At 61.2% G+C, this 107092-nt stretch overlaps 9 protein-coding genes across 21 annotated transcripts; 5 read left to right on the top strand and 4 right to left on the bottom strand.

The window, feature by feature from the left end:
• Positions 1–2298: 2298 nt before the first annotated feature.
• NPBWR2 (neuropeptides B and W receptor 2) lies at positions 2299–3293 on the top strand. Its single transcript, XM_030841489.1, is given in 3 exon segments — positions 2299–2567; positions 2569–2991; positions 2993–3293. Coding segments are annotated over 3 exon segments (993 nt in total).
• A 3586-nt stretch (positions 3294–6879) lies between these two features.
• Positions 6880–25451, bottom strand: OPRL1 (opioid related nociceptin receptor 1). Of its 8 annotated transcripts, XM_060284956.2 has the most exons (6): positions 25353–25451; positions 24324–24964; positions 14865–15152; positions 14135–14398; positions 9060–9415; positions 6894–8953 (listed from the first exon to the last, which is right to left on the bottom strand). In XM_060284956.2, the coding sequence occupies exons 2-6, from the start codon at positions 24608–24610 to the stop codon at positions 8430–8432; spliced, it is 1719 nt and encodes a 572-aa protein (XP_060140939.1). In that variant the 5' UTR covers positions 24611–24964; positions 25353–25451; the 3' UTR covers positions 6894–8429. The 8 variants fall into 8 exon arrangements, with proteins under 8 accessions (XP_030697319.1, XP_060140943.1, XP_060140942.1 ...); XM_060284960.1 differs by lacking the exons at positions 14865–15152; positions 24324–24964; positions 25353–25451 and adding exons at positions 13449–13468; positions 14050–14063 and having other exon boundaries at positions 6884–8953; positions 14135–14392; XM_060284955.2 differs by lacking the exon at positions 25353–25451 and having other exon boundaries at positions 24324–25186.
• Positions 21247–22059, top strand: LKAAEAR1 (LKAAEAR motif containing 1). Its single transcript, XM_060284394.1, has 4 exons — positions 21247–21300; positions 21345–21638; positions 21770–21892; positions 22000–22059. Exons 1-4 carry the CDS (start codon positions 21247–21249, stop codon positions 22057–22059), a joined length of 531 nt encoding a protein of 176 aa, XP_060140377.1.
• A 151-nt stretch (positions 25452–25602) lies between the features above and the next one.
• RGS19 (regulator of G protein signaling 19) lies at positions 25603–31699 on the top strand. Of its 5 annotated transcripts, none has more exons than XM_070043636.1 (7): positions 25603–25682; positions 26070–26264; positions 28851–28948; positions 29151–29272; positions 30384–30458; positions 30574–30808; positions 30881–31699. In XM_070043636.1, the coding sequence occupies exons 3-7, from the start codon at positions 28919–28921 to the stop codon at positions 31070–31072; spliced, it is 654 nt and encodes a 217-aa protein (XP_069899737.1). In that variant the 5' UTR covers positions 25603–25682; positions 26070–26264; positions 28851–28918; the 3' UTR covers positions 31073–31699. The 5 variants fall into 5 exon arrangements, with proteins under 5 accessions (XP_069899737.1, XP_060140823.1, XP_060140821.1 ...); XM_070043637.1 differs by having other exon boundaries at positions 25638–25682; positions 26186–26264; XM_060284838.2 differs by lacking the exon at positions 26070–26264 and having other exon boundaries at positions 25633–25682.
• An 838-nt stretch (positions 31700–32537) lies between these two features.
• TCEA2 (transcription elongation factor A2) lies at positions 32538–40239 on the bottom strand. Of its 2 annotated transcripts, none has more exons than XM_060284835.1 (10): positions 40060–40239; positions 37183–37245; positions 36757–36862; positions 35785–35875; positions 34626–34756; positions 34334–34390; positions 33821–33975; positions 33606–33752; positions 32981–33052; positions 32538–32760 (listed from the first exon to the last, which is right to left on the bottom strand). In XM_060284835.1, exons 1-10 carry the CDS (start codon positions 40129–40131, stop codon positions 32752–32754), a joined length of 903 nt encoding a protein of 300 aa, XP_060140818.1. In that variant the 5' UTR covers positions 40132–40239; the 3' UTR covers positions 32538–32751. The 2 variants fall into 2 exon arrangements, with proteins under 2 accessions (XP_060140818.1, XP_060140819.1); XM_060284836.1 differs by lacking the exon at positions 40060–40239 and adding an exon at positions 37631–38359.
• A 9833-nt stretch (positions 40240–50072) lies between these two features.
• SOX18 (SRY-box transcription factor 18) lies at positions 50073–51916 on the top strand. The gene is made up of 2 exons (XM_030841462.2): positions 50073–50517; positions 50663–51916. The coding sequence occupies exons 1-2, from the start codon at positions 50160–50162 to the stop codon at positions 51463–51465; spliced, it is 1161 nt and encodes a 386-aa protein (XP_030697322.1). The 5' UTR covers positions 50073–50159; the 3' UTR covers positions 51466–51916.
• A 9304-nt stretch (positions 51917–61220) lies between these two features.
• Positions 61221–65510, bottom strand: C15H20orf204 (chromosome 15 C20orf204 homolog). Its single transcript, XM_030841567.2, has 4 exons — positions 62090–65510; positions 61724–61978; positions 61489–61641; positions 61221–61367 (listed from the first exon to the last, which is right to left on the bottom strand). Exons 1-4 carry the CDS (start codon positions 62345–62347, stop codon positions 61221–61223), a joined length of 813 nt encoding a protein of 270 aa, XP_030697427.1. The 5' UTR covers positions 62348–65510.
• A 137-nt stretch (positions 65511–65647) lies between these two features.
• On the bottom strand, positions 65648–99175 carry PRPF6 (pre-mRNA processing factor 6). Its single transcript, XM_030841521.2, has 21 exons — positions 98980–99175; positions 97267–97435; positions 95947–96065; positions 93531–93609; positions 92877–93053; positions 92499–92654; positions 89329–89423; positions 88727–88883; positions 87784–87946; positions 83463–83581; positions 82411–82629; positions 77612–77734; positions 74819–74940; positions 73254–73392; positions 71589–71708; positions 71164–71340; positions 70660–70793; positions 69945–70036; positions 68327–68441; positions 66321–66447; positions 65648–65881 (listed from the first exon to the last, which is right to left on the bottom strand). Exons 1-21 carry the CDS (start codon positions 99048–99050, stop codon positions 65729–65731), a joined length of 2826 nt encoding a protein of 941 aa, XP_030697381.1. The 5' UTR covers positions 99051–99175; the 3' UTR covers positions 65648–65728.
• Positions 99176–100522: 1347 nt separating this feature from the next.
• On the top strand, positions 100523–105179 carry SAMD10 (sterile alpha motif domain containing 10). The gene is made up of 5 exons (XM_030841569.2): positions 100523–100886; positions 102695–102876; positions 102957–103128; positions 103473–103613; positions 103840–105179. The coding sequence occupies exons 1-5, from the start codon at positions 100523–100525 to the stop codon at positions 103860–103862; spliced, it is 882 nt and encodes a 293-aa protein (XP_030697429.2). The 3' UTR covers positions 103863–105179.
• Positions 105180–107092: the final 1913 nt, after the last annotated feature.

The raw sequence follows: 107092 nt of genomic DNA, 5'->3' as shown, positions 1-107092 counted from the left end.
TGGAAACAGCCGATTCACTTCTGAAAATGGAACTCATCTCCCCAGGACGACAAGCGCACAATGCCCAACCCACGTGCAGACAAAGCCCCCTGCTGCTCCGGGGGCCAGAGAGCAGAGGCTGAGGCGCCCCCGCCGCTGAGCCGGCGTGAGGGTCCCCACACCTGCAGGCCCAGTGCCCCCTCCTCAGCACCCCCAACCCCTGCTGCCCCGGGGCCCCCATCCTCTCAGCTTCCACCCCCAGCCCCCTCAGACGGGCCGGGCCGGGTGGGGAGCCAGCAGCCCCCAGGACAGACTCAGGAGAGCGGAGATCAGGCCGAGAGGGGCTCGGAGCCCCAGACCCTGCCAGACACTGGTGGGGTGAGCAGGGACCCCAGCCTCACGGCTTGCCTCAGAGGAAGCCAGGGCCGTGCTGGGAAACCGCCGGGAAGTTTCCTGTAATTCTGACACCGCCTGCTCCTCCCGGGGCTTGAGGGGAGCCCTGCCTAGAGCAGCCGGGCCCGGAGCAAGTTTGGGGTGGCACGTGGTGCCCTGCTGAGCTGGGGCAACGAGCAGGAGGGGCATGAGGGCGAGGAGCCCCGATGACAGGCCCACGCTCGGGGGGCGCCGGTCGGTCACGCGCTGGCTGGCGGGCAGATGGAGCCCTGGGCCCCCCCAAGGCACTCAGGAAATAGGGACCCCCGGCACCCATCCCACGGGAGACCCACAACCAGGCCCAGAGAGGTGAGCCCTGCCCCACCCCAGGACAGCAGCTGAGCGACAGGAGGCCTGGGCCACTCCCTACCGGCCCAGCACCAGGGCAGTGGTCAGCCATTCACCCCCCAGGCCAGCCTGCACGCTGGCTCACACGTAGGCCACATGGTCAAGGGGAACGGGCGGCCCATACGCCAGGCCTGAGCCTCTCTCTGTCCTGTCTCTGGTGTCCAGGAGCTGTGACCTGACCCAGCACCCCTCCCCATGCACGAACACCCCCAAATCATGAAAGTCAGACCCAGATGCAGGGGCCTCCCCTCACACTCACTGACCACCCATCCCCTGGCCTCGGTGGGTCTCAGGCTGGGGCACCAATGACCAGTCCAGAACTTGCCCCACCCAGACCAGAGGGCGGCTCCCTCCCTCCCAGGCCCAGCTGGTCACCTTCTCTCTGCTTCTCAGAGAGAATCACCTCATACAAAGCTGTGAAGCCCATGTAGCCCACGTGGGACCGTGAGATCCCGAGGAAAGTTCTAGCCCTGGTGCCCCCCGTCCCCACCTCACACCAGAAACAAAAGCCGGCATGTAGAGACCACTTGGAAGCACGGGGTTCTTGGGGGACCGGGGGAGTAGGGGTCCCACCTGGGGGCAGCCCACTGGACGAAGGCTCGGCCCTGGTGGACAGCTGGAGCCCCTGGCCAAGGCTTGCCGCCCTCGGTCTCCCAGAGCCAGCAGCGCTCACAGCCCAGGGCTCCGCGTCAGCCAGGGGACACCGCCCCCCCGGCCCCGCCACCTCCTGGCACGTAGCAGCGCTGCCACGAGGCTGGAGACTCTTCGGGAAGCCAGCTCCCTCTGAGGCTGCCAGCGAGCAGGTTCTAAAAGTCCCCCAGGTGGTTAAGGACGGACTGGGACGCTGGCAGGAGGCCCATCGGCGGGGGCCACACCTCCCCCCTCCACCCCTGAGGCCGCCTGAGCTGGCCACCACCACATGTCACCCAGGCCACCAACTTCTGGCCATGTGTCTCCAGACAGGTCAGCGACGAAAAGTGCCGGTGGCCACACGCAGAGGGTCTGCAGCGTGACTGGGAGGGCACTGCTCCAGGCCTCCCGATTCCAAGGGGGCCAGGAGTACGATGGGAGGTGCATTTTCAAAGGGACTGTCTTGACTCACGTAGCTTGTGCTTTGGGGTGTGGCCGGGACAGGGGCTGGCGTCGGGGCGGGGGGGGGGGGGGGCAGGTCCAAGCCCTCCCTTCCCAGAAGGGTGGCTGGCAGCTGCTCTCTGCAAGAGGAGGGGGCCTTGGGGGAGGAACCCAACCAGCCGGAAGTGCTACCCAGGAGGAGGTGCCCATGCGCTCTGCCAGGCTCTCTCCTGCCACTGGAAAGGGGTGGATGGAGAGAGACGCCATGAATCCTTGACCCCGGCAAAGTGGCCACAACTTCTGCCAGAGAACTTGAGGCAGCTCCCATTCTAAGCTGACAGCCAGGTCCCAGAGTTTCTGGTCGTTTCTTTCTCAGAATCCAGCCCAAGGAGGCCCCTGCCCAGATTCCCAGCTCGGAAGCACCTCCCACCTGCCCAGGGCACAAACCATTATCGGTCCTGCCTCACGATGGAGGCCACGGGGCCGGAGAGCCCGGACAGCCGAGGCTTCCCCTTGCCAGGCACAACGGGCGCCGGCCTCTCTTGGGACAACGGCACCAGACACAGCGTCACACTCCCTGAGCCGCTGCCGGCTCTTCACGTGTTCCTGCCAGTGGTGTACGCTGCTATCTGCGCCGTGCGGCTAATGGGCAACGCGGCCGCCATCTGTGTGATCCTGAGAGCGCCCAGGATGAAGACGGTGACCCACGCGTTCACCCTGAACCTGGCCATCGCGACGACTCTTCACACCGGTGCTGCCCACCAACATCGCCAAGCACGTGCTGCAGCGCTGGCCCTTTGGGGAGCTGCTCTGCAAGCTGGTGCTGGCCACCGACCGCTGCAACATCTTCTCCAGCGTCTACTTCCCGGCCGCCATGAGCATGGACCGCTACCTGGTGGTGCCGGCCATGGTGCGGCCCCGCCGCACGCCCCGGCACACTGTCCGCGGGGCTGAGATCCCCAGCCTGTGCACCTGGCTGGGTGTCACTGTCACAATGCTGCCCTTCTTCACCTTCGCCGGGGTCTACAGCAATGAGCTACAGGTCACGAGCTGCGGGCTGAGCTGCCCACGGCCTGAGCGGGCCTGGTTCCAGGCAATCAGCATCTACACGCCGGTGCTGGGCTTGGCGGTGCCCACGGGCACCCTCTATGTTCTCTACGTGGAGGCTGCAGGCCCTGCGGCTCTACTCCGGAGCCAAGGCTCTGGACAAGGCCAAGCGGAAGGTGAGTCTCCAGGTCCTGGCTGTGCTGGCCGTGGGCCTGCTCTGCTGGACGCCCTTCCACCTGGCCTCAGTCGTGGCCCTGACCACAGACCTGCCCCAGACGCCACTGGTCATCATCATCTCCTATGTCGTCACCAGCCTCGGCTACACCAGCTCCTGCCTCAACCCCGTCCTCTAGGCCTTCCCGGACCACAGCTTCTGGAGGAGCCTCTGCACCACGTTCCAGTGCCCGGGGGCATAAGCACCCCTCCCTCGCGGCCCACGCAACCGTAGAAAGCTCTGCTCCTTTAGAGCAGCACCCCACTTGTTCACATCCCATCACTATTTTCTCCAGACAGAAAGAGAAAGACCCACGAAGGCTGGCCACCAAGCCCGCAGAGGTGGCCATGGACCCACCCGTCTCTGCCTCCTAGACAGCCCTTGGGTGGCCAGCTGCAGGGATTCAGGTCCCGCCGACCCAGGCAGATGGTCCTGGCACAACAGACATCCTGGGGGGCACCTGGGGCAACAACGCCAGGTGTCGCTGTAAAAGCCAAAGGCGCACATCAAAGGAGGCCATGAAGCGCGCTCTCACAGCCCAAAACTCAGGTGACATTCCACCGGGAGGCCTGTGCCCGTGTCCCCTCCTGGCTCCCTCAGCAGGGCTCAGGCTCCCTTGAGCACCCCATGCCCCTTGTGCCCTTCATGCCGATGCCTGTGGTCCCCTCCCATGTCCTGCTATAGGACCCAGGGCCCTTCTGCCAGGACCTCTGGAGGGGGCACCTGTCACTTAGACAGGCTGGCACCTGGACCCCTTCCCCCCTGAGGTATGGCCTGGGACCTAGACTCTGCCAGCAGGGGCTCCACCTGGGGGCGGGGTGGGGACACTAAGGGGCTGGCTGCTCAGAGACCATTTCTGCCACGAGTCCTTGAAGACGGCTTTGGTGGGCCTCGGCCAGGCTCCGCACTCTTGGCCCCACGGCTCCCAGCTGCTTCCAGGCCTGGAGCTCCAGCCCTGCCGTTCCGTAAGTCACCTGCCCGGCACCCGATAACCCTGCGAGGCTTATGGGGCCCCAGGTTGGTTTTAGTCCTTGTGACACGGCTCTAGTCAGTCTGTCCCGCTGGCAAGCAGGACACACCTTTCGCCACCCGGTGAGGTGGCCCCCAGGCTGCATGGCCGCCTCCCCCCCCACCCGGTCACGTGGAAGAGCTCAGACCCACGGCCCTCTCCCCTTCCCTCTCTCAGCCTGAAACAACTCAGAGGCTACCTCCGTCCTGTTATCTTTCTGACCACATGGTATTAGTAAGCTATTACTGTATAAAACCCTCCCCCAAAATTAGCAGCTCAGAACATTTACTAGTTCACAACCCTTGTGGGTCAGGAACCTTCCAGCAGCTCTCGGCTGGCTGCAGCTCAGGGTCTCTCATGACATTGCAGGCAGGACTTCAGCCGAGGTCCCAATCACCTGAAGACCACACCGGGGCTGGAGGAGCCGCTTCCTCTTGTGGCCACTGGCCGGAGGCCTCGGTTCCTGGCCCTGCGGGCTGTCCACAGGCTGCTCGGGCATCCTCCAGGGGTGGCAGCGAGCCCACAGGGCAGCAGCCGAGAGAGCCAGGTGGAAACCTCCACACCTTTAAGGCCTACCTGGGACGCCATTCTGCTTTCTGTTCCTTAGTAGCGAGTCCCCAAGTCCCACCCACACGCAGGGGCTGTGGCCACTTCTCAAACCGCCACTAGCACCCAGCCTCCCCCACGAAGAACTAGCTGTTCCCGATCCGCTCTCTCACTGTGTTGCAGTCACACCTCTCCAAGCAGCAGCCGTGATTACCTCGTCAGCGTTCATCCTGCGCCCTGCGAGCTCCTCGAGAGAAGAAGTTGCGGCTCCCACACCCCAGCTAAGACCCCAGCTGGGCCGAAGCGAGGCGTGAGTGCGCGTGGCGTGAGCGCGCGTGGCGTGAGTGCGCAGCAGCAGGGGCGGGGCTGTGTCAGCCGGAAGCCCACGGGAACGCCGGGCCGAGCAAGGGTCTCCCACCCCGTCCCCTGCAGAACATCTCCCTAGCACGGGAGGTGCCAACCAAGCCTCCTCAACGGACCGCACACTTTTTATCCCCTGGGGTGGCCCCCGCCCCACACACAGCCCAGCAACGGGAGCCACCGTCTCGCACTGGGGTCCATGGTGGGGGCCGAGCAGGGGCAGGCCCAGCCAGGCGGTCCACACCCGATGGGAGGGAGGGTCTTCACGCAGGGCCCGCGACACACCAAGGGTGGGGGAGACATGGGCCAGCCAAGGTTGGGGGGAGAGGAGAGCCCTCACCGGGATCCTGCCCGAGTGAGTTGTGGACCCCGGGGAAAACGCCCGCCCCCTCCACCGTGCCTCCGGAGATGGACTGGGGAACGGGGAGGGAGTGTCCCCATGCCCTGGGCTTCTGGGCCCAGAGAGAACTGGCCGTCTCCTTCCACTCCCCAAATCCCCTCGCCGCGGCCCGGACCCCGGCCCCGCACCACCCGGCGCGGCCCCTGGGCGCAGCCTCCCGCGGGCCACAGCGCCCCTGGTGGGCAAAGTCCAGAGCGCCAGGCGAGCCCGCAGCTTCCCCGCTGATCCGCTGACCGATCCGCTGACCCTCCCCCGCCCGGCCTTCCCCCACTACCCCGTGAGGAAGGTTTGGCGTCCCTTCTGCGCAGGCGGGGAAACCAAGGCTCAGCGAAGCCGGGAGACTTGACCGAGCCCAGCTGGTGGGGGTTGGGGCACGGAAAGGGGCAGGGGGCGAGGTGGCGATGCAGGCTGGGGGCCGGGTCGGAGCGGTGGGGCGTGGAGGTGGGGGCGGGGCGGGGCTGGAGGCAGGGGGCGGCGTCGGAGGTGGGAGCCGAGGAGAGGTCTGGGTGCAGGTGGAGAGGACGAGCCGTGGTCCGCTTCCGAGGTCCCGCGGGCGGCTGGCCTGCCCCTCAGCCCTGCCTGGACGGGGACGAGCGCAGACGCTCGCTGTGGGTTCGGCCTGGTTGGCAGCCCGGAGCCCACCCTGAGCCGCCTCCTCCGCCAGGACCCCGCTGCCTCCCCCCGTGCTAACTGCCACTGACCATCTTGCACAGGGCGTTCCCAAATGGCCAGAAGCCCAGGAGGACATCTGTGCCCTGGAAGGGCAGTGTCGGCAGCACCAAAGTGTCCGCCGGGCCCGCCGGGGCCAAGCTACAGATGTAAATGTCGGCTGTCTTCATCCTGGTGTGTCTGCAGAGGACGGGGAGGAAGAGGCTTCATTTGGCCACCTTGGCAGACCTGGCAGCGAAGGGCAAGGGGCCATCACAGGGGGCACCCTAAACTTTCCCTTGAGGCTAAATTTTTGTGTTAACAGCAATTTGCTTGTCATTAAAACTTATATAAACCCGGACATTGGCCCCTCTGCCTGTGCCCACGCACTGCGACCGAGCTGGCCCTGGATGCCCCTGCGAAGCCCCTCTCTCTGACAGGGTTGTCTGCCCGACAGTCAGCCTGGGTAGAACCGGGCCCACGCAGGAGCCAGGAGGATACCAGAATCTCAGGGCTGCCAAAGGAAGCGGTTCTGTGCATCTGTCATCAAACTCCCTTGGATCCGCCCAAGGAACGAGAAAGGAGCTAGAGCGGGGGGAGGTGGGAGTGAGGAGAACCCGTAGCCCACTGTGGGGAAGAACCCACCACTGGATCCGCCACTGGAACCTCTGGCTACAGGGGTGGGGAGTGCAGTGCTTGATTGTTTGGGGAGAAACTTTGTGCTGAAGCAAAGAAGACAGGCCCCCGGCACGTCATGAACTAGTCGACCCCTTCCCAAAGTGGGACAGTCTGCCAAGCACAGAGCCAGGTGGAGAGCACAGAGCAGGTTGGAGGACGGATCTACCTACACCCCACGTGCTAATCCCAGAGAATTTACCCCAACGGCCCCCCAAAGAGTCAGAAACACCTGTTGCAAGCAGAGCGCCCTGACCAGCGTGCAGGGGGTTATTCTGACCCTCCGTCACGGCCCCTGGAGACAGTTCAGGGCTGGTTACGTGCAGGGGAAATCACACTGTCCACATGCATAGATACATGGAGACACGTGTTACACCACCACAAATGCACATGTCTTTCAGCCTTGGCACAAAAATGCTGCAGCCATAGTGGCTCCGGTCCTCAGAGCCTCCCGCTGCTGGCAGCATGGACAGAGCCCCGTCCTCCCCAAGGACGACCCCACAAGGCCGGGGTCCCCAAAGCAGGAGAGGCCAGTCCAGAGTCAGCACCTCCTCCTCTTTCCAGGTGCCTCAGCTCACCTGGCCAGGTCTGCACCTCAGCTAGCAGGTAGAGGCAGCTCTACCACTGCAGAGGTTTCAGCAGCTTGTCTGCAGAGAGAACGCTGGCCAAGTCACCGAGCTGCAGCCTCCATCTGCAAACTGGGAGGGTACTTCTCTGGGTGGTCACAGCGGGCAGGGTCCCCACGGCTCAGATGGTCCTTGCAGCCTCCCTCAAGCAGGTCTGCCAGCCCCAGCTCTCCTTCCAACTCTGCATACGAAGCCGCCTCTGACTGGGAAGCTCAGGCTTCCCCCACAGATAACTGGGGGCTTGAAATGAAGTAGGGCGTCAGTCACTGGGGTGCAGGGCCGAACCTGTCCCAACTGGCATCCTTCCAAGGCCACCAGGACCCAAGCAGGACACACGGTCCTGACAGCTGCACAGCCGCTGACCTCTGATGGAGTCTGAAAGGAGGGCTTCGAGGGACAGCCCGAGGGGGGCCCAGGCAACCCAGACAGAGCACCACAGAGCCCTCCCCACCCCACAGCTGAGGCCAGGCACATGGGGCTGCTTCACAAATGACAGGGTGGCCTGCGGCGGTCCTCCTGACCGCCTCGCAAACCTGAACGGCCACGTCTGCGGCGCAACAGTTCACGTGTCCTGGAGGGAACAGGCTTGCTGAGAAGCCTCCTAAGGAGTTCCACTCTCAGGGCGAGTCCCACTGCCCAGGGATGCCCACTGGACCCTCCAGGCGGCGCCAGGCCCATCCAGCTGCCCAGAGGAGACACTGCAAGGGTCCATGCAGACAGCCACAGCACGAGGGCACGTGGGACTGTACAGCCGCTGTCACGCTTCCGGCTGTGTGCCCACCCGGAGACGGATGCAGCAGGGGAGAGGCCAGGACGGTCCATGAAGCTTGGCAGTGCCGGGCATGCTCACCAGTGAGTCCTGCACCCCCTCCCCGCCCTCCACTAGGAGGGCAGCCCTAATGCTCTGACCCATCCCGTGATGTCACCAGACCCTCCAAGGCCACAGGGTGGCCCGTGGAGGCTGGTGATGCGCAGCTGCACGTCTGCCTAGAGAGCGGTGACCTGCGTGAGCTCCGTGTTGGGTGTGGATGGGCTCTGCGGGCTGACAGGCACCATGGGCAGGTCCACGCCTAGTCATGCCGGCCGTGGCACCATCTCAGAGGTCTTGCGAGCATGAGCCACATCCTTGGCGATGCTGCGCACGCGGTCTGACACCTGCATCTCCCGGCGCAGGGTGGGCGCGCAGCAGAACTTGCGGAAGCAGGCCTTGAAGTTCTCGTCCAGGAAGGCGTAGAGGATGGGGTTGAGGCAGCTGTTGACGTAGCCGAGGGCCGTGCAGAAACGCAGGATGGCCACCACAGTCTCACTGCCCGGCTGCACGCCCAGCCCCTGGACCAGCACGAAGACCTGCACGGGCGTCCAGCAGCCCACGAACACAGCCACCACCACCAGCACCAGACGCGTGATGCGCCGCAGGTTCCGGTCCTTCTCGCGGGAGCCTGAGAGCAGGCGGACGCCTCGCAGCCGCCGGATCATCAGGCTGTAGCAGACGGAGATGATGAGCACAGGCATGATGAAGGAGAAGAGGAAGATGCAGATGGCAAACACGGGGCCCCAGTAGTCCTGCGGGGTGGGGATCTCCACCAGGCACTCAATCTCTGCAGGGAGAGAAGCAGGGTCAGGGAAGCTGGGCAGGTGGGCAGGGAGAGAGCCACCCAGAGCCAGGGGAGCGTGGCACTGGGGAGGAGGGTGCCCTGCACTGACCTTCATCCTCAACCTGTGCCGAGCCCATGATGGCAACGGGAACGCCGACAACAGAGGCCAGGGCCCAGATGGCCACATTGACAGCCTGGGCCTTGCTGGATGTCCGGACGTCAAGGGCACGGATGGGGTGGCAGATGGCTATGTAGCGGTCCACGCTCATGGCAGTCAGCGTGAAGGTGCTGGTGAACATGTTGTAATAGTCAATGGCGATGACCGTCTTGCACAGGGCGTTCCCAAATGGCCAGAAGCCCAGGAGGACATCTGTGCCCTGGAAGGGCAGGGTCAGCAGCACCAGAGTGTCCGCCAGGGCCAAGTTAAAGATGTAAATGTTGGTAGCTGTCTTCATCTTGGTGTGTCTGCAGAGAGGACAGGGAGGAAGAGGCTTCATCTGGCCACCTTGGCAGACCTGGCAGCGAAGGGCAAGGGGCCCTTCCTCTTGGCCATCAGAGGGGGCACCCACTCTGCCCCCTGCTAAAATGTAGGTTCATGGGCCCAGCCCAATGCCATGGAGCCTGAAGGCAAGTATTTTAACAAATTCTTCAAGTACTTACAGCACACAAAAAATGGTTCGCAACCTAAAGACTTGCCTGCCTTGGAAAAGATGGGTGTGGGGTGGGGGGAGCAGAGTGTCTGCCTGACCCTGCATGAGAGCAGAAGCAGGACTCATAAGACAAAGAACCTGTCCTCCTCCCTTTCAAGTCTCCCCCAAGACCCTTCTTGGACCAAAATGTTGGCCCTTCCACCACCAGAGCTTTCCAGGGGCCCCAGAATCTGGAAGAGCACGCCAAACCAGGCCTCTGTTGCCTAGCAACCGAACAGGAAATGGTGACAGGGAGCGGACAGATGCTAATGGGGTCTCATTGTATGCAAGACCCTGGCACGGGTCTGGAGGAATTGTGGGTGCTTAACAACTACCTGCTAAACGAATTCATAGTTGTTATCATGGTGATGGTGGTAGTGTTGGTGATGGTGGTAATTATGGTGGTGGTGGTGGTGGTGGTGGAGATGGTGCTAGCAACAGTGGTGGTGATGGTGGTGACAGCGATGGTGCTGGTGATGGTGGTGGTGCTGTTGATGGTGATGATGGTGGTGATGGTGGTGGTGATGGTGCTGGTGGTGGTGGTGGTGGTGGAGGAGATGGTGCTAGCAACAGTGGTGGTGATGGTGATGATGGTGATGGTGATGATGATGATGATGGTGATGATGGTGATGGTGATGGTGGTGATGATGGTGATGATGGTGATGGTGATGATGGTGATGATGGTGATGGTGATGATGATGGTGATGGTGATGATGATGGTGATGGTGATGGTGATGGTGATGGTGATGATGATGGTGATGGTGATGGTGATGGTGATGGTGATGGTGATGATGGTGATGGTGGTGGTGATGGTGATGATGATGGTGATGGTGATGGTGATGGTGGTGATGGTGATGATGGTGATGATGATGGTGATGGTGATGGTGATGGTGGTGATGGTGATGGTGGTGATGATGGTGATGGTGATGGTGGTGATGGTGGTGGTGATGGTGGTGGTAGTGATGGTGGTGGTGGTGATGGTGATGGTGGTGATGGTGGTGGTGGTGGTGATGGTGGCGATGGTGATGGTGGCGGTGGTGATGGTGATGGTGGTGATGGTGGTGGTGATGGTGCTGTTGATGGTGATGATGGTGGTGGTGGTGGTGGTGATGGTGCTGGTGGTGATGGTGGTGGTGGTGATGGTGATGGTGGTGGTGGTGATGGTGGTGGTGGTGATGGTGATGGTGGTGGTGGTGATGGTGGTGGTGGTGGTGATGGTGGTGGTGCTGTTGATGGTGATGATGGTGGTGATGGTGGTGGTGATGGTGCTGTTGATGGTGATGGTGGTGGTGGTGACGGTGGCAACACCAGAGACAACAATGTTCCATGTCAATTAAGCTGCCATGAAGGAATCTGGGGTTTCTTTCTGCCTCTTAGAGAGAGATTAAGAATAAGCTCAAAGAGGCCTTAATCATGACCAAACAACAAGGACAGTGATGACGGCAGATGCCTGTGCCAAGTTCTTCACTTGGATTTTAACTCATTTAAGATTCCGAAGCGCTATTTTGATGCCCAGTCTGCACAGGACGACATTCAGTCTCAGAGGATCTAAACGGTCTTCTCAAGGCCACAGAGCTGGTAAAGGAAAAGTGGGTCAAGAGAACTAGAAGAGCAGCCACAGGCAGGAGGAAAGATTTGCCAAAGACCCATCTGACAAAGGACTGCTGTCCAGAATGCGCGAAGAACTCCTAATGCTCAACAATAAGAACACAGACAGCCTGGTTAAAAATGGACCAAAGACCTTAACAGACCCTCAGCAAAGAAGACATACAGACAGCAAAGAAGCACATGAAAAGATGCTCCACCTATGTCATCAGAGAAATGCAAATTAAAACAACAGTGAGGACTTCCCTGGTGGCGCAGTGGATAAGAATCCGCCTGTCAATGCAGGGGACACGGGTTCGAGCCCTGGTCCGGGAAGATCCCACAGGCCGCGGAGCAGCTAAGCCCATGCGCCACAACTAATGAGCCTGCGCCCTAGAGCCTGTGCTCTGCAACAAGAGAAGCCACCGCAATGAGAAGCCCGTGCACCGCAACGAAGAGTAGCCCCCGCTCGCCGCAACCAGAGAAAAGCCCGCGCAGAGCAACGAAGACCCAACGCAGCCAAAGAAAAAAAATTTTTTTTAATAAAATAAAACAACAATGAGATACCACTACATACCTATTAGAATGACACCACTAAATGCTGGTGAGGGCGTCAGAAGGTACAGCCATTTGAAAGACAGCTTGGCATTTTCTTACAAAACAGACTCTTACCATAAGACCCAGCAATCACCCACCCTTCGATATTTAACCAAAGGAGCTGAAAATATATCCACATAAAAACCTGCACACGGATGTTTATAGCAGCTTTATTCATAGTTGCTGAAACTTGGAAGCAACCAAGATGTCCTCCAGTAGGTGGATGAATAAACAAACTGTGGCTCACCCAGAAAATGGAATATTATCCAGCAGTTAAAAGGAACGAGCTCTCAAGCCATGAAAAGACATGGAGGACCCTTACATGCGTATTGCTAAGTGAAAGAAGCCCATCTGAAAAGGCTACAGACCGTATGATTCCACATTCTGGAAAAGCAAAACTATGAACACAGTAAAAAGATCAGTGTTTGCCAGGGGCTGGGAGGTGGGAAAGGATGAACAGGCAGAGCACGGAGGATTTCTAGGGCAGTGAAACTACTCGGTGTGATACTGTAATGGTGGATACATGCCATTATATATTTGTCCAAACCCACAGAAAGTACAACACCAAGAGGGAACCCTAAGGTAAACTATGGGTTTGGGGTGATTACGATGTATCAAGGTAGGTTCATCAGTTGTGAAACTGCACTACGCTGGTGGGGATGTTGGTAAGGGGGGAGGTTATGCCCGGGGCGGGGCGGGCAGGGCAGGGACTATGTGAGAAACCGCTGTACCTTCTCCTCGATTTTGCCGTGAACCTAAAACCACTTTAAAAACATTGCCTGTAAAAGAAGAGCAGGGACTGGGACGGGGTGTTTCTGACCCCCGAGGCAGTCCACCCCGTGCCACGGCTCAGAACGCATCGTTCTGCCTCTGAGCCCGGCGTGCTCACAGCAGTTCCCGGCCATCACTCTCCGTGGGGACTGCTCGTGGGCAAGACGGCCTCGCCTCTCTGCTCTCTAATCAAGACGTGCCTCTGAGGGTTTTGATGCCCCCGCGCAGAGCAGAGACCCCACAAGAAACACTCACAACCGGAAGGAGGAACAAGCCCACCCCCACCCACATTTCTCACCCGTGGCACACCCTCCAGCCACCAAGGGGCACGTGAGCCTAGTACCCCGGGGTCAGCACTGGGGGAAGGGCAGCTGCTCCTCGCAGCCCCTTGTCTGAGCACACACATGACACACACCAGCACATACAAATGTACAAGGGCATGCTTACACACATGCACACACGGACACAGCCACAAGGGCGTGCGCACATGCACACATGCATGTGCACACGTGTGCGCGCACACACAAAGCACACGTGTGTGTCCGCATGCACACGTGTGTGTTCACACTCGCGCATTCGTGCCCGCACTCAGATACATGTGCACACACGTACATGCTTGCACGTATTGTGTCCATGCACACAGATGTGTGTACACACGTATATGCACACACCCAGACATGCACACACTCACACACGTGTGCACATTCACGCGGGTGCACACTCATGTGTGTACACACGTTTACACGCTCGCGTGCATGCGTACACACACGTGCATGTGTCCCCACGCCGTCCCGATGCCATCCCCACACGCTGTTCTCACCCTGTCCCACATTCCCCGCATGCTCTTCCCATTATACCTCCCCATGCCATCCCCACGCTGTCCCCCATGCTGTCCCCACGCTCTCTCCCACGCTCTTCCCACTTTGTTTCCCCATGCTGTCCCCTCATGCTGTCTCGGCCATCCTTCCACAATGTCCCCACACCATCCCCCATTATGTCCCCCCAGCAGCGTGGCTGCCACCCTTGACCGCACAAGCGTTCCCATTCTGAGCACCAGCAAATGCTGGAATCGGCCCAAACACCAGCGGTGAGCACGGAGCCCCGGAGCCGAGGAAGGGGCCTCGTGAAGCTGCCCCAGCACCGGGCCTGGACGACGCCGACAAGAGCTGCCTTCCGGGATCACTGTGGGGCCCGTGAGGTCCTCACGCGGCAGCTGGGCTGGGAGCCTGGCGCACGGCTCAGATGGCGCGTCATCTCTCAGGAGTCAGGGTGGCGCTCCATCTGGGACAGAGCTGTGCCTCCTCCCACACCCGGGCTGGACCCTGCCTCTCCCTCTCCCCCAGCCAAGTGCCTCTGCCCTCAGGAGCTGAGCCACCAGGGCCTCAGGACCGACCCTGCCCAGTGACAGGGGGCCAGGAATTGAACAGGCGGTGGGAGATCCCCGCGTGCCAAGCCTGCCAGAGCAGCCCCTGCTCCATGCCCTCGGCAAGCTGCTCGGGACCCACCGGTGGGAGACGGGGGGCGGGGGGGATGCCCAGCCTACCTGAGGATGACATACATGACGAGACAGTTCCCCAGCAGCCCCCCGACGCACACAGCCAGGTAGAGCCCCACGATGGTGACCTTGAGCCCGAGGGGCAGGAAGGCGCCGTGGCTGGCATTGAGCATCAGGTGCGGGGGCAGCAGGCTGTGGTTGGGGCTCAGGAGAGACAGGTTGCCCTGCAGGTGGCCGCCGTAGAGGACTTCCCAGAACGGGGCAGGGAAGAGGGACTCCATGCCCCGCCCTGCACGCAAAGCCCCACGGTACCTGGGGAGGCACAGGGACATGTGAGCGCAGCACCCAGCACCCACCCAGCCCCAGGCCGCAGACACAGAGGCACGTGCGTGTGCACACACACACACCGGGCACACGGAGACACGCAAACGTGTATGCCAGGGACGGGGCACACGTGCACACACACAGGGACACAGTCTCAGCTGGCCTGCGGGCTCCCACATGGGATGGCGGATGCGCTTACACAGCGGGATGTGTCCACCATGGGGGCTCACAGACACACAGCACGCGCGCACACACACACACACACACACACACACACACACACAGATGCCCAAAGCTGCCCTCGGGCACACGCAGACACAAAAGGGACCAAGACACACCCAGAAACACCTGGAACACTGGGCACAGGGCCTCCTCCTGCCCCTCCCCAGCCCTGCCTGAGAGCTGCGGCCACCACAGGTCACCTCCACGCCAGCCCCCAGCGGCTCAGCCTTACCTCGGTGACCTCCGTGGGAGCTGGGACCCCGGAGGCCCTAACCCTCGGCCTGCGGCAGAGCAGGGCTGGGAGCGCCGGCCCGACTCAGCTCCGGGTCTGGACGGCGCCGCGGCTGCCGCACGGTGGCAGCTGCTCCTTTTCCTTCTCAGACGCCAGACCAGACGCAGCAGCCTGGTGCACGGAGCTGGGGGAGGGGAGCAGGCTGCGGCTCCAGGGGGGCGGGGCCGTGCAGGATGGAGGAGGGGGCCCCAGGCTGGACGGGGACAGAGGCAAGGACCAGGGTGCACCCTTAGAGATGAAAAACAGAGAGGCTTGGACCCACAGAGCCCAGACGGAGACAGGCTCGAACACATGGACACAGGGATAGAGGTGCACATGAGAACTCAGACACGTGGACGGAGACACACACACACACACACACACACACACACACACACAAGGACGCACAGGGACTCAGGGACAGACACATGGAGACACAGGGACAAACACACAAGAACAGACACAAAGGACATGCAGAAACACACAAAGACATGGAACGGAGACTCGGAGAGACACACACAAGACAGAGACAGACGTGAAGCCGCATCTCACTCAGAAGCAGGGCCTTGGACGGACTCAGACCTGCCCCAGCCGGAGTTCCATGCCCAGAACAGCGCCCCTCAGCTGGGATCCCAGGGCAGCTGAGCCACAGGGACCGCCGGTTGGGTGGCTGGGGCCCTGCGCAGCCAGCCCTGAGCAGATCAGAGCCTCATAAGCAAGCAGGGTGTCTGGACGGTCCAGCGCGCCCCACGTGCCTCCTGGGTGCCAAGCCTGTCCACCCCCACCACCCCTGACTGTGGCCCTCGGCAGCACCTCCGTGCCAACAAGGGCACCTCAGCAGCGTGAGGCCACCTGTCAAAGGGGCAGAGACAGCGTTCAGAGCCAGGTCTGTCTGCCACCTGAAGACCCAGCAAGGGCGCCTCTGCTTCAGCGGATGGGTCCCTGAACAACATCTGAACATCACTGCCTCACAGCCTGGGCCCCCAGCACCCACACGGCACAACATGGAGCTGCCTCCTGCCCATCCCTGGGGGCACATGCCTCGTGGGTGACCCTGAGCTGAACTGCCGGCCCCACCCAGTCAAGGGGTCGTTCTTCCTGCCCGGGCTCTGCCCACACAGCCCAGCCCCTGCTTGGAGCATCTGTCTCCAAGGATGGGGACCTGGTTGCTAGGCGACTGGCAGCAGCGTCGCTAGGATACCTGGCGAATCAGGAGAGGACAGAGCAGGCAAATACCCTAGGGCTCAGCATCCCAGGCTGTCCCACAGGACTTATCTCTGCATCTTCACTGCAGTCGACCCAGGGACACGTGTGGAGACATGGGGCACATCCGCAGAGGCACTCAGGACACAAAGACTCACAAAAACACACACAAAGATGCCCAAGTAGGCACACAGGTAAACAAACAGACGTGGGTACGTGCTCAGAGGATGCACAGACACTCGAAGGGACCCACAGACGCATGGGCCACACCCACGCAAACCCACACTAGGGTGCACGTGAGGCACAAGGTAGACGCGGGAGAAGAGGCAGAGCAAAGCCTCAGACGCCCGGGGGACACACGTGCACCACATTCTCCAGGCAAAGCTCGAAGCCCCATCCCATTGACCTTGGGAGCCCCAGCAGGGCAGGAACCCCAGGGGCTCGCCCTCCTGCAGCCTCCCCGACCTGGGCTCCCCGAGGTCTGAGCAGCCAACCTCAGCCCCTCCCACCCCCACTGCCTGGGCCCACCTGCCCGCCAGTTTCCTAATGGCCTTGAGCCTGGGGAAAGGGCGGGGCTAGGACGCTGCCTTGACGCTGGGTGTGAGTTCCAGTCTGGACAGACCTCCCGTGAGGACACATCGTGGGGGGGCCAGGCCAGGGTACTGATGACACTCCCTGGGGATGGTAGCCCCTAGCCCTGGACCCTGCAGCATTCCCACAAAGGGGGCCTGGCCCAGGAAATGGCCCAGCCTCTCTTGAGCCCTGTACGGCCAGGATAAGACACAGAACATATGTGTTACACATGGGGCAGCAGGTAACACGTGTGAGCATCTGTATCGAAGCAAGACAACCTCAAGCACACACGTCATATGCAGGCAAAACAAAACATGCAAGGGCACCAGCGACAGCCCAAGACACGCAGCTTACGTGAAGGACAGCACAGAGCACGGGTCCGCCACATATCAAGTGACAGCCTGACCAGGGCTACACTTGGAGGTCACAGGCCTTCCGGGCAGGACCCAGGTCCCAGAGTGCCGGTGACACCCACAAACTGGGGTGAACGCACCTCACCCTTGCACCCAGTGACTCAGGGCCCGTCAACGCCAGATGCCACACTGTCTGCTGCCCCTCGGTCCGCATATGCTTTGCCACCCCCCACACCCCCCGGAGTAGGGCACGGGAATCAAAGCACAGTCGCCAGCAGCCTCACCCAGAACAGCCATCCCCAGGGAATTCAGTCACCAGGCCAGTTGTGCTGTTGAAAAGTAAAAGCAATGGGGCTTCCCTGATGGCGCAGTGGTTAAGAATCCACCTGCCAGTGCAGGGGACACGGGTTCAAGCCCTGGTCCGGGAAGACCCCCACATGCCGCAGAGCAACTAAGCCCGTGAGCTGCAACTACTGAGCCTGTGCTCTAGAGCCCGCGAGCCACAACTGCTGAGCCCGTGTGCCTAGAGCCTGTGCTCCGCAACAAGAGAAGCCACCGCAATGAGAAGCCCGCGCACCGCAACAAAGAGGAGCCCCCGCTCGCCGCAACTAGAGAAAAGCCTGCGTGCAAAAAAAAGTAAAAGGATTTTCATAATTCTGGGCTTCTTCATAAAATATTACTTTTTCCTTGTGATTTTAACTTCCTAACATTTACACACTGTGACAGAATTGTAGATTTGCAGTATAATGTTAAATTTTGCAGTCATTTAATAATCCTTATTGATATTATTTTGAAGTTTTCAGGTCTTGGCGTCGATCAGCACGCTCTTAGATCTCAGCATTTCCATCAGCCCTTGAAAAACACATGAATCCTGGACAGAGAAACAGGCGGGAGACGTGGCCCAGGGCCTCACAGTGGCTGGGCCCCAGACACAGGGAGCACCTCTCCTCCCAGGGGAGCTGTTGGGGGGGTAGAGAAGCAGGAAGAAGCTCCGCTCAGGAATGTGAACTATGCCAACACCAGGCCCTCTGGGAGTTAAGGAGGAGCAGGTGTCAAAGGTTTTCAATCCTACAAAAACAGAGGGAAAGTTACAAGTCCCTTCCTGCAGGAGAGTGCGCCCATTCTCCCCCTCCCCCCATAACTCCCACTCTTGCAAGTCACTTCCCCCCTGCATCTCCCTGGCCAGGATCCTGGGAAGCTAAGAGGAGGGCCCAGACTCCTGTCTCAGAGAACTCACTCCTGTGGGAGCGCAGAGTGAGGGCCAGAGGTGGTGCTGGCCTGGGCTGCGTGTATCCAGGAGGACTGCTTGAAGGAGGCAGGTCAGCCTGCCTAAGCCCTCACTGCTTCTTCTGGAGCCCAGAGACCTTTGCCTTCAAAAGCTCCTCGGTGATGCTGAATCCCAAGGCCCAGGCCTCACCCTACAGGCACAAGCCCTGCGGCAGCCGGGGGCGGGAAGGGGAAGCATCCAGGGAACAGCTCCTGCAAAGGCTTGGGGGCTGGAAGGATGGGCAGTTCCATGCAGCTTTGGGAAGCGGGGGATGGCATGCCAGCTCCCGAGATACGGGGCCACAAAAGCGAGGGGACGTATGTATGCATATGGCTGATTCACTTTGTTGTGCAACAGAAACTAACACAGCATTGTGAAGCAATTATACTCCCATAAAGATGTATTAAAAAAAAAAAAACCTTACCCTCTCACTGGGAGGCCAGAGCAAACTCCCAAAAACAATGGCAACAGTCAACAGCCTCCTTCGGAAAGGCCAGAACCTCAGCTGAGACGCCACCCCCAAAGCCAGGACAGTCTCTCCCCTCAGGGACTCAGGTCGTGAACTCCCAAAACGGCACCATCCATGGGCCTCAGTGCCCACCTTGGCACATCCATGAATGAAGGGAAGAGGCATGTCTACACTGTGGGAACCACCAGTACATTAACAAATTCTGGACTTAATGCACTAATTCTGGCCTAACATCAACTGTGGAATGAGTACATGGATTATTGAACCCAGAATAATCTGATGAGTGCATGAACAAATTAAAGAATTAATCAATTAAGCGAATCAGTTCTAAAATATTATGAAATTAACAAATGCACAAATAAATTACAGAAATCTAGGACCCAGGACCCAGAAATCAAAACCCGAGTCTGGGGACTTCCCTGGTGATTCGGTGGTAAAGAATCTGCCTTCCAACGCAGGGGACGCGGTTTGCTCCCTGGTCGGGGAACTTAGATCCCACATGCCGCGGGGCAACTAAGCCCGCGCACCACAACTACTGAGCTCACGTGCCTCAAGGAGAGAGAGAAAACGCGCACACCACCACTAGAGAGAAGCCCGCGTGCCGCAACGAAGAGCCCACGCGCCGCAACTAAGACCTAACACAGCCCCAAAAAAAAAGAAAGAAAGGACTTCCCTGGTGGCGGAGTGGTTAAGAATCCACCTGCCAATGCAGGGGACACGGGTTCGAGCCCTGGTCCAGGAAGATCCCACATGCCGCGGAGCAACTAAGCCCGTGCACCACAACTACTGAGCCTGCGCTCTAGAGCCCTCGAGCCCCAACTACTGAGCCCCCGTGCCACAACTACTGAAGCCTGCACACCTAGAGACCCTGCTCCGCAACAAGAGAAGCCACCGCGATGAGAAGCCCGCGCACCGCAACGAAGAGTAGCCCCCAGCTCTCCACACCTAGAGAAAGCCTGTGCGCAGCAACAAAGACCCAATGCAGCCAAAAATAAATAAATGAATAAATTTATTTGAAAAAAAGAAAGAAAATAAATAAATATTTAAAAAAAGAAAACAAAACCAATGGTCTAAAAAAAACCACCACCCCTGTTCTTACACCACCCCTGGAACCCCCAGACTTGCCCTGGAAGAGGTGAAGAGTCCTGAGTTCTGCTGTGGGAGGCCTCGTGGGCCATGAAGAGGGGGAAGGGGCTCAACCACGAAGGTCTCCTCAGATCTGCGCCCCCTGACCCCAAAACTAGCCAGCAAAGACCTCTCCAGCCAGGAAGCTGGGCCCACAGCCCGCAGAAGAGTGCGTTTGGGGCTCTTCAGAAAAGAAGGAGCGCGCACCCGGGCTGTTAAAGCTGAGGGTCATCTCCCTCGTGGTCCTTGACAGCCGGGAGGTCCCGGGGCGGGGCATCTGGCCGGGGACCTCGGTGCACTCGGACCGAAGTTCTGACCATGCACCTCCCCGAGGGCTCGCCCCGCCCCCGTTGGCTTGGGGGAGGGGCGGGCCTCCTGGTTGCCGAGCAACCGCGCCAACAAGTCCCAGAGAGTCTGGGCTGAGTTGGAGGCCCAGACCCGAGAAGGCAGAAAGTATGGGGTGTGGAAACGGGAGGCAAGGGCCGGGCGCTCGACCGCCGCCGCTAGGGACGGGGCGGGGGAGGGTGCGGACGCCAGCCTCTGTCCCAGTGTGGGCCAGGACCCGGCCCAGGACCTGGGGTCCGGGGTCTGAGGTGCTGTGGGCTGGGCCGGGCAAGGAAAGGAGCCCTGCAGGGCTGCACCGGGACTTCCGGGGTGTTTCCCTCTCCCACCTCGGGGGCCCTTCCCTCTCTACCACCTTTTCCCTGGGCTCCTCTCTCCCTCACTCCATCTAGACCCAGCGTGGGACAGGCTGGGGGGATGGCGTCTCCCCTGCAGCAAGCCAGCTGTCCATTCGACTCTGAGACTCCGCCGCACACAAGTGAGACCTCCCACAGACACACAAACGGACCCACACAACATCAAACACACACACATCTCCCAGAAAAGCACGAGTCCTCTGCCCAAGATATAATGAAGGCCCACCCCCGCCACCTCCAGCCCCTAACACTAAGACAGAGGGGTCTGAGGCCTACGCAGACATGGGGGACGGCCACAGCGAGGGTCCTGGCATGGGAGGAAGTGTCCTCCTAGCCTCACCCACAGCAGCCTCAATCTGTCTCCACCCCTGGGTGGTGCCTGAGGTCAACTCAGGGGTCTCTGCATCTTCCCAGTGCGGGAGAAACAGCCCGTGGGCAGGAAGGGAGTGGATCCGAAAGTTCTAGCGGAATGCAGGAGTGAGTAAGGAGGCTGAGCTGACCGGGACGTGTGCGAGGTTGTGGCAAAGGCGCAGAGACCAGCTGCACAGGGTCCAGAGGGGCCGGAGCTGGGAACCCAAGGCGGGGCCGGGTCAGACCGAAGGAGCGGGCGCCAACGGGACATCGGGACATCGTCTTCCCTCGGCAGGGCCCGAGGATGCAGCCAGAGCCGGCGAAGGGACCGCGTGCAGGGTCCCGCGGGAGCGAGTGGGTAAGGGCGCGCAGGGCGCAGGGGCCCGCGTGAGGTGTGCCAAGGCGGAGTCCCCGACGCCGAGCTGGGCCCTCACGCCGGAGGGCCTGGAGGCCATGCGGCCCGCGCAGCGCCACAGCCACCTGCTCTTCGGCGACCTGCTGGAGGACGTGGGCGCGGCCGCTTCCGTCTTCCCGAGTCAGTCAGCAGAGCTGGGGTACCGCATGCCTGACCCGCGCGCGTGGACGCTGCAGCTCGAGACGCCCGCGCAAAGCCAGGACCAGGTCCTCGGCGTCCTCAAGGCCGCCGAGGCCCGCGGCCGAGTCCGCGCTCTCCGACTGCGCTACGCCCGCCTGCGGGTGAGGCAGGGGCGGGGCCGGGGCGAGGAAGGGACGGGGGGACCACCCGGCCGGGGGTTCTGAGGGCGAGGCGGGGCCGCCCGTCGCCAAGGCTCCGCAACATCCCCGCGCCCTGACCCCGGCACCCGCAGGCGGAGGAGATCTCGCTCCTAATCCTGCGGCAGAAGTCCGCGCGCGCCGCCCTCAGGCTGGAGCTGTTCCTGCCGCCGCAGCTGAAGCCCACGCGGATCCCAGACCCCCTAGACCGTCGAGAGGTGACTGCGAGCCCGGGAAGGGCCGGGGAGGGGCGGGGAGGGGCGGGGAGGGGCGGGGGCCCGCCCTCCGCCCCGCACACCCGGCCCCAGCACCTCCTCCCCCGCAGCGGAGGCGCGTGGAAACCATTCTGGAGGAGAAAGTCGATGGCAGCATCTTCCCGCGTTGATGGCGACCCCACAGTGCACGACTGTGCCCCACCCTCCTACATAAAGTTCTCACTTTCAAAGCGCCCCCTGGTGTCTAGGCTTCCTTTCTCTAGGTCCCCTGGGAGGGAAGGGGGAAGGATGGATGCATCCGATGTCACAGGCATTGGGGTACTCAGAGTGCAGCTCCTCCAACAAAGTGGAAAGCTACAAGCTGGCTGACATCAGACTCACAGGGGGCAGGGACACCCCGAATCCCCCAAATCCCACGCTGCCCCCATCAGGCAATCTGGTGCCCTGTGAGTCCGTGGGAGCCCCCAGCCTGGGTGTGATGGGAGGAAGAGCCTGGCCCAGCAACAGTCACACCCCCAGAGGTAAGGGCGGCCTCGGGGAGAAAGCGGTACCCAAGCAGGACCCCAGACTGCAGGTCATTCCATCAGAGGGTCAGCGAGGAAGGTGACATTCTGGACAGGAGAGTGACTGCAGAAGCCAAAGCTGGCCTTTGGACAGTCAGCCATGCCTGGGAGACCCTCAGAGGACCAGGAGACTGGGGAGGGGGAGACCCTTCAGGCAGAAATCACCCTCGGGTCTTCCTTTCTATCTTGATAGTCCTCCTCTGCCCCTTTGATCCCCTTACTGGACCCCACCACCACCACACACACGTACACACACACAGAGGACAGGAAGGACACCGCCCCTTTCCATTCTGACAAACCCACATCCTGCAAACCCTCTGGATTCTGAAGAACCTCCCATGTTCTGGACAGATCTCCCCCTCGAGAACTTACTCTCCTGCCCAACACAGGCTCTTCGCAGAGACTGAGATTTCTCTTAGCCAGCTCTCCCTTTTCCTCCCTCCCAGCAGTCCAGCAGGCTACAGAGCGGGGGGCCTCAGACAAGGCCCTCCCCTGCCAGGAGCCTCTGGCAGAGTTGCCAGCCTGCAGCAGAGAACTGGTCCTGGAGGGGTGGGCCCTCTACTGGCAGAGGTCAGAGCTGGGGTCCAGCAAGGAATCCTGCTCTGTGGCAGCCAGTGCCCTCCCTGACGCAGCTCAGAATGGGGACCTGAGCCCTCTGTGACCTCAGCAAGCCCTTCCCCTCACAGGACCCTTCGCCTGTTCTGGGTCGTTGCACCCTTGGCGTTGATCCAAGCCCAGAACTGTGTGTGGAGCTGGAGACTGGAAGCTCCATGAGGGAGGGGGAGCTCTCTATGGGGGGGGGGATGCGGGGGGCAGTTCAGGCAGGTAGGGGAAACAAGGAACAGGGGAAGAGAAGGTGGCTCGGGCGAGGGGAAGGAGGGCATCAGGCAGGCACTTGAGGACAGAGGATGAGAGAGGCACCCACCGCCCCGAGGAGGCCAGCAAGAGGGCGGCCTCACAGACAGCTCTGCACCAGGCGTGGGGCTGGCACATGGGCACCCTTTGATCCCCACACCAGGGAGGGGTCCTCGGTCTGCAGAGAAGGCCCAGGAAAGTGGCCGAGGACAATTCTGCAGGGCCTGAAGGAGGCTTCTGCCATGGGAAAGCAAAGTATGTAGGCCGCAGCCCAATGTACTGGGGGCTGGGAGCTCATGCTCTAGACAGAGGGTCCTGGGTTCAAATCCCATCCCCAACATTACCTGCTGCACAGCCTTGAATGAGCCCCTGCCCGGCCCACCTGGTTCCTCCTGTGGAATATGGGATAGACTCCCCAGAGGAAGGGCAGAAGACCCAGGAGGGCCGAGGCAAGGGGCACGGAGAGGCCTAAGTGGCCGGGGGACATGCCGGGGTGGTGAGAGGAAGGACAGTGTATGGGGGGCTGGGAGGGGGAGGGGAGGGCCAGAGAAGCGTAGAGTGTGGCCTGAGTGGAAGAGAAGTGCGCTGACCCACACCCGCATCCAGCTGCCCCACACGTCTCAGGAGGCGGGTGAAGATGCCACGTCAAGTACCATGGCGTAGGCAGGGCTGTGTGACCTTGACTAAGCTCTGGCCCGTCTCTGAAGGACCCACTGCCCGGGACTGTTATCTAAGCTAAATACGAAGCAGCCACCTCCCATCTGGGCAGGCTTCCAGCCTCTGCCCTGTCCCAGCCAGGCTGTCAACATGGCAGCCAAGCCCCCTGGGCACAGGGCATCAAGACGTCCCCCGGACTGCAGGGCCCCTCTCTCCTCCCTGACCTTGGCCCGCACCCTCTTCAGCTCAGCTCCTGCCCTGCTGCCCTGCCAGCGGCTCCAGCTCCGTCCCGTGCTGAGCAAGCGGTAGCACTGAAACGCCCCCCTCGTCGCTCTGTGGTTCTCCTTAGCTCTCCTCACCTCTCACCCAGTCTGCAAGTCCACTTCTTGTCTGCTCCGGGGCTTGTCTGTCCTGCTCGCTGCCAGGTCCCACTGACTGGCACACAGGGGACACGCAGACATTTGCTGGATGAATGAGGAGCGCACGTAAAATCTCCACTGCCCTTTATGCCCCCAAGAGCGCGGAAGACAGCGAGCACCTGCAACCCGAGCAACTGGAAGGCACTTTGTGAGCGGGCCCTGGGCGCCGCGGACAGGAGCTGCATACGGTCGGGGGCCAGGGCCACGCAGGCACTGGCCCAAAGCATGCTGGGATAAGGGATTTAACTCACAGGCCAGGGGGACTCAGACACTGCAGACCACTTCCAGAGCAGGGTCAGGGCCCCCCAGACACTGGCCCAAAGCATGCTGGGATAAGGGATTTAACTCACAGCTATACCAGGTCATAAGATTGTGAGCGGGCCCTGGGCGCCGGGGACAGGAGCTGCCTACGGTCGGGGGCCAGGGCCACGCAGACACTGGCCCAAAGCATGCTGGGATGAGGGATTTAACTCACAGCTATACCAGGTCATAAGATACGAGGAGAGTTGTCCGAAGAGAAGGGACGGGCATTCGTGGCAAAGGGGAGGTGTGGCTTTAAACTGTAGAACATCTGGGGGCAACTGGAGGGGTTGAAAGGGACTCAGCCAGGCCCCGCAGACAGGGACATTTGGCGACCCCGCATATAAGAACCAGTACCCCCGGCATCACTGGCACCGAAGCCCAGGAACCCCCTTCCTTGGGAAGTCCCCTACAGCACGGTGACAGCGCGCCCTTAACCCTATTTCACAGGTGAGGACACCCAGTGCCAGAGAGGCTAGGGCCAGGCCGGGACTGACCACGGGGGACAGTCCTTTCCAGGGGGCCTCTCCCTCGAGCGGGGCAAGTAACCTATGGGGACGCCCCCCCCCACAACCTCCACCCCACCCCACCCCACCCCGTAACGGCAACGCTGGACCGGCCCTGCCGAGCAGAGCTGGGGCACGGCCACACCCCCAGCTGCCGCAGTACCAACTCAGCCGCCCCGGGGGGCCAGAGGCCCCATCATCTGCACAGGCCATCCTAAGCGACGGTGGGGACGGAGGCGCCGCGCTCCTGCGCGCGGGGCGATGGGGAGTGGGCGCGTGGGGCGAGGAGCCGGCCGAACGCGGGGCGGGGCGCGCCGGGCGGGGCGGGCCGGGCCGGCGTCTGCCCGCGCGAGGAAGTCCCGGCCCCGCGCTTTGGGGAAGTGAGGCCGAGGCGCCTGCGCACTGAAGCCTGCGCCCGCTCCCCGACGATTCGGCCGGACCTCGGAGCGCGCGGGCCGGCGGCTGCGGCGCGAGTGGCTCGGGAGCGCGGCCGGTGAGTGCGCGCGCGCGGCGCCGAGGACCGCGGCCCTGCCCCTCTGGCCAGGGCCCGGGGGCCGTGCGGGGCGGGAGCCTCGGAAACCGGCGCCGGAATCCGCGCCCCAAGGACTCCGCCGCGGGGTCCACGTGGACCCTGGGCCGCGGCGGGACTGGAGCCCGTCCCCGCGCGTGGGGGAGGGGCCGTTGCAGCCGGGTTCCCCTTTTCTGCAGCTCGAAGCCTGGGGAAGTGATTGCTCAAAGCGGGGGGGGGGGGGGGCCGGAAGAACCCAGGTTTCCGCGTCTCCCGTCCCCCCCCTCAGCCTGTGGGGAGGGGCCGAGGCGGGACACCCGGTTTGCCCCCGCCCCCACCCTGTTGCATCTGGCAGCCACTCATCCCTGCCAGTCGCAGGGAAGGCGCTGCGCCCCCGGCCCGAGCCGATCGGGGGCTCCAGGCGCCAGCCTCGCTCCAGAACGCGCAGGAGGACCTCCTGCCGTCTGACTTGAGTCCTGCTGCTGCAGTACACGCCCCTTCGGCAGCCAGGGTGGGGCCCAGAGCGAACCTGGCCCCTCCCGCCCCTGCCTCGCCTTTGGGTCGCTGGTGAGTGGGGCGCACGGCGAGTTCCTTGAGATTGGGGTGGGGGCGTCAGAGGCTGGAGGAAGGGGCAGACTTCTCCAGGCCCAACCCCACCATGAGAGAGAGGGAGGGAGAGAAGTGGGTTGCCCCACCATTGTAGAGGTGGGCAGTGGCGAGGGTCGAAGTGGGTTGCCCCACCATTGTAGAGGTGGGCAGTGGCGAGGGTCACCAGGGCTAGGAAAGACCTGGCCTGCCTTGGAGGAGCCAGGCTGGGACTTACCTACGGGGGAGGGGGGCGGCGCGGCAGACAGGAAAGGTGCTGAGGAGGGTGAGAAGAAGGGAATGGAGCCCCTCTGTCAACCCCCCTCCCAAAGGTTATGGCATTTTTTTCCTGGGATTGTCACATTTTCTTATTCTTTTTTTGGACTGGGCGGGCTCGGGGACGTTCTTTTTCCTTCTGTGGAGCAGAGCAGCAGCCGCTCCCAAGGGAGCCTCTGTCCCCAGAGGCCAGACTTGCTGCCTGTCCAGCTTCTCCTATCCCAGACTTAGGGACCAAAGCCTGGAGGGGCTGGGGTAGGGGAGGGAGCCCCCTCCCACGTGCCCGAATGAGGGGCGGGAACCCTGGTTCAGACCCTGTACCCCCACCAAGAAAGAGAGCAGGTGCCCCAGGGGCACAGGTGGCCCCAGCCAGCCTGAGGAGGTGCACGGAGCCAGGCCCAGGGATGGGTGACCAGGTGCAGGGCCTACAACCAGGACAGAAGGGACGGCCTCTCCCCCTGCCTCTCCCGCCCCAGCACCTAGGCCCTGCATCCTCAGGCAGGTCCCCTCGTCCAAGTCAGAGCTGAGTTGGAGAAGGCAGCCTAGAGGGGTACAGTCTTCAGGGTGCTGGGGGGGCGGGGGTGCAGAGGAGGAAGAGCCGCTCTGCCTGGGGAAGTCACAGCCCGTCTGGGGTACAGCTACCAGACCTCAGAGGTTGCCACACCCCTTCCTTTCCCTAGAAACTTGACCCCTGAGGGTAGGCATGCTGTCGGGCTGCTTCTTCCCCATCTGTTTGCTGGAAGCCAGTGGGATCCAGTTGGAGGGTCCCCCCCCCAGCGATCTCAGGGGAAGCCAGGCAGGTGGCCAAGTGGCCAAGGCCCCGTGGGACCCTACACCTGGCCCCCAGATTTGGGTCAAGGCCGAGGCCTCCGCATGCCCAGGCTCTGGAGACAGGGGTGCCCCAGGTGTGCATATCCCGGGCTGTCACCTCTGAGCGCAGCACGCGGTCAGTGGCTGGGAGGCAGGAGCTGCCTAGCCTGGTGACTGCCCCGGGGCCTATCCCAGAGCGTCCACTTTCCTCTTCTGCCATTGCACACCCCACGAGGCCAACATGGACCAAACAGACATTAAAAGGCCAAGAGCTGAGGGATGGGGGGCAGCAGGGCGGATGATCATTTAATGAGAAAATAAACTGAAACCAAGTCCTGAGCACCTCGCGACGGGGTTTCAGGAAGGTCCGCGTGGCAGACGTGCCAGGGGACGCCCCCGGCCCCGGGGGTGGGGCGGGGCGCCTCGCCTGGGCCGAGGTGGGCGCAGGCCGAGGTAGAGACTGGGAGGCAGGTGGGGAGGCGTTCAAAACTGCCTCCTGGACCCTGATTGGCCGCCCCCGCGGCTCGGGTCCGCGGGTTTCCCGCGGGGGCCGCTCACCCGGATAGGGCTCCGGCGCCCCCCGCGCGTCCGCACCGTGGAAGGTGCGCCCCGACGCCGAGCGGAAGGGACCCCGCGGCTCCGACCTGCCCGGGAGCAGGACGCACCCCATCCCCCGCCGCCGCCGGGCGCGCCCGCCCTGCCCTGCGGCAGGCCTGGGGCCGCAGCGGTTTCCGCAGCCTGTGGGGCAGCGGGGGGGCGGTGGGAGGGGAAGGGAGGCCGGGAGACCCTGGGCGCGGGAAGGTGACAGCCGAGTGTTTCGGGCGCCGGGCCAGTGACCGGGCCGAGAAGGTGGCGGTCCCTGGCGGCTCTCGGCCGTCCTCACCGGTGCCTGCTGCACTTCCCGCACCCTCAGGACGTCCCGCCCCAGCCCCAAGTCCTCCTTGTCTGCAGGCCTGGTCTGCTGCCCCTGCTGAGTCCCCAGGAGCAGGTGGGGAGCCTCCCCAGGGCTGATCCGGACTCCTCGTGGGGAGCAACCCTCACCACCTCCCAGCAGCCGAGGAAAACCTGGGATGGAGGGAGCTGGGATGGGGGGTCTAAATGTCTGACCACCACCCCTATGCACCGCCCTTATAGCCCCAGACTCTGGGGGCCTCCAGCCCCCTTGGGAGGGGCCAGGAGCCGGAAACCGAGAAAGAGGAACCCTGGCTTCCGGCTTCCCAGGGAGCGAGTAGATGGGGGTGTCCCAGAACCTCCTGTGGAGATCTTGTCTGGGGTCCCCTCCTTCCTGACCCCACATACCCTCATAGCCACAGTGTAGACTGGAGTGGGGGTCAGGGCCTGGGCAGAGCGGTCTGGAGGTGGGAGGCCGGGCAGGGGGCCTGGGGACACCTCCGGGAGGAGGGAGAGACTCGGGACCTCTTCAGGGGGACAGGCTGCCACCGGCGTCAGGTCCTCCATGAGAGTCCCGGCCTCTCTTCTCAGAGCCCCAGGCTGTGGTGAGGGTCCTGGAGCAGGTACCACGGAGCCCCGGCAACCTCTTCCACCCACCCATGCCCACCCCGCCTGAGGCTGAGAAGCAGGTGGGCCGCCTCCACCGCTGACTCTGTCCCTCGGGGGCTGGGGGCATGACTAGGAGTTGGGAGCCCGCTGGACACCTGGGAGGCCAGAAGGGTCACGCCCCGCCGCGAGCAAGCAGGCCCCCAGCAGGCGGGGGGCGGGGGGGGAAGCAGGTGGTTCCCACAGGTTCTGCCTGGAGGCTGACACGGCCCCGTCTTCCCCCAGCACACAGGGCCGGAGGAGGGGGACCAGCCTCCCTCCATGTCCAGTCGTGATGCGGCTCCCCCAGCTCCCCCCAGGCGCAACCCCTGCTGCTTGTGCTGGTGTTGCTGCTGCAGCTGCTCCTGGTACGTGGGCCGGGGGTGCACCGTGTGCCGGTGGGCAGGGGGCACTGAGCAGACCTGGGATCCAGGGCCCCACTCCTCAGCCCCTCGGGGGGGCTTTTGAGGCACCGCCCACAGCACTCGTCCAGGGGTCTGGTGACCGGCGGCCAGTGCCCAGGCCCCTCTGTGTGTGTGATTTTCATGGCTGGTGTGCCGAGGTTGTGTCCACATGCAGGCACCTAGCCAGCACGTGCACGTGTGTGTGTGCGCGCACGCACGCGTGTGTCTACTGTGAGCCCGCCCAGACTGGCCCTGGGGACCTACAGCAGAGCAAAAGCAGGCCCCACACATTGTGTCAGGTGGAGGAGCCTTAAGCAGAGACCTGGCCCTGGGACAGTGCAGGGGGTGGGCGTGGGGCCTCCGGGGGGGATGTGGTTTCTAGGCGCGTAGGGAACCTGTTGGGGTTTTTGTGCCTCGCAGAGGCCTGGCCCTTTTCAGGCTTCCACCCCGTGGCTGTTGCGTGGACAGCGCTGAGGGGACCCAAAGGGGGATCAGCTGAGCAGTGAGCAACTGAGGCCTGAAACAGGAGAGGGACCGCCTGGGGGTAGAGACACGAGGGGCCAAGCGAGGAGTGAGGAGTCTGGCGTCTGGCGGGTGGGGGTAGGGTGGGAGCTGAGTTCTGTCTGGACCTTTGAGGTTGAGGTGTCTGTTAGCCGTCTCAGTGACCCTGGGGAGAGGTCCAGCTGGAGGTGTGGACTGCGGAGCCAGCACTGATGCTGTGGCGGGAACTAAGGAGAGAAGCAGGGCCCCGAGGGACAGTCAGGGGCCAGACACACGGGCTGGGGGCTTTCTCCCCATCAGTCGGAGTCTCTGGGAGAAAGCAGTGGGGGTCGAGGTCAGGCCAGGGAGGGAGAGGTACCCGAGGGGCCTGTGAAGCCCCAAAGGCAAGACAACGGGCCCAGGGCCGGACCGGAGATCGGGAAAGGAGCCGACCCACCCTGCAGGGGGTTCACGTGTGTGCTGAGAGCCCCTAGGCCTCGTGCCCATACAGACGCGTGTCGGTGTCACTGTGGCCAGCGTCCTGCGCGCACACGCGTGCCGCGGAGGGCAGTGCCACCGTCCCCTCTGCCGGCAGGAACGAGGAGCGGCGGCGAGCGTGGCGGGCCTCCCGAGAGAGCAGGCTGCAGCCCCTCCCCAGCTGCGAAGCCTGGTGAGTCTCCGCCGCGGGTCTGCGCGGTGCGGGGCGGGGGAGGGGGGGCGATCCGGGCGGAGGGGGCGGGGCCTGGCGCGGCCTGTGGCCGATACCCGGATGCCCGTGCCCGCAGTGCCACGCCGAGCCCAGAGGAGGTGCGGAGCTGGGCGCAGTCCTTCGACAAGCTAATGCACAGTCCAGCGGGCCGCAGCGTGTTCCGCGAGTTCCTGCGCACCGAGTACAGCGAGGAGAACATGCTCTTCTGGCTGGCCTGCGAGGAGCTCAAGGCCGAGGCCAACCAGCACGTGGTGGACGAGAAGGCGCGGCTCATCTACGAGGACTATGTGTCCATCTTGTCCCCCAAGGAGGTGCGCCGCGCGGGGACCGGGGTGGGGGGCGGGGGCGCCTCCGGGCCCCTGACCGCGGCCCCTGTCCCGCAGGTGAGCCTGGACTCCCGGGTGCGGGAGGGCGTCAACAAGAAGATGCAGGAGCCGTCGGCGCACACGTTTGACGACGCGCAGCTGCAGATTTACACGCTGATGCACCGAGACTCCTACCCCCGCTTCCTCAGCTCCCCCGCCTACCGCGCCCTGCTGCTCCGGGGCCGCTCCACAGCCTCCAGTGAGGCCTAGACTGCCCACCGTGGCTGCCTGGACGCGGGGCCCCTCCCGCGGGCAGAGACTCCTTTCACAAATGCGCTTCACGTGCGGGCACACCCGCCGGGCCCAGTGCCCCGGGCGGCCCCAGGCAGGAGCTCCAGGTGCTGGGCAGGCCAGAAGCCCCCTTCCCCACCCAGAGGACCCAGCGCCCCAGGATCCAGCTGAGAGGCGGGCGTGAGGGCCTCTGGGCCTAGGCAGCCCCTCCAGCACCACCACCCCTACTGAGCACTTCCTGCTGGGGTTCCCACCTGGTGAAAGGAGGCGCCCTCCCTGAAAGCATCCTGGACCCACAAGGTCCTCCTCCCCGGGCCCCAGGGGCCCCTGAGAAGCGCCTTTGGTGGAGAACAGAAGCTCTGTGCTGTCTAGTTTTGTGACAAGAGGAAACCTCCAACTGATGCCATCTGCACCCCGGGATCAGACCCAGGACCTCAGAACCAGGCTCAAGGCAGCAGGACCCGGCTTCTTTTATATGTTCATTGAGTTTAAGCCAATAACATGGCACTGTGTGTTTTATCAAAAAACAAAAACAAAGTTTTCATATTTAACTCCACTCCTCTTCCCCCCAAAATAGAATCTTATTATTGAAGATATTTTTCAAGTAAAAGCCTCTCCCCTCCGTCCACGTTTGCGGGGGAATCAGAGAACGAGGAGTGGGCCACGACCCCCAGCAGGGGAGCAGCACGCTCAGTGACGGGCCCCTGTGCTCTGCTCCAACCCCACCCCTCAGAGAACAGCCTCAGCGGGCAGCTGTGCTCAGCCCTCCCCACGCGAGGGTGCCACCAAGGGTGACAACGCAACGGGACACTGGGCAGGCAGGGTCCCTGGCGGCGGCTGGCCGGCTAGGGCAGGACACTTACGGGGGAGACCTCCCCGAGACCCCGGGTGCCGGGCAGTCACCTGTACTGTCTCACAGGCCCCACAAGGCACACACTTGCCACCCTGTTCCCTGAGTTTCTGCTTGGTAAAGCGATTCAACGCTGCAACCGGGGCGCAGAGGGTCTGGTCAGGGGTCCACCCCCATTCACACTGCTTCCACGAGCAGTGGGGCATCCTGAAGGCTTGCAGGCAGGCACGGCTGTGGGGCCCAGACTTAGCCTCCCGCCCATAATCCCTGGACCCTGAGCTGCGGTGCCCGGAGAGGTCGTGAGACCCCGGCTCCTCTGTGCGCCCACAGCCCCCCCCCCAACCTGATCCTCGTGCTATGCAGGCCCAGCCCTGCCCCTCCCACGGGTACACTCAGGCCCCTCTGAGAGCCAGTGGGCTCTTCCTTCCAGTGCTGTCCCAACAGGCCAAGCCTCAGCGTCACCCGACCCCAGGGAGGTGGGCTGTCTCCGCAGCGGCGGGGGTCGGGGAGATCAAACCAGAGATGAGGGGATGGGGGACCCAGCTTGAAGCCCAGGCCTGTACATGGCCCACCAGGACCAAGGGCTAGGGAAAAAACAGTGGCAAAAAGAAACATTTAATAACGGGGGGGTAAGAGGGCGATAGGTGCACTGCAGGCAGGGCGGGGGCGGGGTGTGCTGCCTTCTGAGGAAGGCCAGGCGGGCAAAGGGCAGGTCTCCAGAGAAGCTGTATCTGTTGGCAGAGGATGGGGAAAGGGCGACGGCCAGCACTGGCCGTGGCCCAAGGCTGCAGGCACACATGCACAGGGCTCAGCAGAACTGCAAGAAACAGGTGAGAGGCGCCCATCCAGCCACGTGGCCTGCAGGACCCCACAGGGCAGGAGGCAGGGCTGGGGTCTCCATCCACCATCTCCAAGGCTCCCAGGAGGCTGGCTGGCATGGCCATCCCCCAGTTCACACCACAGACCCCACAAAGGCTGGAGACACCCTCCTCCAGAGAACAGGGCTGGGGATGGATGGCCTGGGCTCACCCACCTACCTTCCAGCGGTTTCCACACTCGTTGCAGACAACGAACGTGGTCATAGGCTCATCGGAGCTGCGGGTCTGCACCTGTGGGGAGGGCCACGGTGGGAGGGGCCCAGCCCCAGGGCCTCAGTCCCTTGCAGCTGGAGGCCCCAGGGAGCAGGACTTCCCAGGAGTCACAACCTGGGGAGCCCGCCCCCCACGGCCTCAGGCCGCGCTGGCCTCACGTCACCTGGGCTGAGGCTGCCCTGCAACCCCCACCTTGCGGTCGCCCCAACCGCTTTCCTCTTACAGGGCCCCCCAACATCTCTTGGGGCCCACCTCCACAACTCTGAGCGGAGTCCCGCTACCACCACCAGGCACCCATCCTCCCACCAGCAGCAACACAGGGGGGCTGGGCTCCCAAACTTCAGTGCCCCAGAACGAACGGGCTGGACCCACCGCCCGAGACCGCCTACTGGGGAGCAGGGGTCCTCGGCAAGGGGGAGGCCCCAAGGGTGACCGCAGCTCCCAGCCCCATCGGAGACCAGGTTGTCGGACCCCCGTCCCAGCACCACTCACACCGCACGTGTCCAGGCGCAAGGGGGACCCGGCCTGCTCCGAGGAGGGGCGGGGCTCCGGGAGGGCTGCCGGCGCTCACCTGCGTGTAGGTGCAGTTCTTCTTCCTGCACTTGCCGCAGGTGAACAGGTCGGTCTGCGTGCCGCCCGTGCGCGCCATCTGGTGCTCGCGGATGGCCTCCTTGGTCATGGCCTTGCGGATCTCCTTCAGCTCGTCGCTGGCCATCTCCTGGGGCGAGGGGCGCGTGCTCAGCCCGCGGCCCGCCGGGGCAGCCCCCAGCGCCCCCACGGGCTCACCTCCGAGGTCATCACGGCGATCTGTTGGGGCGTGATGGCGCCGCACAGCACGTTGCGCCGCAGGCTGGGGTTCTTGGCGTCCTTGAGGTTGGAGAGGCGGCTGCGCACACGGTTCTTGTACTTCATGTCCGTGTTCCCCACGTCCCGGAAGATGCGTGCGGACGTTTAAGGAGCCGTAGGGAGGCCGATGCCCCGCCCTCCACCCCTGCCCCCAGGTCAGCCAGGGCCTTTCGCGAGGCGTGTCGCAAGAGCCAGCCACACGTGGGCGTCGACAACTGACGCTTTCCCGGCTGAGACCCACATGCAGGCTGGAGGCCCGGGACCCAGGCCCACCGCAGGCCCGGTCAGACCCCAGAGGGTCTGGGAGGAGCCCCCTGGTCAAGACGAGCACGCCCACCCGACCGCCCAATCCCCTGGCGAAGGCGCAGGACAGTGGCCACTAGGGGAGCTGAGCCTGGCTGGCCCCGCCGTTCCTCCAGATCTGCAGCCCCCAAGCCGCTGCACAAAGGATATATTCCTCGATCTGGGCCGACAAGCGCTCGCAGTCTGCACCGACAGCCACGTGGTCATCTGCAAGAAGGAGCCCTGACCAGCTGCCCTGCCGGCTCCCCCCCACACCTCAGCCTGTGCAGCATCCGGGCGTCCTGCTCCCCAGAGACCCCCGGCTCCCCACCCCCAAGGTCAGCAGCATGGGGTTGGACTCAGGTCTCCAGAGGCAGGCGGGGCCCAGGCCACCTGGGAATCAAGCGTGTGTCAGGAGCCAGGACCCCGAGGTGTGCTGGGTGGCCCCGGCCCAGGCACTCACGGTCCGTCTGCAGGGCAGCGGTCAGCATCTCGCGACACTTGTTGCGCACGGCGTCACAGGTGACCGGCACCGGAGGAAACGTGGTGATCCTGGGTGTCGATGGCGTCCTGGGCAGCTCTGGCCTCTTGCGGCTGGAGAGAGGCCCGCTCGGGCCACGTGCACCTCCGTGAGATGCCGGTCCCCAGAAAAGCCAATGTCACAGCCACGATGCCCCCAGACCCCGTCTGCTCCACCCTGACAGCGGCCCAGAACCCTGCCCATCTACAGTCAGGTCCAGCACGTCCACGCGGTCTGGCCAGAGGCAGTGAGGATCACTGGGTGAGACACACCCCCAGACGGGATCCCCACCCTCAGGGAGACCTGGGACACGGGGCCACACTGCCCAACGCAAACTGCCAGGTCAGGGGGAGGCAGACGGGACGAGGGATCACTCAAGACCAGGCACCACTATGCAGGCAGCCCCACCCCGTGGAGGTCTGGGCACCCCCCTCCATGGGTTGCCTGTCCACAAGGCTCTGTCCACCCACGGCCCTCCTCTCACACCCCTGCATCTCGTGACCCTGTGACCTCCACGGAAGCCAGTGGAAGCAGGCGGCTTCCTGGAGGAAAACTAGAACGTGCAGGTGGGCAGATGAGCCCACGTCTCTGCACAGCCATGCGGTGAATCCAAAGCTCAGCTTTTCCTCGCCCTTGGCCACTGCTGCCCAGTGGGGTCAAGGGCAGAGCAGCCTCTCAGCCACAGCCCATCCCGGGGGCGGCAGGAGCAGGGAGGCCTCAGTAGCCCCAAAGCCTGCACCATGCCACAGCCTGGGGCACCCCCGGTGAGGGAGGGGCCGGCAGCCAGAGACCCCAGGCCAACGTGGGTAGCCAGAGTTAGCCCGGGCCTGGATCCGGGGACGTGAGCAACGGGCTCCCACAGGCCCGCTCAGCCAGGCAGACGGAGTGCCCCCCTCAGATGCTTGGGGCTAAAACGGCCCAGAGGAGTCTCCGGAGGGAAAGTGTCCAGCAAGAGGCTGACCCTGGGGAGAGTCCCTTCCGAGGAGCTGAAAGGGCTGATGACCTCAGCGCCCCCACCCAGCGCCCCTGGAAATCCGCACCCCGGTCTGCCGAGAAAGTGGGGCCATGGGCGGGGCGTGTGTCTGCCTTCCAGACGTGCTACCTGGGGTCCTGGGCCTCGGAGGCCTCCTTGGAGGACGATGTGGGCAGAGGCCCGCCCCTCCTCCGCTCCCTGGCTTTGGCGTCTGAAGCATCTACATGTGCCGGGAAAGAAGGGAGGGCTGGCTGGGAGAAGGCAGGCCCGGAGGGCAGGGCGGGGCCAGGGAGGGGGGCAGACCACCACCGAGGCACAGCCCCGGCCGGCGGACATCGGACCCTGCCTCCAGCCCCAGCCTCCTGCGAACGACTGCGGTCCTCTCTGCAGCCAAGGAAGGTCCTGAAAAGTCTCCCTGAGTACAGAACCCCCCCAGAGTGACGGCCTTCACGGATGGCACGGCTGGACTCGGACAAAGGCTGGTCACCGCAGGCAGGCCGGGCATGGCCACTCCCCAGCTGGGCCTCGGCCCCAGAGCGAGCCATCGAGGGAGTCCCAGCCTGCACTGGGGACCTTCCCACAGGACGAGAAGCGTCCCATATGCCACCAGAATAAATACGCTTGTCCAACACGCAGCCCAACAGCCACGCAGGACTGGAGAGAAGCCCAGGACATGCAGCTCTGTTTCCCAAGGGCTTGGACAGAGCCCAGGAGGGGCTGGGAAGGGAGGGGAAGCTCAGGGTCCAGTGGGGGCATCCCAGTCGCCCCACTGTCCCTAGAAAGAGGCTGCCCGTTCCCTGAGGGGCTCCAGACGCCCCTTCCTCCTCCTCCCCCTCCTCGCCCCCCCTCCCCCCCGCCCTCTGACTGCCCCACACTCCTCCCCTGGGCGACCTCCCCCAGCTCTGCCAGGCCCCCCTCCAGGGCTCAGCGCAGCCTTAACTCCCCTTGCTCCTCGTGGAGCCCCCTCGTCCCAGCCCGAGCCAGTGCTTCCTGGACTGGATCCCAGGTGGCCCTGGCTCGGGAACAGCACAGTCTGCCAAGGGCCAGCGCGTCTCGGGTGCCCCTCGCCCCCACGCCCAGCCTAGGCTGCCTGACCCGCACCCAGGAGCTTCTTCCAGGACTTGATGAGAGACTTGGCCAGCGTGACGACCTCCTCGTCCGAGCTCTGCTTCCGCAGGGCGTTGACAGACATGCCGACGCGGGTGGACTGCAAGGCAAGCGGCCAGGTTGGGGGCAGCGGTCAGACCCTCCCCACAGACCCTCGGTGACTCCCACAGGGCAAGCTGGGCACCAGCGAGGGGAGGTGGATGCCCCCCCCCCCGACGGTTACTGCCCCATGTGCAGGAACCTCGCGAGGAACACAGCGGATTGCCCTTGAATGCCCCTCCCTGTCTCGTGGAGCAACAGAGAAAGGCAAGGGACAGTCTCCTCAGAGGCAGGGATTCATGCCAGCCAAGGGCCGGGGTGGGAAGCAGGAAGCTCTGCCAGGTGCCTGGGAGCTGGGGGACGGGGCACACGGGGCCCTACCTGCAGCAGGTGCAGCGTGACGGGCATGGCCTTCAGTTCCCGCAGCAGGTCCATGGCTCCCTCCTGGAAGGAGAAGGGAGGACCCTCGTAAATGACTTTGAGGTCTCAGTGGGCAAGCTCAGCTCCTCCCACACACGAGGGCTGGGGGAACACGAGGCAGCGACAGTCTGGAGATCCACCTGGGGTCAGATGCCCAGGGAAGGCAGGCATGAGAAGGGAGCAGCTGTGCGCTTAACCCCAGCCCAGGGCCCCCAAGGGCCGTCAGGGGAAAGGGCCGAAGCCCATCCCCAGCAGGGGCGGCGCCCGCACCTGCCGGGTCCCACATCCCCCGCCCACGTGGCTCAGGCAGCCTCTCCTCAGTGCCGCCTGCTGGGGCCAAGCCCTCAGGGACCTCTGCTCCCCTCACGTGCACCCCACGCCCCCTGCTCACTCCCTCCAGCCGCGTCACCTCGCCTGGACGGCTGTGCCAGAACCCCGTCTCCCTTCTCTGTCCGGCACCCCTGCCCACATCTGCTTCCTCGTAGCCGCACACACAGGGGCCACACGGCTCCACAGCAGACGAAGCTCCCCAGGGCCCTCAGGGGGCCGAGCTGCCCGCCCCGGGACCCGCTGCTCCCACTGCCAGCGACACGCCTGCCCCACTCTCCCTCCAAAGCTCTGTGCAAATGACACATTCTCTCCCGCTGACGGCAAGCAGCCCGGCGCCACCCCGTTCGCTCCCCGCCTCGCCTTCCTCCACAGAAGGCTCACGGAACCCACCGGTGTGGTTTCACGTGTGCGTGTCTCCCTCACGACATGAAGGAGGCAGCCATCCAAGGGGCGACAGCCTCAGATGTCCCGCAGCCTGGCCGTGGGAGGGGCAGAGCCTGCCCCATCCCTGATCTGGACGGCATCTCTGCTCAGGCTGCAGCTTCCCCCTCGTCACCCCCGCGGGCCCTGCCCCTTGGGCTACAGAGTCGAGCCCTGTAGTCAGCTCCTCAGAGGGGACAAATGGTCACCAGAACCGAGGGCACAGCGCCACTCGGCGATCGATCATCTTCCCCCAAACGGAGCCCCGGGCTGCAGAACGCCAGCTTTCTGTGGCCTCCGGACCAGAGGGGCATAAACGTGATTCCCAGTCACGGCCCCCAACTCCCCCAAGGGGCCTCAAAGGCACTGGGACCCACCAGGAGCCTCTGCTAGCTCTCATCCCCCACTCCATGGCGCCCCAAGCCCCCTAGCCCCCTTCCCAGTCCACACCTGTCCCCCCTCCTCATTCTCCCCTGGGCTTCCATCCATGCGGTGCTCCACCTTGATGCCCCCTGCCCCCGTCCTGCCTGGCCCGACCCAGCTCTCCGTGGGTTCCGTGGCCCATCTCTGCCCCCAGCTGGGGCGCATTTATTTTGTCTCCTTCAGAGGGGAAGCAGCTTCTTTCTCTGGTCATCTCTGGAAACAGCCATAGACGTTCCCACATCCCTGCTCTGTGCTGCCCACAGCCCCAGGGGTGAGAGCATCATGCGGGCTTTGGGGCAGGCGCTGCTGCTTGATGGATGAATGAAAGCGTGGGAGCCAGCCCCCTTCCCAGCCCCGGGGGAGAACCCTGTCCAAAGACCCAGACTCAACCATGCTCAGCCCAAAAGTCACCCCCAAACCACCAGTGCAGGCACACAGCCCTGGGGTGGTGGGGCAGGCATCTCAAGACCCCAGCTGACCCTCCCTCACGGCCCCCACCACCCCTCGGCCCCGCCCCAGGAGCTCAGTCTGGGGAGAGCTGGTCGCGTTTATTGAGCCTCTCAGGGAGCCGGCAGGACTCCTCTCCACTCCCTAGAGGCAGGTACCACCCACCAAAGATGCTCCCTGCGAGGATACCCAGATCACCAAGGTCCAAAGTTGAGAGGGGCCTGAAACTGAAGCCCCATGTGCTGTCCGCCCCCTACCGCCACCAGCCCGAGACCGGGCACAGCCTTCCCCAGAGGCTCACTGGCGAGGGACGACAGAAGCCGGCCAGCTGGTCGCGGGGGTCGGGGGGAGTCCTGCGCCCGGGTATTCCCAGGCCAGGCTGGGGGCTTCCTAGGGCTCTTTCCCAAGGGCGCCTACGCATCTGCCCACTCCCCAGTAGCTGCTGGCTGAGCCCTGGCTAAGGAAGGGAGAGGATTTATTAGGGCAACCCGGTTCCTGGAGGACTGAACAGACAAGGAAAAAAGGGCCTCCCAGACAAGAAAGGCCTCTGGCCGGCTGGCCGGTGAAATGAGATGATGGGGGCCGCAGCCCCAGGCCCGGCAGAGGTAGGGGGGCGCTGTAGCTCCAGGGGAGAAGGGGGTCCACTCTCACACTCCAAACTCTCGAAGGCGGAGAATGGGTGTGGGAGACCCAGGGTGGGACAGAGGGCTCTGAGTCGGGGATGGGGCTCGGCGGGGAGTTCTGGAGGACTTCGAGGATGCCCCGGCTGGGGAGGAGGAAGACGGGGGTGGGGGGGGCGGCCAGTCAGGGCTGCACGGGCCGGGGCTTCCGCAGGGCCTGGACGGACTGGGCCGAGGAGGGTCTCCGCCGGCCCGGCCTCCCGAGGGGCTCCGGAGTGAGGGGAGGAAGCGGGCGGATCCCAGGCCTGCGGGGTCTCAGTCTGGCAGTTTGGGTTTGAGTCCAGAGCGGCTGGCTCCCGGGACAAGGTTCAGACCGGATCGCGGCCTCTGCCGTGGGTGCGAGGTGAAGGGCAGGGCTGGCCCAGGGCGGGGGTCTCGGCCTCCGGCGGGGGTCTCCCCGTGTCCCGGGAGTCTCTCCCGGGGCGGAGTCTCGTCCTGCCCCTCGGGTGGTCGCCGCGGCCCTGACGGGGGCTCGGCAGGCTCGGCGGGGGCTCGGCGGGACGGGGGTCCCGGGGTCCTGGCGGCCCGCGCCCCTCACCGCGCTCTTCTTGGTCACCATCTTGTCCAGCCTCCGGGCGATCCGCGCAATCTCCTCCTCCTTGCCCATCATCGCCTCGGGGGCACCGCCCCCAGCGCCCGCCGCGCCAGCCTCGGCCTCCCGGCCCGGACCCCGGCCCCGGCCGCCGCAGCCTCCCGCACCCGCCGCAGCAGACGCAGCCCCGCCACGGGCGGGAGACCCTCCGTTCAAACCTCCGGCCCCCGCGGCACCGCGCTGCATCTTGGGATACGTAGTTCTCGCGCCCGCCCGCCACGCGCACGCCCGCCCTGCCCCGGACCACAACTCCCAGGAGCCAGGGGGCGCGCAGGGCATCCTAGGAAGTGTAGTCCTTACGCGGGCAGCCGCCAGTGGACCGGTTAGCCGGCGGAGGGCGCTGCGGCCGCGCGGGGCGCGGCCGTGCGTGGGGGCCGCGGCGCCGAACCCGCGCTTTCCTCCCAACACCTCGCGGGGGCGGCCAGGGTCCGACTGCGCGGGGCCGCAAAGGCACGCTGGGGTCCGTCCCCTCTCCCCGCCCCATGAGCCGTCCTCCGCCACCTTCCGCTGTCCCGGGGTCGCTGCCCGACCTCCTGAGCGCTCTGGCCGGGATTGTGGCCTCGGGGACCCTCGGAGCATGGTCAAGGGGGGGAGGGTCCTCAGGCTGGTTTTCCGGGGTTTCTGCATGCCCACCCCCAACCCCCAGCACTTTGTCCTCCTTTGCCCTGCGGAGAAATCAGATGGGGACTGGCCTCGAGGCTGGCTCCGTAACAGTGACCTACTCCTGCGGGCTGTGCTGATGGCCCAGACCCTGCCTCAACTGGTGCCTCTGCCAGGGTTGGACTGTCTGGCACGAGCCCTTCTTGGCAGCCCAGGTGATGCTTCTGAGAGGCCTCTCCCGATGCTCACCTTTGTGACTGTAATCTTAGGGACCGGAAGCTGCTTTGAGGTTTCTCGGAGATACACCCGCCCACTCCAGAGGGGAGAGGCTGAGTGCTTTGCTGCCTGCTGACCGTGTGGTTGACACGCTCTCCCCTGTGCTCTAGCCTTTGTCAGAAGCCATGGCTGAGCTCAGCATCTCAGGATGCCCTGTCGTGGTGCTTGGAGGAGGAATTTCCTCCTGTCAGTCCTCGAATCAGCTTAACTTTGCCTGCTGGGGAGGCCTAGCTGGGCAGCCTCCTCTGTCCTGGCTTTGAGTGAGGGAGGCTTCTATGTGTGGGACTGGGTTGGATGTTTCAAGCCACAGAGACTCTAAAGCATGACCTAGAAGCTGGTTAAGAAGGGAGGGCCCTGCCCCTTGTCCCCCAGGGGTGGGGCCCTGGGGTTTTGTCCTTTCTCCTCAAGTGGCAGAGCCAGCCGGGTAGGCACTGAACACTGGGCACACAGAGGAGAGCAGGGGCTTGGGGACTGTATTCCAAGGCTGCAGAGTTTGAACCTCAGCCCCTGTGACCGGATCCAAGCTGCCGAGAGGGACAGAGGCGGCCGCGGGACAGGGACCAACCTGGGGAGGTGGGGGTGGGCAGAGATGGAGACAGGGCAGGTCTGGGAGCTGAGGAGGGGGACTGGGTCGGGTGGGAGGGAGAATAGGACAGGGTGTCAACCTGCAGGTCAGGAACCAACCCCCTGGCAGAAAGACTCCCGGTCGCCTCTGCATTGCTCTCTAGGGGACACGTATTGTCCCGCAGCAGGGCTGGGACTGACCACAGCGCAAACTGGAGGCACCTTGTGTCACAGCCATCCTGCTGATACCCCAGCGTCCTGCCGACGCTCACTGCTGTCACTGCCGGGAGCTGCAGCGATAGAGAAGCACTTAGGTTCTATATCACACATTTTAGAAAATAATTCGGTAACTGTGTTTCAGTGGAATTGGTTTCCATGGTAACCCCATGGGCTTACTTTGTGCGCTGCCCTGCGATGGGGCACCAAAGCGAGGACAGGGAGGCGAGGAGGGGCTGTCAGCTGAGCACCAAGGCCCTGCCCCGGTTCAGGCAGTGCAAAACCCAGACCGCCCACCTCAGGCCCTCGGCCTCTTTCGTGAGAAGCCAGGTGGTCTCTACCTCTGGAGCTTCCGGCAAGGGCCACAGAGACAGCTCCTCAGGGGCCTGACACGTCTCAGAAGCTCTCGACTAAGGCCACCGAGGCTGCAGACAAAGGGAGACCAAGACGCCATGGCGCTCGAGAAGAGTGGCCAGGAGGCGGGGCGTCCTGCGGGAGGAGGGCCCAGCCTGGGGAGCCTGGCCTGGGCAGGGCAGGTGATGGGGAAGGGGGAGTGGACAGGCAGGCGGGGGTGCGTGGCAGGGGAGGTGGGGTGCTTCGCAGCTGGGGACCTGCGGCCCACGGCCCTTCGCCCCGTCACGGGAGCCCTGAGCCCTGACACGGTGCAGTCCAACGTGGAAGCCACCCCCACGCAGTGTCCGGGCCGGGTGACCCGCCTTGTGTCCTGCAGGTCCCACAATGAGAAGAGGCCGCTAGGTGGCAGGAGTGAGCCACAGACGGCCTGCGGGCCAGGTGGCCACCACCCTTCCCCACCCCCCAGGAGGTCCAGTTGGTTCTGGCCACAGCCTGGAAGCAGCGCGGGTGGGGCTGTGTTTGGTCCTGGAGAGTGACCCTCACGTGTGGGGTCTGTCGGTGGGTCCCACCCTGGCCAGGGTAGCACTGACTGACCAACCCCAAAACCCCCGACTCCCCACCTTAGAAGTCCCTGGTCCCAGGGCCCCTCATGAATTCACACCCCCCAGAACCTTGCTCAGGTCAGTTACGGCCCACCCGAGACCCCTCGGACCCTACCCAAACTTGGGAACTTCTTCCTCCAAGGAACGTGCCCCAACAAGCTGCCTGGGCCCCCAGACCCCCCCGCGCCCTCAGAAAGCAGTGCCTGTAGGGTGACATCAGGACGGTGAGCCTGGCTGTACCCACAACAGGGTGCCCACCGGGGCTCCAGACCCCACGTCCTCTTTGCTGCATCCAGGGAGTTGGCATACCACCCGAGTCACGTGGGGGGGATGCGTGAAGCTGCCCACGTGTATGCACGCTGGGCACAGTACAAGTCACACGCACAGGGGCTGTGAGGCGTCTGTCTCCCCCGACTGCTCGGTCGGCCAGAAGAACCAGGCCTGAGTTCCACCCTCTGCTGCATCCCAGCCCCCAGACACCTACTGGGTAACGGAAGGAACGTGGCACCCTGGGGGGAGCTGGAAAGAACTTACACCTTCACCTTCGGGCCACCCCCAAGCAGGGGAGCCCCAAAAACACCCACCCCCCACCCCATGAGAGGCCAGCCCGGGACCAACTTGCCTGCTACTCTGGGCTGCAGCCCTGACACACAGACCTTCCTAGAATCAGGTGGGGCCCCGTCCCCACGACCCCCAGCCCCTCCACTTCCTCCTGAGATGGGCCCAGGAGGGGCAGGAGTGGGGCATGGAGAGCTGAGGGCCAGGGGCACCCAACAAAGAGGTACCAGGCCGTGTCTGGAGACTGTGAGCCATGAGCAGGGGTGGGGTGGGGGCACAGCTCCTGATTAGAGGTCAGAGGTGAAGAGGAATCAGCAAGGAGCAGGGACAGAGCCCCCAAGGGTGGGGGACAGACGAGCTCACCTTCCCAGACCCACCCAGCCCCCTTACTCCAGGATGCCCTCCTGGACACCCCACCAGTCCACCGCCAGGGGGCCTCCCTCCGTCCCCGCGATGGTCCCCAGGGAAGCGCCTAGTAGAAGCCCCGTTCCTGCCCCCACCCTGGGGCTGACCCCCCAGCTCCCCCTTAGGGCTGTGTCCCCTCCTGCAGGGGTCTTCCACGCCTGACCCCTTTATGGCGAGAGATACATGGGTCTGCCCTCAGGAGTCCTGCGACGTAGGGAGCCTGGCCCTGTCCTGGGGGCTCTGAGGGGGCAGACACAGCCCTGACAGGGGTCTGGGGACATCCCAACAACGCGTCCAGGGTCCATCCCCCAAGAGACGCGCTGCACCTTTGGCCCAGAGGCCTGCCCCTCCCCCGTCCTCAGTGCACGGAAACATCGGAAGCTCAGGCCATTAATTTTTCTATTTGTGTCCCCCACCACTTGCCCGCCCAAAGCCGGCCATGACCCCAGCAGGTCGAATCTGTGCTTCCCTTCTGGCTGGGGCAGGGGCCTCGGTGGGAAGGCCAGTGCCGCCAAACTCACACGGAGACCGCTCCCCGTCTCCCCATGGCCACGGGGGTGGGGCGGGGAGATCTCTCAGCCCCAGAAGCCCCCACCCCTCCCCGGTCACCCTGTCGGCAGCTCTCCCCCGACACAGGCACCCAGCTGTTTCCGTACCCTATTTCGTCAGACCCTCCAACCCACCCTGGGGGCTGCAGTTCCCCACCACAGGGGCTCTGTGGAGCTCAGACCCCAGCCAACCCCATCCAGGCCGCCCTCAGATCCCGTCCTCTGAGGTCAGGCAGGGCAGTGACCAGGGACCAAGTCCAGCACGAGTCCCCTGTCCCATGTGCCAGCGCATATCTCGGCTCTGCCATCCAGCCGCCCCCTCTCTGGGCCTCGGTCTCCCAGTCTGCAGAATGGGAAGAACCGCTGCCCCCAGCAGCCTCTCGCGGAAAGTCCCCAGCCCAGCCCACAGCCTTGGCCCAGGCCCAGCTCCCTCCCCCAGAGGCAGAACTTTGGGGGAGGCAGGAGGCATCCCCCAGAGGCCAGCAGCAGCCGGCCCTGGCGGCCTGCTCCAGGCTCGCTCTAACAATGCGCTTCCCCCACACAATTCCCAGAAACACCGCCCTCCCTGCCCTCCCTGCCAGCCCGCCAGCCTGGCGGCCACCCCACCCTCCCCCTCCACAGGGGCCCCAGCAGCCGCAGGGTCAGGGGCTCCGGTGAAAGCAGGGGGTCTGACTCACAGGGGTCCCCAAGGCAGTGCCTCCTGGCAGTTCAGGCACACCAGCCCTGCCCTGGTGGAGAGAGACAAAGGAAACTCCTGGGAGAGGCAGACTGGGGGCCGAGGAGCCAGGCCTTGGGAGGTGACCTTGGCCAGCCCCACTCCCACAGCAGACCCCTGCCCTTCTCTCCTAGTGGTGAGTTGGTGAGTCCATCCTTCTGCCTGCAAGGCCCATCTCCACACAGCAGCTGTGGAAAGCCAAGCCAGGTCACACCCCTCCTCTGCTCAAAACCCTCCCAAGCCGCCAAGTCTCCTTCAGATAAGAAAGCGAGGCCCTCCCAGGCCCCACACGCCCGGTTCCCTCCCCAGCACAGGTCCCTGCCCCAGGGCCTTTGCATGTGCTGTTTCCGCCGCACAGAAGACTCTTCCCCACGTGTGCCCTCACTGCTTTCACGTGTTTCCTTCAGGGTTGGCTCCACAGTCACCTCCCGAACGGGCAGGCAGTGAGCAGCCCTCTCTCCCCACAGCCTGGCTCCGGATTCTGACTTCTTTGTGGATTTGTTGATCGGCTCCCTCTCCAGCAGAGCGGAAACTCCCCACAAGTAGGGCTTGGGGCTGCTTTGTTCCGCTGCTAAAGCCCTATCTCCTGGAACAGGGCCTGACCCACGGTGGGGTCAATAACCGATCGATGGACGGATGAGTGGATGGCTCCTGCCCCTGAGCAGGAAGGGGCAGATGGTCCCCAGGAACGCAGGCTGCCCCCCGGCCAGCTGGCAGCCCCAACCGGTTGGACCATCAAAGCCATTTGTCACCAAAGCCAGGGCAACAGCCGAAAAGAAACTCACAGCTGCCGTGCCCACCAGGCCCCGTGGGCCAGTGACCGACCACCTGGGGGGCTCCGCCCCTTCTTCCCATGCTTCCCAGGGCCAATGAGAACGGTCACCAGAGCCCAATAGGCGAGAAGACGAGCCAGGCCAGCCCAGGGCAGGGCAGTCGGGGTGGGAGCCCGGGATACGCAAGTGTGTCAACACACAGTCCCCCAGGCAGGACACGCAGAGAGCCCCATCTCTGCCCCACCAAGAGCCCCTGAGGGGGACCAGGGCACCATCCCTGGAGAACTGGGGCCGGGGTCACCGAGGTCTGAGCAAAGACAGCCTTCCCAGAGGCTGCCCGGGGCCCGGACTGAGAGGCATATGGGGGTGGACCCAAAGGCAGGAACACGGGGCCTGGCTGGCCAGCTGGGCCGGACAACTGGACAGACAGAGTGTCTGGCGCCTGCTCAAACAGGCTGGCCCTCCTCTCAGCTGCGGCCTTCCTTCCTGAGCTGGTGTTTCCTGGCTCCTCCCTGCTGTTGCCGTGGAAACCAAGTGGGGCCTGGGCCCCCGCCCCAGCTTCCCACGGAGCCCCCGCTGAGCACCAATTGGGGCCCACACAGGACGCAGGTCGCTGGATGACGAGCATGGCCGCGGTGCCCCAGGGCTCGCCGGGCTCAGCACCCCGACTCCCCTCCCTCACAGCAGCCCGGCATTCGGAAACGCCTCTTCACGACCCCAACACCTGGGACGCCCACAAAAGCGACCTAAGCCAACTGCCCACAGCCCGCCTGCCCCCATGAAGCCACCGTCACGGGGTCCTCCTCACACACGCTGCATTCAGCGCCCCCCCACCCACAAGGCCCCTTCAACCCAGAGAAGCCCCCCCCCCATTTGTTCCTGCTGGCCCAAAGCACTCAGGGGCGCGCCCGACCCCTGCGCGACAGCCCTGGACCTGCAATGGTACCATTCTCTCCACGCGCCCAAGAGGCCCACGGGGCACCCGACGAGCACACTGACACCCTAGTTCCCGCAGCGCCCAGCTCTTCTGGGACTCCCAGGTCCCACGACGGTGGCAAACCGTGCACTGACCCCAGCACTCCTGAGAGCACTGCCCTGCAAGCGTGAGCACCGTGCCAGCTCCCTCATAGCCCCGTGGCCCTCTGCACACTGCGCCCGGCACCCCAGGGCTGAGCAGGAAAGCATGGGTGGGGCGAGCCTGCAGCCCCAGGGTCCTCCAGGACCAGGCCTGCTGCTGGGCGTGTGCCCACTGGGTTCTAGGCCATCGGGTGCCCTCCCCAGAGGCCACCCCCATCCCCACCCGCCTCCAGCCTTTGGAGCAGCCGCAAGAACAAGCCGGGGGCACGGGCCAGTCCTGGAGCCGTGGTCTCCAGGACCACAGGGAAGGGTCTGAACTGGGCGGCCTGGCTCCAAAGCCGAGGTGCCAGGAGACCAGAGACCTCTCCACCTGGATGAGCGTCTGACGGGGACCCCACCCCCGCCCTCTGGGAGCAGGAGGGTCCTGCCCCACCGGACTCAGTAATTGGTCCCAGCCCCTGCTTCTGCCCCTGCATTAGCCAGGCCTGGGCGGCTGGGAGCCTGTGAGGTCTATGCCCCGGGCAGCAGCGCCTGGGAGGTCCGCCACTCCCAGGGCCCAGCCAAGCCCCCACTCAGAGCCACCGAGCGGATTACCCAGCATCCCTTGCAGGCTTCGACCAGAGCCTAGGGGTCCAGTCCAGGCTGAGGGAGGGAGCGGGCGGAGGGCCAGGAAGGCAGTGTCCACTGGACGCCCAGGCCAGACCCCGCTCACAGAGCAAGCTTGCCCGCCCTCCCACCTTCTGTCTGGGGAGATGCGGGCTGCAGACAGGGCCCCCCCAAGGGTGGGTGGCAGCAGACCTGGACCAGGCCAGCCTGAGGGGGGTCCTGGAGACGTAGGAATGCCCCCAGACTGTGGATGGATCAGGGGCCACAGCTTGGTAGCCAGAGAAGTCTTGGGGAACCCCTCCCTTGGTGGGTGTCCAGGGCCAAACCTCCACTCTACTCCCCGCGGGGCCCCATGTCCCCATGGCAGAGTCCAGCCTCACCCCCACACCCAGGCAGACCGACACGAACACACAGACCACACACAGATGCACAGACACACACCTTGGATGCACAACTGGCCACACCCACGCCGGCCCTCCTACAGCCCCAGGGGGAACCCCCCGCCCCGAGGCTCCAAGGTCAAGGCCACCCTGCCTGCAGCTCCCACCCCTCTGTCTCCCCAACTGGACCACGGGCCAGAGCCACCGGCCCTGTGCCTGCCGGGCAGCACACAGGGAAGGGTAGCCTGACCCCCAGGAGGTGGGTGGTTACCCCAGGAGACGCTCCCCTTGCCTTGCCCAGCCCTGGCCCACAGGACGTGACAGCCGGACACCTGAGTTCCACAGCCCAGCCAAGAGGGAGGGCCACTGGCTGGCGCCAGGAGAAGCGGCCATCCTGGGGGGTGGGCACTGGTGGTGAGGTAATTCTGGGCACTGTGGCCACTGCGCTCCCAGCAGCTTGAGCAACTCAGCTGTCAGGGGCTGCGGGGGGCCAGGCAGGACCCCTAGGGGAACCCAAAGTCCGTCCCAAGGTAGGGCGCTTGAGCAGAGGAACCTGGAAGCCTCCTTCCCAAGCCCAGTGATGATAATCCCAGACCCACCGCTGCCCAGGCTGAGCCAGGCCCTGGTGACCCAGACCACACTCAGAAGGCTGCAGGGAGAGGCCTGTCGAGTGCTGGCCCCTTGGACCCATCCTTCAGCCTGGAGCGTTCCTCACACATCTCCCCCCACCAACCCCTGCAGGCTGCCCAGTCCACCCACCTACACTGGTCAAAGGGGAGCTGGCAGCACTGGGAGAGGCTGTGCACCCGTCCACCCCCAGGCCCCCCGTTCTTGCCTGCCTCCCAGGAAAAGCCAGTCTTCCCCCGAGACCCAAGAGGACCCACCTTGACTATCCCCAGTGCCCCAGCATGGGGTCAGTGTCCATGAATTAGGTGCCAGGGCCTGGGAGATCTGGAAGCCACCCAGGCCTACACCACAGGACCTGCCCTGGGGACAGGGTGCACGCCCAGCGGCCCCCAGAGGACCCCTGCGGGCACGCTGACCTCTCCCCAGGACAGCTCCGGAGCAGCCGCTGGGGCGCGCTGTCAGACCCACAGGGGACCCACCCCACTCATAAGCACTGACTGTGGCCTAGAGGGACTACCAGGGACAGAGGACCCAGAAGCTCTGGCCACACAGATCCAGGGTCACCGACACCTATGGTCACGCATGCACCGTGGAGCTCCCAGCACATGGGGTGGGGCTCCTGATGTGGTAGTGGGGCTACAGAGCTCCCAAGCTACGAATGGATGTGCAGGAGGGAAAACTCATCCCAGCCCCAAAAGAACCACCCTCAGCAGGAGGGGCAGGGAAGGAGCCTGCCCTGGGGAAGACGCCTCAATGTCTGCAGCCCAGATCCCCTGCTGATGGGGTGGGAGGGGACTGCAAGGAGGCTAGAAGCTCCTCTGGAAACCCTCTGGGGTCGGATGGGCCCAGGGGAAGGCCCCTCTTCCCCCCATCTGCCCCAACTCGAGGTCCAGCCTCATTCTCTTGCTGCAGCGCTGGTCTGGCCCGCTGGGTAACCAGCTACTACTGGTCCCATCAGGCCCGGGGAACGGAGAGGAGGCCCGGGGCTCCACCCACTCTGGACCCCTCCCCTCCGGCTCCGCTATGGGTCCGGGGCATCTACGCTCTCCGTCCCCTTACTCAGCTGCGACTGGCCCGGTTCCCAGTCGGTCTGGGAGTGGGGCGGGGGACACGGAGACCGTCTTCTCCTTTAACCCCGTGAACAGGCCCGGGCTGGCGGAGGGTCTCCAAGCCCTCAGCGCTGAAAGTCCCACGTGTGGGTGGAGGGTGGGCGAGCATGATGCCCCGGGCTTATCCAGAGCAGCTCCCCCAAAACACAAGTTGCTTTTCCCAAGGCGCCCTTCCCTTGGAGCCAGCCTCTGGTTGGGGAGGCAGCCTTCCCCACTTCCTCCCCGGGGGCTCTGACTCGTTGCGTGTGTGGGTTCGTCTCTGAAAGCCTGACAGCCCCCAAGAGGACGCCCCCTGCCAAGCTTCGGGTCACATCAGCCACCCTCTCCCACTCAGGGGGTCTCTCCTTCAGAGGGTGCGGGGGGCGCCGCGCAGAGGAGGCGGAATCCGGCCAGGCCGAGAAGAAAGGGAGCCCCCGGGAGGAGGGGGCGGCCCGGGCCCGCCCCGCCCCGCCCCGCCCCGCCCCGGTCGCCACACCGCCCATTGGCCCCGCGCCGCTATATCTGGGCGCCCACCCGGCGCGAGGCCACCGCCGTCCCTACCGCCGCCCACCCGCCCCACGCGTCCGACCCCGACGTGCCCGCTGCCCACCCTCCGCGCTCCCGCGCTCCGTTCCGCCCAGGCCGCGCCCAGCTGGAATGCAGAGATCGCCGCCCGGCTACGGCGCACAGGACGACCCGCCCGCCCGCCGCGACTGTGCATGGGCCCCGGGCCCCGGGGCCGCCGCTGAGCCGCGTGGCCTCCCCACCGCCCCCGCCGCGCCCGCCGCGCCCGCCGCGCCAGCCTCGCCGCCCAGCCCGCCACGCAGCCCGCCGCGCAGCCCCGAGCCGGGGCGCTATGGCCTCAGCCCGGCCGGCCGCGGGGAGCGCCAGGCGGCCGACGAGTCGCGCATCCGGCGGCCCATGAATGCCTTCATGGTGTGGGCGAAGGACGAGCGCAAGCGGCTGGCGCAGCAGAACCCAGACCTGCACAACGCGGTGCTCAGCAAGATGCTGGGTGAGTGGCTGCTGGGCGGGGGCGGGGACGTGGGGGGTTGGGGCGGGCGGGGCGCGGGGGCACCTCACTCCAGGGCGCTCGCGGAGCTCGGCGGTCCGCCTGCCCGCCCGACGGCACCCGGCTGATCCGCGCCCGCGGCCCGCAGGCAAGGCGTGGAAGGAGCTGAGCCCGGCGGAGAAGCGGCCCTTTGTGGAGGAGGCGGAGCGCCTACGCGTGCAGCACTTGCGCGACCACCCCAACTACAAGTACCGGCCGCGCCGCAAGAAGCAGGCGCGCAAGGCCCGGCGTCTGGAGCCCGGCCTCCTGCTCCCAGGCTTGGCGCCGCCGCCGCCGTCCGAGCCCTTTCCCGCAGCCACCGGCCCGGCCCGGGCCTTCCGCGAGCTGCCGCCGCTGGGCGCCGATTTCGACGGCCTGGGGCTGCCCACGCCCGAGCGCTCGCCGCTGGACGGCCTGGAGGCAGGCGAGGCCGCCTTCTTCCCTCCGCCCGCGGCGCCCGAGGACTGTGCGCTGCGGGCCTTCCGTGCGCCCTACGGCCCCGCCGAGCTGCCCCGGGACCCGGGCGGCTGCTTCGGGGCGCCCTCGGCCGAGGCGCTCAGGACCGCGCCCGCCCCCGCCGCGCCGCTCTGCGGCCTCTATTACGGCGCCCCGGGTGTGCCCGGCCCAGGCCCCTATCCCGGCCCGCTGTCGCCGCCGCCCGAGGCCCCGCCGCTGGAGGGCGCCGAGCCGTTGGGGCCCGCCGCCGACCTGTGGGCCGACGTGGACCTGACCGAGTTCGACCAGTACCTCAACTGCGGCCGGACTCGCCCCGACGCCGCCGGGCTCCCGTACCACGTGGCACTGGCCAAGCTGGGCCCGCGCGCCATGTCCTGCCCGGAGGAGAGCAGCCTGATCGCCGCGCTGTCCGACGCCAGCTCCGCTGTCTACTACAGCGCCTGCATCTCAGGCTAGGCCGCCCGGGGCGCCGCGTGTCACCGTGTCACCGCTCTGTCTCTCTCGCAGGCGGAGTTGCCGCTACTCGTCATAGCCCCGCAGGAACCGGCAACGCCGGGGCTTGGCCGGGCGGAGGGCGCCCCTACGGGGCGGTCCCCACACGTCCCGGGGCTTGGCCGGGAAGCCCAGGCCTAGGACGTGTGGGCTGGCCCTGCCAGGGCTGTTTTTGAAGCGCCTAATCCTTTTCTTGCCGTGTATTTTCTAGAACTAGGCTGTATTTTTTACTTTGCCTTTTTTATATACATGAAACAATATATTTAATTTTTAATTAAACTTTTTCTTGCAAGGGGTTTCAGTGATGCAAAGCACCAATGTAGCAAGGGCTCTTTAAATAACGTTCGTTTGCTGTAAAGGAGGTGCCGGGAGCTGGGTGCCCCAGGCGAGGCCACAATAAAGCACGAAGCGCCTCTCCTTTCCTCGGAACTCCCGCGTCTGTGGTCGCTGGGGGTGGGGAGCAGTCCCCCCCGGGGCCCTGGGCGTGCCCTTCCCTCCAAAGTCCAGGGAGCCTGACCCCACAGCATGCACTTCTCCACCCTTCCAGGACACTACCCCAGACAGCCGATGGGAGGCAGGGGGTGTGGGCACTCCCCACCCTGCCAGCTCTCCACCCCCCTAACCCCCATTTTAACTCAAGCCTCATAGCGGTCAGACTACACCCAGAAATTCCTTCCACACCCTCACCCGGGTTTCACCATCCTCATCTCATCCTGAAAACAACTTCCAAGCCCAGTGAGTGCCCAGAACCGCCTCTCTCTGAAGGAGGCTGGTGGGGTTGACGCCTGTCTGCAGACATGACATCCTGGGACTCCCATCCGTCATTCTCTCTCAACACAGTGTCCCCAGAGAGGGCAGCACCGTGACAAATCCACACTGCTTGCCAGGGTGACGTGTGCGGGCTCTACCAGTGACACGCGGTCAGTGACCAGAGCAGGGGAGCTCAGGCCTCACGTCTCGAGCCTCCACCTCTGGAACCCATCACACTAGCCTTGGGCCCTCTCCCAGCAGGACCGGACACCCTGTTTTCCCTCGGCTTCCTTGCTTCCACTAGCGCCCCCTCACTGGGGAGCCCATGGGTTCAGGGAAAGTTGGCAACAATCACCTTGGGCGATTCTTCTCTCCTGGGACCGGGTCCCGAAGTGAGGGCTCTACACACGCACACCCTTCTCAGGGCCTGACGGATCTTCCAGACCAAGATGAGAGGTCGTGTGTCCCCCTGGCCTGGCCTGCCCCAGTAGCATGTGGTGGGGGGGTCCCGCTGATCTCTGACAGCTCTGATGTAGTGCGTGCGCCACGGGGCGCGGGCATCTTGTGATGAGGTGCGCTGCTGTGTGGCTGCCATGAGCCTGAATCCAGCTGCGTGTGAGTGCGTGTGAGCAAGTGTGTGCACGTGCTCCGAGCATGGCTGTGATGCTGTGACAGTGTGGCCATGTGACTCGACGTGACCCTCCATGAGGATGACTGTGTGACACCCAGGGTGTCTGAGACTCTGTGTGCGCATGCGTGTGTCTGTGTGTCAGCCTGGGTGTCGGTGCACATGGGTCTGCTGCCTGAGCGTGTGTACAGAGGTGAACAGGGTGTGGGGCTGTTCTTACAGGTGTCCTGCCTCTGAGAGGCACGGGAGCAGGGCCCGGAGACCTCAAAGACAAAGGGACAGAGAAAGACAAGCTGACGGGGGGGGGGGGGGGGGGGGGGCAGGCGACGGACTCACAGGTGGAGAGAGGAGCCCTGGGCGGGTCGAGGCACAGACAGAAATGGCCCCCAGGACACCAAGGACAGTGCTGGTACACAGGAAAGAGGCAGGGAGTGAGGCCCAAAGGGACAAGGGTGGTCCAGTCCAGCCGCATCTGTCATGGTGGGAGGCAGCTCTGAGACACCAATGCTGAGTCCTGGGCTCACGCACGAAGGCTCACATCACCCATGAGTGTGCACACCCAGCTCTCATGGCCCCTGACTCCCACTCTGGGCCTGCCCCTGGTAGGGGGACAGGTGACCCACCCACTGGAGCCCTGGGTTAGCAGGGCCAAGGTGCGCCCCCCCCCCATCGTGGGGTTGGTCTCTGTACAGATGGGGACCCGTAGCCGCCAGACTCCAGCAGCCTCTGCCCCCTGCCACACCCTGGGGGGCAGACCCTCTCATCTCCTCCCCCAACCCCCTGGCCAGGGCAGGGGGAAGGGAAGACCAGCCCAGCCTCTCCTACCGCCTAGAGCCATGTGACCAGACCCGCAGAGGGCCCCCCCGTCTGGGCGCAGGCATCACCTCACCTGTGCCCCACCCCAGAGACACCCGTGGACACACATGGAGAGAGGCTGCAGGTGGGCAGGCAAGGCCGTCTCTCATGTACGTGGACAGCTTTCTAACATCCTCCTCACCCCACCCTCGGAGTCAGGAGGATGGGGGCGTCAGGGTGCCTGGGGTGGCACAGGCCCCACTGCCCAAGTGCGGAAGGGCCGAGTAGCTTGCTCCCCAGAAGACCCTCCCTCAGTGCCAGCGTGGGATGCCGGGGGGGGGGCATGGGGGCGTCCGGGGGTCCCAATTTGGACCAAGTCCCTGGAGCCAGGGGCTGGGGGCATTCAGGAGCAGAATCAGGACTGGGGACGCGCGCACACACACACACACACACACACACACTCACGCGCGCGCGCGCGCGCGCGCGCACACACACATGCGGAGGGCAGCTGTTTTCAGAGAGTGCCTCAGGTGGGCACCATGCCTGGGGCCCTCCCAAGGAACCTGCCCTGCAGGCTGGGCCGCCCTCCTAGGCAGGACTACAGCTCCAGGGCCTGGGTGGTTCCAGCCCTGGGTCAGGCTCCCCTGCCCCCCACCCCCCGGCTCCACCCACCTGCTTCCCCTAAGGTCAGAGAAGGGATGTCCCCACCCCCAGCTCCCGCTGAGTCAGGCCCGCCAGGAACAGACCCAGGCGACCTAGCTCCTGGCGGGAAGTTCTAGCAGCCCGGCCTGGCCTGAGCCACAGCTCCCACACCCAGGACCCAGCCTAGCCTGGGGGTGACCTGAGCCGAGGTGTGGAACTCTCCCCAGCAAGCCGCCCACAGGAGGAGGTGGGGGGGGGGTTAGAGCAGGTAAGGTGCACCCCTCTCCCCCGCAGGCACTATCATCACCTCGACACCCTCAGGAACACCCCACACACAACCAGACACACACCACACCAGGAGCAAAGCTGTGCTCACACACCCGCCCCCAACAAGGCCAGGCTGGGCAGGCGAAGAGGAACTGGACTGTCCACCCACTTGATGGACAAATACGCTGGACAGTCCAGCTGCTCAGCTGACAGCCTCCAACACCTACAGACACTTCTAAGGGGACAACTCGGTGGTTTCTAATCTGTTCACAGGGTGGTATAACCATGAGCACTAACTTCAGCACTTTTCCATCACCCCAAAAGAACCTCGTCCCCACTAGCTGTCACTTCCCATCCTCCTTGCTCCCAGCCCCTGGGAGACACTAAGCTGCTTTCTGTCTCTGCAGACTTGCCTATTCTGGACTTCGTGTAAGTGGCCTTGAGAGCCTGGCTTCTCTCACTGAGCATCGAGTGTTCAAGGTTCATCCATGTTGTAAACTGAATCAAAAACTTCATTCCTTTTAAAGGCTGTATAATATTCCACTGTATGGAAGGAACACAGTCTATTTATCTCTTCGTCAGCTGATGGACACTGAGGTTGCTTCCATGTTTTGGCTACCGTGATTACTGATGCTATGAACATTCGCGTGCAAGGTTTTACGTGGATGTTTTCAGGAAAGGAACATAAATGTGTGTCTCTAATGACCAAGTCTGAACAAGTAGATTAAGTACCTCAAATTCATATGCTGGGTAAATGCCCTGAGAAAACCATCACTCAAAAGGACACATGCACCCCAACGTTCATTGCAGCACTATTTACAATAGCCAGGACAGTGGACAGAGAAGATGTGGTACATACATACAATGGAATGTTACTCAGCCATTGAAAAGGAATGAAATTGGGTCATTTGTAGAGATGTGGATGGAGTTAGAGCCTGTCGTACAGAGTGAAGTAAGCCCAAAAGAGAGAGACAAATAGTGTGTATTAACGCATATGTGGAATCTAGAAAAATGGTACAGATGAACCTATTTGCGGGGCAGGAATAGAGACGCAGAGTGGAGAACGGACATGTGGACACAGGGTGGGTAGGGGAGGGTGGGAGGAACTGGGAGATTAGGTTTGACATAAATACACTACCACGTGTAAAACGGAAGGCTAGTGGGAACCTGCTGTATAGCACAGGGGGCTCAGCTCGGCGCTCTGTGACAGCCTAGGTGGGTGGGATGGGGGGTGGGGGTGGGAGGGAGGTCCACGAGGGAGGGGATATAGGCATGCATAGAGCTGATTCACTTCATTGTACAGCAGAAACTAACAGGACATTCTGAAGAAATTATACTCCAGTAAAAACCAAAATTCATATGCTAGAGCAGCTACCCCCCAAGGGGGGCTCCAGAGCGGCTGACCTCCAATCCCAACTGGGTGCTCACAAGCGAGACTAAACCCTCCACCCAGCCCACCCCCCCCCCACTCCTGCCCCAAGCTTGGGAAGGGGCCCCAAGGAGCAGGCTCCAGTCCAGTCCACCGCGGGTTCTGGCCAAGCGTGTGGGAGTTCCTGGCCCAGGACTGGGGAGGAGGAGGGATGGGAGCGCCACTGTTCCTCCTCTTTGTGTTTCAGAACACAGCCCCCTCGGCTTCCTTCCACCCCCTCTACCTCTGCACAAGCACCCAGCCTCCCAGGGAAGCCCGGCACGGCTCCCCACCCTCTGCCTTATCTTCCACGCCCCCGACCCACGCCCCCTTCCTGCTCTGGCCAGCACAACCCGGCCCATCCCCCAGGACCCCTCTCCCATGCCCCCGCGCTATTCCCCCACGACCCCACCCCCCTGCCCCACGACCCCGCCCTGTCTCCCACGCCCCCGCCCGCCCGCGCGAGAAAACAGGAAGGGGCCCGCGGCGGCGGCGGCGGCGCTGGAAGGAAGCGCAGGAAGCGGCGGCGGGTGCGGCGCTTATCTCGGGCCCCAGCCGGACCCCTGGCCTCGCGCCCCGCGCCGGCCGGGCAGGGGACGTGGGGGCGGCCGGAGGACAGGCCTGCTCACCTGGCGGGGGGCCCTGGCCGCCTTACCACCGAGCCACAACTGTCACAACTGGGCCATGTAGGGAGGCGACGGGACTTCACTGAGCCAGGCTGTGCCCCTCCAGCCCGGGGACCCAGGGGCCGGTGTCCAACCGCAGGGCGCCCCACCTCCCCACAACGCTCACTGGCCCGCCCCGCCCCCAGGCCCTGACCGCCCCGTTTCCCCCCTTACAAGGACTCGCTTTGCCCTGCAGGTGCGGGCTCCCTGCTGCTTCTTCCGGGCTTTAACTCTTGGAGGGGTGGGGGGAACGACGCGCCGATGGTGGTTTCTGTGTTTACAAAGCTGGGTCTTTTCCTGGGGAGGGGGCAGGATGGGGACTGTCTCTGGGCGCCCCCCAGGGTCCCGAAGGCCACTGGCAGGGACAATGGGCTCCAACACCTGGCACTCCACCCCCCCCACCCCACCCCCCCGCCCCATGAGTATGTGCTTTGCTTCCTGGAGTGGGGGGCAGCGTGTGTTTCCGCGTCAGCCACGACTGGAACGGCGCCTCCGCGCACACCTGCAGGCAGGGACCCCACACTCAGGCTCACAGGCAAGAGCCCGAGGGCCCTCAGGTCTGGTGCAGGTGTTTCCTCCCGCGCCTTCGCGGCACCCAGCGCCAGATGCAGGGTCCGGCCGACTCACGTCCTGTCCCAGAGCCCTGGCTCCGCGAACGCGGAGGTGTGTCTGTTCAGGGCCTGGCATGGCGGGCACCCGTCTTTCCCACAACCTCCCACCGCCTCCTGGTGCTCAGCTGGGCTGGGGTGGCGGCCAGTAGGGGAGGGGACACGGGGGGGGTGCCGCTGGAGCCCATGAGTAGGCCCCAGGCAGGGCAAAGGCGCTCTGCCGCCCTCAGAAGGGCCAGTGCTCGAGGTTGGCACGGACCCCACCCCTGTGGTCTGTTGGCAGCCTGGGGAGGGGCAGAGGTGGGAAGTGGGCGTCGAGAGAGAGAGGGGCCTGTGGGCGGGGGCAGGGAACACACACGTGGCACAGTTGGGATCACGTTTTTGGTTTTCCGAATCCGGAGACTAGTTTGCCTGTTGCCCGTGTTCCAGATGTTCTTACAAAGGCTCCCAGTCTGGGGAGGCCGTGGGACCCGGACTACCCTTCAAAGCTGCCTGGCCCCTCCTTGCAGCGCTGCACGTGGGCGGTCTGGCTCCCTGGCCAGCGCTCTGCGGCGCATCTGCCACCCCGGCACAGCCCCTCCCCCTAGGTCTCAGCCACCACACACCCCCCCCCCCCCCGCCCCGGTGAAGCAGCTGAGAAGGCGCGCGTGTAGGACAGGACACCACAGGGTGCAGGCCCCAACCCCACCACGTGTGTGCCCCAGAAGAGTGTTTCATGGAGGAAGAACCAGGCTCAGGCCACATGCCTAGGGCCTGGGCAGGGAAGGCAGGGCACAGGGGCCTGGCAGATACCTCGAGTCCACGAAAGGCGGGGCCCATCCACCGGGTCACACCGCCTACACTCTGCCCTCCGTGGCCCCGTGACCCCTGGCCAGTGGCTCTGTCCTCACCGTTGAGTCTCTTTCCATCTCTCTGTCGGTTCTGGTCAGTTCCAGCCAGCAAAGATTTGGGTAGCTCATGTGCCCCGGTGCTGAGCCTGGAGGGCCAGACCTCAGGTCTGAGCAGGGCGGCCCAGCTTTCCCTCCACCTGCCCCAGACGTGGTCTGGTTGGGGTGTCCCCGCCCTGGACAAGTGGACTTCGTCCCAGAAGCCAGAAGCCCACCCTGCCCTCATCGTGCATGAGCAAAGACGCTGAAGTGGGTTGAAGGGTGGCCCCAGAGATACGCCACCTCCCAGAACCTACGAGTGGGACCCTACGTGGAAAAAGGGTCGTGGCAGATGTAATTAAGGATCTTGAGGTGAGGAGATCATCCTAGATTACCCAGGAGGCACTAAATCCAGCAGCAAAGATCCTCAGAGAGGAGAGACGGCCACGCGAAGCGAAGGCAGGTGTTGGAGCGACGCAGCCACAAGCGAAGAGATACCCAGAGCCCCCAGAAGCTTCAAGAAGCAGGAATGGTTTCGCCCCTGGAGGGAGCACAGCCCAGCCCTACGACACCTGACTGCGGGCCAATGATACTGATTTTGGACGACCTCTGGCCTCCAGAACTGTGAGAGAAGAACATTTTACTGTGTTAGGTCACCTAGTTTGTGCTAATTTGTTATAGCAGCTCTAGGAAACTAATACAGATGGTTTCTGAGATGTGGGGACAGCGGCCCGTGTCCCCACAGCCATGACGCCGACCCATCATCCGGGGGTTGGCAGAAGCAGGCCTGGGCACGATGTGCAGAGCCTCTGCCTGGCACTGAGGCCTCGAGAGAAGGTGCAGAGGGTGGACAGCGGTGGCCGGGGCGGGGGTGGGGGTCTTGTGCTGAGAACAACGTCGAAGTGGGATGAGGGAGGGACCACTGGGGTCTTCGAGCTCAGGCCACAGGCCTCCAGCCCCCACGCCCAGGCGGTCAATTTGCCAGGACAGACCAGGGTTAGACATCAGGAGGGTGTGCCTGAGAGAGGGGCACCCTGCCAGACAGGGTGGGGCAGGAACCTGGACCTGTGCACTCACACATCCCTGTGCACACACACCTCGACATATACATTTGTGTACACACACACACACACACACACACACACGCTCACTACCGGGGAGGCTCTGGCAGGGGCCCCCAGGGAGGAACAGCCGGGCCAGGGTGCAGGAGCATCTTGTCCACCACCATGGTTGCAGTCCAGGACTCAGACGGAGATTGTGTCCCTGTAACTAAGGCCTCTGCTCCTCCTCCCAGCCCCCCCGAAACTGGGGTTTGTTGGGAACTGCCTCAGGCATGGGCGGACAGAAAGGGCTGCCCATTGCCCGCTCACCACGGCAGCAAGGAGTGCTGTGGGTGGGCAGCAGCCATGACGGCCCAGAGGCCACGCCCAGGCGCCCTTAGGAGGCGCACTCTCCCCACAGGCCCTGGCGCTGAGGTCCAAGTGCAAGGAGCCAGGTGCCCTGGGGAAAGCAGGAGCGTGGTGGGGGCCTCTGTGGAGGGCCCGTCCCTCCCCGTCCCCGCACCCAGACCCCCGGACTCTCTTACTGACCTTCTACCAGGCCCGATTCATCTCCCCCAAGCCTTGTGCTCCAACCAAAGCAGGACTTTTCCCTCCTACCTGGACGCCCAGCAGGAGCCAGCGGCGTGACTGCTCCCCTCAGCTTGCTCCTCCACCAGTGTTCCCCGAGTTCAAGACGAGGACTCCCCCAGGGACTCGGGCCAGGACCCTGGGAATGCCCGCACCTCCCCTCACCCCATTCATGTCCAAGCCCACCTCCTCCAGCCTCACCTCAACCACACAGGCCCCCTGCCCAGGCCACCCTCACACTCAGAGTGCGACCACGTGGCCTGGGAACCTACAAGGCGACTGCATGCACCCTGAGGTCCCCAGCCTGCACACAGGGCACGTGCGGGCTGTCACTCTGCTTGGGGCCTGGCTCTCATCCCGGCCCTTACACTTCGGGCTGTGAGGTCTGGGGCAAGTCCTGTAACCTCCCCGTGCCTCAGTTTCCTCCTGTACGAACCAGGGGCAGTGGCTCCTGCTGCTCGGACTGAACGCGTTCACACGCGCACGATGGGGGCGCTCAGGGCCAGCTGTGCCCTGCTGACGGCTCCGCCAGCAAGGCCTGTCTGCATCTCCTGCTCGCCTCTGTTCTGCCAGGGTGCCCAGGGCAAGGCCTGCTTCGGTGCCTACTGGGTCCGTCCACCTGTCAGGGGAGAGCATGATGACAGGTGTGCCGACCAGGCACCCACCTTGACCAGGTGCTCTGCCTGTCCTGCTGCGCCCCCTCCACAGGTTGTGATCCGGGAGGGGGCCACGGACCTCCAGGCCTACGCGGCTGTAGGTGCGGGACTCCAGGGATCAGCCCTCCACCGGGCCACGCAAACATAAGGTCCCAGGACACGAGACGGTGGGTCCCTGGCTGGCCTGTCCAGTCCCGCCGCCGAGGAGCTGCTGCCACCCTCCCCAGGCCACAGGAAATGGCCCGGCCCAGCTTGCAGCCAGGGCCGCAGCTCGCTTCCCTTCAGGCCCGTTTCCTTTATCCGGTTGTTTTGCTCCGAATTCACAAAGCTCAGCCTTCCCCTCCCCTCCATTTCCACCCTTCCCCCATCCCAGAGTGGAGCAGGACGGATACGATGCTACATTTTAGGACCAGCAGGAGTCCCCATCTGCCCCCGCCCAAGCCTGCAGCGCCGACTTAGCAGGAGTCCCGTCCCGAGGCGCCCCCTGCTGGCCGAGCCTGGGAACACCGCCGCTCCCCCCCTCCCCCACACCGCGTGTGCGGGAGGCCCCAGCGCCCCCTCCCCACCGAGGCGCGGACCCGGGGCGGCCTGGCCCCACAGCTGGCAGGCGAAGAAAGAGCGAACAGGGCCGCAGCACCAGCTCAGTTTATTGGGGCCTTGCTGGGGGCGGAGGGCGGGCCCCCTCCGGGACCAGCTCGCCAGGCGGGCCCCGCCTCCCAGTCCCGGGCCCTCCGAGGAGTGCGGGCCGCGGCGAGGGAGGGGCCGAGCCGCAAGGCCCTTTCCCAATCCCCGCGCGCTCGGGGCGCTTAGGAGCCCCAGGAGCCGTCGGTGGCCGCGGCGCGCAGCGCGAAGAGTTTCTCCCAGCAGGTGGCGACGGCGTCCAGGGCGCGCAGCAGGAGCCGCCTCCGGCCGCCCCGACGCCGAACAGGGCGCGTCTCGCGCCGCCGGCTCCGCTGTCGGGGACGCGTCGGTCAGGGCGTGGGCACGGTCCCCGCCCGCCCCCTCCCCCGCAGCTCGTGTCCAGCCCCTGGGAAGGGAGACCGCGGGGCCGTGGGAGCGAGCGGGGACGCGCACCTGGCGCAGCGTCCGGCAGTGGCGCCGCATCACCGCCTCGGTGCGCACGGCCACGGTCCAAGCCGCCTTTTCCAGAGCCCCGCGGCGGCCCCCGGCCACCGCCCCACGTAGGGTCCGACCCAGGGCCACGATGGACAGTAGGATACTGTGCTCCTGGGGAGGGAGGAAGCGGGGGGCTGGGGGAGGAGCCCCGTGGGGAGGGGGCTGGAGGGCTTGGGTGGTGACGTCTCCATACCTTCTGGGCGCCACAGGAGGCTCCCACCCGGCCCCGCCATCGGGAGGCCGCGGCTCCAGTCAGGTTTTTCTGAATGAAATGGAGCTGTCTGGAGCCCGGCCCAGTCCACCTCACCGCGGCCTGCAGGTCCTCGAAGATGACCGCGCGGTAGTGGTGGAGCACGTCGGGGACGCTGCAGGCGCCGAGCCTGGCCCGGCCCGGTGCAGCCCCCAGCAGTGCCAGCAGGAGCGCCCAGAGCGCGGGCCTGGGGGGCCCCTGGAAGGGATACAGGCTCAGAGCCTGCGGAGGCGCCGACCCTCCTGCAGCACTGCGGGCAATGTGCTTCCCCCCCCCTCCCCGCCACCCCCGATCCCGATCCACACACACCTGTACAAGGGAATCTCTAAGCTGGTATAACGGAGACGTCGCCATGCCATTCAACAAATGCTCTAGGCACAGGGCTGGCAGGTTTGGGGAAGGACAGACGACAGCACCCGCGGCTCTGATCTGCATGGGTGTGAGGGCCCAAGTACCCATAAGACTGGGGGGCAGGACTGACCTAGGTCTGCCTACAGCGGGAAGCACCCCCTGTACAGTCTCACCCTTGGCCATGCCCTGACCCATGCCCACCAGAGCTGGGCTCATCGCCAGGTGCCCCACAGGAGAGGGCAGAACTGATCTGCCCCCTCAATGGCCGAGCAGCTTCTCCTCACCCTCCCCATGGCTCTGCTACCAGCTCTGAGAGCCATGGGGGCTGGGGTTCCCTTGCACCCCCAACCCAACCAGGACAGGGGTGAGGGCTCAGAGCTCAAGGCCACACCCCTTTGGGAGGGGAAGGCTTGGGGAAAGCCCAAGGCGAAGGGAGGAAGGGGACCGTGGTCCACACCACCAGGGCTCCCCTCCCCCAGAAAGAAAACTGGCTCTCATGGTGAAGAAGCCCACCCCCACTCAGAAGCCCGAATATCAGAGAGAGAGAGCAGCTTGTCTGCAGGCTCCCAGCCCCCGGGCTGGAGTCACACAGCACTGGAAAATCAATCATGTGAACCCAGCGAGACTTGGGACTCGAGACACAGGACTCGACTCTGCTTCCCAGCCTGGCAGGAGAGCCTGACCACGCAGGGCCGGACCTGGAGGCCGTGGGGGCTCCCTGCCTGAGGCACCCGGCAGCGTTGGCCGGAGGACCAAATGCAATTAGCTGTGGGCCCTTCTCGAAGCCCACCCCCTCCCTAGACAGGCTTGGCATGATGGCCAGCTCAGTCGCCCCCTCTGCCTGCTGAGGATCAGAGATCATAGTGAGCACAAGAGCCGTTGGTGCTGGAGGGACGTCCAAGTGGGGTAGGTTGGTTGCCCAGGGTGTCCCGGGAAGGCCTGTCTGCCCCTGACCAGGGCCCGAGGCTCAGGCCAGTCCAACCCATGAGGACAGGGTGGCCCCAGCTCCAGGAGGGAGACTCCCTCCCCCCCGCCGCTGCAGCTGCCGGGAAGGCCCGTCAGGAGCACCCAGGGCCAGGCTGCGGTGACGGGAACCAAGGGGAGTTTCCCGGTGGGGACACGGCGGGACAGCAGCCTCTCCTGGGCTGTGCACGCTCCCTGCCCAGCCGAAGTCAGCCCCCTCCCCAGCGGCCCACAGCTGCTCACCATGGGCTTCTCAGGCTCAGGCCCTCCCTCACTCCCGCCAGTGGGCCTGGGACATGATCCTGGGGTCCTCAGGTGGGGAGCGCCGCTGCCACTCCAGGTCCGCTCCAAACCCGGCCAACAAGGCTTCCCTGGACGGCAGGCAGCCGAGGCTTTTGAAGTTGGCTCCTCTGAGCAAAGGGGGGAGGGAGGAGGGAGGCCCCAGGATCCCAGCCCTGCCCCCTCCCTCTCCCCACCGCTATCCAATCACTTCTTCAATTAACCTGACCCTGGAGCCCAGCCCCACCGGGCTGTCTTCCCACCCAGTGGATCTTGGATTAAGCCGGACCTGGGAGATCTTCTCTGCCGAGGAGGGGCCAGGGCGCTCGGTGGGCAGAGAGCAGGGTAGGGCCCGGCTGCTGGGGAAGGGGAGCCAGGAGAAGCGGGGTCGCCCTTCTCCAGGGCCTTCCTCGGTGGTCAGCAGGTGCTGCCTCTGCCAGGAACTTGGCCACCAGCAGGACCAGGTGAGCAGGACGTAACCCTTCCACCCCCCAGCTCCCCCACCCTGACGTCCGGGGGGTCCTGCCCCAGCAGGTCCCAGGCAGGGGACTTCCCGGCTCCCCGCTGGCCCAGCACTCAGGGGAGAGGTGCTTCCCACTGCTCGCCCGTCCTGGGCCGAGGGGGGTCTTTTGCCGGGGGAGCTCACGGCCACTCACCAACCAGGCTTGCAGGGAGCCGGGCCACAGCACCCTGCCGGGCAGTGTGCTGGGGCTGCCCCCAGCCCTGCCCAAGCCTAGGAACTCAGCTAGCCTTGAGCTGGAACTGAAAAATGTCAGTGGAAGAAAAGCTAAGAGATGTTTTCCCCAGGGAGAAAAGTAGTTTCACCACCACCTCGAGGCATTGAGAAAACAATCCCCAGGCAAACGAGGAGACATTTGCATGTGGCCAATCAGATGCTCTGGAACGTTCCAAGGGCCCTGTGGGAGGCCTCACCTGACCTGAGATCAGAGAAAGTGTCCGGGAGAAGCCACAAGCAACTGAGGGCTGCCAGCTGCCCTGTGGCCGCAGCCAAGTCACTGCCCCTTCCTGGGCCTCAGTTTCCACATCTGTACAGGGACAGGCTGGCTTTCAAGCTCCTAAAAACTTCAGGACTCACTTTCCAGTGCAATGGGCAGGACCTCCTCCAAAAGGGATCACAGGAAACTCCTGAGGTCAGTGACAACACCCAGGAACCTCCGGCATGGCCCTCTGGGACTGGCTGACCTCGGGTAAGGAGAGGAAGGATTTCCAGAGCCACAGACCATCCGTGAGCGGGGCCTGCCCCGGGCGCCCACCCTGGCACCAGCAGTTCCTGACCCCACACAGGGATGGTCCGATCCCGCCCAGGGCTGGCCACGACCTTGTGGCTCCCAGAGCGACGGAGGTGGACCCGGCTGGGCCCGTGCTCTGCAGGCAGATGCCCACGCCCTTGGTGCTGACGAGAAGGGCATGCTCCCCAACCTCGGCTGCTGCCAGAGGGCTAAGCCACGGGTCAGTGACTGACCCGCAGAACGAGCACCGAGGAGCCCCTCTGGGATGGTTTCTTACAAAAGAATGTGTGGGAGTAACCGCCAGCCGCCCTTCTCGTCACCACACGTGACGATCCGCATCTCTTCGCCCGGCCCATGGCCTCTGGACCGACCCTGACCTCCGGCCAGATGTCTCCAGCCGTGGCCAACGCACCCCCTTCCAAGAGAACTAGCTAGTTTCCAACGGGACACAGACGCAGGGATCCAGAGCCCGAGGAAGTCTTTCATCCTCACATGGTGAAAACACGCTCAAGTCTCCCAAGTAATGAATGCATTTGCAGTCTAAAGAGAGGACAGTTACAAGTGCTTTAGCATAAAATTGCTGACGCCAAATTAGCAAAAGTGAATTCACCTGCCAATGGGAGCGAGCCTCTCACGCGCTGGGGGCAGCACCTCAGGGGCCAGGCCCGTCCGCACCCAGGAAAGTCACCTACCCAGGGGCACACGCAGCCTGCCGCTGCGGGCTGGTGGGGGCCGCAGAGCACCCCGGGGCGGGAGAGCGCGTGCACCAGCAGGGGCACTGGAGTCGCCAGGCCAGCCAGACCCCGGCTGTCCCCACGCGGGGCTTTTACCCAGGACACGAGGTCCTGCCACCATCTCCATAAAGCCCTGGAGAGCCTCACCGCTCCCCTGGCGTCTCCTCTGTGGGCACGGGCTCACGAGGCCCCCTGGAAAGTGAGCCCCGTCCAGCGCGGGGCAGACTGGGGCGGCCAAAGCATGCGAGGGGAGGGCTCGGAGAACACCCGCCGGCCACAAACCCCACGACTACTAGAAAGCCTTTAATCAAAGACAGGACAGACAGCTCTCACGCCCCCCGCCCCGCCCCCAGCCAGCAGGGCCGGAACAGTCAGAAGGTGTTCTTGATGCGGGCCGCCACCAGCACCAGGATCTCCCCGATCTTCCGCTGCCAGTTGGCGATGTCCTTGGACGTGGCGCACCACAGCTCCCCGTGCCGGGGCTCGGCGTTCTCGCAGCGCCTTTTCACCTCCTCCCGCTGCTCCTGGGTGGGGACCGCGGGCACGTGAGGCGCCCCCACTCCTCCGCCGCCCCCAGCCCCGCTCCCCGGGAGCAGGCCCGCCACATTCCACCAGGCCTCACACCAGTGCCCGCACCCGCCCCCCAACTGGGAGCCAACCAGCTCCCCCAAGCCTGGCTTCCACATCCTGTGGGGACCCAACGGGACTGGGCTCCGGGAGGGCTCCTGCATAGGAGGACAGGTCCCCCGAGGCACAAGGACGACTCCCAGGCCTCCAGCTCCAGCCCCATTTGTGCCATGGCCCGAGCCCCCATCACAACCAACTCATTAAAAGATGCCCCAAACATCTAAATCTCAGGCTGAGAGGCTCCAAGGCTGTAGCCAGAAAGCCGCGTGGAAGCTGAATCAGCCGTCAGCGCTGCGGGACAGGTAGGGCGGGGGCAGCGGGCGGCAGGTGCCTCACCTCTGTGCCGTGCTGCAGCTCGAACTTGTAGAAGAAGGCCCAGGCATCCCCCAGGTCCGAGTCGATCTTCACGGTGCGGTGGAACCACTCCCGGGCCTTGGTGATCTTCCGCTCGCTCCAGAACAGCCTGGGGGGAAGCAGCAGGGCGGGACCGAGTGAGCGGCGGCCAGGGGACGGCGCTGGGGGGCACTCTGGGGCTGGCCCTGGCCTCCTCGGGCCACAGCCCGCTCCCGGGTGCGCTGGACCATGAGCCCGGTCAGTCTAGTGACCTGCCACAGGCAGCCACAGTGGCACAGAGCCTGGCTCAGGCACTGCTGGTCTTGTCCTCTCCCTGGAGAGCTTGGGCTTCCCACAGGGGTGCCGAGGAATCAGTCCTGATCACCCGGAAACCACTCCAGGTGACTAACCTGAAACCCTCCTTCAAGTGTCTAACCAAAGCATTTCTTAAAAAACCACCCACAGAGCAAGAACTTCAAACTCCCTTAAATTATTTTCCTTTGAGTAAAATACAGGGAGATGAAAGTAATAAACCTGACAGAAATTAAATCAAGGCTCTGAGTAGGGAAAGTGAACTGAAGTTTCTGCCTGCTCCTCCATATTCACCTTCTGGAACGTTCTGCCCTACCAGGCAGCTCCAGCAGGAACCCAAGCCAACACTGAGAACCTGGGCTACACCAGCAGACACAGCAACCTGGAAACTAGGCCCAGGAGAGGATCCACAGCGTCAGAAACCAAGTCAGGGGCCCAGGGAGCCTTGCCGACGTGCCAGCGAGGGGAGGGCAGGCCAGCGGGGAGGCGCGGTGGGCACTCTGACAGCCGCCCACCGGGGCCTCCGGGTGGCTTCCATCCTCCACCCAGCTCCGCAGCCAGAAGCACCCGAGCAGACGTGCACCACGCACCCTCCAGGCAGCTGTTCCGGGCTGCTCTCAGCTACAAAATGGAATAATGTCATGCTCGGATAGCTTGATTGTTTTTTAAGCCTTGTGGTATCCTTAATTGCTAATGTTAGATAAACTGTGATTTAAAGAGCACAAACTCAGATAGCAGCACACAGAGCACCCGCCTGGGAACAGCAAGGAGGGACCTGTTTACCTTACAAAGCCTTTTATGAGGTTTTATGGCAGCCCTATCGGAGTGGAGTCGAAGGCGGAAGGGCGGGAGCCTCCCAGGTGGCCGGGGCCCAGGCTGCGCCTCAGGGGCCCGAGGGAAGCCCCGCGCGCAGTGCCCTCGGCCCCACGGAGGAGGTGCTGGCAGGAGCTGAGCAAGCAGGTGGGCCAGGCTCCTGCCGGGGCAGCAACAGCGCACAGGAGCTCCTGGGCCCCACAGCCCCCCTGGCCCAGGGGAGAGCCCAAAGAGCCCTCCTAGCCTGGCCACAGCCAACCCCGGCCGGGTACTCAGGCTGCTCCTCTCAGGCCGTCCATCGTCCTCCTTCTAGAAGGGAGCAGAGACCCTGCGGGGCCAGGAGGTTCTGAAGGCCCTCCACGCCTCCCCAGGGAGCCCGGGACCCAGCACCCTGCAGGACCTTGCAGCGGGAGGTCGACTGCTCACCTCCTCTTGCCCTTGAGGCTGGGAGGCGGCCTCCACACCCCCAGGCACACTGGGCCCTGGATTGTTCCCGGGCTCACACAGGTCAAAGGGTCTGCTTTCTGGCCCTAAGGCAATGGAAACAACTGTCTTGCTTACAGCCCTCTGAACCAAAGAAGGTTCGCTTGTAACCTAAATTCCGTGTGGCCCAGCGTCAGCAGGCCTGTCTGTCCTGCAACCCAAGGCCCGTGTAGGGATAAACTGAAGAGTAGTGGAGACAGAGAGAGCAGAGCCACAGGAAAGAACCAGGACAGAGGGTCGGGGTCCAGGACGACCCAGGCCATCCAGGTAGCCCATGTCCAGGGGGCCTCTGCCCAGAGGTGCGCTCGGACATGGAGCTGTGGAGGCCGTGGCCCCGGGGAGCCCGCCCTGCTCCAGGGACGAGTGAGGGGCTCAGCACCGCCACGAGGACACCTACTTACTTGGCCACAGCCAGGAGCACGTGGGGGTCGTGCTCACACCTCTTCAGGGCATCCACGCTCTTGGTCTTTCGCTGGGGCCTCGCCTCCAGGAAGACGGCTTCAGACCACAGGACCCCTGAAATCCAGACACACAGACGTCTGCCTCAGCTTTCAGATGTGCCCGTCCACACACAGGCTGCCCAAGGGCAGCCTTCGAAGACTGAGGGTGTCCACAGCTGCACCTCCCGCATGGCCGCTCACGTCTGCTTGGGCAGCAGAGCAGAGGCCGCCTGTGCTGCCTGCCCCACTGCCCACCTGGAGCCACAGGGCCCCACTGGCACGGATGGGACAACATCCTGGGGGCGGCTAGGCTGGAAGTCCCAACAACTTCCAAGGGTTCACTCCCAGGGCCTCAGTGACTTCACAGCTGAGAATTTATTGTAACAAAATAACCAAAAGTGCTACTAAAGATTCAGGCAGAAAGACGACCTGGGATTGATGGCAGCCTGCAAACTGACCCCCAGTGAGTGGTGTATTTCTGACATACACGCAGGTAATTCTACGATGCCACTAAAAACTGTGCGTTCTTAAGAATTCAATAACGAAAAATTCTCACAAAATTTTCAGCTTTAAAGAAAGGCACGGGGGGCTTCCCTGGTGGCGCAGTGGTTGAGAGTCTGCCTGCCGATGCAGGGGACACGGGTTCGTGCCCCGGTCCAGGAAGATCCCACATGCCGCGGAGCGGCTGGGCCCGTGAGTCATGGCTGCTGAGCCTGCGCGTCCGGAGCCTGTGCTCCGCAACGGGAGAGGCCACAACAGTGAGAGGCCCGCGTACCGCAAAAAAAAAAAAAAAAAAAAAAAAAAAAATTACACACGTAACAGAAACTTCAGGAGAGATATTGAATAAAATACCTTAGAGACAGAAAGGATTGATTCTTAAAAAAAAAATAAAATAAAAAAAGGCACGGGGCTTCCCTGCCTGGTGGCGCAGTGGTTAAGAACCCACCTGCCAATGCAGGGGACACGGGTTTGAGCCCTGGTCCAGGAAGATCCCACATGCTGCAGAGCAACTAAGCCCGGGTGACACAACTACTGAGCCTGCACTCTAGAGCCCACGAGCCACAACCACTGAAGCCCGCGCACCTAGAGCCCGTGCTCCGCAACAAGTGATGCCACCGTGATGAGAAGCCCGCGCACCACAAGGAAGAGTAGCTCCCGCTCGCCGCAACTAGAGGAAGCCCACGTGCGGCAACGAAGACCCAACACAGCCCCAAAAAAAAAGGCACAAAACCAGACGCACAGTATGACTTTGATTTTGTGCAATAATACAAGTTGTAAAAATACAAACAAGCTAAAAGCAATGATTTCCAAGTACTGGGCTTACAGGTGATTTTCATGTCCCCTTTTCTGCTCCAAATTCGTTTATACTGCACGTGCACTAACTTACAGACTTGAGCTGAAATAGTTAAAAACTAAATTATATGTATATAAAAAAAAAAAGGTAGCCCCTCAGAACACGAGGTCAAACTCCTCACGCTGAGGCTTGCGTTCAGCCGTCTAAATGGCCGAGCGTAACAGATGTAGTTTTGCCTGTCTGAACCTGATGCCCCTGTCTGCAGCCTGGGAGCGGGGTGCTCACCGGAGTTGGGGCACTCCTGCAGCGCCTTGGCCATGAGCGTGCTGGCGATGTTCTTCAGCCCCGCGCGGTACTCCAGCCGCACAGACTCCAGCCTGCAGAGAGAGGCCCGAGGCGGGGGTCGAGTGCCGTCCACTGGCAGCCCGATGACAAGCGGAAGGTCCTGGGGAGCTGCAGGGGCTGGATTTCCCTACTCTGCCCAGCGGCTCATCTACCAGAGGAGGGAGATGCTGGTGACCCGCACCCTCAAGCCGCCGCAGTAGGCGACACCTGGGGTTCTGATGTCATCGAGGTGCGAATGAAGACGGCCAGGATGAAGACAGACAGGCCTGCTGACGGCTGCTGGGGCACCTCATTGAGCTGACACCCTGAAGGCGCACGCTGCATCTCTGTGTGCACAGCCTCCTATGCATATTCTTCAGCCGGCAAACTCCCATGCATCCCTCAAGGCCTTTCCCAGATATCACCTCTTCTGTAGCGTCCACTCTCTCGGCGTCATCCACTCCCGATGCCCTGGCTCTCCTGGGGAACCCTTAATCTGAACACAAGCTACACTGTGTCAAACTACCTTCAGGCCCGTCTGAACCCTCCCACGGCTGAGACAGGACTCCTCACGGCTGGCACCTTCCCACAGAGCCTGAGCTGGAAATGCTGCACCAAGCCCTCGGCCTGAGCGTGTGAGCGAGGCTGGCTCATGGCGGGCGGCGCAGGGACTCACCACAGGCCGGGGTTCTTCGGGTTCTTCAGGCGAGACTTCTCCAGAATGGCCCGAGCTCGGGTCAGCTGCCCAACCTTCTCCTCCAGCCGGGAGAGCAAAAGCCACAGGGGTGTGGAGTGGGGACATTTCTTCAACTGCAGCCACAGACACAAGTGAGAGAGGGCTCAGCTGGCATCTGGGGGGCTGTAACAGCCGTGGTGGCTCCTTGAGCCGGGAGTGAGGGCCACCTTTGCCCCCAGAGACCCAGCCGCTTCACGCCCAGGCGTGTGTCTACACGCACGGCTGAACTGTGCACACGTGCACGGGGTGTGTGTTCATGAGCACGCTGTGGGTGTCAACACAGCAGCTTGTGCCTTACGTGGGCCGTAAACCGTACTCCGCTGAGTGCAGCGTGCACGGCTTGGTGGGGGGCAGACGCCGGGACCGGGTTAGGGGATGGGCCTGCCCTGAGCCCACAGCCCCTCCGAGCCCGGCGCCTGCCCGGGGAGAGGGCACCCGGCTCACCCCCTGGCTGTAGGCCTCCCGGGCCTTGTCCACAAGCTCCTCCTGCTCCTCGACCTGGCCCTTCATCATCCAGAGCTTGGGGAAGTCCTCATAGTGCTTCAGGGCCTCCTCGCACAGCTCCTGCGCAGCCGCGATGTTCCCCAGCACCCACTCCAGCTTCACAGACTTCATGAACACCTGAGGGGTCAGATGGCCTCAGCCCGGCTCTGGTGCTGGGCCTGGGCTGGGCCGGCACCTTCCTGGCGCTCGCCTGACCGAGAGCTCGCCCCGAACGCTGTCTCGTATCTTTTGGGACAAGCTAGGGCTACACACATGACTGCGTTTTAAAGCCAAGAGTGAACAAATGAGCTCCGAGTACTGTGGCCTCAGGCAGGGTGCGGGGCGCGGCGGTCCCCGCACGTGGCGGGCGGGACGGCTCTGCTTACCCGGGCGGTGGGCGCGCTGCTCCGGGCCTTGGCCAGCAGCCTGCGGGCCCGCTCGTACTCGTTGTTCTCGGACTCCAGCTTCACAGCCGCCAGCCAGATCTCCTCGCTGTTGGGGTTAGCCTGCGGGGCAAGCACGCAGCATCAGCAGCGAGCAGGGCGAGGGTACCCTAATCAAAGGCAGCCCGCCTGGGAGCCAGACCGGGCCTCACTCTGCCGCAGGACGTCTAATCCAGGCATGTCCTGGGCTAACGGGGAACGGAGCAGAGTCCAGCCCCAGGACACCGACTTCCTCACAAACAGGCCAGCCTGTCTCACTGCCACAGACGTGCAGCCTCCATGGCACTGGGGCCGTGGTGCCAACCGCCACCCTCTGCCTGCTGACGCCGTCGCTCACGTCCCACCCGCGTGGATCCGCCCACCCGACCCTGCTCTTTCCCAAGCCTAGCAATGAGGAACTGGCCGTCCCAGTGTGTCAACGTGGATAGGATGGAAGGATGCCCGGGACATCATGGACGGCGCGGAGAGGGCTCCGGGGTCAGGACTGGGTCACGTACAACCCAGAGTCCAGCAGACACGTGGGTGGTGCCCTCCAGCCTCCTGAAAGCACAGCTAGCTGCTGGCCACACTCAGCCTGACCACGTCCCCAACCTGAGAAGCCCCCCCCCCCCCCCCCGCCGGTGGCAGCTAAGGAGAAGAGGGGCAGGGACAGGCAGCACTGCCCAGGCAGTGGCGGGAGAGCGCCGGGACCACTGTGAGATGAGGAGTGTCCTCCACACTGGGCACCCAGACGACAGCTGAGAGCAGAAGGGAGACCCAAGCCCGGCCCCTGCACGTGTTTACTCAGGGAAGGACAGACTTTATTATGCCAGCCTGGGTGACAACACAGTGACGTAGACTCTCTAGTTTATGAAAAAGCATGCTGCAAACCACTGACTAACACCCCTGTTGTCATAAAGTATTAGGATGTTACGCGTGACAATAAAAATCAGGTCCTAAGAAAAGTGCACGGGGGCTGCCCTGGCGGTCCAGTGGTTAAGACTGCGCTTCCAACGCAGGGGATGCGGGTTCGATCCCTGGTCAGGGAACTAAGATCCCACGTGCCATGTGGCGCAGCCAAAAAAGAAAAAGAAACAAAGCGAAACACTAAAAAAGGGCCAGAGAAATGCACAGCTCACGGCACCAGCCACAGGGAGCCCGGCCGGGCGCGCCCAGCTCCACCCGCCGACGGGCCTGGGCGGCGCCGCGTGGCCCACGTGGGGCCCCGGTGCAAGCACCCATGCTCCGGCACGGGGCACAGGCCTTCCTCGGGCGGGGACTGGGCACCCTGATGTTCACGTAGGAAAGTGGCTGTCGCCGTGCCCCCGTGTGGGGACATGGTGCTCCGGCTGCTGCCCTGTCCCTCCCGTCTCCCTGAGTCTGTGTTGTGGAACACTTAGCCCGAGGTCAGACTGAGTGGCGGCAAATGAGAGGTAGGTGTCCATCGTCTGGGCCATTTTTCCTCCTCTCAGGGCCCCTCAGGGCCCCACTGCCCACAGAGCAGCCCAAGTCCCACGCGGCCTGACCATGCTCGGCCCCTCTAGGGTCAGCTCCTGTCGACGAGGGGGCGGGGCTTGAGGAGGGCACGGGACCCTGGAGCCCTCAGGCCAAGGCCCACCCCTCACCCACCTGGAAGGCCAGAGCCAGGATGCTCCTCGCGGCGGGCACGTCCCCGGCCAGCCACTTGGACTTGGCGCCCATGAGCCACAGCACCTCTGCTTTGGGACAGTGGGCCACGGCCCGCTGCAGCAGGGCCTCCAGGGACTCCCTGAAAGACAGGGGCTGGTCACCACCAGAGAATGCAGGTCGCTCTCAGTCAAGCCGCGGGCACTGAAAAGACAGTTAGCGCTTCAAAGTTCCACGCTGTCAATGATTTACCAGACTTTTACAATGGGGAGCGAGTGGGGAAATCTTTTCTCTCCATAAAGGCTCGAAAGTCAACTACGGAAGAGGGTGCTACAAAGCAATGCATTGTTCAAACAGCAGCGTCTGATGGAACCTCTCAAGAGAGCCTTTTACAGCCGTGTGTCCTGGAGGCGTGATAACTTTGCGGTCTGGGGGCCGGGGGCCTTTTCATCTCTAACCACAGATCCGCCGATAAAGATTACGACCCCGAGTCTACTCTCCGGCATCCAGAGAAACTGTCTTATTGGAAGAAAGTTATTTTAGGTCACCATCAAGCAAGAAGCCTGGGTTTCAGGTGTGAAGTCCCCAACCCCTGCACAGCCCACCACCCCTGTAATACCCCCGGCACAGACGACCTCCCCAGGGCTCAGCAGTAAGACCGAGTGAGCGCACAGAATCGTCTGCGTGGCATGAAGCTCGACACCGGAACCAACACCCCCAGGTCTGAAGCACTTGGCCCCCTCACCCGGCCAAGGACACCAGAGCCAGGGGAGGGGAACTGCCCCTGAACCCAGGGACCAAGACCCCCGGGAGCAGCCCTGCTCTAGACAGGACTGTCCGGGTGAACTTGTACAGGGGAACCGGCCGGGTCATTTCAAAATGTCCCCAGAGGAGTTAACTGCAAAACACACAGCAGCCGGTGGGACCGGGGACTTCAGCAGCAAAGCCCAAGACTGATCAATGAGACAAAAGAAAAGCAACAGGGGCTCCGTGCTCCCAGCTGCAGCCCAGGTGGGACCAGGAGGCCCGAGCAGAGAGGACGCAGCAGAGGACCCAGGCAGAGGCTGCCCACCTAACTGCAGACGTTGCAACATCTAATTTAATCAGAAGTTACAGCCAATAAGGCAGACACGAAACGTTTTTTCAATTAAAGAGGACAATTAAAGAAAACTGTCAAGGACCTCCTCGGAGCACAAAAACCAGCCCAAACCCAAATGCAGCTGAAATGAAAAACAGGCCTGCCGGGGCCCAGATGCCGCACCGCCCACGCTGCCGAAGCCAGAGCCCCACAGACGTGGGACTTCGGGCTCCAGCCCTGCCCCAGGGACCCCTCAAACCACCAGTGCCCCTGGCTCAGCTGCAGGCACTTGGGCAGATGGGCCCCTCAGTGCCTTGGCACTATACAACAGCAGCAACGCTAGCACAGAAGGTGCCTGAAAGACAGCCTGGCTGAAAAGCCCAAGAGCTTCCGCCCCTCGCCGCAGAGGCTGGACCTCGAACAAGGCCCTGGCCCACCCGCGGGGACGAGAGGCCTAAAGCCGGCGCAGGGCGGCGGGCCTGCCACGTACCTGGTGCCGTGGTTCTTCTCAAAGTACGCGGCCCGCAGCCACACACTCTTCTTGCTGGGGAAGACCTGCAGGGCGTAGGCGTAGATGGCTCGGGCACACTCCAGGGCGCTGTGGGCTACACACTAGGGCAGAAAGAGGGCCGTGAACAGGGCGGCTCAGCACCGACCCAGAACGGGTACCCACTCTGTGACTCCTGACCCGAGCCCCGTGGGCCAGTTACAAAGACTCTGGGGCTTCCGTGGCCCCATGGGACCACACGACAGTCGCTCAGGGCCTGGGGGCTGGGCAGGCCAGCCCATCTCGGGGGGTGAGCCCTGGAGAGCCCCACGCTCGTGGGCACAAGGGCTTCCGCTCCTCCCGCAGCTCACAAAGCGCCGAGGACAGCTGCCTGCTCCAGCCCAAGTGAAGAGACGACAGAGAAGCGGAAGGAGGTCTGAAAGGGCTCCGGAGTTACTGCTCCCAGTCTGTCATCTGTCTGCAGGGTGATGCCCGCCGAGGCCCCCGTGTTCTCAAGGGCGATGAGGAGAGCAGGGGGAAGCACAGAGTTCAAGTCCACACTCAGAACTAAAAGGGCCCGACGCCCAGAGGGAGCTGGGCTCTTCCCACGGCAGAGGCCGTGGCGCCTGCGAGGTCATTCCTCACACTTCCCTGTCTGAAACGTCACGTAACAAAAAGCCTTGAGGCCACGATGGTTGGCACTGGAGACTCTACTGCTCACGAGGCACCCGGGTCACACGTGTGACACCACGCGAGTTCCATGCAGACAGCGGCCACGGCCTGCATCCAGGGACTGGAGGGGCAGGAGAGTGCCCACACGAACAAGGGAGAAAGAAAAGCTCTGCCCTGCAGGAGTCCAGCTGATCAACTCTTGTCAAACGCAGAAGCCACGGTATCTAGAAAACCAGCACCTGACAGATCCCACAGCAATAACTGACAGGAGCCAAAACCATCCTTAATGGACCCGCAAACTCGTAGGTCAAAGTTTGGAGAGCAATGGCATGTTTACACAGTCTCAGTGTCTTCCCACGAAATACTCACTAGTTACAAAGGGCCACAGCAGCCTTCCAGGGGAGGGGCCTGGCGGGCACCGCCTGAGCTGCTCAGAGGATGTGCCCCCACCGACCCAGAAGGACAGACTCCTACGAAGATCAGAGCCCGGCTGCGAGGACACAGCATGGACACCAAACCAAGGGGCCTGTACCCTCAGAAAAGTCACACTCATGAAAAACGAACGACCAAAGCCCTCCCCCGAACTCTCGGGGCCACGGAGACCTGTGGATATGACCCCGGGCAGCTCCTCAACCAGAACACAGTTGGGTTTTTCCTTTTGCCAAAAGGCACTCAGTGAGCCAGCTGGTGAAATGTGAGTAAGGCCTCAGATTACATCGTAGTCCTACATGAGCACTGATCTCCTGAGCTTGACAGCTATGCTGGGGTTGCGTAAGAGAAGGTCCCCTTTTAAAGAAACACACACTGAACCGTTTAGAGGGAAAGGGCCACCACATGTGCAATGTACTCTCAAACAGTTCAGGGAAAATAAGGGGCATGTGTGTGCAAGTGTGGGCACGAGTGGAGAACACAAAAGCAAACGTGGTGAAATGGGTAAATCTGGGGGGATCTGAGTGTAGGGTGTAAAAGAATTCCTCTTACAGTTTTGCAACTTTTCTGTAAGTCTAAAGTTATTTTTCAATCAAAGGCTATTGGGCTTCCCTGGTGGCGCGGCGGTTAAGAATCCGCCTGCCAATGCAGTGGACACGGGTTTGAGCCCTGGTCTGGGAAGATCCCGCATGCCGCAGAGCAACTAAGCCCGTGCGCCACAACTACTGAGCCTGCGAGCCACAACTACTGAACCCATGTGCCACAACTACTGAGCCCGTGCGCTTTGAGCCCGTGCTCCGCAACGAGAGGCCACTGCAGTGAGAAGCCCGCGCACCGCAACGAAGAGTAGCCCCGCTCACCGCAACGAGAGAAAAGCCCGTGCGCAGCAACGAAGATCCAACACAGCGGGCAGGGGCGGGGGCGGGGAAGAGGCTATTAAAAAGAGAGGGCCACATTTAAGGTATTAAAAGCTTCAAATGTTTTTATTGATCTTGAACTCATCATCTCTTCTCTGGAACACCACTCCAAGGAAATCATTTCAGAGGGGACAAGAGCTTCATGCGCAAATGTTTTCTGAAGCGCAGGTTACAGCAAAGACCAGAGGTAGGGACGGTCCAGAGGTCAGGGGTGAACAGCTGGGAAGGTTTGGGAGATGGATTCCAGGTCCAGCTTAGCAAGCGCTCAAATTCTAGCTCTGCAGCAGACTAACAGAAAACTGTACTCCTTACAGTTGCAACTTACGTTTAAAAATCAGGGACTTCCCTGGTGGCACAGTGATTAAGAATCCGCCTGCCAATGCAGGGGACACGTGTTCGAGCCCTGGCACAGGAAGATCCCATGGACCGTGGAGCAACTAAGCCCACGTGCCACAACTACTGAGCCTGCGCTCTAGAGCCCGCGCGACACAACTACTGAGCCTGCACTCTATAGAGCCCGCGAGCCACAATTACTGAGCCTGTGCTCCACAACAAGAGAAGCCACTGCAATGAGAAGCCCGCACACCCCAACAAAGAGCAACCCCCACTCGCTGCAACTAGAGAAAGCCTGCATGCAACAACGAAGACCCAACGCAGCCAAAAATGAATTAAGTAAATAAATAAATAAAATAAGATAAAACCCAGCAGATCAGAAAGATTCCCAAAGCAGAGCAGCTCCCCACAAACACAGACTCCAGGCCCACGCGGCCACACTCACGCTGTCAGCATCTTCCATCCACGTGTGCTTCCGGTCTTCCTCCTCAATGCCAATCCCGATCACGGCACGCATGACCGCCTGGCAGGTGGCCACACTCCCAGCCTTGTCGCACTCCTCGGCATCCTGAAAGAGGGACACAGAACTGAACTTGCCACCCAGAGCTGCAGAAGCCTGACACGTGGACGCAGTGCCCGGACGGAGCGGGCTGCAGGTGGTGAGCTCCAAGGGTTCTGACGCCCTCGTGGCCCTGCCACTGCCCGCTGACTGTGCTCACCCTTCCCTGACATCCAGCAGGTGAGTACTCCACAAATCCCTGACCTACCCACTTAACAGACACTGCATAAGCACCTACTGTGTACAAAGTACTAGAGTAGGCAACGCAGTGGCCATAAGGGGTTGCTATGCAAAGACAGTTCCAAAGCACTTGGGGGTAAAAGATGAGGTCACTCACACTCGTACTGTCGGCCTGGGATCCAGATTTGAAATGGACAAAAGGAAGAGCCACTCTAACCCAAAGAGGCAGACCTGACTGGGGGAAGGAGCCCGGCACCCGGAAGGTGAGACAGAAACCTGGGGAGGGACCAGCCACCGGGCGTTCCGGCAGGCAGGGGGCGCGGGCTGACCAGCAGAAAAGCACTGGACTTCAGGACAGCAGCTCTCAGGACAGGCAGAGGGAAGACCGTCGTGGTTCCAGAGACGAGACACCGAGTGCCACTGAAGCCTCCTGCACAGCCGGTGGGAAGGACTAGCAATGCAGAGAGGGACGCGCGTTTACACGTCAGACCGACGACGTCGAAGTGTGCGGGCAAAGGTGGGGACAGAGGTACGTGCGTGCGGCTGAGGATGGACACAGCGACGACCTCTACCGCGGGCAGCTTCAAGCTCCCTGTCAAAACAAGACTCGCACAGGCTGACCCAGCAACGCCTTTTAAGGAACATACTCCCAGTCGTTCAAAACGACGGATGCGCCAGGACGCTTCTGTAGTGCTGTCTGCAACAGCTAAAGGAGTAGGAAGCACCCTGCCGATGCCATCACCCAGAGACTCCAGGCTGGCTGGACACGCCGAGCCTGGCTTCCCTGGCTGTGAGAGGAGCACAGCACAGCAGCCCTCGCCTGAGCCCCTCGGGCATGGTAATAAGCATCAGAAAGGCATCCCAGGCAGAGGAGAGCCAAGGGCAAAGGCTCAGGAGAGGGCACAGGCTGACCCACAGCCAAGGGGCAGAGCTCAGCGCCCCAGAAGAGCACGGAGGGCAGAGCACGCAGCACCAGGTATGGGAGAGGAGAGCCACACAAGGAGACAGCCCCGGGTACCCACTCTACAGAGGGGCCCCCCGTGCTCTCCACTGAGCACAACCCAGCATGGGCGGGCTGAAAAAAACGTCCAAAAGGATCAGTGGGAGTGGTCCTCGGAGCACAGCTGGGTCCAGGAACAGCGCCTGTTCCCACTGGCCAGAGCGGAGACCCCCAGGAGATACATGGCACTGAGCACAGCACCCAGAGGTCACCTCCACAGGAGACTGAGTCCCAAACTGCCCCACACCCAGCAAGTGTCGAGGCAAGACCCACGGGGTCAGAACGTTTCCAATAACAGAACCACACTCAACATCGAAGCCCAGAACGCTCACGGCGGCCCAAAAGCATCTGGCACCCAACAAGGGAAAAGGCACAGCGCCCACAGCAAAGCAAACGCTATCAGGCATGCAAGGCAACCGGGCAGGACGGTTCATGAGGAAGATACTCAGTGTCTACCAAAGTCAACCCCAAAGGGACCCAGTGTTAGAAGGAGCAGACAAGGGCACTAAGACTATTATGATAATCACGGTCCACGTGTTCGAGTGTTATATGGCAACATGAAAGACGTGATAGAAGGTTTTTAAAAAGATCAAAATTCCTAGAAGTGAAAACTGCCAAGATCTAAGATGAAAAATGTCCTCGATGACATGAACAGCAGATTAGACGTTACAGAAGATTAGTGAAACCTGAGGACAAAGCAACAGAAGTTATCCAAGACGAAACTGAGAGAAAAAAGAGTATCTCTGTAACCGACCAGAGCAGAGGGCGTATGAGCTCACGCCACACCCACAGGAAAGACTAGACGCCCCCAGCCCCATGACCAGAGGCGGGGGCCTCGCCGCTGCTCTTCTGGCCGGGCAGGCAGACGGGAAGTAGAAGGCGCCGCGCTGGAAAAGAGGAGGCAAACCTGCATTTACAGACGGCGTAACCCTGCACATAAACATCCCGAAGCACCTGCTGAGACTATTACAATCTGATGATGATTTCAGCAAGGCCACAGGGCATAAGATCAATGTTTTAAAATCAATTGTATTACTACATACTAACAACGGACAACCTAAAAATGAAAACAAGAAAAAATTCTATTTATGACAGCATCAAAAATAAAAAAGTACTTTAGATTACATAAAATAAGTGTAATATTAGTACACTAAAACATTACTCAAAAAATTTTTTAAAAAACTAAATAAATGGGGCTTCCCTGGTGGCGCAGTGGTTGGGAGTCCGCCTGCCGATGCAGGGGACGTGGGTTCGTGCCCCGGTCCGGGAGGATCCCACATGCCGCGGAGCGGCTGGGCCCGTGAGCCGTGGCCGCTGAGCCTGCGCGTCCGGAGCCTGTGCTCCGCAGCGGGAGAGGCCACAACAGTGAGAGGCCCACGTACCGCAAAAAAAAAAAAAAAAAACCCTAAATAACTGGAAAGACACCCCACGTTCACTGACTGGAAGAGTTACTACTGTTAGGATGGCAACAGTCCACCCAGGTGATCTGTTCTATCAAAGCCCAGCTGGCTGTTTTGTAGGATCTGACAAGTTGACCCTAAAATTCATATGAAAACACAAAGAACCAAGCACAGCCGAAACAATCTGTGAAGAGCAAAGGAGGAGGACTCACAAAGCCGCCTCCTTTCAAGGCCACAGGAAGCAGCGCAGTGTGGTGCTGGCACAAACCCAGACACACAGCCTAACGGAGCAGGACTGAGATCCCAGAAGTAAACCTTTACATTTATGACCAGCTGGTTCTCCACAGCACGGCCAGGACTACTCAACAGGGGAAGATCTAGTGGCGCTGGGACAACGGGCCACGCACGTGTAAAAGCGTGAAGTTCAACTCTTTTAAGGCAAATGGGTCACAGACCTAAATGTAAGCACTAAAAAATAAAAATCTTAAAAAACACAGGAGTAATCTTCATAACCTCAGGTTAGGGAAGGTTTCTTTGATATGATACCTAAAGCATGAGTAACAAAAGAGATAAATAAATTGGACTATATCAAAAACACTTGTGCTATAAGCAATACAATTACCTGACAAATGACTTGTATACAAACTATACACAAAAAATTCTTACAACTCAATGATAAAATAGATAATAAACAATAAAAAGATAAATAACCCACTATATTAAAACCCACTGAATTACCCACTTTAAATGGGTAAATTTTATGGACAGTTAATTATAGCGTAACAAACTGTTAAAAAATGAAACAGAAAGAATAACTTAAAAAATGAATAGATCACCATGAGCTGGAAGACAGCTTCAAGTAGCCTAATGAGCAGGTAATTGTGCCTGAAAGAGAATGAGTTGAAGAAACAGGGGACACAAATTCTCCAAATGCGATAAAATCTATAAATCCACAGATCCAAGATCCTGAACGAACTCTACACACAAGAAACGTGAAAACCACCAAGCCAGATGACAACCAAACTGCTCAAAACCCACGATACAGAAAAACATCTTAAAAGCAGACAGAAATCTTTTAATTTAGAAATTAAAAAAATTTTTAATTTAATTTTAAAAAAAAGTACGTACAGAGGAGCAAAGATGACAGCAGGTGTCTCGCTGGGAACAACCTAGGCAGGAACAGTGTCTTTAAAACACTGAAAGAAAAAACTGTCAACCTAGAATTCTACACCCAGAGGAAATATCTTTCAAAAGCAGGGAAGAAATAAAGACTGTTTCCAGACATTTAAAAACTGGAAGAACTGACCATCAGGCCTGCACTGAAAGAAATGTTCAAAAAAGTCCGTCAGGCAGAAGGAAGATGACACCAGCTGGAAACCAGGATCCACACAAAGGAATGAGAATGTCAAAAATGGTTAAACAACACTAAATAAATAAAGGAGCTGAATCTAGATGGTTCGATTTTAGAGATACACATGAGGCCTTGCACCTGAGATTTTAAAACATTGCCTAAACACAGGAAGGGAAGAGAACAGAGGTACTGATCCATCGCCACCTCCTCGGGAGGAAGGTGATGCTGGAGCAGCTCCGGTGCACCGGCTGGAGCCACTGGGAGGCGGGCAAGCAGCACCGCGGCGGCAGGGGCGCGAGAAGGGAGGCGGCACAGGGCTGGGGCCGCCTTCCGAGGCTGAGGGCGGTGGGTGAAGCAGAGGGGCAGGACGAGGCAGGAGAGGGCAGCTGTAGCCTGGCGGCGGGTTAGAGTGCTTTCAAAGACCTCGCTGGCCACGATCTACAGAAGTTAAAGACGGGGACCTGAGAGACAGAAGCTCTAAGGCTCACTCTCCTTTAAATCGAGACACTTAAAATCTTTAAATCTCCAAGCATCGGAACACTGAAGTTTCCCCCTAGATGCACTCAGGCTTGCACCTCCATAAAAAGCCACGAGGTGATCACATAAGGAGAAGCCACCCCTGTGCCTGCTGTGCCTGCCAGCGTGAGGACGGGCCTCTCAGGTGCCACCCCGATGTCCTCACCCTCCAAGGGACTCTGACGAGCAGGAGGGCGTCCGTGTTTAAAGTGGACACCGTGGCACCTGCCAACCTCACCTGGATCCACTGCTCGCGGTTGATCTCCACGCCGTTGGCCCGCAGGGAGGTGATGGCCCGGTCGATGATCTTCTCCACCATCTGCGTGTTCCCATTGGCCTCCTCCAGCTTGGCGGCCGTGATCCAGATGTGCCGGTCCGTAGGGATGTTCTCCCGGGCCTTATTTAAGACCTTGCGGGCATTTTCGTAGGTCTCTAGCCTGGCCAGGGCGAGCCAGAGCTGCACGGAGAGACCCGCCAGGTCAGGTGGACCCTCCACAGGCCACAGCCCTTGCACAAAATCCTTTGTACAAGTTTTCAAGGACCATTTTAAACAGGGCCCAGGAACGTGTGCGGCGGCATTTTCTGCCTCATCTGAAAGCTGTTTGGTTATGCTTCTGACTTACTTAGTGATGTGGTTAACATGAATAGTTGACGGGTTCTCAGCCCCGCGTTCCAAACACTGGTTAAAGGTACACGGCATTAGGACAGAAGGTGAGCAGGGTGTGACCGTCACCTTCGCAAACTGAAAGGACACGGTGTTCAGCTGTCTGGAGTTCTCACACCACAGGTTTTGATTATGCAACAGTTTATCACCAAAAATGTGTATGGGCTCTATTTACTTTTATGTAAATAAATTAAGATTAATTTTGTTTGGAGAATTTCACAACACCCCTTAGGATAATTAAAGACAGACTGGACATCATGAAATCAAGACTAAAAATCACTTCACAAAACACTGTGAACAAGAAAATTTAAAACTAAAGAAATCCAAGTAGCTCTGAGGCACAGCCAACCTCCCGCTGGGCCGGCAGAAAGACATACCAGTCTTTTCTGTCACCCTCCAGGTCCCACTGGCAAACTCCGAGCTGAACTAGGAGGCCGGGCCCTGAAGCAGAGAGCTCCGCGCGGAGCTCCCATGGGGTCGGGGCCGAGCTAGATTCTGCTCTGCGGTTCCTGCAGGAGCATATGGTCACTGTGCCGCCTGGCGCTGGACCTCAGTGAGCTCAAGGCCCAGCTGACACCTTCTGCAGACTGACCTCGGGCCCAGGCCTCTGCAGGGCGGGGACTCACCTCCACGCTGGTGGGGCAGCACTCCACGGCGCGGCTAAGCATGATTCTAGCATCTTCGGGCTCTTCCAGCTCCACGGCCGCCTTCCACAAGCGAACTGAGTTTGGAACGTGCTCAAGGGCTGGGAAAGGTCAAATAAGAAACCAGATCACAGAAAAACGGAAGTGAAAGCAAGATACTGTGTCACAGAGGATGCTGCTGCCAGCAAGTCCAGATGGTCTCTGCCCTGGGTGACAGGCCGGGACTTCACATGGGTCCCACAGGTCTGGACAGACACCAAAGAGACCAGTGCAGACGTTCCGAATCAGCAAGCAAGGGTGGCAGAGAAGGCTGTGCATCGTCTCACACCCACTCACACTTGAAAATCAACATGAGAAAATGAGGCAGCGCAGACCAGGCACCCGCTGCCCAGGAGGGCCAGCCGAGTAGGCCGCGTGTGAGTGAGTGTGCGGAAGTCACGGGGACACAAAGCACCAACGACTCTGGGATCCGCGTCTGCCCAGGACGGCAGAGCGAGGGCTCCTCCCTGGACCCCAAGGAGCACGAGCGCAAAGGCACCAGGTGCTGCACCACACCGGCAGCCTCGGGGCCTCAGTTCACACGAGTGACAGCAGGAAAGGGGGACCAGCTCCCAGGAGAAGCTGTGACATCCTGCAGTCCGGAAACCCCCAAACCTCTGTTTAAGCAGCAGAGCCCCTCCTTCAGATGCCATTTACTGAAAAAGCCAAAACACTGGGCAGCTAGACACAGAGCCCTGCAGCAGGCGGACTAGGGAGGCTGAGGCAAGGTCTCCAGTCAGCCCCTGGCAGGAGTGACGGTGACTAAGAGCTGATGGAGGCAGGAAACCAGAACAGCCCAAAGGAGATCTTCTTTCTAGAAAACACGGGCCAAGCTTGCGGGAAACAGCCCTAAGATTCAATGGTGCAGAATCTGCGGCCTCACCAAGTCTCTCGCGTTCCTCCCTTCAGCAGAAGCAGCCCCTCCCACCTCTGGGAGACGGGCTTCCCTCCTTTATAGGCCCTGTAAAAACGGGGCACCCCCTCCCCTTTACAGGCCCTTGAAAACGGGGTGCCCCTCCTCTCCTATGGCCAAACCAGATGGCAGTGGCTCCGGGTCACCGCACTCCACGCCAGTCCCTCCCCGGCTGGACAGCAGGAAGCAGCACGTGCCCGAGATGCTTAAGACCAGTGGGCCAGAGGTGGGGAGACATACCCCACGAACCCCAGGGGCCCACCCCCAGTGAGTTTCAAAGGTTCCCACGGTCCAGGGCTCATGGGGACCTCCCCTCTACGACAAAAAACACGCTGTCACTCCGGAACCACCTGCCTTGGAAGACGATGCCCCAGCCTGCGGCCCAGAGCTCTGCAAGGACCACAGCGCCACCAGCCTGCAAAAGAGGTGCAGCCAAGGGCTTGGCCCCCCCCCCCCCCCCCCCCCGGCTTCCCTGGCCTGACCACACCTGTCACTCAGCCCAGCGCCGGCAGGGCGCCAGCTGCGGGACCCCCGCAGGACACACGCGGTGACAGCAGTGCTTCTCGCTCGACCAGGACCCCCGGGGCAGGCACGTGGCCGCGGGCTGCATGTCGTCATCCCTGGGGGAGCCTGGTCCCTGTCCCCACGAGTTTGAACTCAGCTGTCTAGAGGTCTCATCCCGAGGGATGATGTGTCCACCAAGGCCTGTGGCCATGGTTCTCCTGCACTGGAGGCTGAGGCTGACCCAGTTCTCTGGCCTCCACGTGTTGCCAGACCAGCCCCGGCTGGCGAGGTGACCCCTGACCCCCACGGTGAGACCCGTCTGCCACCATGTGCGGGAGGAGAGACCTCAACCACAGCCCAGAGCGGCGTCCTGAGGCCTGGCTGAGCAGTCCCGCCTCCGGAGTGACAGTCACCAGGAAGCACAGCAGCCCGAGAAAGCCAAGACCACCGAGGGAACAGCCCCTCAGCAGTGATGTCGGATAAGGAGGCCTGCGGGGGCCCGCCCCGCCCGCCCCCCCAGCCCTGCCTGCCCCCTCCCCCTGGTCACACTCCACGCCAGTGGCCATGGGGTCATTAACTTCACCCCGCGATGGGCATGAGGCCCAAGACGGTCCCCACTTTTCGGGAGAGACTGGGAACTCCTCTGTTGGCATTTCATCAATAGCCCACAGGACCAGAGCTGAAGCCAACCACTGCTGACGAGTCCAGATCTCACCAAGGTGCTCCCCAGAGACCATCCACCGCGCCAGATCAAGGCTACCTCCAAGAGTTGTGGCCAGCCGGGGTGGAAGGGCCGGCCCGGTCAGGAACGGAGCGGTCTGAACTAGACAGCCTGCGATCAGAGGCCAATGCACTCTCTGGCCCTTGGCCCCAAGGTGGGGACACACGGCGCCATCCTGTACTCACTTTATGGACCAGAGCACGCTGGCTGGGGACAGAGCCACTCCACTGCTCCAGGCCTGCACGATTAGCAGAGGAACACGGTGCTTGACACCTTCATCGTGAGCGAAGCCCACAGGAAGCAGCCCCGCAGCCTGGTCCCCGGAGCGCAGCGCTCGCAGGCCCACAGGGGCCCCTACAGATGACAGCACGCAGACTGAGGCCAAGCACCCACGCCACGCCACCCAGCCTCCTAAGGCCTCACGTCTCAAGTAGCAGGTGAAGCTCAAGTTCTCCCATCAAAGGACCACGATGCCAGCTGCACCAGCTGGGACCCAGAGCTCAAGCAGAACCTGAGAGCTGGCACGGAGTCCTCCCCAGTCACTGATGGAAGTAACTGTCACTGGTTTCCAAATATCAGATCCTTCCAGCAGTAGCTGTCAGGTTCACCAAGAGCTAAAGGAGGCATCGCCAGCTGTGCCCCAGGCACCTAGAGAAAGAGCACTGTTTTTGGAAACACTCTAAGGATGGGGAAGGCCAGGAACAGGGCCGGGGAGCAGGGTGGAGGCCAGCTGGGGCTTCACGCTCCCCCCACCTTCGCGCAGCCTGAAGGAAAGCACAGCCGGGAGGCCCAGGACGGCCTGGAAACCGATCACTCGACACTCCCCTGGAGGCCCCCTTCCAGGCCTACTCCCCTCTCCAAATCTGAAGCCAACTGGAAATGAACCCAGGTAATCTGGGGGTGAACAGGGAGTGGCCACAAAGCCATTCTGACCATTCATCACACTGTGGCAGGGGAAATTCAGTAGAGCTTTCCTAAATAAATCGTGCTAATTACCCAGAGTTTAATGTGTTTGTCATCAGAGAACTATTTTCCTGGCTGAAAAGAGATGAGCTGATTTCTATAAACCAAAACAGGTGCTGCCTTTCCGCCCCGGCCTCATTTTAAGTGTGGCAGGGCTGCAATAAGAAACCAGACCCGAGAGGAAAACACTGGAACACACACACATTCACACGCGGTCAGCGTCACACACAAGGTGGCCACCACCTGGCCCCTAACACACACAGAGAGTAGAGCGCCACAGGCCGCAGCCAGCAACCCCTGCACATCTAACATCACACGCCCCTGACGGTTCACGCAAACACACACCTTAGGAACAAGAGCTGGAAACTGCCCACTGCAAGCTGCCCTCAATTCCCCAAAACACACCTATTTCACCCACACTACAAATGCAAGGGGAACAAGCCGTCTGCACAGGCTTACTCCAGGTCAGCCCTCCGACCAGCTGGTGCTGAATCTGGAACAAAAGTCAAAAGCAGCATCTCGTCTACGGCTCCAGTGAAGGGAGCAAAGCTGTTCTTTTCTCACTTCTGCAACGATGAAAAGCAACTACCCACAAAAGCTCCATCTTGGCAGTGACTCCCAGGTGGACTCAGTTTCCCCGGCGTGCAGACCATTCAGCGTGCCACGAGCCAACGGCACACACACCAACACACTGCCCTGCAGGAGTTTCCCAAGATGGGAAGCAGTTCATTCACGTGCCACTCTAGTGCGACCACCGAGGCAGTTAAGACTCAGACCCGAGTGGCACCTTCTACCTGCTGCGGGCGGAAACGGGAAGGCTAGCGCCGCAAGGCCAGCTTCTAGTGGCTCCCTCGCCCTGCACACGGCACCTGCACACAGCACTCCACAGCGCCACAGAGCACCTGCCCTCACCCAAGGCCACACAGCAGGAGAAGGCAGCTCAGCCAGAAGCTTCCCTGACAGAGGCTCCAAGGGCAGAAGCAACCCAGGGCAGACGAAGGCCTGGAGAGCATCCCCCACTCTCTAAGCCCTCCCAGCAGAGCCCGAGCGAAGCAGCGGCGAGGCTGCTCCCCGGGCCGGCAACAGAGCTGCGGGGCTGCCCCCCACCTCCAGGTACACAGCCAGGCGGCGCCGCTCCTGCCGGGTCCCTAAGGGAGGCTCACCTTTTCGAAGAACCCGCTTCTTGGCGCGGATGTCTGTCTCCAGCTCAGCTGCTCTGATGTAAATCCTAACGGACTGTGGGAGGTGACGGACAGCTTGGGCCACCACGGCCTTGGCTGTGTCCCCAGGCTGCAACCTCGCTGCTTCCAGCCACACGTCTTCACTCTGGGGGGCAAAGGAACAGGACAGACAGGGTACGCACAGGCTGGTGGGGCGGCAGGCACCCCAGAAGGGCACACACGAGCCTTGGAGACAGGGGGGCCAGGGTCCTCCCACCCGCGGGGCCCGGGGTTTACGGTGAGCTGGGCGCCCAGCACGCCTGCGCCAGAGACCCCCTGAAAGCCCCACACGTGGGAGCGTAGCTACAGCACGTCTGTGCCTGTATGGGAAAGACACGCCACCACACTGTGAGGAGAGCACAGCCTGCGCTCAGGGTAGGAAGTCAACCCACGACGAGGTAGAGACACACAGGCAGGCAGCCCTGCGTCTGCCTGGGAGGTTCGGATTGATGCCAACGTCCTGGGGGAAGGATTCGCAGGGCACCTCTGGCTGTCACGGTGCCCCAGCCTTCACAGTGAGCGTACAGTCCCTCAGAGGGTCTCAGGACTTTCTGGAGCTGATCCAATCACACCCCCTAAGAGTCAGGCCCACCTCCAGGTTTCTGACGTCAGGGAGGGCGAAGGGCTGACCAGCCTTGGTCTCTCTAGTTAAGGTTATCTCCCTGTTGAAGTAGCGGCAGTCAGGCTTTCACTCCAAGTAAAAATAAGCAGGAAAAACCCTTTCCCAACTTTTCTTCCCCTCCTCGCCTGTCCCACCGCCTGCAGCTTCAACACCAAAAGGCAGGCAATTCCCTCCAAGCCCAGCTCACTCCCACGGCGTCCTGCGCGGCGTCCCAGACGCTGAAGCCCCTCAGGGGCAGGGTGCAGCTTGGGGAGGGCGCCCTACCTTGGGGCACATCTCTGTCCCCTTCATGATGAGGTTCCGAGCCACCTGCAGCTTCCCAGTGACTTCCTCCAGGCGGGCCGACGCGATCCAGGCTGGCGGGTGGTGAGGGTTCGTCTCCCGAACAGACTTGAGCAGCAGCCTGGCCTTCTTGATGTCACTGTGCAGGCGAGAAAGCACTGGGTCAGGCCACCACCTGCTGAGGGCGCCCGGCCCGGAGGAGGGTGCCACTGCAGACAGTGTCCAGACCGTCACATCTGATGCCCCTGCTGACAGAACCAAGTCAGAACTCAGTCGGCACCCTTCCAAGTCTGCGGCACCTCCACACACACAGGCGTCGAGCCCAAGGTCAAGGTCAGAAACGTGGGCCGCAATCGTCAAGCTGCTCGCTAGCTCGGCACACACAGATTTGGAATGTCATCTGCAACAAATTTAACGCCCACAGTGAACGGGCACAGATACATTTTAAAGGCGAAATCAAACAACCCCACTCTACCTTTCTTAGAACATCCACATCCTGTTCTGGCTGCGTATTCTTCAAATAAAATCCAACACATTCCCGGCAAGCCGAGCCCACCCAGCCACTGGCCCTGCAGGGTACTCACTTGATGTCCCCTCCATGAGTCGGGATCATGGAATTCAAATCTGTCAGATAGCCTTTGGGGTCAACCACAGTCTGCCCACTCACCGAGTCAGATACCTGCAAGACAGGCCAAGCCCAGCTAGTCGGACAGAGCCAGGACTGCCTGGAACGAAGTCCTCGGAAGGTCCCTGGAGCCCCTTCCCATAATCCCGACACCCAGTGGGCATGGGAACTTTCAAGTAAGAAAACAACCTTAACTCAAACAATAGTTTGTAGCGATAATAAGCAAAATTCACCCACACAGAACAAAGATTTTATAAGAAAAAGAAAACATAAAAGTCCCAGGGGGAAAAGCCTAACTGAACATAAGGTCCATCTAAGAATGAGTGAAACCCGGAAATCACAAAGATTGATGATCTCAGCTAACGTTCTTTACGTTTTCATGGAGCAGTTCATTGTAGCACTCTCTCAAGTTGTGTCTTAAAGTTACCATGACAATGACAAAAACAAAACAACCTGAGTAAAAAGTGGGCAAAAATGCAGCAGGACAAGGAAAGGATGAGAGGAAAAGCGACGGGAAGAAAGAAAACTCCCTTTGTTTGCAGGCAACTTGATTGATTATCTATGTAGAAGATTTGAAAAAAATCAACAAAAAACTCCCAGAACTAATAAGTAATTACTGCAGGGCTGCAGGATACAAGGTTAATATCAATCACTATCCTACATACCAGCAGAGAATATGTCGAATCTGAAATTAAAAACACAACAACATTTACAAGAGCCCCCAAAACTGTGAAACACGGTGGACCCTTGAACACGGGTTTGAACTGCGTGGGTCCATTTATACCTGGATTTTTCCCCTCAACACATACCACACCGCTACACGATCTGCAGCTGGCTGAACCGACGGCCGTGGACGGCCCTCAACTGCATACAGAGTCAGTGCCCCTAACACCCCACACTGTTCAAGGGTCAACCATACCTAGACGTTAACCCAACAAATACGTACAAGATCTGTAAGAGAAAACACTACAAAGCCTTAACAAATGAAATCAAAGAAAAACTAAATCAATGGAGAGAGATTCCACGTTCATGCACAGGAAAACTCAGTATTGTCAAGATGTCAGTTCTTCCCAACTTGATCTGTAGATTCAACACATTCCCAATCAAAATCCCCGTTACTTTGTAGATGTTGACAAGCAGATTCTAAAGTTCACATGGAGAGGAGGCAAAGGACCCAGAACAGCCATCACAACATGAAGCAGAAGAGCAAAGTCGGAGAACACGACCCAACTTAAAGACTTACTATAAAGTCAGAGTAATGAAAACAGTACTTCAATATGCATGTACTCGATGCCCCTGAGCTATACACTCAGAAACGGCTAAATCTTTAAATTTTATCTTATACGTATCTTAGCACAAAACATTACTATTTTTTCTCTACGTTTTACACACAAGTGTGAAAGAAACAACAAACTAGATCTATGCAACGTAAATGAAGCTGAACCTCACCACTCACAAGGATGCAAATTAAGTGGAGGCTTGTTGGAGGGAATGGGCCTCCCAAAGGCCCCCAGAGCAGAGCTGCCAACGGGGTGGGGGTGGGGGGTGATCGATGGCACAGCCAGCTCCCCCACGTTGCCGAGTGTGGAATGTCGTGCCTTTGAGAGATAATTCGGCACCTAAGTGAAAATATGCCAATCCAACAATTCCACTTTAAAGATACTGTAAAAATATTTACTTAAATCTGCAAAGATAGAAGCAGGAGGAGTTCATCAAAACATGGTTTGTGGGACTTTCCTGGTGGCGCAGTGGTTAATAATCCGCCTGCCAATGCAGGGAACACGGGCTCGATCCCTGACCTGGGAAGATTCCCACATGCCACGGAGCAACTAAGCCCGCGCCACAACTACTGAGCCCGCGTGCCCTAGAGCCCACGTGCCATAACAACTGAAGCCTGAGCGCCTAGAGCCCCTGCTCCGCAACAAGAGAAGCCACCGCAATGAGAAGCCCACGAACCTCAACGAAGAGTAGCCCCCGCTCGCTGCAACTAGAGAAAAGCCTGCGCGCAGCATCGGAGACCCAACGCAGCCAAAAATAAACAATAAATTTATTAAAAAATAAAAAAAACATGGTTTGTAACCACGAACAAGCAGAAACCACCCAAAAGGTCCATCAATCAAAGACTAAATCATGACATTCACAATGAACTACTCTCCAACTTATAAAGTAAATACATATCTAGTAGCATGAAAGCGTGCAATTTTTTGGATCTGTAAGCTACTACTTATTTTTTACTGTAAGATACCTGCTCACCGTAAAAAACTCAAGTATAGCAAAAGCTCAATTAAAATTTAAGTTTTCCACTGAAGCAAAAGGAATGGCTGAGTACTTCACTCTGCTGTTTTTCTAAGTATGTGTGAAATTTTTCCATAAAAATGTTTAACACAAAGCATTCCCCAGTGGTGTGGGTGTGCCGCCCTGGTCACGTCCTGGCCTGTGCAGGTCCACACTCTCTTCAACACACACGACTACTCTGGGTCTGGTTTTCACGTGCATGACTCCTTCCCGATTTGCTGGTTCTCTTGACTTTACAGTGCTTTCTATCATGCAAAAGTTTTTAATTTGTATGTAGTCAATTTGAAAGTATTTTCCTTCACGGTTTCTGACGTGCATGTCATATGAGAAAGGGTCTTCACTCTGCCTGGGTTTTCTAGAGCACGGCACCTAGTGCACGCCCCGTAAGGACACAAGGATTCACTAGGGTGCAGGAGGAACACACGTACGTTTAACTTTTATGTAAAGAGGGAAGGGCATTAAGCGACATCAACAGTAAGCACGTGGCTTGTCACGAGTGCCTGTCTGGGCTGCTCCTCAGGCAGCCCTCTGTCACCTGCCACAGACCCCAAGCCCCAAGGGAGCAGGAGAACCGCATCAGGTGGCCCTTCGCTGCTGGCACCGAATGCAGCACACCTGTGCCCGCCCTCTGGGTCGACACACGCACCAGCCTGCGTGCAGAATCCCATCACACTGTGTAATGGGACAGGGAATTGGACATGTCACAGGTCTGTTTAACATGTGACGAAGCCCTTCAAAGGGTGAACTTTTCACAAATATAAATTAGTTTTATAAGCAAAACAAAAATTCTTTAATATGATCTGTAGGAAAATAACGCATGACACGACCTCTCACCTGGCTCAGCCTCATGTCCATCAAAGTGTTCCTGGCTTGGCCGATCTTCCTCATGTCCAGCTCGCCTGTGCCGGGTGTCATCAATCCAGGTGTCATCCCACCTGGGTATGGGGTGTTCAGTCCGCCTGGATAGGGCGTGTTCAGACCTCCAAATTGCTGGGGAAGCAAGGACAAAACGCTGGCTTGCCTTTGCATGCATTTCATTCTCATCTCTGGAAACTCTTTCCACTGGAGCCCGACGTCTGAACCGTCGGACAGACTCAGCCGTGGCACAGCAGGAGCACATACTCCGGCTCCTCCAGCGCTGCCCCCGCCCCCCGTCCTGATCTGTCCGACCAGACACAAGGAGCCCCGTTTGCCTTCTCTGTGGGTACTCACAGTCTGCCGGGGATCTACTGAAGTGTGGTTCTCTCCAGTCTGTAAATGTTTGGCAAAGAAGCTGTCGGGAACGGGGGTCAGCTTCTCATAGCGGGGGTTCCGCTGCCGCTTGTTTCTGGCGTCGCCGACCTCAGGGATGCTCAGCCACTCTTCTTCTGTGACTTCTGCCAACTTCCTCTGGAAACACCCGGCCCCCAAACATTAATTCTCTGGCAGAATTGCACACGCACAAGAAAAATGATGTTCTCCCTGACCCCTATTGCCCAATTCATGATGCCTTAAGGACTCTGATGCAGACACGGTTTATCTACTTTGCTTAGAAAAATCAACCTGTTGGATCTGCTCTACTTCACTCAGATTTAAATTGTTCTGTCAAAGCCCAGGGAACACAGTTCAGAAAACCTGATGTCTAAATGGACATAGTTACAAAGTTACAAAGAAAATCAGCTCCTCTGTCCCCCCTTTTCTGGGGAGGAGAGCTTTTCTGCACACACACGTATAATTAAGCACACCCAAGCAGGGCCCTTCTTCTACCCTCTGAATTAAAGGAAGGGCAGAGTGAGCAAAGTTGTGCTCGTCTCATCAGCTGTGCGCCAGAGCGTCTGTTCTCCACTGGGAAGGCCACGAGGAACAGCAGGCCACCCATCTGCTCACTTTGAGATCTGAGAACTGCTGCTGGATTTTGGGGCGCTCCATGCGGTATTTCTCAATTTCTTCTTTCTCCCTTTGCTCCCTAGAAGTAAAACGTGGGCACGTATTAGAAATCCTGGATGTCCATTCTGAAACAAAGTCACTTTATTATCCTTCCTAATTAAATCACCAAAAAGAGTAATTCCACACACTCAGCAGTTAAATCAAATCTATTTTAAGGCAACAATGGATACATTCACAAATAACTCAACTCGCTACCAGATAAAAACATGCAGAACTCCCTAAAATAAAAAGCAAGTTGTATTACTCCATTAAATACCTGCATTTAAACACAAGTATATTTACTGCTTTAAAATTCTATAAAGTCCCAAAGGTAGGGCCATCCTCTGAATAACTCAGCTCAGAAGAAAAGCTGAACCGTTGTCCTAGTTGTCCATCCAAATGGGTTCCTGGTGACTTAGGACCAGGTCACACGAGAACTCAAAGAGCCGTGGGCAGTGGTGACAAAGTATCGACCAAGTTAGGCAAACCGGAGTAGACATGAGCCCGGCAGCCAGGGCTTCCCAACGCTGAGATTTATATTTCCCTCCACAAGGTCAGACAGGAACTTGAATGCGTTGTGAATAACGACGTGCTTGGAAAAGACAAACACCTCTCGACCGGCTGGAGACAGCCTGGCACCACAGCTCCTGATGGGAAGCAGCTCACACAGATACCGTCAGGTTTTCTGGCCAAAGATGCTCCACTGATCTGAATTAAGCCTCAGGCTCCAACTTCCAATCCACAGGAAACGCTGAGAGCGCAACAAGTGAAAGGGTGCCACGAGGAGGTGGGCAGTCGTTCCGTAAAGGGGTGGTGGTGGCCAGGGGACATGCCTGAGCAGTGGTGCTGACTGCGTCATGGCTCGTGAAAAGCAGTTCTACAAAGTTCTGCGGACAAGCAGGGAACAGTGGATGTGGACTGGCTACCAGGTAACAAGGATGGACTGCTCAGCGCCAGGGCGCACTGACCCCAACGGGAGCCAGCAAAGCCCACCTGCAGAAGCAGAAGAAGCGAAAGTGCAAACCGAATAGTGCGGACTACGTGGGGGCACACGCCTGTCTGCTACGCTGTTCCTTCTGCTCTTCTGTATTGTGAAAAGTTTTCAAAAGCCAACCACTTCCCTAAAACCACTTAATACAACAATTTTCTGTATGTATCCACATCACTCAGATTTTTTTAATGAATGAATTCCAGAAGATTGGAATCACGTCTTCTTTAATATGCAAAACCACCAAATTACGATACGTATAAGTTCATGCACATTGATTAAATAACATGCTTTTAAAAAACTCCCCTGAAGAACGGTACTTCACTCTTCTAATATGATTGAGAAAACTAAAAATTCTACAAGTTATGAAAAGAAAACTGTATGTATAATGAGCAATAGAAAGAAAAAAGTAAACCAAAATGTTAACTGTCACCTTCCAGGCTTGTGAATAAACATTACTTACACTTAAACTTATTGTCCTAATATTCTAGAGTGAGAATGCATTCTTTTTGTAGTAAAAAATATAAACATGTTATGAAGCAATAAAACTTATCATAGTTTGCAGGATCCTATGTTGACTTTGCATATATTTCCCCAGAAAATGACGAGGAATCAGAAAGTTGCCAATGAGGTAACATCAAGGACAGACGTGCTGGGCCAAGTTCAATCCAACACACCCACCTGAGAGCCCCAGAGACAAAACAGGAGGGCTCTGCGGGGGAGTGGTCTTCCCCCAACGGACCCCCAGGAACAGAGGGTGCCCCTCCCACAGCCTGCACGGGCCTCGCACCCTCCAGCTCACTGGAGTCCGTCCCCACCAGCCCAGCTCAACAATGACCTGTGCAGTAAGATTCTCAAGACACAGCCGCATGCCCACGAGGACTGCAATGGTCATTTGCCATCTTCAGTGAACCTCCAAATTACTTAATATACACTCATCAACATCACCACGCCCATTTCAAAGATGGTAACCCTGATGCATAGGCAGAATAATCCCCCAAATTCTGTCGATTTCTGGGAAGTCAAACACGGAGTTCCTAAGCTCTCCACTCCAGTCCCCAGCCCCCAAGGCTACTGTGCAACAGTCCAGGGTTTTCCAAGTGTGGCTGCCACAGACCAAGCCCCAGGCAGCCTCAAAGCTGAGCAGACACATCTCCTATTCTTGCAAATTTTCTCCAAGTCTAAAATAAATCGAAACAAAACTTTCTGGGACTTCCCAGGCAGTCCAGCAGTTAAGACTCTGCGCTTCCACTGCACGGGGCACGGGTTTGATCCCTGGTCGGGGAACTAAGATCCCGCAGGCCACACGGTGCAGCCCAAAAACAAACAAACAAACGCTTTTTTTTAAGTTGGATAAACACAGCATGAAGAGCGGACAATTTGTCTTACCTTCTCTCTTTCCTTCTTTCATCCATCCTTTTATCCAGGGCTGCATAGATAGCATCTGCTTCCTCGTCATCTTTTTCGTAGGGCCCACTTGAGAAGAGGCTCCCAGCATAGCCGTTAAACTGAGAACCAAACAACATACTTAGAGTGTCAGCTTTTCTCCAATACGACCCCCACCAACAGAAACATCAATAATAGAACACGTCTAGCTGCAAAATGCTTGCTCAACAATTTTTTTCAATCAATCGAACCCAAACTGAAGGATAACAAAATAGCTGATAAGTACTCTTCAAAATTGTCAAGGGCATGAAAGAGAGAGTATCCACACCAACCAGAGGACACTAAGGAGGCACAACTAAATGCAACGTAGGGTCCTGGGCCAGAAGTAGGACACGGGTGGAAAACCCAGTGGAATTCAAGTAAGATCTACAGGTTAGTTAATATTGCTGCGTCAGTGTTAATTTCCTGGTTTCAATAACAGTACTAGGGTGCACAGAATACCCAATTCAATATCCTGGGATAAACCGTAATGGAAAAGAATGTATATATCTGTATAACCGAGTCACTTTGCTGTACAGCAGAAATTAATACAACGTTGTAAATCAACTATACCTCAAAATAAAAACAAAGATAAAGTAAATAAAAATTTAAAAAATAGGGACTTCCCTGGCGGTCCAGTGGTTAAGACTCCGTGCTTCCACTGCAGGGGGCACTGGTTCGATCCCTGGTCAGGGAACTAAGATCCCACATGCCATGCGGTGCGACCAAAAAAAATGAAAGTTTAAAAAAATTTACAAATAAAAAAATAATAATAGTACTAGGGTCATGTGAGATGGGGAGAAACTTGTGAAGAGTATGCAGGAAGTCTCCACATTATTTTTGAAAGTTCTCTGTAACTTTAAAATTACTCGAAATTGAATTTTTAAAAAACTTTTCTCTGAGGAAAAATGCCACCTGTTGTAACATATCTGTAAAAGACTTCAATAGACCAAACATGAATTCATTAAGAAAACAAGCACTAAAGCAAAAGAAGGTAAATATTACCAATTCCACTTAAAATTTTCATCATTAAAGACCAGCCAAGACACAGCAGCAACGCAACAGTTCTAACATGTGCCAGTGCATCTCTTCTGAAGAGACCACAGAGGGCACATTTCTTCATATTTTTCCCGCTCCCCTCTCAAACTCTGTTTGAGCTATCCCCTATCCCCTGACTAGCTGGAACAGGCAATGGACCCACCACTCCAAGCCACTCATAACAGATGCCAACAGCACACTGGGTTAAGAACGTGGACGCTGGCCGGGGAGCCCCTCACAAGTCACCTCATCATAGTTGGTGTCATTGAGGTCCTCATCATCGTCATCCGCAGCCTGGCTCTTCTTCATCTGGTCCCCGACAGTCCTCTTGCCTGGGGGCGCATGGCGGTCATCCACGGGATCATTGGCATCCCGGGCAGGCCCGATGTCCGAGCGGGTGGTGAAGCCAGTGGCACTGCAGGAGACCCCAAGATGCCCATTTATTTGAGTGGCCTTGTTCCTGTGCCAAGACCCTCCGCAGCTGTCACCTAATGACACCTCTTTTTCTAACTCCTCCGGGAAACCCCCAAAGAGCCCAGAAGCAGTGAACTCCACACAGCTGTCCTCTTCGAGAGAGGAACCTGAGAAGGTTCTGAGGCTACCTTCTGCCACCCCACATTCTCCTTGAAGGAGGTTCCCCCGGGCACCAGACCCCTCTGCTCCCAGGTCACAGTCTCCCGTTTCCCACAATCTGCCAAGCAGCCCTCTCTCTGAATCCAACCAGGCCCCCAAACCCAACGTGGCCCAGTCGGAGTTCCCCTTCTGTGCCTGCCCTACAGTTGCTCTGGGTCGTTTCAGCCGATGGTGGCAGTGCCGTCCCAGGTACCACGGCATCAGCTTTGCCTCCCTCTCCCTCCCATCTGTCTCTAAATTCTACGGGGTCTACCGCCAAAATCCCTCCTCCGAGACCATGACTCCCATCACAGCTGGGACCCAAGTTAGCTACCCCCGCGCGGAGCTTTCCTCTGCTTCAGCACAGCTCTGAGCACAGCGTACTGAGGTGTCTACTTCTCCAGTGCCTACAGGGGCTCCGGTCCCTCCGCCCCTGCAGCTCCACGCCACCCACCGCACGTCCCACCCACACAGACTCCTCACAGTTCCTTCCTCTTCCTCCACACCTCATCTTCCTTCTCAAATGCCCAACACACAAAGCAGCAGTTTCTCCTCTAACCCTGCCACGTCTGTACACCCCTACGTCCTTCTGAACTTGGCTCAGACGTTGATCGCTGGAACCCCAGAATTCTAAATCTGTTCCTCTTTATGTACTTATTTATGCAAACATCTCATCTCCCCTAGTAAACTGCAGGTCCTCTGAAGACACTGTCAAGATCTTAGACTTGTGTGTGCCCCAGATAACGCTGGACGTAATACTCCCAACAAGAGAAACCTGATCAAACGAATAACAAACACGGTGATGATGCCTGCTCACGTACTCAACAATACATGGTAGTCATCTGACCTGGGGGACCCAGTCACGAGGCTCACAGATGCCATCCCTACCCCTGGGGAGTAGAGAGTCTGAAGAAGCATTAATGTGACCACCAGCACCTCAGAGGAAGAATGAGGTACCACCGTGAGAGGCCACACAGAGGACTCCAGCCCGGATCGTGGTTAGAGAATCAGTCACGCTCAAGCCAAGAATGGGGGGGGGGCCGGTCTGCCCGGCCTGGGGGGGGGGAGGGTAGCCACAGAGCTCCGACTACGGGACGGAGATTTGCGTCCTCGCCACGGCAGACTCGCAAGACGGTGCTGCCACCCACCCCGGGGACAGAAACCGGGCTCAGAGTCGTCGCTTCAAACCCAAGCGTCCCGCCTCCTAGGGGCAGACAGCCTCCCTCGGGTCGGCTCTAACCCAGAGCGCCGTTCTTCCCACCAAGATCAGGCCAATCCCGCGCCATCCCTGTTCTCGTCCTCCCCGTCGCTGTCGGCGGCCGCCCAGACCCGGGCCCCAGGCCTCACCCGCGGCCCAGCCCCGGCACGTAGCCGAGCGGGGCGGGCATGCCCAAGAACGGCTTCTTCTTCTTGTTCATGGCGCCGGTGACGGCGACGGCCAAGAAGGGAAGGGATGGAGGCCGCGGCCGGAGGCGAAAAACCACACACGTCCGAGGCTCTGTAACAGGAAGGACCGCTGCCCGCGTCACCCGCGCCCCGGAAGCAGAGCGCGTGGTCCCACGTAGCCCCGCCCACCGCGCATTCCCTGGGCGGAAGTTCCCGAAACTCGACTTCCGGCGGCTCCCGGCGGCTCTGGACCGCGGCTAAGGGGACAGAGACGCGGCGAGCGCATGTGCTGTAGCGCCCGCTCCTGGTGCGGCGGGCAGGCGATGTGCTCCTGGACTAGCCCTGGGGGACCTCAAAACTGAGCAGGGGCGGCCCTGCTTACTGCGTGTTTTCGATGCATTTCTGAGACCTGCCTGTACGAGCAGGACCCATGGGTCCCCTTCCTCCCTGAGCCTCCCACCCTGCCCTTCAGAGTCGCCTTGGCCCCGGGGCAGGGCCTAACACACCTGAGCAGACTGCACACCTAGCCGACTGTGTAGGGCTTGTGCGGGGTGTATGTGTCCTGATGGCGGTACAGACTGCTGCCCTAGCTCTCCGCGCTCAGATTCCTGGGCCCAGTTCCGGCCCCGCCCACACCCCCACCATACCCTGAACATTCCGGTGATTCCGGTGACCGTGAGAGCCCAGACCCTAGAGAGCTAACTGACGAAAATAAATAAATGCAGCAGAACAAGTCAGTATGTGGGCACGGGCGGTCACAGCATGTGGGTGAATTCCGTGTGTGCTGGTGCGCACGGGTGCAAGTCCGACCACCCGTGCTCGTATTTTAGGTGGACACGCGGGACGGTTATCTGGATACTGTGTGTCCATGTGCACCTTCGCTCAGGTGGCGGTGGGACATTCTTTGGTCCCCACATACACCTGGGGAGAGCCCTTGGGCTCCTGGCAGAGCAGGCAAAAAGCTGGTCACAAGTCTAGCCTTCTGCTGGACCAGGCAGTCCCCAGCCTACCCTAACACTTCTCACTGGGGTCCTGAAGCAAGCACCCCCCCCCCCTGCCTGCTGCAGCCCCCTCGGGGTTTCTCTCTCCTCCCTGTCCCCAGCCTACCCCTGTTCGGTGCCACATCCTGGGCACTGAGCCAGATTCTGGGGCTACAGAGGGAAGGGGAGAGACCCTGATGTCCTCCTGAAGTTCACGGAGTGGGGAGGGGGAGGTAAGGGCGCGTCAAACTGGCTTCTCTGGGGAAGCAAGTGCCCATTCGAGAGAGAAACCTCCAGAGAGGTCTGGAGAATGCACGAATAAAGGAATGAGTAAGTAAATTGACAAAGGAGAATGGAGGGAAGTGGTGGGTCTGGCCCTTGACCTAGGCCCCATGGGGCAGAGGGTCCCAGGAGCAGGTAGGATACCCCCTCCTCTCCATACGCAGAGAGGGCTAAGGCACCCTCAGATGCTCCTGCAGACGCCTGGACCCCGGGCGGCCGCACAGTCACTCGTCCTTGGCGCCATGCCCAGGTGCGCACAGCCGCCCCTTGCCCCGGCAGACGCCCTCCGCGCTCGCACATCCGCGCGCCGCCGACACCCCTCGGAGCTCCCGGAGCGCGCCCCGCTCTCAGGGATCGGCAGCAGGTGCCTCGCCGCGCAGACTCGCCGGGCGCGGGGACCGGCTCGGGCGCGGGGCCGGCTGGGGCGGGGCAGCGGCGCGCGTTCCCCGCCGGCCACACGGGCCGCCCTGCGCCCGGCGAGGGGCGTGTGCACCGGCTGGGGACCCGCGGGCCCCATGTTCACGGAGCTGAGGACCAAGCCGAGCCCCCCGCGAGGCCGCGCCGGGGCTGTGCGCGCCGGATTCGGGGAGCGCCGGGATGTGGACGGTGAGCAGGGCTGGACCCGGGCGCGGAGCTATCGCGGTCTGGGGGCTCGAGGACCGGAGGGACAGGGCCGGGTCCTAGCGAAGTCCAAACTGCAGCCGCGCTCGGAGTAGGGGGCGCGTCCCGGCCGAACGGGGTTCCCAGTGTCTTTATCCCGCGCTGGGGCGAGGGCGGGGGTGGGGGGCGGCGGTCAGGCCTTGGGGATCGGCGCGCCCTGGTTTGGGGGAGGTGACCCGCCGAGGCTCCTGTCCCAGGCTAGCACCACCCCGCGGTCACCTTTTCCTTCGCGCGGGTAAAACCTTCCCCGGCCCCTGCAGTGGGGCCCAGAGGGGGTCCCCGCCCCATTTCCTCCTGGAATTCTGACGTTGGGGCTGGAAAGGAGGGACGGACCGACAGACGAACGGAGAGCCCTCCCCCAGCGCGGGCAGGAAATGGGCGGGGCCCGGCTGGCCCAGGACAGGTGCGGCGCGGGCTGAGGCGTCCGACTGGTTCTCCCGCCTGGAGGCCCCTCCAGGCGAAGCCCTGAGACCCGGGGTCCCTCCCCCGAAACGTGCCTGCTTAGAATGAGTCTCCTCCCACCGTACTAGAACCACCCTCGGCCACGCCCTCTGTCTGACCCCAGACCTCAAATTCAGAGTTGCCATCCAATTCCAAAGTTGTAAGAACGGGGAGGGAGGAGGGGGTGGAAGATGTGGGTTTCCCTCATTACTGAAACCTCCTGGGCACATCACCAAGCCCTGCCCTCAGTGGGGGTGAGGGGCTGTGTCTGTGGTAGGAGGGTCACTAATTCTCCTGCTGAGGACGTGGGGGAAGGACCCCGGCCTGGGAACCCGATCCTGCCTGCTGAGTCAGGGCGTGGATGCTGTAAGACGGGGCAAGGCTGGGCCCTGCTTCCTGTCTCTCCCCAGGGCTCTGTTGACTTGTGGACACCACACGGAGCCTTCATCCATCCATTCAGTCATTCACAATGTTTCTGGGCACCTCCTGTGTCCCAAGACCTGTGCAAGGCCTTGGGAGGGGTCAGTCCGGGTGTCTACCCTCCCCTGACTCCTGTCAGCCACCAGCACAGAAATGATGGTAAAACTAAAAGGTGATGAGCGTAACGAAGCCGGCGTGGGGAGAGAAAGCACAAGGAGTCAGCCTGGGTCCCCGAGCGCGTGCGTGCAGCCTGTGTGCTGTGCTGACGCTGCCATGCACGGGAGCTGCCCTGGGCCAGGGGGCCTGCAGGAAGGGGCAGCAGGAACCTTGTGGGCTTGCCCAGAGTTCAGCCTTCTTCTCGTTCACAAGTCACAGCCAGTGAGCACAGCAGGACAGAGGCCAAGCCTCCAAGGAACGCCAGGTGGGGCTGCAGGGACCAGGTGCCTTCGACGACCACGTGGGCAGGCAGCCCAGCCACAGGGGTCTCCCCACAGCACAGAGTCTCCCAGGACGCTGGGGCCGCGTTTCCTCACAGGCAAGCCCTGTGCGTGCGTGCGCCCTGGTCTGATGTGGCTCTGCCAGCCCAAGGAGAAGACCAGGGCCGTCCCAGGAGAGCCCCACCTGGTTCTGAGTGTGAGGCTCCCTGGTGGCCACGTCTCTCTCTAATTAAACAGAATCCATCCTGCTCCCCAGAGCACAAACTATGCTTCTTGAAGGTGGAGTTCTCAGGACAGCTCGCGCACACTTCCTTCTCTTTGGGGAGGCTTGGGAACCCCTAATTGGGAACGTGCCTCTCCTCTTCCGTGGAGGAAAGATGGGCTGAGCAGGAAGCCGGATCACAGGGAGGGAGCCCCTGCCTCTGACCGCTGTGACCAGGCACCCCTGCTTTGCAGCCACTGCCCACTTCAGCTTCTGCCGGACCCTCCTGGAGCACACGGTGTCGGCCGAGAGCATCCCCTGCCCCCTGCCTCGGACCCCGGGCACCAGCCTCACGTGGCACGACTCCCGCAGCCAGAGGGCAGCTGGCAGCCGGCAGGTCAAGCTCCTTCAGCAGCCCGGCACCGAGGCCCCCCAGGTACCCACCCACACACTACACCCACCTCAGTCCCCGCCCTCCTTGCCACCCCACTCCACCGGCCACCCCTCTTCCCACAGGGCCGGCTGTACTCTGACCACGATGGCCTGTACCACACAAGCCCCTCCCTGGGTGGCCTGACGAGGCCCGTGGTCCTGTGGAGTCAGCAGGACGTCTGCAAGTGGCTCAAGAAGCACTGTCCCCACAACTACCTCATCTACGTGGAGGCCTTCTCCCAGCACGCCATCACCGGTGCCGTGGGGGCTGGGGGGCTGGGGTGTGGCGGGGGCGGGCTCCCCGGAGAGCCTTCTCCCCCTCCGCTCTCTCTTCTGCTTCCTCCCCAGTCGGCCTCTCCCGTCTGGGGCTTTGTCTCTGTTTCCGTCGTCGCCTGGCTTTGCTCTGCTCAGCCACCATTCCTCCTTGCCCTCCCTCCGCCTCTCTCCCTCTCTTGCCCTGTCTCTCTGAGTCTCTCTCTGCATGTCTGTCTCTGCCCACCCGACCCATCTCTTCCTCTCTCTGCCTTCTCTCTCTCCGCCTTTGCTCTCGAAACCCCTTGGATGGCAACCTCGGCTCAACCCCTCTCCCCTCCCTCCCAGGCCGGGCACTGCTGCGGCTGAACGCGGAGAAGCTGCAACGGATGGGGCTGGCGCAGGAGGCGCAGCGGCAGGAGGTGCTGCAGCAGCTGCTGCGCCTGCAGGTGCGCGAGGAGGGGCGGAGCCTGCAGCTGCTCAGCCAAGGTCAGTGGGAGGAGCCAGGAATGCCCACGGGTTCAGAAAGGCCTGGGGGGGCTGGGCCTCGAGGCCCGGAGTGCAGGGTGGGTGGGTTGACCTCAGGAGGGTGGCCAGGGACCCCAGTAAGGGCTGTCCCGCACCTGGGCTGTCCAGTAAGGGCTGTCCTGCACCTGGGGCGAGAGGGGATGACGCCAGAGGTCCCCGACCCTCCTCACCCCCCTTCGCCCCACAGCTTCCTTCGGAAACATGTCCTAGCTGCTGCCTAGGCTTGAACGCCGGACCTCAGCACTGTGACCGGTGCCCCTGACGAGCACGAGGCAGAGCTGGCCGTGCAGCCCCTCTCAGACCCCGCGTGACGCCCCAGGGGCCAAGCCCAGCCCCATGGACAGGTGGGACGAGCGTCGCCACCTCCAGCCACCTCTGGTTGTGCACTCCGGGCAGGGCCTGGGAGTGGGCGGGCGGGCAGGCAGGGGCTGCTTGAGTGGGGCCCTTCCTCCCAGGACCTGAGCCCAGGCCCACCCCCTGGTGCTGCTGGCAGCATGCAGGGCAGCCACCTGGGGCCAGAGCCGGTTTGGACACCCCCAGCCTCCCAAGGAGTCTGTTTATTTATATTCCCTTCGCCGGCACCCTCCATCGCCTGCTGAGTCACGCGTCTTCTAGGCACCCTGCCCTCGCCCAGGGCCAGAGGTCTGCCCCCTCGCCCCGTTTACGCCCTCCCCCAGCCCCTAGAGGACTGCCACACAGGTGGGGTAAACTGCCAAGGTTCCCTTTGGTGTGTGGCCCTCCCCGTCCTTGCCCAGAGAACGGTCAGTGGCCCAGCCCAGCCAGCCACCGTGCCAAGGGCTCTCACTCATTTTTGAAACCCTTACCACGCCCCCATCTACTCACGGGGACTGGGACACACGCCCAAGGCCTGACCCCAGGAGGACCCCACGCCCAGTGCCAGGCTCACCTGTGTCCTGGCCTTAGGTTGGGGGACGGCTCCCTCCTCCCAGGGTCACGGAGACTGCCTTCCAGGCTTAGTCATGGGTGGGTGTTCCCACTGCCCCTTTCCCAGGAGAACCTGGATCCACACAAGAACTGTTCTGACAGCTGCAGCCCCCATGCCCACCCAGTGGAGACCCAGCCAGCACCTGAGCAACCACTCGTGGGCCCAGCAGAGGGATAGCTAGGGCAGTCCTGGCAGCCCCACCCTGTTGCACCTCTGCCCACTCAACCCCCTGGGGATTCTGAAAATCTTGGAGACAGATGGGGCTGAGCCACCAGATCCCAAGCCGCGCCCTGTGCCAGCCTCAGGATGGGAGGTTGGTTGTTGCAGGTCCCATGTGGAATTTGAACAACTGGCCTGGTGCCCCCCATCCCGTGCGCCTCCCCATGGGAAGCCCCTCATCCTGCCCGGCTGCCCTGAATATCCCTGGCCACCTCATGCCATCACGACATGACCCTTTCCAGGGAGCCCTTCCTGTCTCTCTCCCCTTTTCCCTCCCTGTCTTGGACCCTCAGCCCCGCTGTGTTCCTGTCTTATCTTCCTTGTTTTGCGCTTTTTTATATTCTGACAAAAAAATCAGAAATAAATTTGGTTCTCAAGTGCCGCGAGTGTGGTGTCTGACTCTGGCCACCCAGGCATGTGGGGGACGCTCAGAGCCTTGAGTGGGGCCTGGGCCTGGGAGGAGGGGGCGCCTGGGCCAGCTGCCTCCAGCTGGGGCCACCAGGGGGCAGTGGTGTCCCATCCTGGTGGGGCGCCTGTGTACCCCAGGCCCCTGCTGGCCCCAGCTGCCCCATGGGCCGCACCCAGGGGCAGGGACACAGGTGTGTTAGGTTCCTGGGGCTGTTGTAACAGATGACCACGACAGGGAGGCTTAACACAACAGAAACGAACTTTCTCACTGTTCTACAGGCCACAAGTCTGGAATCCAGCAGGGCAGCACTCCTTCCTGGGCTCAGGAAAGAACCCTTCCTCGTCTCTCCAGCTTCTGGGGGCTGCCCTGGGGGGATTCCTGGGCTCATGGACACACCACTCCATCCTGGATTCCAGGGTTACATCACCTCTGGCAAATCTCCCTCCTACAAGGACACTTGTCACTGGACATAGGGCCCACCTGGATAATCCAGGATGATCTCTGCATTTCAAGACCCTTAACTTAATCACGTCTGCAAAACCTTTATTCCAAATAAGGTCCCATTCATAGGTTCCAGGGATCTGAAGTGACTATCCTTTGGGGATCCCCATTTAGCCCCCTACACAAGTGAGAGCTCTGACAAAAGAAACACACGTCACAGCACATGCCCCCACACATACCCACACAGCAACCCAGACACACAAATACTCACACAGAGGCATAAACCAAGCCCTGCAGTCTGGACACACACGCACCAACACACAGAGACGCGATGACACCAGCATCCAGACACGCAGCACACTGACACACAGGGTCCCAGCATCCCATGACCTCCTAACATACAGAAAAACACCAGGCACAGTGCACCCCATACACAACACACATAACATCACACGTTGCCCTGACATGCAGACGCGCTGTGGCCTGGACACACACCCACCAAGACCCAGACATCCCCCCACACCTTGTGTCCAGTCACTTGGACACTAACATACGACTAGGATCTTTCTCACCTAGTACGGGACACAGAGACATACCCCGACACCATGATGGCCAAACAGGACACAGCTTGACGTATGTGGTCATGCAGACACACACCTACCAATTGGATGCACCTCAGGGCACACACACTGACCCCCTCTCCTGAAATCCTGCATGTCTTGACCCTGGGGTGGGCACAGTGAATGAGGGAAGGATTACACAGGTCTCTCTGGCTCTGATTTCCAAAGGAAGGACTGACTGACCCCTCCACAGAGGGCCCCTCCCTGCCTCTGCCCCAGTATGGACACTTGGTGCCTCGAGAGAAGCAGCTCCCAGAGGTCCCTGTGAGAAAAGGAAGACTCCAAATCTGCCCACGTGTTTTGTGCCCTGCCCACAAACAGTGCAGCCGAAGCTGCCCCGGCGTGGACAGAGCAGGTAGAAAGAGCCTCGGGGAAGGAGGCGCACCTTTTACCTGTCTCCAAACTAGCGCTGCTTCCCTACTCCATTCATTTCCACGTCTCGGTGAGGTGGGTGCCCCGTCACCCCCAGACCTGATCTCAGCATCCCTGCCAAGAGCCCAGTTCCGGGGCACAAAGGAGCAAGGAGGGCACTGGCTGCTGGTCTAGGACCACCGCTCTAAAGTAGACAGGCTGCTCAGTCACCCCAATAAAGCCCATGGCCTCACACTGCCCCGGCACTGCCAGGAGCCAGGCCATTTCCTGAGGGTGGCCACAGGCAGACGTGGTCAAAGGGCTGGTTGGAAAAGAGGCTGGATCCTGCTTTGCAGGCTCGAGGCCCCCGGGGCCAGGAGTTCAAGGTCCCAGGGGAGGGCAGCCTCTTTCGCTGCACCTTCCCGTCGCTTCCATCCGTGCGCGCTGGGCTTGG

The sequence above is a fragment of the Globicephala melas genome, chromosome 15 (assembly GCF_963455315.2).
Source record: "Globicephala melas chromosome 15, mGloMel1.2, whole genome shotgun sequence".
Taxonomy (NCBI): Eukaryota; Metazoa; Chordata; class Mammalia; order Artiodactyla; family Delphinidae; genus Globicephala; species Globicephala melas.
Note: the sequence above shows the minus strand (reverse complement) of the source record. Positions and strands in the feature narration are given on the sequence as shown.

What these genes read in the sequence shown, in the direction of transcription:
- LKAAEAR1 (XM_060284394.1), top strand. Translation starts at nt 21,247, where the DNA reads ATGCAGCCAGAGCCGGCGAAGGGACCGCGTGCAGGGTCCCGCGGGAGC. An exon ending in TGCGCTACGCCCGCCTGCGG is followed by an intron (nt 21,639 to 21,769) that starts GTGAGGCAGGGG and finishes CGGCACCCGCAG; the next exon opens with GCGGAGGAGATCTCGCTCCT. An exon ending in ACCCCCTAGACCGTCGAGAG is followed by an intron (nt 21,893 to 21,999) that starts GTGACTGCGAGC and finishes CCTCCCCCGCAG; the next exon opens with CGGAGGCGCGTGGAAACCAT.
- OPRL1 (XM_060284956.2), bottom strand. Translation starts at nt 24,610, where the DNA reads ATGCTTTGGGCCAGTGCCTGCGTGGCCCTGGCCCCCGACCGTATGCAG. An exon ending in ACTTGCAGACTGGGTGAGAG is followed by an intron (nt 15,153 to 24,323) that starts GTGAGGAGAGCT and finishes TTCATCTCTAAG; the next exon opens with GGTGCACCCTGGTCCTTGCC. An exon ending in CTCCCACGGAGGTCACCGAG is followed by an intron (nt 14,399 to 14,864) that starts GTAAGGCTGAGC and finishes GTGCCTCCCCAG; the next exon opens with GTACCGTGGGGCTTTGCGTG.
- RGS19 (XM_070043636.1), top strand. Translation starts at nt 28,919, where the DNA reads ATGCCCACCCCGCCTGAGGCTGAGAAGCAG. An exon ending in CTCCCCAGCTGCGAAGCCTG is followed by an intron (nt 30,459 to 30,573) that starts GTGAGTCTCCGC and finishes CCGTGCCCGCAG; the next exon opens with TGCCACGCCGAGCCCAGAGG. An exon ending in CCATCTTGTCCCCCAAGGAG is followed by an intron (nt 30,809 to 30,880) that starts GTGCGCCGCGCG and finishes CCTGTCCCGCAG; the next exon opens with GTGAGCCTGGACTCCCGGGT.
- TCEA2 (XM_060284835.1), bottom strand. Translation starts at nt 40,131, where the DNA reads ATGATGGGCAAGGAGGAGGAGATTGCGCGGATCGCCCGGAGGCTGGAC. An exon ending in TGGTGACCAAGAAGAGCGCG is followed by an intron (nt 37,246 to 40,059) that starts GTGAGGGGCGCG and finishes TTCTCCTTCCAG; the next exon opens with GAGGGAGCCATGGACCTGCT. An exon ending in GTCCTGGAAGAAGCTCCTGG is followed by an intron (nt 35,876 to 36,756) that starts GTGCGGGTCAGG and finishes CGGCACATGTAG; the next exon opens with ATGCTTCAGACGCCAAAGCC.
- SOX18 (XM_030841462.2), top strand. Translation starts at nt 50,160, where the DNA reads ATGCAGAGATCGCCGCCCGGCTACGGCGCACAGGACGACCCGCCCGCC. An exon ending in GGTGCTCAGCAAGATGCTGG is followed by an intron (nt 50,518 to 50,662) that starts GTGAGTGGCTGC and finishes CGCGGCCCGCAG; the next exon opens with GCAAGGCGTGGAAGGAGCTG.
- C15H20orf204 (XM_030841567.2), bottom strand. Translation starts at nt 62,347, where the DNA reads ATGAGCCCAGCTCTGGTGGGCATGGGTCAGGGCATGGCCAAGGGTGAG. An exon ending in TTAGAGATTCCCTTGTACAG is followed by an intron (nt 61,979 to 62,089) that starts GTGTGTGTGGAT and finishes TATCCCTTCCAG; the next exon opens with GGGCCCCCCAGGCCCGCGCT. An exon ending in ACTGCCGGACGCTGCGCCAG is followed by an intron (nt 61,368 to 61,488) that starts GTGCGCGTCCCC and finishes CGTCCCCGACAG; the next exon opens with CGGAGCCGGCGGCGCGAGAC.
- PRPF6 (XM_030841521.2), bottom strand. Translation starts at nt 99,050, where the DNA reads ATGAACAAGAAGAAGAAGCCGTTCTTGGGCATGCCCGCCCCGCTCGGC. An exon ending in ACTCATGGAGGGGACATCAA is followed by an intron (nt 88,884 to 89,328) that starts GTGAGTACCCTG and finishes TCGCCTGCACAG; the next exon opens with TGACATCAAGAAGGCCAGGC. An exon ending in CCGAAGAACCCCGGCCTGTG is followed by an intron (nt 70,037 to 70,659) that starts GTGAGTCCCTGC and finishes CTCTCTCTGCAG; the next exon opens with GCTGGAGTCTGTGCGGCTGG.
- SAMD10 (XM_030841569.2), top strand. Translation starts at nt 100,523, where the DNA reads ATGCCCAGGTGCGCACAGCCGCCCCTTGCCCCGGCAGACGCCCTCCGC. An exon ending in GGAGCGCCGGGATGTGGACG is followed by an intron (nt 100,887 to 102,694) that starts GTGAGCAGGGCT and finishes CCTGCTTTGCAG; the next exon opens with CCACTGCCCACTTCAGCTTC. An exon ending in CCGGCACCGAGGCCCCCCAG is followed by an intron (nt 102,877 to 102,956) that starts GTACCCACCCAC and finishes CTCTTCCCACAG; the next exon opens with GGCCGGCTGTACTCTGACCA.